This window comes from Bidens hawaiensis, unplaced genomic scaffold (assembly GCF_021521415.1).
Source record: "Bidens hawaiensis isolate Kalapana, Puna unplaced genomic scaffold, B.hawaiensis_p1.1 tig00003897_1, whole genome shotgun sequence".
In the NCBI taxonomy this organism is placed as follows: domain Eukaryota; kingdom Viridiplantae; phylum Streptophyta; class Magnoliopsida; order Asterales; family Asteraceae; genus Bidens; species Bidens hawaiensis.
Window position 1 is genome coordinate 150,775 of NW_027491225.1, and position 144,179 is coordinate 294,953.

At 40.8% G+C, this 144,179-nt stretch overlaps 1 protein-coding gene and 2 pseudogenes across 1 annotated transcript; 1 reads left to right on the forward strand and 2 right to left on the reverse strand.

The window, feature by feature from the left end:
• Window positions 1-29,742: 29,742 nt before the first annotated feature.
• LOC143624574 (F-box protein At1g47056 pseudogene) lies at window positions 29,743-63,887 on the reverse strand (annotated as a pseudogene).
• A 6,526-nt stretch (window positions 63,888-70,413) lies between these two features.
• Window positions 70,414-71,934, reverse strand: LOC143624576 (F-box protein At1g47056 pseudogene; annotated as a pseudogene).
• A 42,653-nt stretch (window positions 71,935-114,587) lies between these two features.
• On the forward strand, window positions 114,588-116,446 carry LOC143624568 (cyclin-D3-3-like). Its single transcript, XM_077095175.1, has 4 exons — window positions 114,588-115,236; window positions 115,331-115,535; window positions 115,627-115,757; window positions 115,955-116,446. Exons 1-4 carry the CDS (start codon window positions 114,790-114,792, stop codon window positions 116,240-116,242), a joined length of 1,071 nt encoding a protein of 356 aa, XP_076951290.1. The 5' UTR covers window positions 114,588-114,789; the 3' UTR covers window positions 116,243-116,446.
• Window positions 116,447-144,179: the final 27,733 nt, after the last annotated feature.

Consider the following 144,179-nt stretch of genomic DNA (forward strand, 5'->3'; position numbering starts at 1 on the left):
CGGTCGTAGATTCCCTGGCTTGGCTATCCGTAGGAATAAAGTCCCACGTCTATAGACGACACTATGACTAAATATCATATTTGTTACAGTAACCAAACTGGAAAAAAAAAAAAGACATTTGTCATCTGAACATAAAATGTTATTATCGTTACAATGACTTCTCTATCATGCACGCTAATAATCAAAGGTTTTTTTTTGTTACTTTTTTTTAATTTTGGTAAATTGATAATCGAAAGTTGATATTACGCACAAATGGTTAAACTTAGATAACACTTCAGTAAAATTATTATTATTATACGTAAGTGATGAGCCAAGTAATTATCCTGTCTAGAAAAGAAAACAGGTAGAATTCTGTTAAAGCTTCAATATAAACATATGGTATATATGTATACATGCACAATATGCTACTTATGATCAAATTACTACTTTTAGAAATATATAGTTAAAGCAGCAGCTAATTGCAAACACATCCTTACATCAGCATCTCTAACATGATCTACCCCTCGTTTTAAAAGAGCAATTTATGAGTCAGGCTTCCAACAATACCCCCACCTACTTAGATTTATCCAAACCTTCTTCGTAGATCTTAACTTATTTAACATTACCTAAAAGGGAAATTAATATGAGTATACAAGAAAATAAAGTGAATCTAAAAAATATTTACGAAATGCACACCCTTAAAAAGTTATACCTTTAAAAAGACTCTTCATTCGAGTTTTACTAAAGGTGTTAATCCGTTATTACTTACAAATATTTAATCAAACCGTTATACGACACACCAAACCAGAGTAGTTAAGACTGTCGGCCTGTTTGAAGACCGTTAAACGACAAACCAAACCAGATTAGTTAGACTGTCGGCAGGACCAACCTGTTTTATCACTGTGACAATTCAGATTCGACGGTTTATACTTTATACCAGTTTTTGTATATTTTTCCTCAAAATCATTAATTCGTATTACACTTTTTGAAGTAACGCTTATGGTTCATGGTTGTAATACATATGCATCATTATGTTTTCTAAAAGTATAATATATTAATAATAATAATAAAGGTCAAATGACTGTTACGGTCAAGCTGTTGTTAAGTCGCCAAGCCACTGAACCGGAACTGACTGAATCTCAAACCAGCTGACTTGCTTTGATTTAAACTTTAAACATTTTATTTGTTTATAATGTTTTATGAAGGCTACAAACAGAGACAGTTTATTTATTTTAGTATACCAGATGCAACTGTATGCAAAAGCTCAATAAACCAAAACAAAATTAAGTATAAACCAAATGAGGTAATCGGTAGATCTCAAATTATTCTTCATAAACACAACCACTATGGTATACGAAGTAAATTGTGTGGTTTCCAAATTACCGCTTGTAGACTACATAATAAAACCGAAAAGCGAAAAAAGAAAAATAAAACTTTTGATCAACTCTAAATGTAAATTTAAACAGTAAAATAAAGTCACGAGCTGGAACTGCTGTTTCCATCTGACCTCCTCCCGAAAGCGCAAGCCGCAAGACCTCTGCGACTGAAAACACCAAAAAGTGTCTTGAAAAAGGATCGTCGATTCGAGCTAGTAGCCAAAGGCTCGGGTTGATGTGGGTTAGTGTCTTAAGGAAATGTGACAGGTTTTAGATCGGAACGGGTTCGGTTCAGGTTTCAAGTGTAACATCCTACTTTCAGTTATAATAATAAAATAAATTTCGTCTATTTTATAGTGAGTCGTTACCGGTTTAGATAAATAGAATATGAGTTGGGCTAGTGTTGGGTAAATGAGTATGGGTTATGGACTTGAGTTACGAAAGAAAGAAGGAGAGTCCATGGGCTTGAGCCCATGATCCCTAAATATATAAGCCATTAATCACCCATTTAATCCTCATTCACACATATTCCATACACCACCCAAATACACACCCTTAAGATTTCTCTCTAGTTCTCTCTTTTCTCTCTAGCCGAAACCAAGAAGGAAAACGATCCCGACCCGAGGTAATACTAGTATGATTTTTAATTTACTTACACTCGTTAGATATAATCGCGAAACAACGAGCCGACACCGTTAAACTGTTTAAGTCACGAGATTCGGATGGAATCGGGTAAAAACCGGACCTAAGATGAGCTTAGGGATCACCCTAGCTCAGATCTGGATCGAACGAGACGAAAAACGATGAAAACGGTGGAAGAACGAGTGAGATCTCGTTTTTCCGGAGAAAACGCGGTTTTCCGGCGACGACGGTGCCGGAAAAGTTAATACGAGGTTAGAGGTGTCAGGGAATGTTCTGACATTCCCTGACCTAACCCTAGTTCGCTAAGGGGTAACTAACGAATCAGAAGTAATTCGCTAGCTGATTCGTCTAAGGGAATATAACGAACTAGCTTCAGTTCGTTAAGGAGAAAAGATAGCGAACTACCCTTGATTCGCTATAGTTAAAAGATAACGAATTGGAAGGTCCAATTCGTTGCATAGACTGGTTCGCTATGGACTGATTCGTTAAGGGTCCAGTTCGTTAGAGGGTTCAATTCATTACAAAGAACCAGTTTGTCATGACAAGTCAATCCGTTAAGGATAAGTAACGAACTGGAAGTTTAATAGAATGACAGAACAGTCAAGGACTTAGAAAAGAACGATTTAATTACAAAGAAGCCCTTGAACTTCTTAAGTTAGCAAATTTGATAATTCAAAATCTTAATGGAAAATGTGTTACGGCAGTTAATAAAAATAAAATTTTTCCAAGCTGACCTAGCAGCTCGACCCCAGCCAGGGGCTCTGCCCCTTGGACCCTGCTAGGGGATGCCGCCCCTAGACCCCGCTGCCAGGGGCGCTACCCCCGGACCCCGTCCGTTGAGGGTTATAATTAGATAGAAATACGATATGGGTAGTAATAGTTAATTGATACATGTAATTATTATACAGTTAGCCGCGCCCAATTGAAGAAAGGAATAACTATTAACAGTGAACGTAACCGACTTCAGGTGAGTTTCTAGCCCCATTCATTGTTATGTTTTCGGGGTTGTGTGCATACTCGATGTGATTAGTTAATACACTTATCCTGAGTGATAAGTGTATGCCATATATGTATTATGTGAAATGTATGAATGATTTCTTGCCGGTACATGAACGATCTTCGGAATTGCATGTACTGCCAGGAAATGGTTGATGTTATATATATGTTGTAATATGAAGAATGAATGATGTATGTATGTGCCAAAGTTGCGATTATGTATATAGAAAGTAAGTTAAGGAGGGATGGAAGAAAGGGTACTGGACCCTAATAATATCCGAGGATGGAGGGTACCGGACCCTAATAATATCCGAGGATGGAGGGTGACCGGACCCTAATAATATCCGAGGATGATGGGTGACCGGACCCTAATAATATCCGAAGATGTAGGGTACCGGACCCTAATAATATCCGAGGATGAAGGGTACCGGACCCTAATAATATCCGAGGTATGTTGGGTGAATGCTCTTTATAACGTAAGGATAGTTATGTATGTGTAGGAAAGATTGATGGACAGTTTAAGTATGTAATGCGTACCTTCGGGCACGTATATATGTATGTAAAGTAAGTTATGTGATTAACTAGAACTCACTCAGCGTAGCTGACTTTTAGTATGCACGCAGGCAAATAGGTTGAGGCAGCTCGCGTGATTGAAGACACATGGCATGGAATCGAAGAGACTGGCATCTCGAAGAAATGCTGTGATGTTTTAAAGACTATGTTTTGTTTTAAATGACTTTGAATGCTTTTATAAGACAAGATTTGAAGATTATGTAATATATTATGGTTGAAGTTTTAATATTCCGCAAATACTTTAGTTAACTCTGATATTTAGAACTGCGTTTATGAGTAAATCCAACACCAAATGTAGGGCTACCGGTAACGGAGCCTTACAAGTTGGTATCAGAGCAAAGTTCGAGAGATTTAAGCATCCTATATGCTTAGACTCGAACAGAGAATATGATTAAAGTAAGAAAAGAAAGAAGATGCCAGTTCGAGATAGCCATGTGTCACTCAAGCAAGCTCAGTAACTGTAAAGTGTATGATTAAATATGTATGTAAATGTTGACACGGAAGGTAACGTGATCAGCTAATCACAGCTGGCCACTGTTATTACCTGTTATCCTTACTTTCTTTGTACTAAATAGTTCCTTAAGTGATGACGTTTGTGTTTTTCTATACAGAATACGATGGCTGGATCTAGGGCAGTTGTTGGAGCATGAGGCCGCACCGGACGTCGTGGCAGGCCTCGTCGCGTCCAACGACCTTCGGTAGAAACAACTTCCAACACCGAAGAAGAAGGAAGTGCAGCTAGAGGAAACCTTAACAACAATGAAGGGGTTCAGCTAGACCCCTTAATCCAAGCAGCTATTGTATAAGCTGTAGCCACTGCAGTGAAGAACTTGAACCCAGAGGGATCTGCTGGAGGCCGTGAAAGAACCTCTGAAGGAGCGGGAGGAGGTGGTAGGAGAGATGATGAAGAAGAAAGAGAGGCCTCGAGTGAGGTTAAGTCTGTGAAGGCTGATGGTAGGAAAAGAGGCCGACGTGGGTGCAACTATAAGTCCTTTAAGGGCTGTGACCCACCGAAACTGACTAGTTTGGGAGACGCAATCGCTACTCTTCAATGGATAACTGCCATGGATAAAATTATCCGAATCAGCGAGTGTCGTCCCGACCAAGCTGTCGGTTATGCCATCCAATCGTTTGAGGAGGAGGCAATGTATTGGTGGGAAAGTGTGGAGCAGAGGAAGACCCGGGATGAGATTAAGGCCCTGAGGTGGGAGGATCTGAAAGAACTGGTGAGGAAGAGGTTCTGTGCTGACGCAGAAGTTGAGAGGGCGGAGATGAAGTTTCTGAATCTGAAAGCCGGAACGATGACACATCGTGAGTATACCACCGAGTTCAACCGAATGTCTAGGTTGGTGCCTGATATGGTCAACACTGAGGCTAAGAGGATCAAGTTCTATGTGAGGGGATTGCCACAGAGAGTCCGCACGCTAGTTAGGGCGAGTAAACCTACTACCTTTGACTCTGCTGTCGAGCTCGCAGAGATAGTTTATGCGGACCTGGCTGCGGATGACGTTATGGTGGAAGAAGAAAAGAAAGATAAGAAATGGGTCGCTCCTGTCAAGCGACCAGGTACTCATTTATGGAACTCTAAGGACAAGAAGTAGAAGGTGTGGGAGAGAAGGACATGCAAGACATGTGGAAAAGTGCACGATGGTGAGTGCAAGTGGGGTACTGGTTCGGATGTGTGTCACAAGTGTGGAAAGGCTCATGGTGGGGAGTGTAGACTGGGAACAAATGCCTTTTATAAGTGTGGGAAGGTGGGGCACTATGCTAATGAGTGTGATGTGAAACCCGCATGCTACAAGTGTGGTAAGACGGGTCATATGGCAAGGGAGTGTACTGATGGTGGAGCTGAAGGTAGTGGAAAGAAGGATACCGATCAAGCTAGGCCAAGGACTAGAGCCTACATGCTGACCCAGGAACATGCTAAACAGATTCCGGATTTGTAACTGGTACATTTTTAGTAAACAGTATTTCTGCTTCAGTATTATTTGATTCGGGTGTGAATAAGAGTTTCGTAGCTACACCATTTAATAAATTAGCAAAAATGAAATGTTGCCGAGTGTCTGAAACTTTTATAGTAGAAACTGCTAGTGACGCTTCGGTTAAAATAATGAAAATGGTTAAGAACTGTAAGATAGAGTTAGAGAGACACGAGTTCCCGGTTACCTTGTATGTTATGACCTTAGGAGGGTTCGATGTAGTTTTGGGTATGGATTGGTTGTCTGAGTACGAAGCTCAGATAGTGTGTAAGAGTAGGATAATAAGGTTAAAGTCTTTGGATGGTAGAACGGTGATGGTGTAAGGTGATAAGGAAAGTTCTGGGCTTAATGTCATTTCGATGATAAAAGTCGAGGGTTTGTTAAGGCGAGGGTGTGGTGCCTACCTGGCGTATGTTGTCAACGCTACGACCGTGACGAAAGAGATGAAAGATGTTCCTATCGTGTGCGACTACCCAGAAGTATTCCCTGAGGATCTTCCAGGGTTGCCACCGGAGCGAGAGATAGAATTTCAGATAGATTTAGTACCAGTAGCCCAACCCATCGCGAAAGCGCCTTACCATCTAGCACCGTTTAAGATGAAAGAATTGATGTCCCAACTGCAGGAACTCCTCGACAAGGGTTTTATTAGACCAAGTGTTTCCCCGTGGGGCGCACCAGTGTTATTCATGAAGAAGAAGGATGGAAGTATGAGAATGTGCATAGACTATCGCGATTTGAATAAGCTTACGGTAAAGAATAGATATCCTTTGCCAAGGATTGATGATCTGTTTGACCAACTGCAAGGTTCAAGTTGGTTCTCACGAATAGATCTTAGATCAGGCTATCATCAGCTGAAAGTGAAAGAGGCGGACATCCCTAAGACAGCGTTTCGGACGCGGTATGGACACTACGAGTTCCTCGTGATGTCATTCGGTCTAACGAATGCTCCCGCAACATTTATGGACATGATGAATAGGTTGTGTCGGCCAATGTTGGATAAGTCAGTAATCGTCTTTATCGACGATATATTGATCTATTCCAAGAGCGAGTCCGATCATGCTGAGCATCTAAGAGAAGTATTGGAGACTCTAAAGAAAGAGAAGTTGTACGCTAAGTTTTCGAAATGCGCGTTCTGGTTGCGAGAAGTGCAATTTCTAGGTCACGTGATCAATCCTGAAGGGATTACCGTGGACCCATCCAAGATTGAGGCGATAACAAACTGGAAGACTCCACAGAATCCGACTGATATACGAAGCTTCCTAGGGTTAGCTGGCTACTATAGGAGATTCATCGAAGGTTTCTCTAAGATAGCCGCACCGTTGACCGGTATGACCCGAAAGTCGATAGTATTCAGTTGGGGTAAGTTTCAAGAAGAAGCTTTTCGGGAGTTAAACAAGAGACTCACGCAAGCTCCAATCCTTGCTTTACCCGATGGTGACGAGGATTTGGTTGTTTGTACTGATGCTTCGCATCGTGGGTTAGGTTGCGTTTTGATGCAATGAGGAAAGGTGATAGCTTACGCATCTAGACAGTTGAAAGTCCATGAGAGTACTTATCCGACGCATGATTTAGAGCTAGCAGCAGTAGTGCATGCTCTCAATATATGGAGACATTATTTGTATGGTACTAAGTATACCATTTACACAGATCACAAGAGTTTAAAGTACTTCTTCGAGCACAAGGAATTGAACATGAGTCAGAGGAGATGGTTGGAGTTGATTAAGGATTACGACTGCGAAATTAAGTACTATCCTGGTAAAGCTAATGTAGTCGCCGACGCGTTGAGCCGTAAGAATGAGGAAGTCCTTGCAACAGTGAAGTCATACCAGTTGATTATGAACTCAAGTCTTTTTGAAGAAATCATCAAAGTGCAGTCAAAAGTGCTGGTAGATGAAGGGCTAGTGAAGAAAGAAAGGGTTTTCGGTCAGAAGGACGATTTGATGGAAAACACTCATGGTGTTAAGACTAGGTTTGACCGTATGTGGATTCCACGCCATGGAGATCTCAGAGGTCGAATCTTAGATGAAGCACATAAGTCAAGATATTCGATTCATCCAGGAGCTACTAAGATGTACCAAGATTTGAGAAGAGATTACTGGTGGCCAGGAATGAAAAACGATGTAGTGCATTATGTTAGTAAGTGCTTAACTTGTTTACAAGTCAAAGCCGAACATCAAAAGCCTTATGGGAAAGTGCAACCGCTTGAGATGCCTGAATGGAAATGGGAACACATCACTATGGATTTCATAACTAAGTTACCTCGTACATCTAAGCATCATGATACCATCTGGGTGATAGTGGACCGTTTGACCAAAAGTGCTCACTTTCTGCCCATACGAGAGGCCATCTCGTCAGAAACGTTAGCAAATTTGTTCATAAAAGAGGTTGTGGCCAAGCATGGCGTGCCGTTATCGATCGTGTCTGATAGAGATACCCGATTTACTTTGAGGTTTTGGAAGAAGTTCCATGAAGCCACGGGAACAAGATTGAACATCAGTACGGCGTATCATCCTCAAACGGATGGACAGTCTGAAAGAACGATCCAAACCCTTGAGGATATGCTACGTGCTTGTGTTTTAGACTTTGGAGGAAGTTGGGATGATCATCTGCATCTAACATAGTTCTCCTATAACAACAGCTACCATTAAAGTATTGGTATGCCACCGTTTGAGATGCTTTACGGTAGACGATGTAGAACCCCGGTGTGTTGGGGAGAGATTGGCCAGAAGGAGATGGGGAGCCTAGAAGTTGTGCAAGAAACCTCTTCGAAGTTCTATCAGATCAAGGCAAGAATGAAAGCTGCTCAAGATAGACAGAAGTCGTATGCTGATAAGCGACGACGACTGATTGAGTTTAACGTTGGTGACAATGTGATGCTCAAGGTCTCGCCTTAGAAAGGAATCATTCGTTTCAGGAAGAGGGGAAAGTTGAGTCCAAGGTACATTGGATCGTTTAAGATTATTGATCGTGTAGGTGAAGTGGCTTATAAGCTAGACTTGCCAGAATAATTAGAAGGAATTCATTCAACCTTCCATGTTTCTCACCTAGGGAAATGCCTAGCTGATGACACGTCTCATGTGCCATTAATGGACATTGAGGTTGATGAAAAGTTGAACTATATTGAACAACTGATCGAGATAGTTGACCGCAAGGAGAAGCAGCTTCGTCACAAGGTTATACCTTTAGTGAAAGTGATATGGAAGCATCGCAAGGGATCAGACGCTACATGGGAAGCCGAGGAAGAGATGCGCAAGTTTTATCCAGAATTGTTTTAGTAATATATAGGTTTCGGGGACGAAACCTCTTTAAGGAGGGAAGCCTTGTAACATCCTACTTTCGGTTATAATAATAAAATAAATTTCGTCTATTTTATAGTGGGTCGTTACCGGTTTAGATAAATAGAATATGAGTTGGGCAAGTTTTGGGTAAATGGGTATGGGTTATGGACTTGGGTTATGAAAGAAAGAAGAAGAGTCCATGGGCTTGAGCCCATGATCCCTAAATATATAAGCCATTAATCACCCATTTAATCCTCATTCACACATATTCCAAACACCACCCAAAAATACACACTTAAGATTTCTCTCTAGTTCTCTCTTTTCTCTTTAGCCGAAACCAAGAAGGAAAACGATCCCGACCCGAGGTAATACTAGTATGATGTTTTATTTACTTAAACTCGTTAGATATAATCGCGAAACAACGAGCCGACACCGTTAAACCGTTTAAGTCATGAGATCCGGATGGAATCGGGTAAAAAACCGGACCTAAGATGAGCTTAGGGATCACCCTAGCTCAGATCTAGATCGAACGGGACGAAAAACGATGAAAACGGTGGAAGAACGAATGAGATCTCGTTTTTCTGGCGAAAACGCGGTTTTCCGGCGACGATGGCGCCGGAAACGTTAATACGAGGTTAGAGGTGTCAAGGAATGTTCTGACATTCCCTGACCTAACCCTAGTTCGCTAAGGGGTAACTAACGAATCAGAAGTAATTCGCTAGCTGATTCGTCTAAGGGAATATAACGAACTAGCTTCAGTTCGTTAAGGAGAAAAGATAGCGAACTACCCTTGATTCGCTATAGTTAAAAGATAACGAATTGAAAGGTCCAATTTGTTGCACAGACTGGTTCGCTATGGACTGATTCGTTAAGGGTCCACTTCGTTAGAGGGTTTAATTCGTTACAAAGAACCAGTTCGTCATGAAAGTCAATCCGTTAAGGATAAGTAACGAACTAGAAGTTTAACAGACTGCCAGAACAGTCCCTGGACTTAGAAAAGAAATATTTAATTACAAAGAAGCCCTTGAACTTCTTAAGTTAGCAAATTTGATAATTCAAAATCTTAATAGAAAATGTGTTACGGCAGTTAATAGAAATAAAATTTTTCCGTCCGTTGAGGGTTATAATTAGATAGAAATACGATATGGGTAGTAATAGTTAATTGATACATGTAATTATTATACAGTTAGCCGTGCCCAACTGAAGAAAGGAATAACTATTAACAGTGAACGTAACCGACTTTAGGTGAGTTTCTAGCCCCATTCCTTGTTACGTTTTCGGGGCTGTATGCATACTCGATGTGATTAGTTAATAAACTTATCCTGAGTGATAAGTGTATGTCATATATGTATTATGTGAAATGTATGAATGGTTTCTTGCCGGTACATGAACGATCTTCGGAATTGCATGTACTGCCAGGAAATGGTTGATGTTATATGTATGTTGTAATATGAAGAATGAATGATGTATGTATGTGCCAAAGTTGCGATTATGTATATAGAAAGTAAGTTAAGGAGGGATGGAAGAAAGGGTACCGGACCCTAATAATATCCGAGGATGGAGGGTACCGGACCCTGATAATATCCGAGGATGGAGGGTGACCGGGCCTAATAATATCCGAAGATGAACGGTGACCGGACACTAATAATATCCGAGGATGTAGGGTACCGGACCCTAATAATATCTGAGGATGAAGGGTACCGGACCCTAATAATATCCGAGGTATGTAGGGCAAATGCTCTTTAAAACGTAAGGATAGTTATGTATGTGTATGAAAGATTGATGGACAGGTTAAGTATGTAATGCGTACCTTCGGGCATGTATATGTGTATGTAAAGTAAGTTATGTGACTAACTAGAACTCACTCAGCGTAGCTGACTTTTAGTATGCACGCAGGCAAATAGGTTGAGGCAGCTCGCGTGATTGAAGACACATGGCATGGAATCGAAGAGACTGGCATCTCGAAGAAATGTTGTGATGTTTTAAAGACTATGAATGTCTTATAAGACAAGATTTGAAGGTTATGTATTATATTATGGTTGAAGTTTTAATATTCCGCGAATGTTTTAATTAACTCTGATATTTAGAACTGCGTTTATGAGTAAATCCAACACCAAATGTAGGGCTACCGGTAACGGAGCCTTACATCAAGCCAACATGAGTTTTCACACGGGACAAGTTTGGTTTTGGTTTCTTTTATTTCCTTTTGGTCGATTCGGGACGAGTTAGGTTTTGGTTTCTTTTATTTCCTTTTGGTCGATTCCGGACTCGTTTTTATTCGTTTTTTCAGTGTCGTTTTTGTTCGGTTTGAATTCTTTTGGTTTCGTTTTAATTGATTTTTTCGATTTCGATTGATGTGGTTCGGTTTTGGCCTTTTTGTTTCATTTTCGTCGATATTTTCGGTTTCAGTTCAATTCTTGTTTATTTTTTATTTTTTTTATTATGGAACGAGGACAACGTAGGAAACATTTTAGTGTCTTTACTTTTTTTTTTATGATTTATATTTTGAGTTATAATTTTTTTATTATTGTTTTTGAATATTTTTTTGAGGGTTTTTGATCTTAATAATTAGAAAAAAATTGGGTACTTAAAAAAAAAACTAAAATGTTTCCGCCGTTATTCTCGTTTACAAAAAAAAAAAAAAAACCTTCAAAACCCGGTCCTATTCCAACCCAAACCAAAACAACACTTTTTTTAATTGACTAGTTCTGACCCAAACTCGTTTTGAACCATGACTAGTTTCAACCCATGACTCGTTCGACCCAACCCAACTCATTTGCCACCTCTAATCATTATACAAGTATACATCACCAAACATTAGTCTCTGGTACTTTGACGTATGCACATAAAAGACTAACTATAACCTTGAACTACGTAAAGCACCTTAGGAATGAAGTCCCATGTCTATGGACGTGAAAAAGACTATATCTCATAACTGTAATAGTAACCAAATATTGACAAAAAAGGATATTTATTGTCTAATCAGTTATATACACTAAACGTTGTTATCGTCAACCACAATCCATAAATAACTCTAAACCAATCAATAAGTATGCATCCACTAACATTTGCTCTTTGGTACCGTTTCGAAAATCTTAGAAGAATAACATAAACGAAATCCCACGTGTAGAAGACACAACAACTCTCATACTTTTTACAAGAAACCAACTTATAGTAAAAGGATACCAATTATCGTCTAATCATTTATATAAACACTAAACACCATTATCTTTAATCAAAGTCTATAAATAACTCTCTACCAACATACAAGTATACATCTGCTGACATATAATTTCGGGTACTTGACGTTAACATGGAAAAGACTTCAATAATAAGATTATTATACATTAGTGATGAGCCAACTAATTCTCCTGTCTAGAAAAGAAAACATGTAGAATTCGGCTAAAGCTTCAGTATAAACATATGGTATGTATGCATGCACAATATGTTACTTATGATCATGATCAAATTATTGCTTTTAGAAATACATAGTTAAAGCAGCAGCTGGTTGCAAACACATCCTTACATCAGCATCTCTAACATGATCTACTTTCTACCCCTCGTTTAAAAGAGCAATTTATGAGTCAGGCTTCCAACAATACCCCCCACCTACTTAGATTTATCCAACCCTTCTTTGTATCTTAACTTATTTAACATTACCTAAAAAGGGGAATATTAATGAAATATACAGGAAAATAAAGTGAATCTAAAATTATTTATGAAATGCACACCCTTAAAAAGTTAGACCTTTAAAAAGGTACTTCATTCGGTGTTCACCCGTTAATTACTTGCGAATATTGTAATCAAACCGTTATACGTCACACCAAACCAGAGTAGTTAAGATTGTCGGCCTGTTTGCAAACCGTTAAACGACAAACCAAACAAGATTAGTTAGACTGTCGGCCGGACCAACCAGTTTTAGTAGTGTGACAATTCAGATTCAACGGTTTGTACTTTATACCAATTTTTGTATATTTTTCTTCAAAATCAATTGATTCAACGGTTTCCTTTTCTCTATACAATTGATTCCGCATAAATTTTATAACAAGTGGTATCAGAGCCTTGTTGCTCTTGATTTCCGCGAACTCTATTGAATCGATATCTGAATTCAATTACAGCGATGGTGTCTATGAAATTTGATTTGGAAAAGTTTGATGGCAAGAATGACTTCAGCCTATGACGAGTCAAAATGAGAGCATTATTGGTCCATCAAGGCATCTCCGATGCATTGTTGGGAGAGCCAAATATGCCCAAAACTCTCAACGACAAAGAGAGGAAATATATTCTTGAAAAAGCTCACTCTGCCATTATTCTTAGTTTGGGAGACCGAGTTTTGAGAGAAGTATCTAAAGAGTTGATTGCTGCTGGAGTTTGGGCAAAGTTAGAAACCCTGTATATGACTAAATCACTAGCAAATCGCCTTTATCTCAAGAAAAGGTTGTATACCTTCCAAATGCTGTCTGGTAAGTCACTAGATGACCATATAGATGAATTTAATAAGTTGATTCTGGATTTGGAAAATATTGAGGTAACAATTAATGAAGAAGATCAAGCTATTATGTTTCTTACATCTTTGCCATCATCGTATGAACATTTTGTTGATACTTTGATGTATGGTAGAGATACTTTAACTATGGAAGAAGTATTGGCTGCTTTGAATTCCAAAGAACTCAAGAAGAGGGGTGAGGTTAAAGAAGATGGGGCTGATGGTTTGTTTGTTAGAGGTATGAGTGAACAAAGGTCATTCAAGAAAAAGGGTATTCAAAGGTCCAAGTCAAAGGTGAAGAAAAGGTGTTTTGTTTGTAATTCTGAAAAGCATTATAAAAGGGACTGTCCAGAGTGGAAACAGAAAAATGAATGAAGGAAGGGTGGTTCTAGTAGTACAAAGAATCATAAAGATGAGAGTTCTGATGGCTATGAAAGTGCTGATGTTATGGTGGTGGCTAACAGTGAGTCCAAGAATGATTGGATACTAGATTCTAGGTGTTCCTATCATATGAGCCCTTGTAAAGAGTTTTTCAAAGAGTTAACAATGAAAGAACTTGGGATGGTACTTAACTTATTTAACATTACCTAAAAAGGGGAATATTAATGAAATATAAAAGAAAATAAAGTGAATCTAAAAATATTTATGAAATGCACACCCTTAAAAAGTTATACCTTTAAAAAGACAACCATAAACAAAAGCCTGAATCCCTAGATCATTATGTTTTCTAAAAGTATAATATATTAATTAATGTTAACAATTCACCTTAATCCTCATCAAATTAGGACAACCATAAGCAAAAGCCTGAATCCCTAGATCATTTATAGGGCAAGATCTAATGCTGAAGCTCTCCAATGCAACACAATTAAACGCGATACATAAAACTTCCCTATCAGAAACCGTATCACAGTCACATATCGATAATCGCTCCAACTTATTGCAACTCACTGCAATCTCACGTAAACCAGTCGGTGTAGGGTTTACGCCAATCAAAATCAGCTGCTTTTGGTGAACGAGGTGTTTACCAATCGCCATCAAAGCATCATCTCCTATTCTGTCCGCCTTCCAACCGCGGATACGAAGCCTTCTCAAGTAATGACAGCTTTCAACGACCGCGAAGCATCAGTGCAATCAGGAGTCTTAGCAACATGCAAAACTTGCAAATGCGGATAATTTGATAACGCAGAGATACCGATATCACTCACGTGAACTCTCTCCAAATGGACTTCAGTAATACGATTATCAGGATTAACGGCAACCGATTCCAGTACATTATCCCATGCACCCGTGCAACTAATCAGCTTCAACGACTGCGCCCGGACCGATTAGCTCCAGCCTCGTTTCGTTGAAATTGTGGAGGTGCAACCTCTTAATTGCTAGTTCTTCAAGAGAAGTACAGTTGTTGAGGAGTGCGTTGATTGCTTGAACGCCAAACAAACAAGATCCACACGAGAACTTCTTCAAATGCTTGCAGTAATGGGCTAACGCCTCCATACCTAACTCGGTAATGTTATTGCATCCACGGAGCTTGAGGTGCATGAGTCTTGGGCAATGGGCGGATATTATAGCCAACCCGTTGTCGTTTATGCTTTGGGATAAACGATCGGAACGTAAAGAGAGCTTCATAATCGAACTCAGACGTGAAAACATTGGATGGAGGTAGGGAAAATTATGGCTAATATATCATCTGGAAGGAAACAAGTATAGTCGATAGGACCGGTTGCGTCCTCGACAAGAATCGCCGATCGGGCGGTGGAGGAAGATGATGTTTGAACAGTGGACCGGCGGTGGGTTGATCTCGGTGGCCATGGTGAATGGGAGGAGGGTGATTGCCTCATACCATTAATTCTTAGGAGGAAGTTAAATTGTTATTATTATTAATATTATATTATTTATTTATTTGTCTGTTGGAAGTAATAGGGTTGAAGCTTGAATGTTGAATGATATGGCTAGTTAGGTGAATGTGAATCCTTTAATATACTTCTACATGTTTATATAGCCATTTGGATTTGAAGTATGACTAGTGTAACATGCCAACTGTTTCTTACATTCTATATATTTTTTTATTTAAATGTACCTAATGGTGTTGACTTATCATTTGAATTTGAGTAGGGTGTTATTTGGTCGGGTTTGTGGGCTGGTGGCTCCAACTTAACGCGAACATGACATGAACCTGAAAGTCGTGTTAGTCACATGAAACCCGAACACAATCTAAATTTCCACGGGTTGAGTCGAACACGAGCCATTTGACTCGAATATTTTTTATTTATTTATTGTTTACATATTAATACTTTAAATTTACATTTTTACTAAAATTTACAAATTTAGATTAAACAGTTACATATTTATCATATAATCTTATGTAAATTTTCTTCTCTTAAATTATGGCTAAGATGCCAACTCATTTAATTAACTACATAAAAAAATTAAGATTTAAAATTTCAAAAAAATTAGTTGGTTAAACAGTTAACCTGTGAACTTACTTGAACCCGTTTGTATCAAAACCACAAATTTCATGTTAGGTTTGTGTAATATATTCGGGTAGTGTCTCAAATTCACATCTCTAAGGTTTAGTTATATATTTATTACATGTTTATGAAGTGTCCAAAAAAGTTAATCATCATAAAGTTTAACCATTGTTGGTCTGCCGTATCCTTAAGGTAGCACGTGGAGAGCAACTCCTGGATACAAGAGAGCAACTCTTGCTGTCTCTGGTATCAAGGTGATGGAAAATTATGGCCAATATATCATCAGGAAGGAAACAAGTATAATCGACAGGACCGGTTGGGTCCTGGACAAGAATCGCTGATCGGGCGGTGGAGGAAGATGATGTTTGAATAGTGGAACCGGCGGTGGGTTGATCCCGGTGGCCATGGTGAATGGGAGGAGACGTGATTGCCTCATACCATTAATTCTTAGGTGGAAGTTAAATTGTTATTATTATTAATATTATATTATTATTTATTTATTTTTCTGTTGGAAGTAATAGGGTTGAAGCTTGAATGTTGAATGAGATGACTAGTTAGGTGAATGTGAATCCTTTAATATACTTCGACATGCTTATATAGTCATTTGCATTTGGAGTACGACTAGAGTAATATGCCAACTGTTTCTTACATTCTATAAATTTTTTTATTTAAATGTACATAATGGTTTTCACTTATCCTTTGAATTTGAGTAGGGTGTTATTTTTATGGGCTAGTGGGTCCAACTTGACACGAACATGACATGAACCCGAAATTCGTGTTAGTCACATGGAACCCGAACACAATCTAAATTTTCACGGGTTGAGTCGAACACGAGCCATTTGACTCGAATATTTTTTTTATTTATTGTTTACATATTAATACTTTAAATTTACATTTTTACTAAAATTTACAAACTTATATAAAACAGTTTCATATTTATCATATAATCTTATGTAAATTTCATTCTCTTAAATTTTGGCTAAGATGCCAACTACTTTAATTAATTACATAAAAATTTAATATTTAAAATTTAAAATAAAGATATAATTCTTTAAACGGTCAACGTGTGAACTGACTTGAACCCGTTTGTATCAAACCCACAAATTTCATGTTAGGTTTGTGTAATATTTTCGGGTAGTGTCTCAAATTCACATCTCTAAATTTTAGTTATATATTTATTAAATGTTTAAGAAGTGTCCAGAAAAGTTAGTCATCATAAATTTTAACTGTTGTTGTTTGCCGTATCCTTAAGGTAGCATGTGGAGAGGTTTACGTCTGATCTTGTGACGGCAGAGAAATCGCGAGCCGTAACGTTAAACTAATAAACCGCTAGTCATCAAGAGACGTGAGAACTGTGAAAGTAAATATTCATAAAATGGTAAACTGGGTAAGGTGGGAAATGTTGATAAGTTGGTGCATACATTTGATTGTAATGAATGCGTAATTAGTTAGTTAGTAAGTATATACTTAGTAATGATATTGTGCTGATTGTAATGAATGCGTAATTAGTTAGTTAGTAAGTATATACTTAGTAATGATATTGTGCTCAATGAGGTAAGATGTGGTATTTTTCTTCCTTTGCATGAATTTTTAAGAGGTGTGACATATTCTTTGACGCCGCTTGCCTAACTTATTTATCTTTGAACTATCATTTAATGATGATATATGATATATGATGTCATGGCATTAAATGTGCCTATTGACCTGTGGCGAGCCATGACCAGACTACTAGACCGGAGTTTACACGGTTTACACATTTATTTGGTCTGTAAGTGTGATTCTTAACTGTGGCGTTGGTACAAGCTAAGAATATGATGTTTGGGGTGTTGTAGACAACATTGATGTATCCATTATGATTTGTTTATGCTTTATCAGGACGTTACGACCCGTCTATGAATCACCCAAACGTGGTTTCCATGTATGCCTTACCTAGACGTCATGGTCCGGCCAAATTTCTTGTAACTACCTTCTGTTTTTATTGTTTTCATTACTTTTTTAATGAATCGCAAAAGCATACCCATGTCACCAACCACGTTAAATGATTAAACACGTTATAGATTAACACATTTTAATTGTTTTTGTATTTGATTAACGTGGTTTATAATTACTGACATTCAACTATTAAAATTGCCTAAAACGTATTCAAATAATTATTTTATCTTCTTAGAGCATTTCCAACTCCTTGTGTATCATCATCCACATCCTTATATAATTAAAAGAAAGAGTTAAGCTCTGTTTTGGTCCATGTGGTTTGGTCTAATTGCTAATTTAATCTGAATTATCTTTTTTTTTCATGGGACATTGTGGTTTTGCAACTTTTGTCATGTTAGTCCAACTTTTGTTATGTTAGTCAAAAAAACCATTAGAAAAATATGTTAACTTAAAAGGTATGTAAATTTGTAAAGAGAAAATTAGTACATGCAATATTATTATCAATTTTCTAGTTTATATATTATGTGTACTTGAAAACAAATTGTTGTATTTTATAAATAAAAAATGTGTAAAAGAAGTACAACATTAAAAAAATGAATAAAATATTAAAGAGCCAACTCGAGCTTTTTATGGTTCGAGCTCGAGCTCAACTACTTTTCTGTTCATTAAAAAGAAATGAAAATTTCAATAATTCAATTCGTTTATTCTGCCTTTGTATTTCTTCTAATTACACACAATGAAAATCTTATACAGAGAATTTAATATATTATGCATACTATTTATTTTTCTTCAACATATTATATATATATATTAAAATTTTTATTTATCATTATTATTAATAAAATATCATTTGGGTAATTGAGTCAATAGATTTTATTAAAGGTGTAATGAGTTGTACTGAATTGGTATAAAAAAACAGTGCTAACAAGTAATCATAATGACTCATAGGAAAGAAAAAAGAATTTGGATTAAAGTGACAACTTGGACAGAATTTGGGTTTAAGTGATAATTTGGACGATTTATTAGACTAAAATAGAAGTTTACTCTCAAAAGAAATCATCCAAAAACACAGCATCCATTACTTATCCCTATGTTGCCATACATCGATACCGCGTCCAAGGGAAATTTAAATTGATTCTCTATGAGGATTCACTATTTATCACTCTAATTTCAAACAGGTAACTAAATGATAACATATAAACATATTATTTAAGCTATAGGGATTGGAATGAGACATGCGAGTAGAGGTGTACAAACCGGTTTAAACACACAACTAGTTTGGGTTGAAACCGGTTTGGTTTAGTCTACAAAAGTCAAAACCGGATTAAGACCGGTTCAGTTCAAGTGGAAATCGGTTTCTTGACCAGGTTACAATCGATTTGGTTATGCTTTTGACCGGTTTGGTCGTTTTGGTTCGGTTTTGGAGAGAGTAAACTTCTGTTTTAGGGGGCAATGTGGAGAGAGTTTCATCATGGAATTGAGTTGTGAAAACATTGGAAAGAGGTAAAGGGATATTTCCCATTGGGCCTAGAGTGTGAGACGATACCAATTCTGGCCTTCAACGAGCATCCATCTCATGCGAGCAACTCACTAGAACCAAGGTGGTGGAAAATTATGACTATCGTATCATCGGGAAAGAAAGAAGTATAGTTGATAAGACCAGTTGCATCCTCGACAAGAATCTCAGATCGGGTAGAGGAGGAAAACGACTTTAGCGTAGTGGACCGGCAAGGGTTGATCCCAGCGGTGACGACGAATGGGAGGAGGGGCCATTCATTCAGGTGGAAGTTAAATTGTTAATAGGAAGAATCATAATAACAAAGAAATGCTTTTTGTTGAAATTAGTTTACTTTTCTTTTTATTGGTACTCGAGTAGCAATAAAGTGTAAGTTATCTTAGACAAAGTGGTTGTAAAACCCTATTTTAGTCATGTAACTTTTTATGTTTTCGCATGTCTAGTTTCTTGCCCATCGATGCTTTCTAATATATCACCGTCATTCAAAAGATTATTATTATTATTATTATTATTATTATTATTATTGGCAGTTTATGAAAAATGGGTTGGAAGCAATGGGTTTTAAGTTTGAATGATACATTGATATGGTCGGTGAGGGTGAATTTGAGAAGACTTCCACTCATTTATATACACATTTAGGGTGTGATTAGAGTAATATGCTAACTATTTCTCACATTCTATAAATCTTTTATTTAAATTTAACGGTTTTGATTTATCCTTTGAATTTGCATAGGGGTGTTAAATAAGCCGTGTTTGTGGGTTAGAGGGTCTAACCTGACACTAACCTCACTAACCCGAACCCAAAAATAGTGTTAGTCACATGAACCATAACATAACATAAAGTTAGTCACATGAACCATAACACGGCATAAATATTCACTGGCTAAGTCAAACATGACCCATTTGATTTGAAAGTTTTTATTTATTAAATATATATACAAATTAATCCTTCAAATTTACATTTTTAACAAAACTACAAATTTACATAAAACAATTACATGTTAATCATATAATCTTACATAAACGTTATTTTTAGTTTTAAATTTTGGCACAAGATGGCAAACCAGTTTAGTTAATTACATAAAATTTTTTTAAATTACAATAAAAAGTTAACGCGTTAAACGGTTCACCTGTGAAGTGACTCGAACATGTTTGTATTAAACCCAAACCCACAAATTTCATGTTAGGTTTTTGTCGTATATTTGGTTAGTGTCTCAAATTCACATCTCTAAATTTCAATTATATATGCATTACATGTTTAAGAAGTGTCTAAAAATATAGTCATCGTAAAGTTTAATCGGTGTTGGTCCACTGTATCTTTTTGGTAGCACGTGGAAAGGTTTACGTCTGAGCTTGTGACGACAGAGAAACCGGAAGTCGTTACGTCATACATAGAAGCCGCTAATCGACATGAGACGTGTCGAAACGTTAAAGTAAATATTGATATGGTAAAATGGGTAAGGTGGTAAATTCTGGTAAGTTAGTGCAAGCAATGTATTGTAACTAATGCATAATTAGTTGGTTAGTGAAGTATTTTTATTATACTTAGTAATGATAATGTGCTCAATGAGATAAGATGTGGTATTTTTTCCTCCTTTTGCATGAAATTTTAAGAGGTAGACATATTCTTTGAGTTGCTTGCCTAAATTAGTTATATTTGAACTAACATTTAATGATGATATATGATGTCATGGCATTAAAGTGCCTCTTGACCGGTCGCAAACAATTCTAGACTGGAGTTTAACCTGTATACATTTTTTATTTGGTTCGTAAGTGGGATGTTTAACTATGGTCGTTACATGAGGCTGAGAGTACTGCGTTCGGGTGTTAGATGGCAATGATATATCTAGTTATGGTTTGTTTATGCTTTACCTTTATATGGACGTTATGGTACGTCTATTGATTTATATAAATTTATGCATATTTTCGGCACTAAAATATCTTCAAATAGGCGTAATATCGGCAATTATATTAAAATTCATAACCACTAATGTTTATAATTTCTATCTCTAGATCAATATAACCCTAAAGAATAAAACGAACTGATATACGAAGAAAAACTGTGAAAATGGAGTCAACACACCCCATGGTGAATCAAGGCATGACCATTTTAAAAACATACTAAGAAAATTACAAAATTTAAAAGTCACAACATGACCATGTTAACCTCAACAAACCCTCAACACACCCATTTTGGAAGTACAATATATAGGAAATGATAAAAATAGAAAATTATGAAGCTCAACATGGCTCATGTTAACCCTCAACACGCCATGTTAGTAGTACAAGAGAAAAGACAAAGAAAGATATATTCAAGCTCACCACGGCCGTGTTCAGAAGTCAACACAGTCGTTTTCTCTCTCATGTTAACAAGCATTAAAGAGCATTAAATACTCTGACAAAAGGATCAACACCGGTCGTGCCCAAATCAACACGGACCGTGTAGAGCCGCGTCTAATCAATTATCGTCTAATCAATTATCGTCAACCATCGTCTATAGATAACTCTGACCAATCAACAAGTGTGCATCCACTAACATGTACTTTCTAGAACCGTGATTTAAACATGCAACATGCATAGTATAACCTCGAGAATTATAAAGCACCATAGAAACAAAGTCCTAGATCTATAGACGACACAAAGACCATATCTCATATTTAATGTAGTAACCCAAGTAACAAAAAAAGCCATTTATCGTATAATCATTTATATCCAATAAGCGTCATTATCGTCAACGAGAATCTATTAATAACACATCACCAATCTATAAGTATGCATCCAGTAGCATTTACTCTCTGGTATCATGGCATAAGCATGTAAAAAACAAATAGTAACCTTGAAATCAGAACGGAACAAAGTCCCACATCTATGGGTTGCATAACGACTGTCTCATATTTGCTACAATAATTTAACTGATGAAAAAAAAATTATCGTCTAATCGTTTGTAAACACTAAAAGTCATTCTCATCAAACAAATCTATAACTCTCCATCAATATGAAAGTATACATCCACAAACATTAGTCTCTGGTATTTTGACGTATGCACGTAAAAGACTGATTATAACCTTGAACTACGTAAAGCACCTTAGAAATGAATTCCCATTTCTATGGACGTGACAAAGACTATATCTCATAGCTGTAATACTAACCAAAAGTTGACAAAAATGGATATTTATTGTCTTAGTTTTATACACTAAACGTCGTTATCGTCAACCACAGTCCATAAATAACTCAACACCAATCAAGAAGTATACATCCACTAACATTTGCTCTTTGGTACAGTTTCAAAAATCCTAGAAGAATAATGGAAACGAAATCCCACATATGTAGAAGACACAACAACTCTCATACTTTTTACAAGAAGCCAACTTATAGTAAAAGGATACCAATTATCGTCTAATCATTTATATAAACACTAAACACCATTATCTTTAATTAAAGTCTATAAATAACTCTCTACCAACATACAAGTATACATCTGCTGACATATAATTTCGGGTACTTGACGTTAACATGGAAAAGACTTCAGCAATATGATTATTATACATTAGTGATGAGCCAAATAATTCTCCTGTCTAGAAAAGAAAACATGTAGAATTCGGCTAAAGCTTCAGTAATCAGTATAAACATATGGTATGTATACATGCACAATATGCTACTTATGATCAACGTTGTAAAAGTAGGTCTACAAGGCCGAGTACTCTCCGAGTACTCGCTACAAGGTATGGTGCCGAGGGGAGTTTCTTTAACTCCGCCTAGTTACTAAAATGTAAGGCACCGTTACCGGTAGCCCTGCTTTGGTGTTGGATTTACTCATAAACACGGTTCTTAATATCAGAGTTAATTAAAACATTCGCGGAACATTAAAGCTTCAACCATAATATATTACATAATCTTCAAATCTTGTCTTATAAAAGCATTCAAAGTCATTTAAAACAAAACATAGTCTTTAAAACATCACAGCATTTCTTCGAGATGCAAGTCTCTTCGATTCCATGCCATGTGTCTTCAATCATGCTAGCTGCCTCAACCTATTTGCCTGCGCGCATACTAAAAGTCAGCTACGCTGAGTGAGTTCTAGTTAGTCACATAACTTACTTTACATACACATATACATGCCCGAATGTACGCATTACATACTTAACCTGTCCATCAATCTTTCATACACATACATAACTATCCTTACGTTATAAAGAGCATTCGCCCTACATACCTCGGATATTATTAGGGTCCGGTACCCTTCATCCTCGGATATTATTAGGGTCCGGTCACCCTCCATCCTCGGATATTATTAGGGTCCGGTACCCTCCATCCTCATTATTAGGGTCCGGTACCCTCCATCCTCGGATATTATTAGGGTCCGGTACCCTCCATCCTCATTATTAGGGTCCGGTACCCTCCATCCTCATTATTAGTGGGAGGTCGGATTGGAATAGCGGCGACAATGAATTAGGGTTTAGAGAGGACCCGTGGCTGATACCATATAAGAGATTTAATAAAACCAATGTATCATTGATAAAAGTGTTACAATATATATACAGAGACACTTCCTAAATACAAGTTTATAAACAAGGAAATGAATAACAGAAATATACTATCTATAAATATAGTTTAACTTTGAATATTTGAGTGGCTATTGTATAAGGGTCTAATAGTATTAAACATGTTTTATAATTATAGAATTAAAGTATAACAGTTGACCAACACATCCTTCATGATTCCTTGAGAATTCTAATTCTTACGTGATGATAAGTATTATGTCAACAAATAAATTTAAGTGATATTTCCAGACACCCATAAGATCTTTACTCAACCGTCGTTTCTCAATAACCACAGACCATCTTCAAACCGTCTCTCCTTCCAAACCTATAAATGCATCACCGTATCAGAGCATTCTTCTCACACAATCTTCCAATAAAATTATAGCCTATTACGCATACTCATTTAGTCATTGTAATTCAATCCTTACAATGGTGGCAATGACGATCACATCCGGATCATGTGTCATCTTCGGCACTGCCACCCCTGGACCGGATACTGGCCAAGTATGAGATAGTGGGAGCGCTAGCCACGTCTGGTGATGAACCGGCACCGAAGCATTACAAGAACCCATGTCTGGAGGATGGCTAGTGATTTTTATTATGTGTTGTCGTATACAGAAACGTTACAACCCCCTTCTATGTGTTGTCACATTAGATCATTTATATTTATATAAAACAAAGACAAAAAATTAATTTCCTTGAAACGAGGAAAAACAAACAAACATGGTAGAGGCAAATTGCTTGCATCGATCGTAAAGTTTCAAAATGTTACCTTCGATGTTGAATGTGACAAGTGTATGGATTTTTGATTTAAACTTTGAGCATGATTTGGGAACAGGAGCGGACCTTTGCTTTGGCTACGGGGTCGGCCGAACCCTGTGATAAAAAAGTTCTGTGTTATATATACGATAAAATTCTAACCGACCGTGTAAATTTCGACACCAACCCCTATGAAATATTGAAAATAGAAGGAAGAAAGATGACCCGAGAAAAAATGGAGTGAAAATAATGTTCAAAAACCTCCTGTAGTCTTTGGAGAAGATGACTGATTGACTGGTTTTTTCAATTTTGTTGTTATTTTAGACTAGGGTAATTTTGTAATAAAACACAACTATTAAAAAGTCTTATTCCAAAATCCAAAGCATTAAAGTGTCTGCAACTTTTTTTTTTTTTTCAAAAACTTCTTTTGATTAAACTGAAATATTTGTTAATGATAAAACTACAATCAAAATATATTCTATATGACTTATTGTTTACTTTTTTTACTAATTTCTTTGTTAGGTAGGTTATCGAATGAACGAAGAGAAGTTAAACAATAGTTTTATTTGTTTAATTGAGAAAAATTTGCTTAGAAATATGAAACTAGATGATTATGTTATGGGTATATTTAGAAAATAAAAACCCGTATAGAACATATTTAAATATATTTTATTTTAGTTATTCATTTTTAATGATGTTTCACACATTTGTTTTTTTATAGATATTATGTTTTATTATTATTATTATTTTGTATGACCTAACTAGAATGATCAAATCGGATAAAAATATTAATAATGATTTGACTCAACCCTACCTGAACCGGAAAAAAAAATTTATATACTTATATTAATTGAATACTATTAAAAAAAACTCTGACCATTGTGAAAAAATTCTTGATTCGTCATTGATGGGAATGTTATAGCCTTATAGGAGTTGGGGATTTGGTTTAGAGCAACGGTTAATCAGTAACAAAGCATAGAGTAACAAAGCATAATTTAAGCAAGGTTTAATACAAATGATAATGTTTAACATGAAATATAATTGTAGATGACTCTCTTAATATTATTTAGAATCACTTGCATAATGAAAATTTAAATTAACTACAATTAATTTATTTCTATATCTAATTTTGAAGTATTTTTCACTTAAAACTTAGTTTCACTAAATGTATTAACAAGGCGAGTGCGACACAACAACCCGAAATATTTGTGCAAACCAAGGAAAAGGAAGATGATGTACACCTACACTTTTAACTTTAGATGTTGGTTTTATTATTATACCATTTGAACATTTTCAAATGTACCAAAAAGATAATTGTAAGTGTCATGTATGTCAATTTGATGTAAACTTAAGTAAAATACAATAAAAAACGATATTTGTAATCATACAAAAATAGCATCGTTTGGCCCGTCGCAACGCGCGGGTAACAATGCTATTTATTAACATTTACACATAAGTAAAGTTTGATGATATTGGAAACTATAACATCATATATATATATATATATATATATATATATATATATATGTATTATAAATTTAATGAAATGAATATGTCAAATAACAAAAAGATCATTTCACATGAATTACAAGACGTAGCATTGCTATTTTAATTCAAATACCAAATCATACAAAGATAATCAGAGATAAATGAAAATTTAAAATATGTTTATAAATTATGCCATGAGTACAAATAACACGTGTGAATTAAAACATATTACTCTAATGAAATCAACAAAAAAATGTATTGTCTTATACACATTTTGGAAATGATTGGCCTTCGAACGTGAACGCCATTGTCGTTTAGCAATCCAAACAACCTGCACATGACAAATATTTTATTCGCATAACTAATTTGACAACAAATATAGACAATATATATATATATATATATATATATATATATATATATATATATATATATATATATATATAGGGGTGAGTTATAATAAAAAGAAATAGTTTTATAGGAAGAGTAAGAATAAATATAGGCCATTGGATCTATGATCTAGTGGTTGATATTGGTAGTTTTTAAAATAACAAATAGTTTCTTAATATTAAGGATTTATGCTACATAGTTTCCTAACTCTAAATTTTGTGTTATTCCTACTCTTCCTACAAAACTATGTATTTTTATTTTAACCATTTTCTATATATATATATATATATATATATATAAGGATTAAGATAATGTGAGAACCATTTTGAAATTAAGAACTTTGAGAACCATTTTGGACATAAAAACTCATTTTAAAAATATTTAAAAAAAATAAAACAAAAAAAACTCGAAAATAAAAAAACTAAAAAAATTTATTTTTCATCCCGGTTTCATAAAATAATTAAAAAAAATATTAGTTTAGCAAAATTATACACATATGTATAAAACTTATTTTTTAAATTTTATATATGTTATTCATTAATTCACATATGTACAATTAAGATAAATGATAATGTACATATGAGTACATTATGTAAATCGATATTAAATACAAATATACATATGTGTATAGTTAGGTGGTGTTTTTTTTATGAAACCGGGATAAATAATAAATTTTTGGTTTTTTATTACATTTTTAAAATTTTTGTATTTTTTCGTTATATAAAAAAAATTTAATATTTTTAAGAGTTTTTTTATGGCTCAACATGGTTCTCAAAGTTCTTAATTATAAGAGGTTCTCTTAAGATCCTTATCCTATATAATAATATATAATAAATGAGTATCATAATTTTTTATTAATTTCAAACAAATATTCGTAGATAAATACATAATTGACAGGTGAGCCATAGGAATTTGAGACATAAACTTTCTCTACGAATGAAAAATATAATAAAAGTGAAAAAGTAACACGTAAACGTTTGAAAAACATGAAAAAAAATTCGTTTTAAGAATTATTGAAAAATAAAACGTCTAATTGTGTCATAAATGTCATTCAAAATTGATTTTAAAGAAATGACATAATTAATAAATTAATTAGTGGTCAACATATATTGCAAAAACTTAAATTCAAACGAGTTTACATATAAAGAAAGTATAAATGATTTTGAAGTTGGCAAAATATAATATCATTAATTATAAATATATCATTTTGGTTAAATGGTAGTTAGTTATTACAATATTTGAAATAATTCTTAAAATATAGAAATCTCTGTAACAATTTTATTAGTGTGAATTAATATAAATTTGAGTTTAAATAATTTAATTTGACTTCCATAATTACTTGGGTGTTTTAGAAAGCGTTAATAGTCAAAACAATTAGATATATAAAAAGTAAAGGTTATGTTGTAATTATCACTTGATGAGTAATGTTAAAATACTCTTAAAAGATGCCCCAGGTTCCAAGCTTGGCGATAAGCCGAGGAACTGCCACTCCTGTGAGGTGAGGTCTGGTATAATAAACTTTAACAGAGAATCCAAGTATCGAGCTTGATGGTAAGCCGGGAAACTGTCATTCTTGTAAGGGCTTCTTTGAGAAAGAAACATAAATCCTAATATGAACATGGACCAAATGAAGTATAAGTAGTAATTGATCATCTTAAAATCGGAATGTTGACAATGTTGTGAAAACGAATTTTGATGCTCTTCCAATAAAATCGGTTAATTACTTGTCAAGTGAGTGTGTAACATACCTATTTTAAACAACTATTGGATGGTTATTATATGAGTTATGTATTTGTCCAAGAGTTGTGTTAATTAATACTTGGTAATTCAAGGTCAATCCTTTACAACTTGACTAATCTTAATTCGTATAATACAAATGCTATTTTTACTAAAATAACAAGAACAATTACTTAGTAATTTAAGGGATTGTCTCATATTTAAAGTAAGTTATCTTATAAATATTTGATATAAAACACGGGCTTACATAAAATGATTTTTAGTGGAGATCATAAAGTTATGCATATCCCTTTTCTTTAATTATCATGGAATAACATGACTTAGAAATAAGGTGTTATTTTCACATTTAATCACCAAAACAAGTTTATATCACATGTTTACTAATTAATTGTTAAACCAAATTAAGAGGAGTTTTAACCAAGACGATACACTTTTATGCTTGATCATTTCTATAAAAATATAAAAATCCAAAAATATTGTTTTTAATTTATGCTTTAAAATTTCTTTTAAAACTTACTGGTCAAACCAAAACTACTATGATGTTTACTTCTGGTTAAAATAAATACAACGTTTTAGTAGTAAAAATCAAACAAGAGTGTCCGTGAATCGATACTTAGTTTTTACCTATACTATACTACACATGCGATAAGTGTGGTTTAGTTAAGATAAAAATAATATTTATAAATTTAAAACTTGAAATTGTGTGAAACAAACCTTTAGAAAAACTAACAAGCTTTTTCTATACTATCCACATCGCATCATCTATGAGTTAGCCAGACGTTGTTTCCATGTATGCCTTATTCAGACGTCATGGTCTAACGAAGGTTCTTGTAACTACATTTTGTTAGTGTTTTCGTTACTTGTTAACGTGTGGTGATAGCATGCCATGCCGTCATCAACCACGTTAAATGATTAAACACGTTATAAATTAACACATTTTAATTATTTGAGTGATTTGATTCACGTCGGTTATAATTATTGATAGGTTACTATTAAGAACGCCTAAAACGTATTTATGTAATTATTTTATTTTCTTAGAGCATTTCCAACCCATTGCATATCCTCATCTACATCCTTATAATTCAAAAAAGAGTTAAGTTTTGTTTTAGTTCATTTGGTTTGGTCTAAATTGACAATTTGAACCAAACCATTAAGCTTAAACAAAAGTTTATACTAAAAAATTCATCCAAAGACACACTGCATCCCCTTCCCTATCCGTATACCGCCCGCCATACTGCCATACCGGTATACCACATTCCTATATTTGGGGATTCGTTATTTCTCCCCAAATTAAAACAGGTAATTAAATGATGACTTATATAGATATTATTTAAATCATATATATTGGAATGAGATACGGTAACTAAAATTGATATAGAAATTGTGGTATTTAGTTAAATTAGATGGAAGAGAGAGAGAGTAGACCTCAAATTATTCTTCATAAACACAACTACTATGGTATACGAAGTAATTTGTGTGATGTCCAAATTATCGCTTGTAGTTTACATAATAAAACTAAAAAACGAAAAAAGTAAAAGAAAAAAAAACTTTTGATCAACTCTAAATGTAAGTTTAAACAGTAATTATATAAACGATAGTAATTTATGAGCCACCACTGGAACTGCCGTTGCCACCTGAGCTCCTCCCAAAAGCGCAAGCCACAAGACCACTGCGACCGAAAACCCCAAACCACGTCGTGAAAAAGGATCGTCGATTCAAGCTACTAGCCACCGGCTCAAGTTGCACATCAACACCATGGTTCATTATAGCATGGACCTCGACCACGTCTTCTTGTGCGCCACTTTCGTTTGCAGCTGCATCCACGGTTCGAGGTTCATTATCCAAATAAACCTCCAACGATCCCCGCCTTGCACGTAACCAATTCCCAGTTCCACTTGAAACATATCTACAACCCTTCACCTTAATCTTCACCAAATTAGGACAACCATAAGCAAAAGCCTCAATCCCAAAATCAGTTACAGGGCAACATCTAATGCTGAGCGTCTTTAATGCATCACAATAAAACGCGATAAGTAAAACTTCATCATCATAAACCGTATCGCATCCACATAGCGTTAATCGCTCCAACTTCTTACAATGAATTGCAATTTCACGTAAACTTATCATGGTAGGGTAACGCCAATCAAAAGCAGCTCCTTAAGGTGCACAAGGTGTGTACCAATTGCCATTAAGGCATCATGTCCGATTTTATTCATCCCTCCAACCGTTGATAAGAAGCCTTCTCAAGTAATGACAGCTTTCAACGACCGCGATCACTCCAGCATCGGTGCAATCAGGAATCTTAACAATATGAAAATTTTGCAAATGCGGAAGTTTAGCTATTATTATTATTATTATTATTATTATTTTATGTGAAAGGCTAATTTAAATATGAGCGGAGTTCGTGAAAAACGAGTTGGAAGGAATGTGTCTGAAGTTCGAAGGATATGGGTTGAGGTTTGAGAAGACTCCACTTGTTATTATACCCATTTGGACGAGAGTAATATGCAATTGCCAACTGTTTCTAACATTCAATAAATTTTTTATTTAGATGTAACAGTCTTGACTTATCTTTGAATTTGAGCATAGGTGTTAAATGGTTCGTGTTTGTTGCTTGGCAAGTCCAGTCCTACATAAGCGTGAACCCGAACATGAAAATAAAAAAAAATCGTGTTAGTCATGTGAATCCAAGCATGCCATGAATGTTCATGGGTGACCCGAACACGACTCATTCGACCCAGAAGTTTGTAATTTATATGTTGGTTTTACATGGCCAACTACTTTAATTTATTACATAAAAAAAATAAAATTAAAAAATAAATGGGTTAAACGTGTCAACCTGGGAACTGACTCGAACCCGTTTGTATGGAACCCAAGCCAGCAAATTTAACGTTGTTGTGTTTTCAGTTAGTGTCTCATATTCACATCCCTAAATTTTAGTTATATATTTAACTTTAACGTGTTTAAGAAGCGTCCAAATAAATCGTCATCATAAAGTTATTGCGCCAGATCCTTAAGGTTATACATGGAAGGATTTACGTCTGAGCTAGTGACGACAAAGAATCCACGAATCGTTACGTCATACACTGAAACCGCAAGTCGTCATAAGACGCGAGAAAACGTTGAAGTAAATATTGATGTATGGTAGAATGGGTAAGATGGTAAATGTTAGTAAGTTAATGCATGAATTGTGTTGTAATGAATGAATAATTGGTTGGTTAGTGAAGTATTTTTAGTATACCAGTTAATGGTAGGGGTGCTCAATGACATAAGATGTGGTCTTTTTTCCTGGTTTGCATGAAATTTCAAGAGATTTGACATATTATTTTAACATGCACCGCTTGCCTAATTTAGTTATCATTGAACAAACATTTAATGATGTTTGATGTCATTGCATTAAACGTGCCATGTGACTTGTCATAAGCCATGACTAGCCGGAGTTTACCCATGGTTTGCGATTTTATTTGGTCTGTAGATGGATGTTTAACTTTGGTTGTTACCTTTTGAGAATATTGTCGGTTTTGTTTGGTTATGGTTAATTTCATATAATTTTATTGGTTAACCGTTCACTTTTCGATCATAGTTTGATTTTTGTTCACCCCTACACATTAGTACTTACGGTTATTTTTTTTATTATTATGATTCAATTTTAATCACTCCTATAATTTATTACTTGGCTAAAACGATTATATTTTCATACCATCCTCTAATTATGTGAGCCGGTAGTCTTTTATTCTCTAAAAATTTCCGAAACTTGTTTGGTTCTGTAACCACACAAATTGTTTTGAAGAATTTTTTTTAATCTTTTTGTTTAGATGCCATTACATTACAACTTTGAGTCTTAACATATGCAATATCAAATGCATATAGAAAGCAAAATCAAGTGTTTCGAATACCATACTTCAATGTTTCAAAGTAGTATACGAGCCTTAACATACGCAAAATCAAATGCGTATCAAAATTCATACTGGATACATAACTTATCTTAATTGTAGAAGGCTAGGAGCTTTAATCACATAATTAGTTACTGGTAAAACGGAGAATTATTAGAGAATGAAACGGAGAAGACACCAGAACTTAGGTTATATTAATAAATGGACAAGTTGTTAATTGTTATTGTATTTTCCTTGTATTTCATGCTACAAACTTGTGTACTTGATGTTTAAATTAATTAATGATAATATTCACTTAATAGTGTCACATGTGTTTTGAGCAATCTGTACGTCACACTCGGACGTATTCCGCTTTAGCCGGGGTGTTACACCATTGACACACCCCTTAAGACGGAATTCGGTTTCGGCCCGGTAGATGGCAAGAGCGTTGGCTTCGCCAACGTGGTTGATGAGTCAGAACCGCAAGTTTTTAAGACACCGAATCTTAACATGTCTCTGTCACCGGAAGTCATCGATATGCTTTTACATTACATGGATATTCTTTTATTTTAAGTCATGTCTCTCATTTTACAATGCATGGTGTCTATTTTCTTGATGAAACTGATCGTGTGTTTTTTATTGTATATAGTAGTCCACATTACATGGATATTCTTTTATCAATGAAACCAATGTATCATTGATAAAAGTGTTGCAATATATATACAGAGACACTTCCTAAATACAAGTTTATAAACAAGGAAATGAATAACAGAAGTATACTATCTATAAATATAATTTAACTTTGAATATTTGAGTGGTTATTGTTTAAGGGTCTAATATGCCCCCGCAAGATGGACGATCTGGGAAGAAGACCAATCTTGGACAAAAGAAGATGATGCCGGTGTTTGATCAAAGGCTTCGTGAGAGCACCCGCGAGTTGGTTGTCACTAGCAATGTGGGTGACCCGAGGAGTACCTTCTTGAACCTTTTCTTGTACAAAGTGAAAGTCTAGGGCAAGATGCTTCATTCGAGAATGAAAAACAGGGTTAGGTGAGTAATGTGTAGCACTCAGATTGTCACAATATATGGTAGGTGTGACTGTAGACCAATATCCAAATTCGAACATAAGAGACATGAGCCATTGTAACTCGGTGGTGGTGGGTGCAACTGCTCGAAACTCAGCCTCGGTTGAAGAGCGAGCCAAAGTGGGTTGACTTTTGGAACTCCAAGACCGCGTTGGAGCCGAGATACACTATGTAACTAGATGTGCTACGATAGGTTTGTTTGTCACCAGCCTAATCGGCATCGGTGAAGGCATGTAACTATAATGGAGAATTGTTCTTGATGAGTAACCCGTGGTGAATAGTGCCATGCAATTACCGAAGTAGACGTTTGAGGGCAGCCCAATCTTGGTCTTTTGGTAGGATAGATTACCTAGATCTTTTAGGGAGAAATGAGTGGAAAGAACAGCATTGAACGCATTTACCACTGATGTGTTTGGACTGATGATATCATCAACGTATACTAAGACATAAATAGGATGAGTGGTAGATCGGTGGACAAAAAGAGACGAGTCGGAAATGGTAGGTTTGAAGTGAGATGAGATGAGGAAGGACTTGAGTTCCTCATACCAAGCTCTTGAAGCCTGTCGAAGACCATAAATGGCTTCGTTGAGTTTGCAAACATGGTTAGGCAAGGATGGGTCGATAAAGCCGGGTGGTTGAGACATGTACACCGTTTCGGTGAGCGTGCCTAGAAGGAATGCGTTATTGATTTCAAGTTAACGAAGACACCAATTTTTAGAAGCGGCTAGAGCAAGGATAAGACGGAGTGCCGCGGGTTTAACTACCGGACTAAATGTTTCACTATAGTCTAGGCCGTGTCGTTGGTGGAAACCCTTAGCAACGAGACGCGCTTTTAGACGGTCAACGGAACCGTCGGGCTTGAATTTGGTTCGGTAAACCCATTTGCATCCAACCAAATTAGGAATAGAGTCGGGGGAACAAGAGTCCACGTCTTTTTATGTATAAGAGCGTCATACTCAGTTTGCATGGCTTTGCGCCATGACGAGTGTTTGAGCGCTTGGGTGATAGTGGAGGGCTCGGGAAAGGGTTGAATGGTTGTGTTGTATAAAACAAAATCATAATTATGATATTTGGAGTTTGGTTTAGGTTGGGCTCGGGTTATAGGTGGTTGATGATTAGGAGGTGGGTTGGAAGTAGTGGAGTTGAGAGAGTCAGAGTTATGGGTTGGAAGAGTGGAGTTGATGATTAGGATATGGGAGTAGTATTTTCAGGTGTTGAAATATTAGAATTGCTTTGAATAAGTGATGTAGGAGTGTTGAGAGTAGTGGATTCGGAGTTGGTGTTAGTTATGGGAGTGTTACGTATGTTTTGTTGGTAAACAATTTTTTGAGGTACAAGGGTAATGGGCCCAAAGGTGGGGGTGGTAGGCCGAATAGGGATCATGAGGGGTTGGTGCTTGGATGTGAGAAATTGTAAGGGGTAGTAGAGTTTCTGGTGTAGGTAGAGATGGAGAGGTGGTTTCAGTAAGTTGTTCAAATGGGAATTGGTGTTCAACAAAATGCACATGACGAGAGGAGTACACTTTATTTATGAGCGGGTCAAGGAGGTGATATGCACTTTGAGAGCATGAGTAACCTACAAAAATGCACGGTTTTGACCTTGGTTGAAGTTTGTGGGTTCACTGGGTTGTGTAGGGGCGTAGCCATGGATATGATAGACAACCAAAACTACGAAGTTTGTTATAGTTTTGAAGCTTTTGAAATAGGAGAAAGAAGGGAGAATCATTTTGAAGTGTAGTAGTGGGCAATCGGTTGATTAGGTAGGTGGAAGTGGTGAAAGCGAAAGGCCAAATTTTTAAAGGCATTCTGGCTTGAGAAAGTAGAGCTAGACCTGTTTCGACTATTTTTCGATGGCGGCGTTCGGCATATCCGTTATGTTCGGGTGTGTGAGGTGGGGAAGTAAGATGGGTTATACCACAAGAAGCAAGATGAGGTGCTAGTTTAATATACTCACCCCCATTATAAAAAAAAACTGTTTGATTTTTGTTTGAAAGTAGATTTCCACAAGTTTTTGAAAATGAGTGAATGTGGTTAGGGAATCAGATTTGTATCTCAAGGGATAAATCCATGTATATTTGGTGAAGTGATCAACAAATATTATGTAATATTTAAGGGCGTCATATGAATGGACAGGTGAATACCATTGAAGAAACACTAAGTGAACCCACAGGCAGATTATAGATAATCTGGGGGTTAAGTAATGTTTCCCACGAATGAGGTCCAGCAGAGAAGGTTGTTCTTCAGGGGACCTGCAAAACAGACACCGTAAGCTCGTCACTGAGAAGGGGGGGGTTCCTCCTTGTGACCACCCTCCGGCGTGAGAATCAGACTAGATTGCTCTGAATATAAGTGTATATTAAGAGATTGCTAGATAAGATTGAGATAACAGATGATCCCCTTACCATTCCAAGGTGTTGGAGTATTTATAGCCGAAGGTAGGTTTCCAAGCAGGTACAGCCGGCTGAATAGTATTCCTGTTCTACCAACAGTGGACTATGCACAGGCCATGCTGGTTGGTGGATAGGTTACGGCCAACAGTAATAAGGTCGGCTGTATACTGTTCCTTTACTGCCGGCTACGCACTGTTCCACCAACTGTAGGCTGGGCACGTTCCATCGTAAGGGTTGGTGAGTAGGCAGCGGCTAATAGTGACAAACAGTACTAGAGGGTGCTCCTCCTCGTATTGTTGTCGGTGAGTTGTCACCCTGTGATTAGTTCATGGGCTGCTCTGGTCAAACTGTCTATTCCGCCCATACCTTAGTAGGTATAGTACGAAAGACCTTCCAGAAGCATACGGACTGGCTCATTTAGGCGGGAGTGTTCCCGCCTTGCTCATTCCTTCATGTGACTACTGAAGTAACGAATACCTTGTGCGTGTAGCCTTGCTGTTAGTGCGGGTAGCCTTCTCTGATGGCTTGTATCCGCAGCTGCGGGAACAGGCGGGGTACTTCACCATTGGGAGGCTTTCCCTGCGGGTACAGCTGGCGTACTGCGCGTAAGGTTCTTTGAGCATGGTGGGTCCTGCTGGAGCAGTTGGTCATTGCGCAGACGTCCCTGTTCACGGTTAGTCTTGCGGGTCCAACTGGGCTCTGCTGGGACCTACCTCTTCAAGTCCCCCCAGTCCAATGTTCTTCTCATGAATTATTAATAAGTGAGGTGAACTTTTGGACTTAGCAAGGGGTTTTGAAAAGGGTTTAGTTTTTAGGTTTTCCGTGGCGATTCTTCCCGCGGTTCTCCTGATGTCACGCAGAAATTCCCGACTTTTCTGCTTGATCTTTGGGTATGAAGCGGGTAGGTTTGTAACCTCCTCGCACGTCAGGAGCGTTGAGTCCCATTTGTGTGGATTCTCCATGGGGTCTTGGTAGTTTTCAACATAGTGATCAATTATGCTAAAACCACCAATTCCATCTTGGAGTTTCAAACAATATAGTTCTCGACGTTCCCGTCATGCGGGGATGTTATCCCGTTTCCGCAAGCATTGCCCAGAAGATCCTTCTTGGTTTGAATTCCCTGCAGAGTGCTAAGTATGTGAAGGGTTTTGCCTTGACACTGTACCCGCACTTGTCTTACGGTTACTTTATTTCCAAGGTATTCCTGGCGTCAATTCCCTGCGGGTGCTAAGTATGTGAAGGGTTTTGCCTTGACACTGTACCCGCATCCGTCTGATGGTTACTTGGTTGCCAAGTTATTCTTGGCTTCAATTCCCTGCGGGTGCTAGGTATGTGAAGGGTTTTGCCTTAACACTGTACCCGCATCCGTCTTACGGTTACTTGGTTGCCAAGGTAAGGGGTATTTTCCCGCTCACTTTTGAATCTTTTTGAATTTTGAATTTTGAAATTCGAAGAGTTGGTGGAAAGATAGGAACAGTCCAAACATCTGAAACGTCGTGCGACGGTTTCTTCTGACTGTGTCAGGACGTGCAGGAAGTTATGGTGACGTGACAGTACATGGTCATTCCAGACGCTTTTTCAGGCGCGTGGGCGCGATTTTTCGGGCGCGTGGCCGCGAAATTAATGGTATGCGTCCTGTCAACAGCTGTTGCCAGCTTGCTTTTTGCCACGTGTCGTGGTTTCATTGCACCTTCGTTTTCTCTCTCTTCCGCATTAATTTCATCGCATTAATTGCGATTAGTATATATAAAGGGGGAGAGGGTTATTTGTAATCCACACTTTCATCCTTCTCTTCTTCTTAGCGATTTCCGGCAAATACTCACCTTTTCAGGCAAGCATTTTCCCGAAATCGTTTTCTTCTTTCTGCAAGATGTCTTCACGTGATCTCGAGTCTGCAGCCGATGACAAGAGTACTGCTGGCGAGTGCCAGTGTGCTCTGCCCGGCGATCTGTACCGGTATGTTGTCAGGAAGTTCATGCTCGATCCTCTCGAGCCTGAGTTTCCTGAACCCCATCAGACTGTGTACGATGCCCCCAGAGGCAAGATCGGGGTTTATGCAGCATTCTTTGTCTATGGGAATCTTAGGTTCCCATTGACAAAGTTTGTTTACCGTGTCCTTGAGAGGCACGGTGTTCATCTGACCGAGCTGCACCCCATGGCGATCGCCAAGATTCGCCACTTCGAGTGGGTGTGCCGGATTTTGGGCATCGAGCCCCATGTTGACCGCCTGATGACCTTCTACACTTGGAGGTGCATCCAGGGGTGGTATACCCTGACAACCCGTATTAAGGGTTTAAAGATTTGCGCGACCGAGCGCAGTCTTCGCGCGTGGAAGCGGGAGTTCTTCTTTATCTCTGCTCGCGCCATTCCCCTTGCCATGAAGTTTAAGAATGGGCAAGCTCTCCCAAGCCTTCACGCCTCCAACTACCAGGAGGCGGAATGGTTTTCGAGGATATCTCGGATCCAATCTCCGGTTTACCGGTTTGCGGAGTCCGGGATGGTCATGTTGGGGATGAGCCGGGTCTGGAAGGCGGCGGACGCGCAGAAGGTTCCGATCGTCCTCGAATACGGTTCGAACTCTGTTCCTTACGGTATGCTTTCTTTCCTTTTGTTGATTTTAAATTTCTTCTAACTTTTTCCCTGTTTATTTCAGAGGGGAACGACCTGAAGTCGCTCCTTAACCCGCGGGAGGCTGACGGTCCCGTACGGATGGGTACTCGCGCTCTTGACGAGAACGAGTTGCCCATCCTCGAACAAACTGCGGATCGGTTCGTGGAGGTCTATCCGCTAGGCCATGAGATCCTTTGCGCCATGCGGCCAGGTAAGGCCCTCTTCAACACTCGACCCCTCAATGTTGAAACCTCTGCTGGAATTCCTCTAATCGTCTGTTCTGATGAGGAATCCACAGATGGTCCTCCGTTGGTGCGGAAGAAGAAGGCTGCCGGCGGGAAGGGAAAGGAGAAGGTGGCCTCCACTGCCGATCCGGTGCCTCTGTCTGACTCGGAGACTGAGAGCGAGGAGGTGGCGGGGAATCCCGGTGGTGATAAGACCACGGCTCCGGAGGTTGCGACTGTCACCTCCGGAGAGCCGAAGAAGACGACGGTGACCGGCGCAAAGAGGCCGGCTCCATCGGGTTCATCCCCGCCCGTTCGTACTTTCAGGCTCAAGAAAACCCGTAAGTACAACTTCCTTCAGCTTTTATCTTCATAGCTTTATCCTTTTTAACACTTTTCTTCTTTACGCAGGCGTGGATGTTGACGCATTCCAGGGTGGAGCGCAGAGGAGTACCTCTCCGCCGATGACGGTAGGCTTGGTCAGCCTACCTGAGGCGTCGACCCAGGCGCCTGCGCCTGCTCCCGCTGGTTCAGTTGCTCACTCCTTTGAGCCGACTGTTCCAGCCGAGATGACGTCACCGCCGGCCGTGAGTGCGATTTTTACAGCATCCTTCACCGAGCCGGCGGTTACTATTGCTGCGGATTCTGCGGCAGCGACTGCGGCGGCTGCTACCATGCCCCCGCCACCGGCAACGATGGCCGGTCCATCAGGTACGCATGGGGGTTCTCTCCAATCTTTGCCACATTCCCATCTGCCTAACCTTTTGGATGGGTTTCCTTTGGGTTCAGGTGATGGGTTCGGCGGCTATCGGCCTGTTATAGACCCTACAGGTGCGTAGGGTTCCTTTAGCCCTTTTTCACTTATATATTTTTTATCATCTTTTCCTAACTGCTTTTTGTTTTCTGCAGTGTCGGATTCCAATGAAGTGTATGTTCCGCGATGGAACATACGCCGAGGAACAACCCTTCGTACCCCTGTGGAGTGCGTGGAATGGGCTCGTCACGCTGCTCCCAGTGATGTGTTGGGGGAAGCCATGGCTAGCTACCAGGAGGGTAGGCTAAGCAATGAGCTTCGGGTTCTCCTCGCCCGGATGCAGCCGCGCGTCGAGCTGCTTTGTCGTGAAAACGACAAGTTAAAAGCAGCTCGCGCTAAAGAAGTAGCTCAGGCGCGGGCTATCCGGGAGGAGAACCAAAAACTCTCCGCAGCGGCTGCGGAGAAGGAGAAGGCCTTCAAGGCCCTTGAGGTTGAAGTTCAGGCTCGACTCGAGGCCCGTTCCAAGGCTGCCCAAGCTGTTAATGAACAGCTTCGGCTGGCTAAGGAAACTGCGAGGAACGCAACCGAGAGGGCCACCAAGGCTGAAGCTGTTGTTGAGCCTCTACGCGTGGAGAATGAAGAGCTTAAAGCAAAATTAGAGGCTCTCCAGCAGGCTCATGATGCCTTGGCAATGGAGGATGCTAAGAAGCTTCAAGAAATCCTGGACCAGAGGGGGGTGCTTGACCATACCGAGCGTAAGCTAAAGGGCGTCGAAGAGGCTGCGGCTAAAGAGGTGTTGCTTGCCAACCTCAACAAGAGTGAAGCCGAACGCGCCCGTAACGAAGCTCAAGCTGCCCTCCAAGAAGCTCTGGCTGCCAAGGAATGGCTTCTTCGAGAAGCGTTGTCTCAGGTATGTTTTCATGTCTTTACGCTTTTCTTTGTAAATAGAAAAGGTTTCACTTGTATATTTTCTTTTGTAGGTTGTGCATCGGGTCTTCTCAGAGACATCTTACGACGATGCTATGAGCGCAGCCCTCAACGCTTCTCACGAGGATGGGGAAAAGGCCGGCTTTCTGCTTGGTCTAGGGTTCGTTGAGAAAGGCATCCCGCCTTCCAACTTCCCTTTATTCGATGTAGATACCGAAGCTGTATACGACCAAGCAGTAAATCAATACGCCGCCTTCCCGCATCCAGTGGTGGAAAAGGTGAATGAAGTTGCTGCTGCTGATGACGGGCTAGCTATCCTCAGAGCTTTCCTTGAACTGCCACGCTCTACTGATGGGGCTGGTCCAAGTGGAAGTGGCCCTGAAGCCTGATCCTGAAGATCCCTTCCCGCTTCTGGGATAGATATAGTTGTATAGATTTACTTTCTTGTAGGCGGGTAGTTACCCGGCCATTCTTGTAACGAATATTTATGAAATATAAATCTTTTGTGCGGGTAAGACCGTTTCTTTTATTGGATTCCTTGCTTTATAAACGTTATATGACTTGCATATTTTAGTTTAAATTAGCAATTTTCCAAGTGTTTAGAATAAGTTAACCTTTAAACGTGGTAGATAGGTGTGAAGTTTTGCTTCCTCTTCCGTGATTGTGCGGGTAGGACCGTCACTTGCACGTAGTAGGATGACTAAACTTTACCATCTGACCTGCGTGTAGGTTTTCCTCATCTTTTGAGGATAAGTTAACCTTTGAACGTGGTAGATAATAGGTGTGAAGTTTTGCTTCCTCTTTCGTGATTGTGCGGGTATGACCGTCACTTGCACTTAGTAGGATGGCTAAACTTTACCCATATCTGACCTGCGTGTAGGTTTTCCTTATCCTTTTTAGGATAACCTTTGAACGTGGTAGATGATAGGTTGAAGTTTTGCTTCCTTGTTCATGATTGTGCGGGTAGGACCGTCACTTGCACTTACAAGGATGGCTAAACTTTACTTACATCTGACCTGCGTGTAGGTTTTCCTTATTTTTAACGTTGTGTTTATGCGGGTTTTGCCGCCTTCCACACGTAACGACTTACTTCTTCCCCATTCATGCGGTGAATACCGGCACCAGTGTGGGAAGTTTGTAAGTATAAAGGTAAAGTTAACACATTATGAAAGGAGAATCATTTCCATTAGAAGTGGCTCTAGGCCTTTTCTTTACAAGTTTTGGAATTGATCTACATATAACATTTGCGTAATTGAGCTCCATTCCATGTTCTTGGGATGGGAGTGCCATCGAGCCTTTCGAGCCGGTATGCGCCCTTTCCCAGGACTTCTTTGATAATGTATGGCCCTTCCCAGACCGGGGCCAGCTTTCCTGGGCGTTCTTGGTTCGAAGCCTCGTTGTTACGCAGTATGTAGTCTCCTATTTTGAAGTTGCAGAGTTTTACCCGCGTGTTGTAGTACTTTTGCATTTGTCGCTTGTAGTTTTCTTCACGCACTGCGGCTAAGTCTCTGCGTTCCTCGGTTAGCATAAGATCCAACCGTCTTTCCGCATCATTGTCTTCTGGCTGAATCAAGACCCTTGGTGAGGGTAAACCAATCTCGACCGGGACCATGGCTTCAGTGCCATAAGTGAGGCTGAACGGGGTTTCTCCCGTACTGGCTTTCTTCAGCGTTCTGTTTGCCCAAAGGACGTGCGGAAGCTCGTCCACCCAGCCGGATCTGTGTTCCAAGAGTCTTTTCTTGATGCCTTCGACGATGCTCTTGTTTGCTCTTTCCACCTCACCATTACCTTGCGGGTGTGCCACTGAGGTAAAGGTGTGGGTGATTTGAAGTTCTTTCAGCCACTGTTGTAGCTTCTTGTCAGCAAAGTTGGTGCCGTTATCGCTCACCAAATTCTGTGGAAGTCCAAAACGACAAATAATAAATTCCCAAATAAATTTTTTGATATGTTTTGCGGTTGTTTGGGCTAGAGGTTTTGCTTCTATCCACTTGGTGAAGTAGTCGATGGCTACCACAAGGAACTGAACATTTCCTGCTGCTGTAGGAAATGGGCCTGTCACATCGATGGCCCACTTCTGAAATGGCCATGAAGAAGTGACTGGAACAAGTTCATTCTTCGGGCGGTGCGTGTTGGGTGCGTAAAGCTGGCAAGACCTGCATTTTCTGATGTATGCCAGTGCATCCGTATGCATCCCCGACCAAAAGTATCCCGCGTTGTTTAGCTTGGCTACAACAGCGCGGGGACCTGCGTGTACTCCACAGATGCCTTCGTGTACTTCCCTTAAGAGGTAGTCAGCATCTTGGTTGTCCACGCATCTTAAGAGTGGGCCAAGAAAGTTACGTCTGTAAAGGATGTCATCGATGAGTTGATAATTCAGTGCTTTACAGCGTAGTTTTCTTGCCTGTGTTTTGGACTCCGGTAGTGTACCTGCCGCAAGGTATTTTATTATTGGTGTCATCCACGTTTCCGTGCTGGTTTGGATGACACAAATTTCCTTATGCGGGACCGATGGTGTCTCGAGGAGTTCAATGCGGATATCCTTTCCTAAGTGGGTAAAGGCTAATGATGCAAGCTTGCTTAACGCATCCGCAGATTTGTTTTCACTTCGCTTGACGTGTATGACTTTGCAGTCATTGAAATCGCGCATAAGGGATTTTGCTTGTGCGAGGTACAGGGCCATTGTGTCGTTCCCGGCCGTGTACGTCCCGTTGATTTGATTGGCTACTAACATGGAATCCACGTGGGCTTCCAAGTTTTTCACTCCCATCTTACGCGCAATTCTCAGCCCAGCCAGGAATGCCTCATACTCGGCTTCGTTATTCGTACTTGGAAAATCCAGTCGAATAGCGTAAGTGTATTCTTGGCCCGCTGGGTTGGTTAGCTTTAGCCCTGCGCCTGAACCCTCGTTATTGGCTGCCCCGTCAGTGTAGAGTCGCCAGACATCATTGATGTCTTGTGCTGGAGAGGGTTGAGCCTCTTCCTGGCACTCTTTTTCCCGTGATGCAGGCACTTCTGTAATAAAGTCGGCCAGAACCTGGCCTTTTATGGCTGGTCTTGGCTTATACTTTATCGCGTACTCTCCCAACTCAATTGCCCATTTGGCTAGGCGTCCCGATAACTCGGGTTTGCCTAGAACGTTTGCAAGTTTGAAGTTGGAGAGAATGGTGATTGGGTGACCCTGGAAATATCGTCTTAACCTGCGTGAAGCGTGTATAAGTGCTAAGACTAATTTTTCGAGGGTAGAGTACCGGGTTTCTACGTCTGTTAGGATACGGCTGACATAATAGATTGGCATCTGGATGCCTTTTCGCTCTACTAGCAGGACTGCCCCGGTTGCTCTATCAGTTGCGGAAAGGTATAGGATTAACTCCTCTTCCGCTTCTGGTGCTGTGAGTGTTGGGAGTTCGATCAAGCGTGACCGAATCTCCTGAAAAGCTGCTTCCGCTTCTGGTGTCCAGCTGAAGTGCGTTTTCTTCAAACAGTTTCTCAACGTTGAAACGAAGGGAAACGACTTATCCGCGTGGTTTGCCAAAAAGCGATTAAGTGCCACTAGTCGTCCATTCAGTGTCTGAGCCTGTTTGATGGTAGTAGGTGATTCCATTTTGATAATGGCTTCGACCTTTTCATGGTTCGCTCTGAAGCCATCTTTAGTGACGATGACCCCCAAGAACTTCCCTTCTTCCATTCCAAAGGCACACTTGCTCGGGTTGAGCTTCATGTTTATCTTCCTGAGCGTGTTGAAAGTTTCTTCGATGTCTTTCAACATCGCTTCTGGGTCAGGGCTTTTGATGACCAAGTCATCCATGTAGACTTCCAAGTTCCTCCCAATTTGGGAATGAAACTCTTTGTCCATCAGGCGTTGGTATGTGGACCCGGCATTCTTAAGTCCGAATTGCATCATTTGATAACAAAATGTGCCATCGGGCGTCCGAAAAGCGGTTTTGTCCTGATCATCAACGGCCATGTGGATTTGATGGTACCCCTTATACGCGTCCAGGAAGCATTTAAGGCGGAATGGTGCCAACGAATCCACCTTAAGATCAATTTCAGGTAACGGATAACAATCTTTGGGGCATGCTTTGTTCATATCTTTGAAATCTATGCACATGCGCCATTGTTTGTCATTCTTCGGTACCATAACGGGATTTGCAACCCAAGTTTGATATCTACTAACGCGTAAGATGCCTGCGTCAAGAAGTTCCTTGACTTGGGATCTACACGCGTTAGTTTGTTCTGGCCCCATTACTCTGCGCTTTTGTACGATCGGTGTGACAGCCGGATCGCATTTGAGCTTATGCTCTGCCTTACTCCGGGGTACACCAGTCATGTCAGCTGGTATCCACGCGAAGATGTCGGCGTTCCTTTGTAATAAGCGCTTAAGTAAGGTGCGTGTGGGATCAACAATTGTTGGGCCAATGGTTACGGCCTGGTCAGGGTACTTGCCATTGAAGGCCCATCTTTCTGGTTCGGTGATGGTTGGTTTAGCCATCTTTGGTTTGGGTTTAGATGAGACAGATGCGATGCATACCTGGGGAATGCCGGTGATCATCGCTACACCCTCAGCTGTTGGCCATCCCATCATGCCGTGGACTGAGGATACCACGGCGTTGAATCTTGCCATCCCGTCTCTCCCAAAGAGAATGTCGTACGTGTGGTGTGGCTTCCTCATCACGACAAAGTCCACATCTTCTGTGCGGGAGTGTTTTCCATCTGTAAGAGTGACGGGGAAAGATAGGATACCCAGGGAGGTGCTTGTGCTGCCATCAAACCCTTCCATCGAGGCGCAGATCGTTTCCAGGCGCTCCTTGTCTTCGTCATCTAGCTTGTCGAAGAACTGCCTGTACATCACCGTTGACGAGGCGCCGTTGTCAGCGAGAGTGCGGGAGGTGATGTAGTGCCCCAGCTGGCTTTTGATGACGATAGGGCCTTCTTTGCTGGGTCCTCCTGGCACTCGCGGGAAGCGCACCTCAGCTTCTTTCCACGCGCATGGTTCTGGCGTTCGCCTTTTTCTTCCTCTGATGTTGCCATGAACCATGTTGATGCTGATGTCAACGGGCTTTCGTCCGTTGCCCCGGTACCGGTTGTCGTTCAGTCCTCCCTTCTTGATTGATGCCACCAGGTGTGCCAATCTTCCATCCTTGACGAATGCTTCAACAATGTCTTTCAAGGATGTACACTCTTCCGTACCATGACCTTTTGTCCCGTGGAAGTCACAGGATTTGCTCTGATCCGCATTAGGTCGGTGCCGGATCACTGGAGCTTTTGGCCACGGTAGCTTTTAAGTGGCAAATATCTCCGTGACGCTTTTGATGAGTGGCGTCCACCGGTGTTTTTGGCTTGAAGGGTGTGTATGATTTCTTCCGCCAACAAGAGGGTGAGAGCTGGATGAGGTGTCAAAGTTTACCCTTGACTGCCAGATACCTAGCTTCCTCTTTTTGTTCTGCCGGGCGATCCGGACATTGTTCTCTCTTGTCCTCTGCGTGTAGAGGTGTGTACTCTGGGGGAGGTCCCTTCCCAGTTGCTTCTCCGTCTCGGCAAAGCGCTTGGCCGCCGTCATGATGGCATCCCATGTTGATGGCATGCCATCCTTACCCATCAATGTGCGGATAAGCTCCGGGTATTCGGCGCCTTGGATGAAAGCGACGCGAACAAGATCTTCACTTACGTTGCCGAGACTTAGCTTTTTGGAGTTGAAGCGGGTGATGAAGTCTAATAAAGATTCATCCTCCTCTCTAACGCAGTTGAGGATTGTCCACTGCTCCTCGGTGTATTTCCTCTGTTGGCTGAAGTGCTGGCTGAACTTGTTCTGAAAGTCCGCCCAGTCATATATGTGGTGGACCGGTAAACGATCGAACCATGCCCTGGCCGCTCCAACCAGAGTCATCTGGAACATATAACACCACGTGGGTTCCGTCCAGTTACTGACGGTTTCCCCCGCAATGAATCTGTTCAAGTGGTCGTCTGGGTCGGATAGACCGTCATAAGTGCCAATGTTAGACATTTGTTTGGCACTTCTCGGGGCGATTGCTTCCGCAATGTCCCTTGCAAACTTTGACTTCCCTGCATTTGTAGCAGTTGGCCTAAAGGTTTTTGAGAAGTCACGCGGGTTTCTCTCCGCATTTGTTGGTTTAAAAGCTTCCCCAAAATTCCTTTTTGGCTGGGAGTCCGTTTCCTTACGCTTCCCTTTCGCCTTATGGCGAGGGTTTGCGTCGGTGTCGGATTCCTCTCTCTCCTCGTCTGAGTACTCGCACTCGCTGTTCATATTGAGCTGTTGGCGAGTACTGCCGAATTCGTCAGCCTGTTGAACTGAACGCAAGCGTTCATCCAATTCAGCTTGGAATTCTCTTTGACGTGCTTCGGCCCACGCCTTCACTTGTTCTAGTGTTTGGCGAGGGGCCCTCGGTCGTTTTTCCAACTGGGCATCAGTGAACCCCAGTGGAATATTTACTGCACTTGCCCCGGCTTGGGTAGTCGGGGTAGTGTTCGTAAGATTTGTATAACCGCCGGTGTTCCCCCCAGTTGCTGGGGTTGTGGTTACCGGGGTTTCTTGGTCGGTTACTGGCCTTTGGACCGGAGTAACGTTAACCATTTCTTCAGAAATTTTGAAAAAACTAAAATTGTTCTAGCTTTTGTCCCACGGATGGCGCCAATGAAGAAACACTAAGTGAACCCACAGGCAGATTATAGATAATCTGGGGGTTAAGTAATGTTTCCCACGAATGAGGTCCAGCAGAGAAGGTTATTCTTCAGGGGACCTGCAAAACAGACACCGTAAGCTCGTCACTGAGAAGGGGGGGGGGTTCCTCCTTGTGACCACCCTCCGGCGTGAGAATCAGACTAGATTGCTCTGAATATAAGTGTATATTAAGAGATTGCTAGATAAGATTGAGATAACAGATGATCCCCTTACCATTCCAAGGTGTTGGAGTATTTATAGCCGAAGGTAGGTTTCCAAGCAGGTACAGCCGGCTGAATAGTATTCCTGTTCTACCAACAGTGGACTATGCACAGGCCATGCTGGTTGGTGGATAGGTTACGGCCAACAGTAATAAGGTCGGCTGTATACTGTTCCTTTACTGCCGGCTACGCACTGTTCCACCAACTGTAGGCTGCGCACGTTCCATCGTAAGGGTTGGTGAGTAGGCAGCGGCTAATAGTGACAAACAGTACTAGAGGGTGCTCCTCCTCGTATTGTTGTCGGTGAGCTGTCACCCTGTGATTAGTTCATGGGCTGCTCTGGTCAAACTGTCTATTCCGCCCATACCTTAGTAGGTATAGTACGAAAGACCTTCCAGAAGCATACGGACTGGCTCATTTAGGCGGGAGTGTTCCCGCCTTGCTCATTCCTTCATGTGACTACTGAAGTAACGAATACCTTGTGCGTGTAGCCTTGCTGTTAGTGCGGGTAGCCTTCTCTGATGGCTTGTATCCGCAGCTGCGGGAACAGGCGGGGTACTTCACCATTGGGAGGCTTTCCCTGCGGGTACAGCTGGCGTACTGCGCGTAAGGTTCTTTGAGCATGGTGGGTCCTGCTGGAGCAGTTGGTCATTGCGTAGACGTCCCTGTTCAAGGTTAGTCTTGCGGGTCAAACTGGGCTCTGCTGGGACCTACCTCTTCATATGAATGGACAGGTGAATACCATACATCAGGTGAATACCATACATCAGAAAATATCAAATGTAAAGATGCGTTAGAGGTAAGAGAAAAAGCATGAAAGGGAAGTTTGTGACTTATATTTATGCAACAAGCATTACAAGCTAGAATCATGAAAAGTTTTAATTGAAGGAACAAAATAAGATAAATGTTTTAAAACTTTAGATTGCAGATGTCCTAAGTGGTGGTGCCCAAGGAAATCTTTACTGAATTGCAAAAAGAAGACTTGAATTGGCTTAGTGGGACGAAGCTCATATATGTCATCGCTACTTGTTCCATGGAGAAGAGGAGTGTTGGTTTGCTAGTCCTTAGTGACAAAATTTTTGAAAAAGAACTAAACTAGTATGTTGTTATCAATGCATAATTGAGAAATGGAAATTATGTTACGGGATATAGTGGGGACGAAAAGAACGTTATTTAGAACAAATGGAATATTGGAAAAATGAAGAGTAATTGAACCAACATGAGTGATAGAAAGAGATAAACCATCACCGATGACTAATTCCTCTGTACCATCATATGGGGTGGAGCGAGAGAAGACATTGATGTCATTAGTGATGTGATGGGATGCTCCACTTTCAAATAACCATGAGGCACTGGTGTTGTTTACTCCCATGATACAACTTTTGGATAATGCTTCTTGAAGACATCACACGAAGCAAGGATGTGGCCTTTGGTGCCACAATATTGGCACTTTCCTGGAAATGGTCGTGGTAAAACAACGGGATTAGGGGTTGTGTCGAGAGGACCATTTTTTGGGAGAGTTTTGGTTGATAGTAGATGGTTGGATATGAGAAGCAAACATAATTGGCGGCTGATGGAAATTGACAGCACAGATGGTAGATAAGGGAGAAGAGATTAAGAGTAATTGCAGTTTAGTGGGAGGTCGGATTGGAATAGCGGTGGTAATGAATTAGGGTTTAGAGAGGACCCGTGGCTGATACCATATAAGAGATTGAATAAAACCAATGTATCATTGATAAATGTGTTACAATATATATATACATATACAGAGACACTTCCTAAATACAAGTTTATAAACAAGGAAATGAATAACATAAATATACTATCTATAAATATAATTTAACTTTAAATATTTGAGTGGTTATTGTTTAAGGGTCTAATAGTATTAAATATGTTTTATAATTACAGAATTAAAGTATAACAGTTAACCAACACATCCTTCATGATTCCTTGAGAATTCTAATTCTTACGTGATGATAAGTATTATGTCAACAAATAAATTTAAGTGATATTTCCAGACACCCATAAGATCTTTACTCAACCGTCGTTTCTCAATAACCACAGACCATCTTCAAACCGTAATAACCGACAACCGTCTCTCCTTCCAAACCTATAAATGCATCAACGTATCCGAGCATTCTTCTCACACAATCTTCCAATAAAATTATATCCTATTACGCATACTCATTTAGTCATTGCATTCAATCCTTACAATGGTGGCAATGACGATCACATCCTATTCATGTGTCATCTTCGGCACTGCCACCCCTGGACCGGATACTGGACAAGTATGAGATAGTGGGAGCGCTAGCCACTTCCGGTGATGAACCGGCACCGAAGCATTACAAGAACCCAGGCCTTAACCGGTCCCGCTCTAACTAACTCTTGGAGGATGGCGAGTGATTTTTATTGTGTGTTGTCGTATACGAGAAACATTACAACCCCCTTCTATGTGTTGTCACGTTAGATCATTTATCTACCTATTCTAATAAAATAAAATAACTGAGTACACATGGCATCGTGTGGTTAATTCTTAGACTTAAAATCCCGCCAATTTATTGATATGTTATATCTGTTGATTGTTTCTCACAATCAACATCTTATATTACAATTTCTAATCCTAGGGAGTTACTAACTGATTGGTTATGTTCTTCTAGGGTTTCAAGAATCATCTTCTTCTGCCACAATTCTAGGCTCTGTTTAGGTAATGTGAATGCGATTCAGTAATTATCAATATCACTTTTAACTATCTTTGATTTTAGGTTTTCTTACTTTCTATTGATTCTTATAGAGTTATAATCATTAATATTCAAATTTCTAATCCTAGAGTCTGAAAATTCATGTTTGGGATGATTCAAGTGTTTGTTAAAATAATGTGAAGAACATGTGATTCTTTAAGCAAGTCTTATCAACTTTTCGTAATTCACAAGAAAGACGTGTTGGTTTTGGTTCACAAGATTCTGCTCTGTTTTCCAAGGGCATTTGAGACTTTAAGTCATTTGAGTAATATGTGATCTAAAAATGTATATTTATCATTTCGTATGTGTTTGAAGTTTTAATGTATTTTTGTTTTGTTTTGTTTGTAGGTAGTTTATAAGTATCGCTTCACTTGATTTTTTTAGAAGTTTTTTGCTGCCAGAACCTTTCGTGTGGGTTCTATGGGTCTTTACCTTAACGGGTCATCACTTAGCAGGGTGCACTGTTTATATATATAGATTTTTCAAGAATATCTATATCAAGTATCTTTTGCATATTTATCATCAAAATAATGTGTATTTAGAGTCGTTTGATTATAAGTTGAATGTGATCGGGTCAAATAGTTCATGTGAAAAATAACTTAAAAGCAAAATGTCAAATGGGTTAAACCACTTGCCACACTCCGACCTCTAATGACGTGTTAGCGTAGAATATGATATAACATTCTATTTTCATACATACTATTTTGTAACTCAAGTTTGCAGCCCTTGACCTGGAGCTGCATAGTAAGTTTGTTCCTGGTCGACCTGAATCTATCTATGATGTTGACCAAAGAGCCTGTCAAAGAATCCAACTGATTCCTCCACTTCCAGAGGACCGGTCCTTTTGTGGTTTTAGCCATATTTTTGCAGGTTGGTTCTTTATAAAAGATCGTTTTTGTTTGGTTTAATATCAGTAAAGGAACAAGTCTTCTTGCATAATTGTTCTTTCTTTAATTTTTTGCTTTGATTGTCAATAACAGGCGGATATGCTACTGGTGACTATGGTTACAAGGTATTAATTAATATTTGTTATTTGTTACTCATCTATTTTTTTTACCAGTTAGTTGTAATGCTTGAAATTTAAAATTTATAGTGGACAGAAGTGTTATTTCTCGGGTTAAATAATGATGAAGTATGTGAAAATATATTTAAATATTCATTTTTAATTACTCTTCGTTTAATAACTCAACTAAGGAAAGAAAATACAGAAATATATATTTTTGTTTGTGCTAATTGTAGCCAACAAAATTACATCAAATAGCAAAAAGAACAAAATGACTACCTTTGAAACTTATGTTATTTCTGGAGTTGTAAATTGACAAAAACTCCCTGATTTGGAGTAAATGAGGACAACTTGATGCTTAGTTCCCTATAAAACGTTTTGTGACTTGCGTGGCCTTTATGAAAATTTTTGAATACTAGGGTAGTTGGGTGGCCTCTGTTACTTTAGCTAAATAAATGGTTTAGGTTGTTTTAAATTGTAAATGTTTATACTCTCTCTCTGGTAATGATTTGTCATTGGATTTTCAGGAAATTAATTTTTGTATCAGATTGAAAACGAGTATGAAAATATTGAAAGATTCTTATGGCCAAAAAGGAAAAGACTGTAAACTGGGTTGCAAAAATGGTTGTTCAACTTGGAGGTGTCCAATGGGCTATGTGCTAGCAAAGTGATGCCCTTGAATACATTGTACCTTCTTACTTTGTTAACCTTACTTCCATTAAACGCCATTAAGAGTCAGAAGTGGTAATTTTGACCAGTTAACAGTTTGAAGATGATGATAAGAGATTAAGAGGTGACATTTGGAGCTTTGATTATTCTTTTAAGATCAATTAGAAAAGTTGATATTATGGATTGATTTGGATCGTTTATGGAACTTAGGAGCAACAATAATCATACCATGTGAGGTTTTGGTCGATTGCTTTTTTATCCTTTTATAATATCGGACTTTCAGGAAAAAAAATACAAGTAAATCTATTTAATCATATGTTATTAGCTTTTACCTTGCACCAATTTATATATATTTTTATATTTGTATCATTCCGTGTATTACACGTGTTCTAAAGCTAGTATTTATATAAAACAAAGACAAAAAATGATTGCCTTGAAACGAGGAAAAACAGACAAACATGGTAGAGGCAAATTGCTTGCATCGATCGTAAAGTTTCAAAATGTTACCTTCGATGTCGAACGTGAGTAGTGTATGGATTTTGATTTAAACTTTGAACATGATTTGGGAACAGGAGCGGACCTATGCTTTGGCTACGGGGGTCGACCGAAACCTGTGAAAAAAATGTTCAGTGTTATATATACGATAAAATTCTAACCGACCGTGTAAAATTTCGACACCGACTCCTATGAAATATTGAAAATAGAAAGAAGAAAGACGGCCAGAGAAAAAATGGAGTGAAAATAATGTTAAAAAACCACCTGTTAATTTTTCCGGCCAATGTTAGTCTTTGGAGAAGATTTTGCAATTTTGTTGTTATTTATTTTGTAATAAAACACAACTATTAAAAAGTCTTACTGCAAAATTCAAAGCGTTAAAGTGTGCAACTTCTTTTTTTTTTCAAAAACTCAATTCTTTTGATTAAACTGAAATATTTATTAATGATAAAACTACAATCAAAATATATTCTATATGACTTATTGTTTACTTTTTTTACTAATTTCTTTGTTAGGTAGGTTATCGAAAGAACGAGGAGATGTTAAACAATAGTTTTATTTGTTTAATTGCGAAAAATTTGCTTAGAAATTGTGATTTTTAGTTAAATGAGACCTCAAATTATTCTTCATAAACAACATTTACTACCACTATGATATACGAAGTAATTTGTGTGGTGTTCAAATTACCGCTTGTAGCATAAAAAAAAAGAAGAAAAAAAAACACTTTTGATCAACTCTAAATGTAAGTTTAAACAGTAAGATAAAGTCATGAGCCACCACTGGAACTGCCGTTGCCACCTGAGCTCCTCTCGAAAGTGCAAGCCGCAAGACCCCTGAAGAAACACTAACCGGACCCCGGGCAGATTACGGGTAACCTGGGGGTTAGATAGATGTTTCCCACGAGGGGTTAGACCCAGCAAAGATGGTTCTTCTGATAACCTGCAAAACAGACACCGTGAGCTTGTCACTGAGAAGGGGGGGGGGTTCCTCCTTGTGACCACCCTCCGGCGTGAGAATCAGACTAGATTGCTCTTTAAATATAAATGTATATTAAGAGATTGCTAGAGCAGATATCAGGTATAATATGATGATAATATGATAAGATATGATGAGATGAGATGATCATACCATTTGGGGTATTTATAGCCGAAGGTAGGTTTCCAAGGAGGTGTGGCCGGCTGAATAGTATTCATGTTCCACCAACTGTGGCCTACGCACGTGCCCTGCTGGTAGTTGGTGGGTAGGCAGCGGCTGACAGTGACCAGGCCTGCTGTGTACTATTCCTTTTCCACCAACTGCCGGCTATGCACGTGGTATGACAGGAGTTGGTGAGTAGGCAGCGGCTAATAGTGACATACAGTACAGGAGCATGCTGCTCGCCATACTGTTGTCAATAAGCTGTCGTATCTTTAGTCAGATCTTTTGCCCATACCTCGTCAGGTACAGTACAGAAGATCTTCCCGTATCGTACGGACTGGCTTTTGGGCGGGAGTATTCCCCCTCCCGCCTTTGTGCGGGATTGTTCCCGGCTTTGCTCATTCCTTCAGGTGACACTGAATGAGAGCTAAGTGCCTTGTGCGTGTAGCCTTGCTGTTCGGGTGGCCTTCCCTGATGGCTTGTATCCGCAGCTTCGGGAACAGGCAGAGTCCTTCACCATTGGGAGGCATTTCCTGCGGGAACAGCTTGCGTACTGCGCGTAAGGACGTCACGTCTCTGAGCATGGTGGGTCATGCGGATCCAGTTGGTTTCTGCGCAGACGTCCCTCTTCAAGGTGAGTCTTGCGGGTCCAACTGGGCTCTGCTGGGACCTACCTCTTCAAGTCCCCCCAGTCCAATGTTCTTCTCATGAATGTTTAATAAAGTGAGGTGAACTTTTGGACTTAAGCAAAGGGTTTTGAAAAGGGTTTAGTTTTTAGGTTTTCCATGGGGATTCTTCCCGCGGAAGTCCTTGTCACTTGCAGAAATTCCCGACTTTCCTGCTTGATCTTTGGGTATGATGCGGGTAGGTCTGTAACCTCCTCGCAAGTCAGGAGCGTGGAGTCCCACTTGTGTGGATTCTCCATGAGGTTTTGGTAGTTTTGAACATAGTGATCAATTATGTTAAAACCACCAATTCCATCCTAGAGCTTCAAACAATGTAGTTCTCGACGTTCCCGCTATGCGGGGATGTTATTTCCGTTTCCGCAAGCATTGCCCAGAAGATCCTTCTTGGTTTCAATTCCCTGCGGAGCGCTAGGTATGTGAAGGGTTTTGCCTTAACACTGTACCCGCGCTCGTCTTACGGTTACTTTACTTCCAAGGTATTCCTGGCGTCAATTCCCTGCGGGTGCTAGGTATGTGAAGGGTTTTGCCTTAACACTGTACCCGCACCCGTGTTATAGTTACTTGGTTGCCGAGGTATTCTTGGCTTCAATTCCCTGCGGGTGCTAGGTATGTGAAGGGTTTTGCCTTTACACTGTACCCGCACCCGTCTTATGGTTACTTGGTTGCCAAGGTATTCTTGGCTTAAATTCCCTGCGGGTGCTAGGTATGTGAAGGGTTTTGCCTTTACACTGTACCCGCACCCGTCTTATGGTTACCTGGTTGCCAATGTATTCTTGGCTTCAATTCCCTGCAGGTGCTAAGTATGTGAAGGGTTTTGCCTTAACACTGTACCCGCACCCGTCTTATGGTTACTTGGTTGCCAAGGTAAGGGGTATTTTCCCGCTTACTTTTGAATCTTTTTGAATTTTTTTTTTGAAATTCGAAGAGTTGGTGAAAGGATAAGAACAGTCCAAACCTCTGAAACGTCGTGCGACGGTTTCTTCTGACTGTGTCAGGACGTGCAGGAAGTTATGGTGACGTGACAGTATATGGTCATTCCAGACGCTTTTTCAGGCGCGTGGGCGCGATTTTTTGGGCGCGTGGCCGCGAAATTAATGGTACGCGTCCTTTCAACAGCTGTTGCCAGCTTGCTTTTTGCCACGTGTCATAGTTTCATTGCACCTTCGATTTCTCTCTCTTCCGCATTAAATTCATCGCATTAATTTCGATTAGTATATAAAGGGGGAGAGGGTTCTTTGTAATCCACACTTTCACTCTTCTCTTCATCTTCAAAACGATTTCCGGCGAATACTCATCTTTTTCAGTCGAGCATTCCCTTGAAATCGTTTTCTTCTTTCATCTACAAGATGTCTTCACGTGATCTCGAATCTACAGCCGATGACAAGAGTACTGCTGGCGAGTGCCAGTGTGCTCTGCCTGTCGATCTGTATCAGTACATCGTCAGGGAGTTCATGCTCGAGTCTCTCGAGCCTGAGTTTCCTGAACCCCACCAGACGGTGTATGATGCCCCCAGAGGCAAGATCGGGGTTTATGCTGCATTCTTTGTCTATGGGAATCTTAGGTTCCCATTGACAAAGTTTGTTTACCGTGTCCTTGAGAGGCACGGTGTACACTTGACCGAGGTGCACCCGATGGCGATCGCGAAGATTCGCCACTTCGAGTGGGTGTGCCGGATTCTGGGCATTGAGCCCTATGTCGACCGCCTGATGACCTTCTACACTTGGAGGTGCATCCAGGGGTGGTATACCCTGATAACCCGGATTAAGGGTTTGAAGATTTGCGCAACCGAGCGCAGTCTTCGCTCGTGGAAGCGGGAGTTCTTCTACATTTCCGCTCGCGCCATCCCCCTTGCCATGAAATTCAAGAATGGGCAAGCACTTCCCAGCCTTCACGCCTCCAACTACCAGGAGGCGGAATGGTTTTCGAAGATATCCCGAGTCCAATCTCCGGTTTACCGGTTTGCGGAGTCCGGGATGGTGATGCTGGGGATGAGCCGGGTGTGGAAGGATGCGGATGCGCAAAAGATCCCAAACGTCCTTGAATACGGTTCGAACTCTGTTCCTTACGGTATGCTCTGTTTCTTTTTGTTAATTTAAAATTTCTTCTAACTTCTTTCCTGTTTATTTCAGAGGGGAACGACTTGCAGTCGCTCATGTACCCGCGGGAGGCTGACGGTCCCGCTCGGATGGGTACTCGCGCTATAGACGAGAACGAGTTGCCCATCCTAGAACAAACGGCGGATCGGTTCGTGGAGGTCTACCCGCTAGGCCACGAGATCCTTAGCGCCAGGCGGCCAGGTAAGGCGCTATTCGACCCTCGACCCCTCAATGTTGAAACCTCTGCCGGAATTCCTCTAATCGTATGTTCTGATGAGGAATCCGCAGATGGTCCTCCGTTGGTGCGGAAGAAGAAGGCTGCCGGCGGGAAGGGGAAGGAGAAGGTGGCCTCCACTGCCGATCCGGTGCCTCGGTCTGATTCGGAGACCGAGAGCGAAGAGGTGGCGGGGAATCCCGGTGGTGATAAGACCACCGCTCCGGAGGCTGCGACTGTCACCTCCGGAGAGCCCCGGATGACAATGGTGAGCGGCACGAAGAGGCCGGCTCCATCGGGTTCATCCCCGCCTGTCCGTACATTTAGGCTCAAGAAAACCCGTAAGTACAAACTTCCTTTATCTTTAACTTCATAGCTTAATATCATTAACACTTATCTTCTTTGTGAAGGCGTGGATGTTGACGCATTCCAGGGTGGAGCGCAGAGGAGTACCCCTCCGCCCATGACGGTAGGCTTGGTCAGCCTACCTGAGGCGACGACCCAGGCGGCTGCGCCTGCGCCTGCTTCCACTGGTTCAGTTGCTCACTCCGTTGAGCCGACTGTTCCAGCTGTGATGACGTCACCGCCGGCTGTCAGTGCCATTTTTACCGCATCTTTCACTGAGCCGGCGGTTACTTTTGCTGCGGATTCCGCGGCGGCTGTTACCATGCCTCCTCCGTCATCGGCAACGACGGCCGAACCTTCAGGTATGCATGGGGCTTATCGTCAACCTCTGCCTCCTTCCCATCTGCCTGACCTTTTGGATGGATTTCCCTTGGGTTCAGGTAATGGGTTTGGCGGCTATCGGCCTGTTATTGACCCTACAGGTGCGTAGGGTTCTTTTGGCCCATTTTATATATATTTTTTTATCATCTTTTCCTAACTGCGTTTTGTTTTTTGCAGTGTCGGATTCCAATGAAGTGTATGTTCCACGATGGAACATCCGCCGAGGAACAACCTTTCGCACCCCTGTGGAGTGCGTGGAGTGGGCTCGTCACGCTGCTCCCAGTGGTGCGTTGGGGGAAGCCATGGCTAGCTACCAGGAGGGTAGGCTAACCAATGAGCTTCGGGTTCTCCTGGCCCGGATGCAGCCGCGCGTCGAGCTGCTTTGTCGTGAAAACGACAAGTTAAAAGCAGCTCGCATTAAAGAAGTAGCTCAGGCGCGGGCTGTCCGGGAGGAGAACCAAAGGCTTACCGCAGTGGCTGCGGAAAAGGAGAAGGCCTTCAAGGCCCTCGAGGTTGAAGTTCAGGCCCGGCTCGAGGCCCGTTCCAAGGCTGCCCAAGCTGTTAATGAACAGCTTCGGCTGGCTAAGTAAACTGCAAGGAACGCAACCGAGAGGGCCACCAAGGCTGAAGCTGTTGCTGAGCCTCTACGCGTGGAGAATGAAGAGCTTAAAGCCAAATTAGAGGCTCTCCAGCAGGCTCATGATGCCTTGGCGATGGAAGACGCCAAAAAGCTCCAAGAGATCTTGGACCAGAGGGGGGTGCTTGACCACACTGAGCGGAAGCTAAAGGGCGTCGAAGAGGCTGCGGCTAAAGAAGTGTTGCTTGCCAACCTTAACAAGAGTGAAGCCGAACGCGCCCGTAACGAAGCTCAAGCTGCCCTCCAGGAGGCTCTGGTTGCCAAGGAATGGCTTCTTCGAGAAGCGTTGTCTCAGGTATGCTTTTCATGTCTTTACGCTTTTCTTTGTAAATAGAAAAGGTTCTGATAGTTGTATATTTTCTTGTAGGTTGTGCATCGGGTCTTCACGGAGACGTCTTATGACGATGCTATGAGCGCAGCCCTCAACGCTTCTCACGAGGATGGGGAAAAGGCCGGCTTCCTGCTTGGTCTAGGGTTCGTTGAGAAAGGCATCCCGCCTTCCAACTTCCCTTTGTATAATGTTGATACTGAAGCTGTTTACGACCAAGCAGTGAATCAGTATGCCGCCTTCCCGCATCCGGTGGTGGAGAAGGTGAACCAAGTTGCTGCTGCTGATGATGGGCTAGCTATCCTTAAAGCTTTCCTTGAACCGCCACGCTCTACTGATGGTGCTGGTCCAAGTGGAAGTGGCCCTGAAGCTTGATCCTGAAGATCCCCTCCCACTGCTAGGATAGATTTAGCTTGTATAGATTTATTTTCTTGTAGGCGGGTAGTTACCCGGCCATTCTTGTAATGAATCATTGTGAAATATAAATCTTTGTGCGGGTAAGACCGCTACTTTCTCTGGATTCCTTGCTTTATAAACGTTATATGACTTGCATACTTTAGTTTAAATTAGCAATTTTCCAAGTGTAGAATAAGTTAACCTTTGAACGTGGTAGATAATAGGTTGAAGTTTTGCTTCCTCTTTCGTGATTGTGCGGGTAGGACCGTCACTTGCACTTAGTAGGATGGCTAAACTTTACCTACATCTGACCTGCGTGGAGGTTTTCCTCATCTTTTTTGAAATTTCTAAGTGTTTAGGATAAGTTAACCTTTGAACGTGGTAGATAATAGGTTGAAGTTTTGCTTCCTCTTTCGTGATTGTGCGGGTAGGACCGTCACTTGCACTTAGTAAGATGGCTAAACTTTACCTATATCTGACCTGCGTGTAGGTTTTCCTCATCCTTTTGTTAGAAATTCTGTTTTGAATAAGTTAACCGTTCGACGCGCGGTTGTCAATAGGTTAGTGTTCAGTTTCCTCTCATGATTCATGCGGATAGACCGGCACTTTCATTTAGTAGGATGACTGAACTTTTCCCCTTCAACTGACCTGCGTGAAGGTTTGCCGTTTTTTGGGTTTATGCGGGTTTTGCCGCCTTCCCCACGCAACGACTTTCCACGTAATTATGCGGTGAAAACCGGCATATCCGTGTTGAATAAATTAACCGTTCGACGCGCGGTTGTTAATAGGTTAGTGTTCAGTTTCCTCTATCATGATTCATGCGGATAGACCGGCACTTTCATTTAGTAGGATGACTGAACTTTTCCCCTTCAACTGACCTGCGTGAAGGTTTGCCGTTTTTTGGGTTTATGCGGGTTTTGCCGCCTTCCCCACACAACGACTTTCCACGTAATTATGCGGTGAAAACCGGCATATCCGTGTTTGAAGTTCATAAAGTATAAATGTAAAATCATCAGCGTCGATGTTCTAAGGAGAATCATTTCCATTAGAAGTGGCTCCGGCCCTTTTCTTTACAAATTTGGAATTGATCTACATGCAAACTGTGTAATTGAGCTCCCTTCCATGTTGTTGGGATGGGAGTGCCATCGAGCCGATATGCACCTGGTTCGGGATCTCGTTCTTTACGCAGCATGTAGTCTCCACATTGAAGCTGTAATTTTATTCGTGTTTTCCCCAGCTGGGGTTCTACACGCATCAGCCTGCTCAGCGTTCATTGCGCCACGAGGTGCGCGAGCGTCCCGTCTCTGACAAATGCTTCGACCATGTCTTTTACGTCTATGCATTCTTCAGTGTTGTGGCCTTTTGTCCTGTGAAAGTCACAGTATTTGCTCCGATCAGCATTGTGACGATGTCGGATTATTGGAGCCTTTGGCCATGGGAGCTCCTCAGTGGCGAATATCTCGGTGACGCTTTTGGTGAGCGGCGTCCATCTGGAGTTCTGGTTTGTCTGTACGTTATCTCTTCCGCCTAACCGATGTTGCAAGCCGGATGAGGTGTCAAAGTTTACCCTTGACTGCCAAATGCCTTGCTTCCGCTTTTTGTTTAATCGGGCGGTAAGGACGTTGTCTTCTCTTGTTTTCTGGGTGTAGAGGTTTGTGCTCTGTGGGAGATCTCTACCCAGTTGCTTCTCCGTTTCCGCAAAGCGTTTTGCTGCTGTCATGATGGCATCCCATGTGGATGGCATGCCATCTTTACCCGTTAAGGTGCGGATGAGCTCTGGGTCGTTCGCGCCCTGAATAAAAGCAGCGCGAACAAGATCTTTGCTAATGTTACCCAGACTTAGCTTCTTTGAGTTGAAGCGAGTGATGAAGTCTGGCAAAGATTCATCTTCCTCTCGAATGCATTTGAGGATTGTCCATTTGGCTGAAGTGTTGGCTAAACTTCTGTTGGAAGTCTGCCCAGTCGTAGATGTGGTTGACCGGTAACGATCGAACCACGCTCTAGCTGGCCCAACAAGCGTCATTTGGAACATGTAACACCACGTAGGTTCCGTCCAATTGCTGACGGTTGCCCCGACTATGAATCTGTTCAAATGATCGTCTGGGTCAGATATACCATCATAAGTGCCGATGTTCGACATCTGTTTGGCACTTTTTGGGGCGATTGCTTCTGCAATGTCCCTTGCAAATTTGGACGTTCCCGCGTTTGCCACAGTTGGTCTGAATGTTTTGGAGAAGTCACGTGGACTTCCACCTGTGTTTTTTGGTTTGAAGGCTTCTCCAAAACGCCTTCTCGGTTGGGAGTCCGTTTCCTTACGCTTCCCTTTTGCCCTATGGCGAGGGTTCGCGTCGGTGTCGGATTCCTCCGAGTCATCGTCCAAGTATTCTTCGAATTCGTCAGCCTGTTGGACGGAACGCAAGCGTTCGTCCAACTCAGCTTGGAATTCCTTCTGACGTGCCTCCGCCCATGCCTTAACTTCATCGAGTGTTTGGCGGGGGAGTCTTGTTCGTTTCTCTAACTGGGTATCGGTGAATCCCAGTGAGCGATTATTTACTGCACTTGCCCCAGCTTGGGTAACTGGGGTAGTGTTCGTAAAATTTACTTCACTTGCCCCGGCTTGGGTAACCGGGGTAGTGTTTGTAAAAACTGTGTAGCCGGTATTCCCCCCAGTAGCTGGGGTTGTGGTTACCGGAATTTCTTTAACCATCTTTCCAGAAGTTTGAAAAAACTGAAAAGAAATGAAGTTCTAGCTTTATGCACGGATGGCGCCAATGAAGAAACACTAACCGGACCCCGGGCAGATTACGGGTAACCTGTGGGTTAGATAGATGTTTCCCACGAGGGGTTAGACCCAGCAAAGATGGTTCTTCTGATAACCTGCAAAACAGACACCGTGAGCTTGTCACTGAGAAGGGGGGGGGGGTTCCTCCTTGTGACCACCCTCCGGCGTGAGAATCAGACTAGATTGCTCTTTAAATATAAATGTATATTAAGAGATTGCTAGAGCAGATATCAGGTATAATATGATGATAATATGATAAGATATGATGAGATGAGATGATCATACCATTTGGGGTATTTATAGCCGAAGGTAGGTTTCCAGGGAGGTGTGGCCGGCTGAATAGTATTCCTGTTCCACCAACTGTGGCCTACGCACGTGCCCTGCTGGTAGTTGGTGGGTAGGCAGCGGCTGACAGTGACCAGGCCTGCTGTGTACTATTCCTTTTCCACCAACTGCCGGCTATGCACGTGGTATGACAGGAGTTGGTGAGTAGGCAGCGGCTAATAGTGACATACAGTACAGGAGCATGCTGCTCGCCATACTGTTGTCAATAAGCTGTCGTATCTTTAGTCAGATCTTTTGCCCATACCTCGTCAGGTACAGTACAGAAGATCTTCCCGTATCGTACGGACTGGCTTTTGGGCGGGAGTATTCCCCCTCCCGCCTTTGTGCGGGATTGTTCCCGGCTTTGCTCATTCCTTCAGGTGACACTGAATGAGAGCTAAGTGCCTTGTGCGTGTAGCCTTGCTGCGCGGGTGGCCTTCCCTGATGGCTTGTATCCGCAGCTGCGGGAACAGGCAGAGTCCTTCACCATTGGGAGGCATTTCCTGCGGGAACAGCTTGCGTACTGCGCGTAAGGACGTCACGTCTCTGAGCATGGTGGGTCCTGCGGATCCAGTTGGTTTCTGCGCAGACGTCCCTCTTCAAGGTGAGTCTTGCGGGTCCAACTGGGCTCTGCTGGGACCTACCTCTTTAACCCCTGCGTCGTGAAAAAGGACCGTTGATTCGAGCTACTAGCCACCGGTTCAGGTTGCGCATCAACACCATGGTTCATTATAGCAGGGACCTCGACCACGTCTTCTTGTGCGCCACTTTCATTTGCAGTTGCATCCAAATAAACCTCCAACGATCCCCGCCTCGCATGTAACCAATTCCCAGTTCCACTTGAAACATATCTACAACCCTTCACCTTAATCTTCACCAAATTAGGACAACCATAAGCAAAAGCCAATCAAAAGCAGCTCCTTAAGGTGCACAAGGTGTGTACCAATTTCCATTAAGTCATCATGTCCGATTTTACCCATCTTCCAGCCGTTGATAAGAAGCCTTCTCAAGTAATGGCAGCTTTCGGCGACCGCGATCACTCCAGCATCGGTGCAATCAGGAATCTTAACATTATGAAAAATTTGCAAATGCGGACAATTAGACAACGCAGAGAGACCGGTATCACTCACCAGAAGTCTCTCCAAATGGACCTCTATTATGTTATTACCAGGAACGGCAACTGATTCCAATACACTATCCCATCGACCCACACAATGAATCAGTTTCAGCGACTGCAGTTTCTTCAAACCAGTAATTAACGGTTCGAAAAAGAAGCCGCAGACGCTGTGAAGATGTATGCATTTTAGTGACGAAGCAGCGGCTCCAGGACGGACTAGCTCCAGCACCGTTCCGTCGTTGATACTGTGGAGGCGCAACCCCTTAATTGATAGTTCTTCAAGAGAAAATACAATATACCGCACAAATGTTTAAAGGAGAAGCGCTGGAATGGTGGAACACACTGATAGGTGTTGTACAACTTGATGTGGGAGGAGTTTAAAGAGATGGTGTTGGCAAAGTTCTGCTCGATGCACGAAACCGACCGAATCCAAACCAAATTCCTTAGTCATAAAGTCATAGGAACGAACCTCCGTGAATACAACATAAAATTTCATGAATACTGTCGACTTGTGCCCTAGCTGGTCACCCCTGAGTCCAGCAAAGTCACTCGTTACATATGAGGACTCCCGCGAGCGACATGGTAAGGTGTCACCTTCCACAAACAGCCGACTCTGCGATGGAATTGGCTGGTTACTTGATAAACGGTCTTATTCGCCACAAAGAAGAAGACAAGAAAGTGGTGCCATCAAGCAACCACAAGAAGACCGGAGGTGCCCAATTCAAGGGCAAGGGTATTGAATGGAAGAGATAGAGTAAACATCAAATTATATTCTTCATAAACACAACCACTTTGGTATACGAAATAATTTGTGTGGTGTTCAAATTACCGCTTGTAGTTTGCATAATAAAACTAAAAAACAAAAAAAGAAAAAGAAAAAAAAAATTTGATCAACTCTAAACGTAAGTTTAAACAGTAATTATATAAACGAAGTAATTTATGAGCCGCCACTGGAACTGCCGTTGCCACCTGAGCTCCTCCCGAAAGCGCAAGCCGCAAGACCCCTGCGACCGAAAACCCCAAACTCTTGAAAAAGGACCGTAGATTCGAGCTACTAGCCACCGGCTCAGGTTGCGCCAGGACGGACTAGCTCCAGCGCCGTTTCGTCGTTGATACTGTGGAGGCGCAACCTCTTAATTGATAGTTCTTCAAGAGAACTGCAGTATTTGTGTATGAGTGCGTTGATTGCGTGAACGCTAATCACACAAGCTCCACACGAGAACTTCTTCAACTGCTTGCAGTAATGGGCTAACGCCTCCATACCTAACTCGGTAATGTTATTGCAGCCACGGAGCTTGAGGCGCATGAGTCTCGGGCAATGGATGGATATTAGGGTCAGCCCGAAGTCCTCTACACTGCGGTGGTTAGGGGAGCATCGTAGATAGAGATCCATCACCGAAATGAACCGTGAAAACATTATACAGAGGTAGGGGAGATTGCGCATTGAGCGATGAGCGTGATACGGTACCGGCTCTGACCTTCGACGAGCAGCCATCTTCTGGATACGAGCGAGCAACGCTTGCGGTCGCTGATATCAAGGTAGTTGAAAATTATGGCTAATATATCATTTGGAAGGAAAGAAGTATAGTCGATAGGAGCGGTGGAGGAAGACGGTGAATGGGAAGAGGGGGATTGCCCCATTGATCAGGTGAAAGTTTAGCTACTATTATTATTATTATTATTATTATTATTATTATTATTATTATTATATGTGAGAGCCGAGAGGCTAATTTTAATATGAATGGAGTTCGTGAAAAACGAGTTGGAAGGAATGTGCTTGAAGTTCGAAGGATGTGGGTTGAGGTTTGAGAAGAGTCCACTTGTTATTATACCCATTTGGACGAGAGTAATATGCAATTGCCAACTGTTTCTAACATTCAATAATTTTTTATTTGAATGCAACAGTCTTGACTTATCTTTGAATTTGAGTATAGTTGTTAGATGGTTCGTGTTTGTTGGTTGGCAAGTCCAGTCCTACATAAACGTGAACCCGAACATATAAATAAAAAAAATCGCGTTAGTCATGTGAATCCAAGCATGACATGAATGTTCATGGGTGACCCGAACACGACTCATTCGACCCAGAAGTTTGTAATTTATATGTTGGTTTTATATGGCCAACTACTTTAATTTATTACATAAAAAATAAAAATTAAAAAATAAATGGGTTAAACGTGTCAACTTGGGAACTGACTCGAACCTGTTTATATCGAACCCAAGCCAGGATATTTCACGTTGTTGTGTTTTCAGTTAGTGTCTCAAATTCACATCCCTAAATTTTAGTTACATATTTATTTTTAACGTGTTTAAGAAGCGTCCAAATAAATCGTCATCGTAAAGTTATGTGCCAGATCCTTAAGGTAACATGTGGAAGGATTTACGTCGGAGCTAGTGACGACAAAGAATTCACGAGTCATTACGTCAGACATTGAAACCGCCAGTCGTCATGAGACGCGAGAAAACGTTAAAGTAAATATTGATATATGGTAAAATGGGCAAGTTGGTAAATGCTAATAAGTTGGTACATGAACTGTGTTGTAATGAATGAATAATCGGTTGGTTAGTGAAGTATTTTTAGTATACCTAGTTAATGGTGGGGGTGCTCAATGACATAAGATGTGGTATTTTTTCTTGGTTTGCATGAAATATCAAGAGGTATGACATATTATTTTGACATGCACCGCTTGCCTAATTTAGTTATCTTTGAACAAAGATTTAATATTGTATAATGTCATTGCATTAAACGTGCCTCTTGACTTGTCCTAAGCCATGACTAGCCAGAGTTTACCCGGTTTGCGAGTTTATTTGGTCTGTAGATGGATGTTTAACTTTGGTCATTACATACTGAGAATACTGTCGGTATTGTTTGGTTATGGTTAATTTCATTTAATTTTATTGGTTAACAATTCAGTTTTCGGTTATAGTTTGATTTTTGTTCACCCCTAGAGTTTAGTACTTACGGTTAATTTCAACTAATTTTTCGGTTAACGGTTCAGCTTTTTTTTTTAATTATTATTATGATTCAATTTTGCTCACTCCTATAACTAGTAGTTGACACGTCCGGTGAACGGGAATATCAACTTTGAAATTAAATGACTACATTAATTTATTAACAAATGTGACGGTTTGATTACCTTCCAATAAATTTTTGGGAGGGAGATTTCAAACTTCTTATTACGTACAAATGTCGAAATATGAAAAATAAATACTCAAATTCTATATGTACCTCTTGCGCATAGTTAAATATGTGTAAATATATAACATAATCAAGAAAAATATGAATACATGATTACCAAAATCGCCTTCATCATATAGTCTTGTCAAGAGTGTCGGACAATCACAAAATTTCGGGCCACTCAAACTAATAGCTTAATTTTGACGATATTCAGCGATGCAGATAATAATGCACAATTGGTCCCGTACAATCTATGTATTCACGTGAGTGAAGTATGCAAATTATATAAATTTATAAAAGTTGCCCATTATGATTAATACCAATAAGATGACATTCATAGACCATACCTTATGTTAACAATTTAAAATGTTACAAAAAAGGCATTTTAAATTTAAAAGTAAATAATAAATGGGTTAAACGGGTCAACCCATGAACTGATCAGGTTGACCCGAACATGACCCGTTATCTAAAATGGGGTCACAAATTGTAACATCATGAAATTATCAGGTCAAAAATGCAAAGTTTCAAAGTAAAAGGATCAAAAAGAATAATTCTGATTTTTTGGCCAATCGCGATACGCGACGGTATTAGAGCCAACGGCATTGCGTATCGCGATGGCTCTGTCTGACACAGGGACACGTGCCTTGCCACGTGTCCACACGTGGCATAAAGTATGCCACGTGTCACCACGTGGCAAGCCTCCTGACAACTCATCAACCCTACGTCGCGATACGCGACGGGTTTCTCCCCAAGCCATCGCGTATCACGATGGTCCCGGGTCAGCCTATAAATAGCAAGCTACAGCGTCTCATTTCTTCACACCAACCTTCACAACTCACTTCTCTATCTAGAAATCCCACTCTCTCTCTAAATATCGTAAATCGTGCCAAGTTTCTTCGTTTTTCATGCCTTAACCCGACGTATCTCGAAATCCGTGCCACATACCGACGACGATATCTCGAAGTTTGTGTCACCAAGGAGACGAGCCGACACCTTGCCTCAAAGTACGTGGCAACAAAGATCAAAGATTTGGCGTGCATTGGTTGGCGTGTTAAAGAAAGTTTTAATCAAGATTCACTAGAAAACAAGAAGGCGTCAAGTGTTGCCCAAGTGTCTAGGGTATTATAAGTGAAACAAGGTAGGCATAATGCCTAAATAAAATAATAATAAAATATTAAAAGGCTTAAACCTTAAGTCGAGGGTATACTCGATACCTCGAAAATTACAAAGAAAAAATAACAAAGAAAGATATATATATATATAATGTGATTCTTTGTTATAAATATAATTTAAGTTTATTATTATTATTCTTAAATAATTGTTAAAAGTAAAATATATGTTTCTTCAAGAAGAAGAAACGTAGAGTTTTAGAAAAGTAAAACTAGAAGTTTAACTTGTAAAAAGAAAAGAATGAATATCTAAACTAAATGTTTAAAAAGAAAATATAATTAAGGTAAAGAATATACAAAAGAGACTAAAGGTGTTAAGCCAGATTAAAGATCCGGTATTAACAAAAGGTTATACTCGCACTATATGTGTGAGATAGCAAAAAAGGAAGAACCGATCAGTGCATTGAAGCTGATATTTTCAAAGAAAAGGTGAATACGTCCAACTTTATAAACTTGTATTAAACGTGTCAAACAAATTGATTACATGAGATTACGTATCTCTAAAACATTATAAACAAAAGTAACCGCTAGTCCTCAGGCTGTCGTGTATGTTTGTTTGGATCCTTACATATGTGGTAAAAATTCGGTGGGCACACCGCTCCACACCTGGTTATGAGCCTCCGCCTCGATGGGCCGGACCTAAGTTACGTCCGAGTGAGGGTAATCATGTGTATACTGATGGTACCTAAGTAATGTCGAACGCTGCTGTGTTTGCTGAGGTGTCTTGATGGTACTTAAGTTTATAATTGTGTTTTGTTTTTAAAACTTGATTATTCCTAAACCACGATGGCCCTGACCTAAGTTATGTCTCGAGGGGTAATCAAGTAAAGAAAAATATTTTATACGTCAGCTTATTCACGTTGCTGACGTATTTTCTAAACATTTTACAGGTAATGAAGGATGGACGCTTGGAAGGACGAAGTGACATCCAGGCGATCTGATGGCTCAGATCATTTTGTTAATATCAAAATATGAATGGTGGTTTTTGTATAAAACAAGTAATCTTTTGTAAACAATAACCGGGAACTTTTAAGTCCCGTGTTTTGTTAGTGTAAATTTTATAATATTTTAATCCACGCAATTATATTTTACGCTTTAATCCGCTAACTCTGATAAGTTTACAAAAGTGGTACCAGTTGTTAGTCGCACGCCTAGGCCTAAGATGGGGGTGTGACAAGTTGGTATCAGAGTCATCGATCTTAGCGAATTAGGTATTAAATAATAATACCTAAGCTTCGATCCAAGTGAATAGGAAAAATATTTTATTATTTGTTTAAATATAAATAGGGATAAGATAGGCTAGTAACCTTTTCCATCCCCCCGCAATCTAAACCATCCAACCCATAGATGTCTTTCAATAAGATGACGGATAGCTTTATGCGAGATGCAAGAAGAGCTGGAAACCCCGAACCCCTACCAAAAGACAACATGAGCGAAGACTATTACGAAGATTTCTTCAACCAAGATCACCCAATCAAACGATCCATACCGGTTTACTTTCCCGACACCGAACAACTACCAATTAACATACCCGATGATCCACCAAGGCAAGACTATGAAGCACCGAGACATTCAAGCTATCATCCATCAATCATACCGACGTATCACCCGTCCGACATCCCGACGTACCATCCATCAAACATTCCGGAGTATCCTCCGTCTGACATACCAATGTATCATCCACCCAATCCCCATCCGTATTATGCATTCTTAGCCAACAAACAAGTCAAGGTGGACCCCGAGTCTAACCCTTCTGACCGGATGCAATGTCACTCTGATCAAAGACGATGGCACACCGGAACCTCTACATAAGATTCCATTGATTCTCAACCCAACACCTACAATGGTCCCTCACGGAAGCCAAAGATGAGAGTCATTCAACCCTATGAGAGCCACCGTCTGCATCTTGTAGTAGCTGAAACGGCAAAGATAATGGAAAAGGAAGACCCTGAAGAAGACCCAAAGGAAGAGGATCCAGAAGAAGATGAAGAAATCACTGAAGCGGTAACAACTCCAACGGAAGAACCATCAGATTGTGATTTCCCACCAAGTCAAGAATGTGTGCAACCATTTTTCCACAAGAATTCAAGCTATGGATCTGTAGACCCCTATGTACAATACCTTCAAGGAATCAGGAACAAGTCTCCGCCAAGCTTCCCACCGTATCAAGGCAAAATTCCATCAATTGCGGACCAAGCAGATGAGATACGTCAGAAAAATGAAGCCGCTGAAGCATTATACAATTACACGTCTGACGTTACATCATCACCATACCCCCAAGAACCACTATGACATTGTTATGATGGGGTACCGCGTTCCGCCACCTCGATATAGATACATGAACGAGATCTCGCAGTCCCAGGAAGAGCATCTTGATAGGGCCTTACATGAGACTGACGATCCGAGGAAGAAGATATCCATGGATGGAAACAAAAAGAAGAAGATAGGAGACAAGCTTCTTCGTAAATGCAATAAGATGACTAATATGGTGAAGAAATTTATGAAAGATTAAGAAATAATGGAATGTGTGATGTTTGTATGTAATGTTTATGTGTTTTAAATAGAGAACGCTAAAACGTTCTCGTATGGATAGGGAGATATATATATATATATATATATATATATATATATATATATATATCTTTTAAGTACATATATATATAATTGTAAAATAAATAAATGAATAAAATGATTGTTAAAGAAATGAACGTAATTTAAACTTCAGAATGTCGAATCAAAGTAATGTTGAAGCTTCTCGAAAGGATGAAAAAAACCGTGCACATAAAGATAAAGAACAAGAACAAGAAAAAATACCTGATAAATATATGAATCATATACAAAAGATGACAAAAGAAGCTGTGAGAGCCGAATCTCACAGTAGGTCTCAAACTAAGCAAACCAATTCTGCTGAACAATCTCGAAAATCTATTAAATCACGTCCTAAACCGTCTCATCTTGAAGGAAGTGTTCATGAATCAAACGCTAGAGGAGAATTTAATATAAAATTTAAGAAGATGAAGATTGAAAGTTGTTCGTTTAAAAATTTCAAGAACTTCGGACCGAAGGAATTCTATAGCGACAAATGTGCCATTGCCACCCTAAGATGGCTACAAGAGATGGAATCGATCGTGATCATAAGCAAGTGCTCCGAGCACAGAAAATACAATATACCGCACAAATGTTTCAAGGAGAAGCGCTGAAATGGTGGAACACACTGATCATGAGCAAAGGAAGACTGGTGTTGTACAACTTGATGTGGGAGGAGTTTAAAGAGATGGTGTTGGCGAAGTTCTGCCTGATGCACGAAACCGACCAAATCCAAACCAAATTCCTTAGTCATAAAGTCATAGGAACGCACCTCCGTGAATACAACACAAAATTTTATGAATACTGTCGACTTGTGCCCCAGCTTGTCACCCCTGAGTCCAGCAAAGTCACTCGTTACATATGAGGACTCCTGCGAGCGACATGGTAAGGTGTCACCTTCCACAAACAGCCGACTCTGTGATGGAATTGACTGGTTACTTGATAAGCGGTCTTATTCGCAACAAAGAAGAAGACAAGAAAGTGGTGCCGTCAAGCAACCACAAGAAGACCGGATGTGCCCAATTCAAGGGCAAGGGTATTGAATGGAAGAGATAGAGTAAACCTCAAATTATATTCTTCATAAACACAACCACTATGGTATACGAAGTAATTTGTGTAGTGTTCAAATTACCGCTTGTAGTTTACATAATAAAACTAAAAACGAAAAAAGAAAAAGGAATTTTTTTTTATCAAATCTAAATGTAAGTTTAAACAGTAATTATATAAACGAAGTAATTTATGAGCCACCACTGGAACTGCCGTTGCCACCTGAGCTCCTCCCGAAAGCGCAAGCCGCAAGACCCCTGCGACCGAAAACCCCAAACCGCGTCTTGAAAAAGGACCGTAGATTCGAGCTACTAGCCACCAACTCGGGTTGTGCATCAACACCATGGTTCATTGTAGCAGGGACCTCGACCACGTCTTCTTGTGCGCCACTTTCGTTTGCAGCTGCATCCACGGTTCGAGGTTCATTATCCAAATAAACCTCCAACAATCCCCGCCTCGCACGTAACCAATTCCCAGTTCCACTTGAAACATTTCTGCAACCCTTCACCTTAATATTCACCAAATTAGGACAGCCATAAGCAAAAGACTCAATCCCAAAATCAGTTACAGGGCAACATCTAATGCTGAGCGTCTTTAATGCATCACAATAAAACGCGATACGTAAAACTTCATCATCATAAACCGTATCGCATCCACATAGCGTTAATCGCTCCAACTTCTTACAATGCATTGCAATTTCACGTAAACTTATCATGGTAGGGTTTACGCCAATCAAAATCAGCTCCTTAAGGTGCACAAGGTGTGTACCAATTGCCATTAAGGCATCATGTCCGATTTTATTCATCCTCCAGCCGTCGATAAGAAGCCTTCTCAAGTAATGACAGCTTTCAGCTACCGCGATCACTCCAGCATCGGTGCAATCAGGAATCTTAACAATATGAAAAATTTGCAAACGCGGACAGTTTGATAACGCAGAGAGACCGGTATCACTCACCAGAAGTCTCTCCAAATGGACCTCTATTATGTTATTACCAGGAACGGCAACTGATTCCAGTACACTATCCCATCGACCCATGCAATGAATCAGTTTCAACGACTGCAGTTTCTTCGAACCAGTAATTAACGGTTCGAAAAAGGAGCCGCAAACTCTGTGAAGATGTATGCATTTGAGTGACGAAGCAGCGGCGCCAGGACGGACTAGCTCCAGCGTCGTTTCGTCGTTGATGCTGTGGAGGCGCAACCTCTTAATTGATAGTTCTTCAAGAGAACTGCAGTTGTCGAGGAGTGCGTTGATTGCGTGGACGCTAATCACACAAGCTCCACACGAGAACTTCTTCAACTGCTTGCAGTAATGGGCTAACGCCTCCATACCTAACTCGGTAATGTTATTGCAGCCACGGAGCTTGAGGCGCATGAGTCTCGGGCAATGGATGGATATTAGGGTCAGCCCGAAGTCCTCTACGCTGCGGTGGTTAGGGGAGCATCGTAGATAGAGATCCATCACCGAACTGAACCGTGAAAACATTAAACCGAGGTAGAGGGAGATTGCGCATTGAGCGATGAGCGTGAGACGGTACCGGCTCTGGCCTTCGACGAGCAGCCATCTTCTGGATACGAGCGAGCAACGCTTGCGGTCGCTGATATCAAGGTGGTTGAAAATTATGGCTAATATATCATCTGGAAGGAAAGAAGTATAGTTGATAGAAGCGGTGGAGGAAGACGGTGAATGGGAAGAGGGGGATTGCCCCATTGATCAGGTGAAAGTTTAGCTATTATTATTATTATTATTATTATTATTATTATTATTATTATTATTATTATTATTATTATTATTATTATTATTATTATTATTATTATATGTGAGAGGCTAATTTTAATATGAATGGAGTTCGTGAAAAACGAGTTGGAAGGAATGTGTTTGAAGTTCGAAAGATATGGGTTGAGGTTTGGGAAGACTCCACTTGTTATTATATCCATTTGGACGAGGACGAGAGTAACATGCAGTTGCCAACTGTTTCTAACATTCAATAAATTTTTATTTAGATGTAACAGTCTTGACTTATCTCTAAATTTGTGTAGGGGGTGTTAAATGGGTAGTGTTCGTTGGTTGGCAAGTCCAGCACTACATAAACGTGAACCCGAACATGAAAATCAAGAAAATTGTGTTAGTTATGTGAATCCAAACACGACATGAATGCTCATGAGTGACCCGAACACAACTCATTCGACCCAGAAGTTTGTAATTTATATGTTGGTTTTACATGGCCAACTACTTTAATTTATTACATAAAAAAATAAAATTAAAAAATAAATGGGTTAAACGTGTCAACCTAGGAACTAACTCAAACCCGTTTATATCGATTCCAAGCCAGCAAATTTCACGTTGTTGTGTTTTCAGTTAGTGTCTCAAATTCACATCCCTAAATTTTAGTTATATATTTATTTTTAACGTGTTTAAGAAGCGTCCAAATAAATCGTCATCGTAAAGTTATTGTGCCAGATCCTTAAGGTAATACGTGGAAGGATTTACGTATGAGCTATTGACGACAAAGAATCCACGAGTCATTATGTCAGACATTAAAACCGCCAGTCGTCATGAGACGCGAGAAAACGTTAAAGTAAATATTGATATATGGTAAAATGGGTAAGTTGGTAAATGCTAATAAGTTAGTGCATGAATTGTGTTGTAATGAATGAATAATTGGTTGGTTAGTGAAGTATTTTTAGTATACTAGTTAATGGTACGGTGCTCAATGACATAAGATGTGTTATTTTTTCCTGGTTTGCATGAAATTTCAAGAAGTATGACATATTATTCGACATGCACCGCTTGCCTAATTTAGTTATCTTTGAACAAACATTTAATGATATATGATGTCATTGCATTAAACATGCTTCTTGACTTGTCCTAAGCCATGACTAGCCAGAGTTTACCCGGTTTGCGAGTTTATTTGGTCATTACATGTATGTTCAACTTTGGCCGTTACAGGCTGAGAATATTGTCGGCTTTGTTCGGTTATGGTTAATTTCATTTAATTTTATTAATTAACAGTTCTATTTTCGGTTATAGTTTGATTTTTGTTCACCCCAACAGTTTAGTACTTACGGTTTATTTCAATTAATTTTTGGGTTAATGGTTCTGCTTTTTTTTTGTTATTAACTTATTATTATGATTCAATTTTGCTCACGTCTATAATTTATTACTTGGCTAAAATGATTTATATTTTCATACCACCCTCTAATAATGTGAGCCGGTAGTCTTTTATTCTCTAAAAATCTCCGAAACTTGTTTGGTTCTGTTACCACACAAAATGTTTTGAAGACATTTTTTTAATCTTTTTGTTTAGATGCCATTACATTACAACTTTGAGTCTTAACATATGCGATATCAAATGCATATAGAAAGCAAAATCAATTGTTTCGAAATACAGTACTTCAATGTGTCAAAGTCTTACGAGCCTTAACATATGCAAAATTAAATGCGTATCGAAATTCATACTGGATGCATAACTTATCTTAATATTAGAAGGCTAGGAGCTTTAATCACAAAATAAGTTACTAGTAAAAACATATAGACATGTGTTGGTGATTTTAATGCCATCAAGTTATTTTAGTTTAGTTGAATTTACTTAAAACAAGAATGAGACCATAATAAATATCGACACAAGTTAGGAGGCGTGAGATACAAACTTGTTTGTGACTATTATGATTTCTAGTGCGTACCAATGAACTCGGTGGTTCAAGGTGGCAGCAAAGCCTCCTAGTGACTGTTCGGGGCGACAAAGGTGGATATTCTAACAAGTTAACCTAACTGAACCTGTTAGGACCCAAAACCGAACCTGATTAGTAACCAGTTTGTCGATATAAACTGATTAACCAGTTCGATTATCAACCTAACCAGTTACTAAGTCTAGTGTTTTTTGATATCAAAACCTGAAACTAACTGTAACAAATTATTGGAATAACCGATTTTTACCACTTTGACCAATAACAAGTTTCGTTGATAATCAAAAGCCTAGTAACCGGTTAACCGGTATTTTCACCTAAGGGCACCCTATCAAAAAGGCTGAGCCTCTGGTAGGGATTTCATACAGGCTTTGTTTGGATTTAAGCCTTTATTATTTGCAGAAAGAAATGGGCCTATCTTTTAAACTAAGAGATGGGCCTAATATTTTTTTTAACTAATATTAGACCAAATTAAATTAGAGTAGTGTTTTTGTTTAACAGAAAAGTTGGGCTTGGTTTCTTGTTTTTTCTTTTAGATGGTATTGTTATCGAATTCAATTTCAATGAACCTGAATTTCGAATTGATAAACACCCTTGTGCGATTCAATTAAAAAGAATAAAATGGCAAAGTTAGAATACTCCTAAAACTTTTGTATAAATACGACATGTTGAGGTTAGAACCCAAAACCTACCACTAAATAAGGGAGGTGGGTGAGGTGTCCCCGATCCGTGAAGCCCGTTCGGCCTTGTCTACCATGGGGTGGTGTTCCCACCCACCCCAAGCCATTCTTCCTTATTTGCTCTATATATATCCCTTCCTTTTTGTTATTTCTTTTCTTTTCAAATCAGTGTAGTGACCCTAATCAGGGGTGTTTTTTGTCGGGCCCAAAGAACATGGAGTGGTGTTGCTGGCGGTCTCGATGACATCTTTTCACCACCCCGATGACCACTCCGTTCATCCAAAGCGGTAAGAACCTTTACAAAGTGAGTTAGCTCGCATTGACTCGATAAAAAAATTAATCACAAATGTGTAAAAGTCGTTTTCATTAACAAGATACGGGTGTCCTAGTCCCGTCTTTTTTATTAAGCACCTTTTATCAATTTAAACTCTTTTGAGACATAGTAACTTCAACTTTCGATCAAGTTTTGTTTGTATAAATTTTGATAATATTTTATCAACCGATAACATTCGGCAAACTTTTTTTAGCCTTATATTTTCAAGCTCAAATAACAAAAACTGAAAAAACCGAAACCAAACTGAAACAAATGAAAAAAAAAGAAACCCGGAAACGAAATCGAATGGTTTCAAAAATCCGAAAACCGAAGTTTCGGTTTTTGGTTTGGTTTTAGCCCAAAATCGACCCAAACGGAACGTACACATCCCTACTCTTTGTAGTTTGCAATATCACAACTCATTGCTTAAGCAACTATCGAGGTAGCATATATGATACTAAATCACAATGCAATTCTTTCAATTATTTACGTCAACAATCGATTTATATTTTGTTGAATGTTCTCATATTTATATATAACCTATAAGCTTCACGAGATGAAAATCTTTGAAGGGATAACACCCTAGAAGATGAATAAACCGGTTACACACGGTAAATATTCAATAAATGCGATTCAAGTAGCGGTAGATCCCGTGGCGTACCCACCCTTTGAGTATGGGGTCGGCCGACCCCTGTGAATTTTTTTTACAAGTATATATGTGTTAAAATCCCGACCGACCCCTGTATAATTTTGACCCCGACCCCTGTGTGATTTCGAGAACAACACAACAACCATGTTGGAATTTTGAGAACAACCTTATGAAATTTGAGACCGGCCCTAATATTTTTTTTACACATTTACAACTTTAACTGTATAAATGTATATAAATAATATACCAATTAAATTTGAGTTTAACATAAAACAATTTAAATACAGGTTTAAGCTCAAATGCTCAATTTTCAAGCACAAGTCTCAAACTCCCAACTTAATCTACATTTAAGCTAATTAAAAAAAAGGAACATGATAGCGGAAGTAATAGGTCAAGTGAATTTAATAGATTAAGTGTTTTAATCTAAAAAAATTGTTTCGGCTATACATTATTTTACTCACTTACTTCATTTGCATTGGTGTATTGTTTATTCGTTAATTAAGGTTAGCTCTCGTATCATTATTACCCATTGCAACCGTAAGCGTTGAAATTTGTTTTTTGGCGATGGAGTACGTGAAGTCCGATTTGCATAATCATATGGGTGATGAGAGTTTAACGAATGTTTTATTTGTTTCATTGAGAAAAAAACCTGCTTATAAATGTCAAACTAGATGATGTTTTGGTTAGATTTCAGAAAATGAAAGCTTGTATAGAACAAAGCTAGATATATTGTTCAATAATTATGCATTTATAATGAAGTTTCTCGTACTTTTTTTTTGTTATATAATGCTATGTTTGATTATCATTTTTTCTATATATACGACCGACGCAATTCGACCCGACCGGATGGTCGAACCGGACCAAAAAAAATTATATAACGATGGTTAACTGTGTACGGATACAAAAAATTTCTGACCCTTGTGAGAAAATTTCATGGATCCGCCACTGGATAGATCTAGACAAAGTTACATGCAACTCTTGTAAATATAAGTACATAAAGGTTGGCATGACCGATGTCCATTCAACCAATTCAACTATGAAAGATGGGTCGTCATAATCAAGAATCGATCCTTCCAAAACAAGGTATGGGAACCACAATTAAGATCGACAACAAAACTTAATTAGTTCATATAGACTACCATGCTGGAGGTTAGACACATACAAACCTTTCTCTCAATGATGAGACTAAGTAGTGTTATGAGCAAAGAGAAAGATACCATTATTATCAACCAAGATCTATCAGTGGAGATTCCTTTTAACGGCAATGTTCATTCTAATCTTGAAGGTGTTCACTCCTTTAGCTCGATCTTGATTTCTAGCTAGCTTCTTTAGGAGTTACTTCCCATGGCAAGCTTCGAACCCATGTGGCAACACCGCCATCACCTATGCAAGTATGCATGTCTTTGAACCATGTGGTTAATCTTTGCCACTTAACCAACTTATGTTTATTTTGTGTTTAATTTCACTTAAATAAAGAAAACAAAAGGTTCTAGAGTACTTGTGGGTAAGTATTGTCGGTGATTTTCTAATTTGTGGCACTTGAGGGTATAGATGAGATGGCAGTGTGCAATTGACCGGTGCATGGGTAGTACCCATGACTCCATAAGTGCCCCTTCCCCCTTAAGATTGATGCATACTCCATTATGCGGTTACAGGGGATAAATATAAGAAGGATTTTTTGTGAGGAAGGGGAGGGCCGGATTTTCTACGTGTGTAATTTAATTTTTTATAATATTTAAATAAAATTAATTATTAAAGTTAAAACAAAACAAAAAGAAATATATAATTTACATGGTCCAATCATGCGTCGTCAAATAGAACAATCATGGGCTTGCGTCACCAAAGTTCTCATATATATAGTAAGCTGGTTAATTTGCAGGACTTCACGAGTCTCTTTGATATCTGAGGCGCGCAAAAAAATCTGAATCCAAAATAGAACCCGAACTATCCGAAATTTCAAACTTGATATATCCAAAAATCCGGATATCTGGATTTTTGGAATCAAATAGTCATTCTAGAAAATCTCGAATATATAAATGATCCAATACATTTTTCTAAAATTATTAAATAATAAATATTAATTAGAAATTTCGGAAACAAATTTGGATAGTGATACCAAGTATCTGAAAATTCTGGATACGTACCCGAAATTCGAATCCAAATTCGGATATTCGATTTTGAACACCTTAATCATCCATGTCATTGATTTGATTTTGCTTTTAGTGCGGCACGGGGCCATTCTGGCGGTATTTTGTCGGTGTGGGACAACTCGATGTTTGTTAAACATTCTGTTTTTTGTTCGAACTTCTTTGTGGCAGTGGAAGGCGAATGGACTATTTTAGATTTGAAATGTACTATAGTAAATATTTATGCTCCTCAAGACGAACGGGATAAAAAAAATTTATGGCAATCGCTGTTGGAATGCATTCATAATAAGCCGGGCTTTTATTTTTTTAATGGGTGATTTTAATGCAGTGCGTTTTCAACATGAAAGATTGGGTACTTCATTTTCTCACACGGTTGCCAGGTATTTTAATGACTTTATTTCTGATGCGGGGCTGATCGATATTCCTTTGGGTGGGTACTCGTTTACTCGGGTGGATTCTAGTTGTAAAAAACTTAGTAAACTTGATCGATTTTTACTGTCGGATGAGTTATTTTCTCGAATCATGAACATTGAAGCTGTTGCACTAGATTTATCTGTTGCGGATCATCGTCCGATTCTTTTCCGTCAAAATAAGCTTAAATGTGGCCCAATCCCTTTTAAATTATTTAATTCTTGGTTGGAGAAGGATGGTTTTGAAAAGATGGTCGTTGAAGATTGGAGTATAAAACCTATGGTTCGTTCTTCTAATGGCTTTATTATTTTTAAAGAAAAACTCAAGAAGCTTAAAAATTCAATTAAGACATGGTCGTTAGGTTGCATGAAGCAAGAAGAGGGCAACCATATGGTACTTTCGACTCGTTTGGTTGAAATTGACAAACTAATAGATATGGGGGCGGGTTCGGAATATCTTATTAATGAAAGAAAGACGATTTTGAAGGATTTAAATAAGATATATGAAGGTAAAGTGTTGGATGAGGTTCAAAAGGCAAAAGTTAAATGGTGTACAGAGGGGGACGAAAACTCAAAATTCTTCCATGGGGTTGTAAATAAAAAGAGAAGGCAACTTTCGATTCGTGGTATAAAAAAAGATGGTTTATGGATTGAAAATCCCGATGGTATAAAAGATGTGTTTCTAGAGTATTATAGAAGTAAATTTAAACGGGTGGAGGAGATTAAAGTTAGGTCGAGAAGTCAGTTTTTTAAACGTCTCTCCGAAGATGAGTCAAGAAGTTTGGAAACAGAATTCTCGATATCTGAAATTAAAGAAGCGATGTGGTCATGTGGTAGTCAGAAGTCGCCTGGGCCGGATGGTTCTCATTTGGGTTCGTTAAACATTATTGGGAAGTAATTAAAGATGACATTTGTAAGTTTGTTTTCGATTTCTTTCGCATGGGTAATATTCCGGCTGGGTGTAATTCATCGTTTATCACTCTAATTCCCAAGTTGGTTAGCCCTGTGGTTGTGGAGGATTTTCGACCTATTAGTTTAATAAATTTGCAATACAAAATTATTGCTAAGCTTTTGGCTAATAGGTTGGCATTGGTCATTAATTCGCTTGTTAGTAATAAACAATATGCATTTATCAAAGGGAGACAAATTCTGGATGGTCCTCTTATGGTTAATGAGATCGTGGATGATTACAAGCGTAGAAATGGGAAGCTATTGTTATTAAAGCTTGATTTTGCTAAGGCTTATGATTCACTTAATTGGGATTATTTATTTACTATCATGTCTTTTCTCGGATTTGGGGACAAGTGGTTGTCTTGGGTCAGGACTTGTTTATTATCTGCCAGAGCGTCTGTTCTGATTAATGGTAGTCCAACGGCGGAATTTCAACTCGAGAGGGGGCTACGACAAGGAGATCCCCTTTCTCCTTTCTTATTTATCATCGCTATGGAAGGATTGCATGTGGCGATTGAAGACATTATTCAAGCGGGTCTCTTTAAAGGGGCTAAGATTGGTGGAGGTCCGTTAGTTCTGTCTCATCTCTTTTATGCTGACGATGTCATCATTCTTGGAGAATGGTCATTGAGAAATATTGAGAACCTAGTCATGGCTTTAAATTGTTTTTACTTGGCTTCGGGGTTGAGGCTAAATATTCACAAGTCTAATCTTTTTGGAGTGGGTGTGGATCAAGGAGAGGTTGGTTATTTGGCAGATGTTGTTGGTTGTAAACCGGATAAATTACCCTTTAATTATTTAGGGATTCCGGTGGGTGCGAGAATGGGAAACATTACGAGTTGGAATGTTCTAGTTGATAAGTTTAAAGCTAAACTGTCTAAATGGAAAGCAAATACGTTATCTATAGGAGGGAGAATGGTTCTTATCTCTTCTGTGCTTGGTTCATTGGGGGTATACTTCCTTTCTCTCTTTTTAATGCCTGCAGGAGTTATAAACAAGTTAGAAGCCTTACGGAGTAGGTTTTTTTGGGGAGGGGTCGAGGACAGTCATAAAATTCCATGGGTTAAGTGGAAGCTCGCGATTGCTAATATAGAAAATGGGGGCTTGGGCATTGGTAGTTTGAAGAATTTTAATTTGGCTTTGTTATATAAATGGAGATGGAGGTTTGTTAACAGTCCTAACTCCTTGTGGGTGAGGGCGATTAAGTCCATTTACCGGAATAACATTGATCAACATGGATTGGTCCAAAACATCAAAGGAAATGGGATTTGGGCAATGATAGTTAAGTCAATCAGTAAACTCAACGATGAAAACAGAATTCCGATTTCGGTTATTAGAAAAAAGGTTGGGAACGGGAATAATACTTTGTTTTGGAAAGATGTGTGGATTGGAAATAGTCCGTTGTGTTCTCAGTTCCCTAGATTATTCAATCTAGAGATAAACAAAGATTGCTTCCTTAATGAGAAGTTGGTTGACAAGGATTGGGTGTGGAATTGGAGAAGGCAATTGAGGGGTGGGGTGGAGGATACTCAACGTATCGAGATGTTATCCATTCTCTCTTCTTTTTCCTTGTCTAATTATGATGATAAGTGGACGTGGAAGCTGGAATCAGAGGATATTTTCTCGGTAAAAGGAATTAGATCGTATCTTGATCGGTGGGAGGCTCCGAGTGATTATTCTTCAACGAGATGGAACAAGTGTACTCCTAGAAAGGTCAATATTTTGGTTTGGAGATTGCTTTTGGATCGTTTGCCAACGAGTTATAATTTAAGCTTGAAAGGTTTAGATATCCTTTCTATTTATTGCCCGATGTGTTCGGATTCGGTGGAAGTGCTGGATCATGTCTTTGGAGGTTGTGCTATAGCTTCTAAAATTTGGAATTCTATTGCTCGATGGTTGGATTTGGATTTTCCGATTAATAAAGGCCCCAAAAGTATTATTGATTGGTTGGATTCTAATACTTGGGTGAAAAAAAGTAAAGAGGTCGTCGAGACGATTATTTTTACAGCTTGGTGGATTATTTGGAGTGCCCGGAACGAAATGATTTTTGATTCGAGTATCAAGTATAGAGAAAGTCTCTTTGATTCCATTGTTTCAGTTTCTTTTTTGTGGTTTTCGTCTCGTAATTTTAAACATCGTATAAACTAGGTGACGTGGTTGAAAAACTCGTTACTTAGTATGTAATTTTGTCTGTTTCTGGTTAGAAATTTCTAACCAGAGTGGTTTTTTATAAAAGTTTGCCTTTCAAAAAAATATGTAGTTGGAGTGCACCATTGGCATTATAGTCCTAATTTCTTATACTTAAATACCGAGTTAAAGCTACGAGATGCACATGAACAATTGAGATACTGTATTCTAATAACCATAATAATACTAATCAATAAACCAGAAACAAAGGGGGAAATAATAATAATCAGGTTATTGGAATCAAAGTCAGAACGTTTTATATAAAAGTTTTACAGTGCTTTTACATAAAAAAAAATCATCCATGTTTACACTAAGAATATTTAATTTAGATATCCAAAGAAATAAAGCACTTAGACTTTTAAATAGTTTTATATATTATTGTACACATTTCGTAAATAAAAATCAACATATCACGAAATATAAGTGAAGAAACACAGATCCAATCTCCGGGTATGGGTCCTGGATCTAATGAGTCCACAAGGTAGGATATGATAATTACAATCAAGATATGAGTACAACCTCCCAAAGTCCAGTGACCGGAACCTGCAAAACAGACACCGTGAGTCTCGTTACATGAAGGACAAGAGGGGGGGTCTTCCTGTAACCACCCTCCGGCGTGAGAATCAGTAACGTTCGTAATCGAGAAAGTACTGAAGTATAAAGACTACGTGTAGTCCGAATATAGGAGAGTGAATGAATACCTCATACCGTTTGACAAGGTATTTATAGCCGAAGGATGATGGAAGATGATTGGGGCAGATGTCCTCTTCCAGAAGACCTTTGATAACCGCCTAGACACGTGTCCTCTTGTGATAGGTTGAGCTATACGTCTCATGTGCATGAACATAACAACCTGGACACGCGTCACCAGCTGATAGGATGGATCGCGCCCTGGCCATGTGCATGGTTATAACAACCTGGCCAGGTGTCCTTTGTTCATTGGTTAGTATGTCACGTATTCCCCAAGTAAGAATCATGAGCCTTCTTCTAGAAAGTACTTGAATGGTGATAGTTGTCCCGCTGGCATTATCCTCCAGTTGTTTTATGCTGACAGATGTCTTGTCCTGCGGATGACTTTTGAGGATGCCCGGATGCTTCCGCGCGTGTTATGAGAACGTTCCTCCTCTATCGTGATATGCGGGTAATCCGTATGTCCCGCGGGTGACTTATAAGAACATTCTTTGTGACCCGCGAGTGGTACTTAAGGGTATTTGGGTCTTTTTGGTACCCTACCTCTACAAGTCCCCCCAGTCCAGTGTTTCTTCCGTGTGAAGTCTTTGTGCGGATGAAATTCTGGACTTGTTGTATGTTGGGGATTTTTGTTGTTCGGAAGTTAGGTAGGAAATATCTTCTGTTGGTATGGATAATCATGAAAATGGACAAGTTAACCACTCGTAGGCGCGTGAACAGATGATGGAACGTTTTTGACGGCTGTCACTGTACCCGACTGTACAACTTTTTCTCTTTTTCGAATTTCCCGCGTGACGTGGCAAGTACTGGTTGGGTGGTGTTTTTCTCTCTCTACTGTTTATATCCCATCGCATTAATTGCGGTGGGTATAAATAGGGAGATACTCATTCTTTTTGAAATTTTATTGCTCTTTTGTTCTGATTACCTTGTTAATTCTCTCTGAATTTTCCATATATCTTTCTTCTATCTTTCCCAATTCTATTTGCAATGTCGAACGTTCAGACTGAAGTTGATGAGATAGAAGTTTCATGGGACTATTCTGATTGCGAGAAACTGCTTGAGACTTACGTCATTCCACCAGAGTGGGAACCAGAGTTCCCAGCTCCTGGTTCCATAGCCAGTTTCCCACCGCCTGGGAAAATGGTTGTGTATGCTGATTATTTTATTTATGGGAATTTCCGTTTACCCATTACGAGATTTCTCCGGAAAGTGTTAACTGCTTATGGGATCCACTTATCTCAACTACATCCCCGTGCTATGATGCGGATTCGTCATTATGAATTTGTATGCATAGCACGTAACATGGTGCCACATATTGATCGGTTTCCAGTTTTTTACCGTTTTACTATCCGCAATGGTTGGTACACGTGTCAAAGGTTTTCTGATCGAAGTATCGGATATGAAGTTGAAAAGGTACCCAAAAACTGGCGGAGTAAGTTCTTTTGGGTTTCTGAGGACGTGGTACCATTAAACATGGTTCGCCGCCCGGTGAATTATGCCCTTCCTAACGTTGTTACCGCTGCTCATGAGGATCAAGAATGGTATCGTGTACTCACAATGGAACCGACACCATGCGGGCCTTGCCGGAAGAAGCTCTAGTGTGGGCGGGCATGAGCCGTTTGTGGCCAACAGAATTTATGGAGCCCATTTTCGTAGACTTGAATGAGCGTAAGTTACCTTTTACTGTCTCTTTGCTTGCTTGAATATTTTTATGATTAAGCTCCTATCTTTTTCAGGTCGGAGTTCTATGATTAACGCTCTTTTTGAGAACAGAGGGTGCGTCCGAAAAAGTATCCGCGAGGCGGGAGGCCAGCCTATTATTGAAAAAACTAAGTCGCGGTTTCTTTTTCCCAAGAAAGTTAGAGCTGAACCTATCATTTCGGATGCCACCTTTGAAACAGGTGCGTATGTTCTAAACCCTTCTCCCCTTACTGCCATTACTTTCGACAGAATGCTTGCCATCCTATCATCAAGTGATGATGATGGAGATGCTTCTCAGTTTTCTGCTTCGGAAGAGGAGGAAGACTCTGATGAGGGTGCTTCTGAATTTTCCTCTGTCTCATAGCTTCTCAAACGAGTCACACGAACGTGAAGGCTGCGGATACTGAGGCGGGTCCATCGAAGAAAAAACGGAAAGTACACCGTCCCAGGAAGCCACAGTACAGCCTTGCTGACCGCATTGACACTATTAAAGGTACGTGTCAACCTTTAAATACTGTATTCTTTTTTATGAGTGTTTGGCTATGTACAACTTTGTTATGTAGATCCGTTGATCTTTAGTGAGGATATATCGGAGAAGCTATCTACTCCAACTCCTCATACTGAAAAACCATCATTCCATTTGTCAAAGGGAGAGGCGGAGGACAAACCATCTACTCCGCCTGACGTTGTTGATATGGAGGACCGGCCAACCTTCCCCCTGGTTGGGGTTACTGTAGATGAGAGGATGCCGACACCTTCGATTGATACTTCAACGGAAGGTCCTAACAACCAGTCTGGTCGTGATACCCGCTTTGATTACCTTTTTCAGACTGGGAGTGTCATAGGGGATAAGTCGGACAATCCTACTTTTGATGAAGAGAATATCCAGACTGAAGAGCCTCCACGTCGACCTCCTCCACAATAGTCTTCATCCACCCCGGCTCGCCTTAAACCTTCTAGTTCACGGTATTACGGGGATACGGGCCTAGGCGACAAACATGAGCTGTTTGTCCCTCCATGGGGTATTACTAACGGATCTCGGTTCTCCCAAGGTAGAACTTATATGGATTTCGTTGAGCAATGTACACCACCCGCTGAGATGGCGTATCAATGTGACCTTTCCTGCCATGACCTTCATACAAATGTTGCTTATCATCTGGCTAATGCCTTAGCCGGTAGCCAGGAGGTCTTAAGTGAGTGGCGTACTCTAGGTGGGAAGGTGGGGGAAGCTCGTCGGGCGGCCGAAGTTGCCAAGAAAGAAGCTGAGGAGCATCGTATTGCTGCCCAAACCGCTAAATGGAAACAATCTGACGCGGAAGTTGCTCTTAAGAGTGAGCAAGATCGCAATGCTGAGGCTGCTCGCCGATGGAAGGAAGCTTGTGAAAAGCAAAATTCCGTTCTTGAAGCTGCTCGAGCTAAAGCTCAGAGGGAAAGAGACGAGTTGACTCGTGCTCAAGAAGCTAACTCTTCGTTAGAGAATCAAGTGGCCCTTCAAGGTGCACGGATCCACGATCTTGAGGCGGAGCTAAAGTTGCAGAAGGAGCGAGTCGAACTTAAGGACCGAAGTGCTGCTGAAATCCAGACTGCCTATGACTCTCTCCTTCAATCTCATGAGGAAGCCATCGCGGAATCAAAGGAGTTCCGAGTGTGGGCGGAACATGCGGAGCATGACCGCCAATGGTTCCTTACTTGGGGTGTTGATGCTGTAAGTTATTCTTTATTGCTTGTTAATTTACTCTCACTTTTTGATACTGGGGAACTTATGTTTTTGTCTTACCAGGTCGTCCGCCATATCAAAGGAAGTAAGGAGCTAAATGATAGTTTTGCCAATGTGATGGCTGCTTCTTCATCACTTGGGCGTGTTACGGGTTTCCATGAAGGAGTGAACTACGCGCGAAGTAACCGCACATTTAAAGATCATCCGCTCTATGGCGTAAATGTCAAAGATCGTGTTGACCGGGTCAAGGAGCATGACGCTTTAGTGTTTCCTTTACAAGATATGCTTCCGGAGTTTGCTTCCGTATACGACGGTGTACAACTTTTAAAGAGTTATCTTGGGGAGGAGTCTGAGGACGATTCTTCAGAAGACACGTCATTGAAGGCTCCGGAAGACCCAGCAGCCTCAAACCCTTAGGGTAGGCTTTAATGTTCCTTATCTTGTAATATTTTCTTTTCCTTCTTGTAATTATTTGGATAATTAATGAGGACGGTTTCTTTTGTCTTTTGTGGATATTCTACTTGTCTGATGGAAATATCTTTTAGAAAATACTTTTGATATTTTTCATCTCTTTTTTGAGTGTTTGAAAATTTTGGATAACTATGGTGACGTGGCGTAGAGAGAAGCGCGTTGAGGACAACTGATAAGACGTTTACGACGCTTTTGACAGCCTGTTTTCATTATCTCAAATTTCCCGCCTGACGTGTCAGCCATCTGGCGGTCCGCGGTTTCTCTCTCCTCTCCTCTGGCACTTAATGAATTGCATTAATTGCGATGGATATAAATATAACCCTTGTGGTTTCCATTTAACCTTTATCACTTTCAGGTTTTTTTCAAAGACTTGAGACCTTTCAACCTTCTCTGAAATTTCTTCACCCTTCTAAGAGTTCTTAATCTTTTCTGAAATTCCGATGGCTAAAGAAAAGGAGAGTACCCCCACTATCCACGAAGTTGTCGTCTGCCTTAAAAAAGAAGACTATAACGATGTTGTTAATGTTTATGGATTGACGACAGAGTGGGAAACGGACCTTCCTGCTAGTGGTTCTATTGCTACTAGTCCGCCTCTGAAGAAAATGGTTGTATACATAGACCACTTTACAACAGGGAACTTCCGGATTCCGGTGACCAAGTTTGTCGAATCGATTTTGACCACTTATGGGATTCATCTCTCCCAGATCCACCCTTTTGGAATGTTGAGGATTCGACATTTCGAATTCTGTTGCCAATCTCGCAACCTTGATTCGACTGTTGGTATGTTCGCCGTCTTTTATAAGATGACATTTCGTGATGGATGGTACAGTTTTGCATCCATCGAAAAGAGGACTATCGGCACGGAGTGGCTCCGTAGCCTTCATGGCTGGAAGCCAAAATTCTTCTGGATCCGAGAAGACGTCATTCCTTTCAAGTTGACGAAAGGTAAGGCGGACGCTCCCATGCCCGTGGTTCTTGCCAGCGCTCATGAGGGTCAAGCGTGGTATAAAACGCTTATCTCCACGCCAACTCCTCTGCGCCCAATTCACGAAGGGGCAATGGTGAGCGCCAAGATTAGCCGTTTATGGCCATTCCCCAAGTTAGAACCATATTACGAAATGACCAACAAGAGTAAGCTTTGTGTTGCATCTGTATTATTGTTTTATTGCAAAAACGCTCCCTTTCTGACTTGTTTTATTGTTTGTACAGGCGAGGGTTCCGCCTTCAGCACTTTGTTGGATCATGAAGGAGGGATGATGGTGTGTCGCCCCTTCGATAAAAGGGATGCGTCATTTCTTGAGCGCACCCGTTCTAACTTTGTGTTTCCCACAGCTTTCCGCCCGGAACCGAAAGTTTCCGAGGCGATGTATGCCAAAGGTGAGGCATATGTTACAGATTGCATCCAGAAAGGTGAGGGCATTTTGAAACCCAAACCTGTGACTGCTATTACTTCTAGCGGAGTGATTGTGCTTTTCTCGTCTAGCGAGGAGTCATCACTTTGTGGAGAAATATGTTCGATTGGTGTTAACAAAGTTGTGGGCTCAACTGCAGGTCTCACCCGTCAACGAGCCACTGTTAGCCAGGCGGCGGGTCAAGATGATGCTGCTACTGCTGCGAGCGACAAGGGTCCGGATGCTGATGATGTTACCGCTGAGGGTACACATCCGTTCATTGGTGCGGGCACTTCTAAGGTGGCGGGCAAACGTAAGGTTAACCCGGTAAAGTTTGTCTTAAAGAAGAAAAAATCCAAAAAGACAAATCCTGCCGCCTTGGAAGCGCGTTTGGAACAGCTTGACGCTGAAGACCCTTCGTTGGGTATGCAAACCTTTCTGTACTTTGTTATCTTATTTGCATTGGAATATTCCTAACACTTCATAAATATTTTTTACAGTGAACCTGGATAACCTTTCTGAAGGTGTGTCTGGTCTTAAAGATTCACCTGTTTGTCCGCCACCACCATTTCCTAATACTGCTACAAATCCGGTTATTGTGGCGGACGACTCCCCATTGAAGAATAAGGAGGCCGACACTACTGTTCATGCCAAGGTGTCGCCTGCTCATAATGTTTACCACTTCAGGGATCAAGGAGGTAAGAGTACCTTTCCTTATGCTTCCCCAACTTCTCCTTCTCCTGAGGAGGAAGACCCCACCCCACATCAGCCTAACTGGTCCTTACGTCGGGATTCGACATTCCATGGCATGGACACATGTTTTGAATTCCTGGGGGAGTGTCTTCCGCATGGTGAAAAGGAGAGACGCCGCCTTAGTATTCGCCAAGAATTGCTAAACTCTCATTCTTATTATTTGGCGAATACTATTTCCACGACCCACGAAATAACCAGGGACTGGTTGGCGATGAATGAGCAATGGGACGAGCTGGCAGCCTCTGCTTCCGACGCTAAAGAAGAAGCTCTTAAAGCTATAAATGAGGCTAGGGAGGCCAGTCAGGTCCTGGAGGCGGAGAAAGCTGCTCGGTCTGCTGCTGAGGGAGCCAAGGCTGTTCTCCAAAAACAATTGGAGGAACAAGCCAAATTGGTGGAGGCCCTTCAAGCTGAATCAGCGGCCAAGGACAAGCATTTATCCAATCTTAACGCCAAGAGCCGTGATCAAGCCTTGGAATGCGCCAAACACAAGATGGAACTTTTCCGGACCAAGGCGGACCAAAAATGGCTATTGGCGGAAGCTATTCCCAAGGTAAGTACCTTTTACTTGCTATAAATAATCTAAGTGTTTTAGAGTTATTTATACATGGTTATTTCAACAGGTCATTGCTGATGTTCGAGCAAGTGATGAGCTTGGGAATTGTGTTGATATTCTTCTGAAAGCTTCCAAACAAGCTGGTCGCCAACTGGGTTTTCAGGAAGGTTACCAATTTTGCTCGATTTCCAGGCTTCCGGAGGAGTATGTATTAACTGGTAAGGATAATGTTGCCATCCTTAAGCAGAAATCAAAGGATTTCGATTCGTTGAAATTCTCTTTGACGGATCAGATATCCGAGCTTGCTGATAAGGAAGACAGTATCCAGCAATTAAAGACTCTTCTTGAACTTGATGAAGAAGATGAAGAAGAAGATGATGCGGGAGGCAATAATGTGGAACATGAATATGCCGCGCCATAGATAGATTTTTCTTTTTTCTTTTTAACTAGGCTCCTCCATATTTTGTAATCCCTTTTTGTATGAATAAAGAAGGTTTTTTATTGCATCCAGCACACTTTGTTTATATATATATATATATATATATATATATATATATATAATATAAGTGTTTCAGAGGATCTTCTTTGTGTACAAATAAAGGATTATATAATAATACAAGTCTCAAATGACTGAAAAGAAAATTTTCATAACTGAGGCATCAGCCGAATTACAAGAAACGAAATTACAAATGTTTTTAACATCTACTTAGGCGCGCGAGCCAAAAGACAAACCTACTAAATGTAGCATTTCCTCAATTGGGCCCCATTCCAAGTTCTAGGGACCTCTGTCCCGTCCAACCTTTCTAGTTTGTAGGCACCTTTAGATAAAACTTTTTGGATTCTATAAGGTTCTTCCCATGTAGGGGCCAACTTGCCCGGAGGCTTCATTATTGCGGAAGACAAAGTCTCCCGCGTCGGATTCACATCTTTGAACCCGCGAGTCATAATATTTTTGCAACTGTCGTTTGTAATTATGCTCGCGGATCGATGCCATTTCTCTCCTTTCCTCGAGGAGGTCAAGGTTCATCCGGAGTTCATGATCATTATCCTCAATCATAAGAACTCTGGCGGATGGGATGCCAATCTCAGCGGGAATCATGGCTTCTGTGCCATATGTTAAACTGAAGGGGGTTTCGGAATTACTGGAATTCCTTTGAGTGCGGAAGGCCCATAGTACATGGGGCAATTCGTCCACCCATCCCGTTCGTTTCGTTCCCAATCTCATTTTGATTCCTTCTTTGATCGTCCGATTGGTTCTCTCGATTTGACCATTCGCTTGCGGGTGGGCTACAGAGGTGAAGATTTGAGAAATGTGTAACTCTTTTAACCATTCTTGCAACCCACTGTCCGCGAATTGGGTCCCATTGTCACTAACGAGCTCTAGAGGGAGGCCAAAACGGCATATGATGAATTCCCACAAGAATTTTTTAACACTTGCTGCTGTTATAGAAGCAATTGGTTTGGCCTCCACCCATTTTGTAAAGTAGTCGATGGCTACTATCAGGAATTTGGCACATCCGGGGGCTTAAGGAAAAGGTCCCATTATGTCAACTGCCCATTTCTGGAACGTCCAAGCTGAAGTGACTGGGACTAACTCGTTCTTTGGTCGAAGCGTGTTAGGAGCATGGCGTTGACATGAATCGCACTTCCTGATTTCACGTACAGCATCCATATGCATCCCCGACCAGTAATATCCAGGGTTCATTACCTTTGCTACGACCATCAGCGGACCCGCGTGAAGACCACAAATGCCTTCATGAACCTCTCTGATTAAGTAATTCGCGTCCTCGGCATCCACATATAGGAGTAGTGGGCCGAGGAAGGAACGTCGGTATAAAACACCGTCAAGTATCTGGTAGTTCAAGGCTTTGTGCTTTATCTTCCGGGCCGCTGCTTTTCCTTCCGGAAGTGCTCCAGATGACAAGTATGTTATAATGGGTGTCATCCAGGATTCTACTCCCGTTTGGATTACTAAAACCTGATGTTGCGGAACAGACGGGCGATCTAATACTTCGATGCGGATGTCCTTGGCAAAATGTTCGAAGTTCGTTGAAGCCAATTTACTGAGAGGATCCGCTGATTTGTTCTCACTTCTCTTTATATGAATGACTTTGCAAGAAGAGAACTGGAGCATCAAATCCTTTGCCTGTGACACATATGAAGTCATGATATCATTTTTTGCTTCGTATGTGCCATTGACCTGTCCCGCAATCAACATGGAATCTACCCGAGCTTCCAAATGTTTAACCCCAAGCTTTTTGGCTATCTGTAAGCCTGCCAAGAAAGCTTCATATTCTGCCTCGTTGTTGGTACTTTTGAAATCCAACTTTATGGCATATGTAAACTCATGGCCTTCGGGATTGACTAGCCTGAGGCCTGCGCCACATCCCTCACTGCTTGAAGCTCCGTCCGTGAATAAAGACCAAATTTGTCCTGATTCCGAGGTACTTGGGGTTGTTGCTCGATTAAACATTCTTTTTCTTTGTTATGCGGGACTTCTGTGATGAAGTCCGCCAATACCTGCCCTTTGATTGCTGGCCTAGGTCTGTATTCTATTGGGTGTTCACCTAGCTCAATGGCCCATTTGGCCAAGCGTCCAGACAATTCTGGTTTACTGAGGACATTTTTGAGCTTGTATCCGGTTAAAACATTGATGGGGTGTCATTGAAAGTACCTGCGGAGGCGTCGGGCGGCATATACAAGTGCCAACACAAGTTTTTCGAGCATGGAGTATCTTGTTTATGGGTCCGATAATGTTCTGCTGACATAGTAGATCAACGTTTGAACGTTTTTTCGGTCTGTCAAAAGGACGGCCCCGATGGCAATGTCTGAAGCCGATAGATACAACGTTAAAGGTTCTCCCGCGTGAGGTGCTGTTAAGGTGGGAAGCTCCATTAAACATTTTTTGACCTCCAGGAAAGCCTGTTCCGCCTCCGCGGTCCATTTGAATTGTGCTTTCTTAATGCAGTTTCTTAGTGTTGAGATAAACGGATGTGATTTTGCTGCATGGTTTGCCAAGAATCGATTCAAAGCAACCAATCGACCATTGAGCGTCTGAACTTCCTTGAGAGAAGAAGGAGAAGGCATGCGGGCTATAGCTTGAACTTTATCTGGATTAGCTTTGAAGCCCGCATCCGTAACAATCACTCCGAGAAACTTTCCTTCTTCCATTCCGAATGAGCATTTGGCTGGATTCAGCTTCATGTTAATACTTTTTAAAGTTTTGAATGTCTCTTCATTGTCTCTCAACATCTGGTCTTCCTCAGCACTTTTGATCACGAGGTCATCCATATATACTTCTAGATTTCGCCCAATTTGATCTTTAAATGCTATGTCCATTAGTCGTTGATATGTAGCTCCCGCATTCTTTAATCTGAAAGGCATCATTTTATACAAAAGGTGCCTTGATCAGTTCGAAATGCCGTTTTGTCTTCATCACCCGCGGCCATGCGGATCTGATGGTAGCCTTTGTAAGTGTCCAGGAAGCACTTGAATTTGAATGGTGCCACAGCATCAACTTTGAGGTCAATTTCAGGCAGAGGATAACAATCTTTGGGACATGCTTTGTTTAGATCTTTGAAATCAATGCACATCCGCCACGTTCCGTTGCTCTTGGGAACTATGACTGGGTTAGCAACCCATGTCTGGTAGCGGATTGGACGGATGATCCCGGCTTGTAAGAGGTCCTGGACTTGCTCGTTCATTGCCTTTGTTTGTTCCGGACCCATCTTTCGTTGTTTCTGAACAATTGGTGTAAACAACGAGTTTACCCTTAGTTTGTGTTCCGCAATGTTCCGCGGGACACCAGTCATGTCCGCGGGCTGCCATGCGAACACATCAACATTTTTTATAATAACTGTTTTAAAAAAGTCCTTACTATCTCGTAAATAGCAGGTCCAATTGTTACAGTTTGATCGGGGAAGTCTCTGTTCAAGACCCATTTTTCTGGTTCGGTTCTCAAAGTTTGTTTTGGGATCTTGCTGGATTTTGAGTTCTCGGTTGCAAATCAATGTCGATTGACGTGAATTATTGCTATACCAGTGCAGGTCAAAACTCCTACTGCACCGTGTGCTGTGGACGGATGAGCATTGAAGTCACCAATTGCTTCTCGTCCGAGAATAATGTCAGGTTTCGATATTGCTGGCAAAACCAGAAATTCGACCTCCTCGGTCCTCGAATGAATTCCGTCGCTCAAGGTAACTGGGAATGAAATTACTTCTCGCGGATGCATTATTTCCCCTCCAAATCCTGACACTGGAGCGTGGATGGGTTTCAATCTTTCTTTATCTTCTTCGTCAAGTTTTTCAAAGCATTGTTCATACATGATGTACGATGTGCTGTCGGTGTCGAAGAAGACGTAATGAGAACGATAATGCCCGAAAAGAGCAGTGATGATCAGGGGATTCTTATTGTTCGGGCCCCCTTTAATTCGAGGGAAGATCACTGGCTCATTCTTCCACTTTTCATCATCAGACTCTTTCCTTTTATTCCTTGTATGGGACTCGTCTTGTATCATATGAATGTTCAAATTTTTAATTTGCTTCTTACTCGGGCCTTGGATGTCCCGAACGGGCGCTTTACCATTATCAGGTTTCCCATTTTTACCAGGTGACCGAGTTTTCCAGATTTAGCAACCGCCTCAATTTCATTTCTCAATGATCTACATTCATTCGTATTATAACCGATGTCATCGTGATACGAACAATGCTTCTTAGCATCTAGAAATGACCTTCTTGTTAGTGGCTGTGGTATCCTGAAATTTAGAAAGTTTGCAATTTTATGTTCCTTGAATTGATGGTTTTAATATTATAATTGTTAGAAATACACGCTAGTTTTTATCATATAAAATAACGACATGAAAATTGATACATAATTACATATAGTTAGTTGATTTATTGTTGTTCACATTCGACGAGGCTGATTTACATTATTAAATAATCACTTTTATGACTTTTAAGTTAAACGAGCCGAGATCAAGGTTATGCAAGCGCAACCTCAGTTCATTTACAAGTTACAACTATAAAATATAAACTAATTTCTTTAGACGGGATAATAATAATAATAATAATAATAATAATAATAATAATAATAGAAAAAAACAGATTACTTAATCAAATATCAAAAATAAGTAATTTATAAAAAAAGTTATAAAATAATAAACTGATTAGTTATTAAAATTTTTTAAAAAGTTATAAAACAACAGTGCTAAAAAAAGAAAAGAAAAGAAAATAATAAAAGAAAGAAAAGAACAATTTTTTGTTAAAGAAAAGAAATTTAACTTCTATTAGTGGAAAATACTTAATATTTCTATTAGTGGAAAATACTTAATATTTTATAAAAATTCATTTTTCTTAATTGCATTACTTTAAGAACCAAACCAACAAGAGTATAAGCTGTTATATAACTTTTTTTTTATTTTTGTTTTTAACAATTAATTTTATTAAACGATCAATCAACTAGACCTGATACAACATATACATCCACCACAAATACATCTATTACGTTACTTTTCTCAAAAAAAAGAGTTGGTACAACTAAAGGGCAATAAATGTAATGACTTTTTACAAATACCTAATTATTTTAAAAATATTGTCGATGTTTTTTTAGAACGACGATTTTATTGTGTGTTAGACCACAACACTCTTTAATTTGAAGAGTCACGTTACATCACTCTAGTCAAACTATGTAATCTTAGCCGGACTCATATTGACTTTAGAGTTTGGCTTGGTGTTTCCTCCCAGAAAATCATACCGTCGGCTGCCACTTGACAGTCGTTGTGCCACCACAAGAGTAACTCTCTAACGTAACACACACACGGTGGGACTAAAACCCGGGTGGGCTCGAAATTTAAACTGACAACCTCGCAAGACGTAACTCAAATATTTTATCGCTAAAACCACCCAAAGTGTCACAACTGGAGATATAATTTAAGTCTCTATTGAAAAACTCAAATCTTTCATTGCAAATAATGTTGTCAATGCTAACTAATTTCTAATACAAATGCTATAAATTAGTAAATATAAATTTCTGTATTTATTAAATAAGTTCTTCCATATATTTTTTTCCTATTAATAGTTTGGTATAAAAATTTATTTGTTTACCATTTATTAAATTATATATATTTTTATAATTAAATTGTTATAAAGGAGAATAAAGAAAGTGGCCATTAAATTAAACTAGTATGCAGATTCGTTTTTTATTAATTTGTTAATTTTTTATTAATTATTAATTTAAAGTCATTATCTGATTATCATATTACTGTAATCGATTTATAAGTAATTAGAGAACATGAAAAAACGTTAAAATTAATACCATTATAGCATCGTTTATAACTTAATATATTAAAGAAACACGGATCCAATCCCCGTATATGAGTCCTGGATCCGATGATTCCACAGGGTACAATACGATAATCACTAACACAATATGAGTACAACCTCCCAAACTTCAATGACCGGAACCTGCAAAACAGACACCATGAGTCTCGTCACAGGAAGAACAAGAGGGGGGGAGCTTCCTGTAACCACCCTCCGGCGTGAGAATCAATATCGTTCGTAGTAGATAAAATACTAAGTACGATCAGAGTATAAGTGAGTCAGAGTGAGAGTGAATGAATACCTCATGCCGTTTGACAAGGTATTTATAGCCGAAGAATGTAGGAAGATAATTAGGTCAGCTGTCCTCTTCTAAAAGATCTCCCTAACTGCCTGGACACATGTCTCTTTATAATAGGTTGAGCTATACGTCCCATGTGCATGGGTATAACAACCTGGACACGTGTCAAATTTTTCTTCGATATCCCTCAACATTTGGTCTTCCTCGACACTTTTAATCACAAGATCATCCATATAAACTTCCAAATTTCGACCAATTTGACTTTTAAACGCTATATCCATCAATCGTTGATATGTGGCCCCAGCATTCTTTAGTCCGAAAGGCATTATTTTGTAACAAAATGTGCCCTGATCAGTATGAAATGTTGTTTATCTTCATCATCCGCCGCTATGCGAATCTGATGATAGCCTTTGTAGGCGTCTAGAAAGCACTTGAACTTGAATGGTGCCACAACGTCAACCTTGAGATCTATTTCAGGTAATGGATAACAGTCCTTGGGGCATGCCTTGTTCAGATCTTTGAAATCTATACACATCCGCCATGTCCCGTTACTTTTGGGAACAATAACCGGATTGGCGACCCAGGTCTGATATCGAATTGGACGAATAATTCCAGCTTGTAAGAGGTCTTGAACTTGCTCATTCATTGCCTTTGTTTGTTCTGGACCCATCTTACGTTGTTTTTGAACTATCGGCGTAAACAGTGGGTTTACCCTTAACTTATGCTCCGCAATGTTCCGCGGAACGCCAGTCATGCCCGCGGGTTGCCATGCGAAGACATCTACATTCTTTACCAACAGCTGTTTCAGAAAAGTCCTCACTATCTCAGAGATAGCAGGTCCAATTGTCACAGTTTGATCAGAAAACTTTTTGTTCAAAACCCACTTTTCCGGTTCGGTTCTTTGAGACTGTTTTGGAATCTTGCTAGGTTTTGAACTTTCTATTGCGAAACAATGGCGATTGACATGAATTATAGCTACCCCAGTACAAGTTGGAACTCCGACTGCACCGTGTGCTGTGGAAGGATGAGCGTTGAAGTCTTCAGTCGCTTCCCTCCCTAAGATAATATCGCGCTTTGATGTTGCTGGCAACACTAGAAATTCTACCTCCTCGGTTCTCGAATGAATTCCGTCACTCAAAGTTACTGGGAAAGAAATTACCCCTCGCGGGTGCATTACCTCCCCTCCAAACCCGGATACAGGAGCATGAATAGGCTTCATCCTCTCCTTATCTTCGTCATCGAGTTGCTCAAAGCATTGCTCGTACATGATGTCATATGTGCTGCCAATATCGAAGAAAACATATTGGGATCGATAGTGACCGAAAAGGGCAATGATAATCAGGGGATTTTTGTTGCTGGGACCTCCCTTGATTCGTGGAAAGATCACTGGCTCATTCTTCCATTCTTCATCATCGGACTCTCTTCTCTTTTTTCCCACCTTGTGTCCTCCTTGGATCATGTGGACGTTCAAGTCCTAGACTTGCTTTTTGGATGGGCCCTGATTGTCTCGTGCGGGAGCTTTACCAGTTCCCGATCGTCCATCTTTCACCAAGTATCCAAGTTTTCCAGACTTCACAGCCGCCTCAATTTTGTTTTTCAAAGCATTACATTCATTCGTGTTGTGACCGATGTCATTATGAAACGAACAATGTTTATTAGTATCGAGGAATGACCTTCTCGTGAGTGGCTGTGGTTTCCGAAAATTTACATTCTCTGTGGTGAGAATTTCTGCAGGAGTCTTTGAAAGAGGAGTCCATCTGTTGGGGCCTCGATTCGAGGGTCCCCCTTTGTTCTTGTTACCGATGAGAGATCTCGCATCAAATGGCTTTGATGCTTCTGCGTTTGGCTGAAGTCTTGACCAAGTTGGTCCCTTTGCCTGTTTATTGGGTCTCAGAGTTTGAAACTCAACTTTGAAGTTTTGTTTTGAATTTTTATTCCCCAATATTTTTTCGGTGTTGGCAAACAACTTCGTCGCGGTCAAAATGCCGTCCCATTCTTTTGGCATTCCATCTCTACCAGTAAGTGTGCGGATCAACTCGTCACATTTGACATTCTTGCGGAAGGCACCGCGAAGCATGTCCTTGCTGATCCCACCGATGTTCAGACTTTCGTCATTGAATCTGGTGATAAAATCTTCTATGGATTCGTTATCACGGTGGATAACGTCCAAAATTTCTAACTGGTCGCGTGTATGCTTCTTCTGCTGGCTGAATTGTTGAGAAAATTTTTTCACCAGGTCATCCCAACTAGAAATTTGACCATCAGGTAACTTCTCAAACCATTCCCTTGCTACCCTTGTTAGTGTCAATGCAAACATGTGACACCAATAAGGGAGCGTCCATCCGCTCACACCACCTACCGCCACGAAGTTTTGGAAGTGATCACTTGGATCAGTCATGCCATTGTATTTACCCACCGACGTAGGTATCTTAGCATTGACAGGGAAAGGTGCTGTCGCAATGCTTGCTATAAATTTTGACTTCTCGACAAAGGCTGTCGGGCGGTATGGCTTAGTGAAATTTTTCTCTGCATCGCTATGATACTCAGTGTGGCGGACTTCGTCCCGTGGACGACTGCTTCTTGCCCTTGAACTCATTCCACTATCTCTGGTGTAACGACTGTAGTCTTCCGGACGATAAGTTGAGTCATAACTATCATACTCATCCAAGTAAGATGGCATCCAAATGTCTATGAGAGGACGAGGGCGCAGCCTTGGTAGTTCACCAAATTCTGTTTCCGTGTGTTGACTGTAACGGATCTGACTTCCCCTCAATGTTGGTGGAGGAGAAAGAGATCTCGGGGAAGATTCTTCATACGTCAGGGTGCGGGCATGATAACGTTCATTATGCACTCTACGTTCATACTCGGCTGCCAAACTTTGTTGTTGCGCGCGGAGCCACTTCTCAGGGGACAGTGCTCCTCTAAACCTGGGGTTACGTCTGTGAGACCCTGCCATGTCGGAGTCACCTGAATCATCTTCCAGATCCAGTACTGACCGAGTTCGGTGGGTCTCCCCCATAATTTGTCCAAGGTCGCCCAAATGGGAACCTCCAGGGGCCGTAACAAGTCCCGTATTTGTGGGAGTAGGACCAGTTGGTGCTGTAACGTTTTCTAGGGTAACACCTCCCGGTGTTACATCAGTATTTCGTGACCCCGGAACTGTGACACGTTCAAGAGTACGGCCACTTGGAGTCGTGACACGTGAAAAAACACTGGAAGCAAAACCCTGAGGTGCTTCTGTGTTAGTTACACGTGACATAGGTGTAGAGGTTCCCGTTGGCCCTTCAGGAAGTTTACTCATATTGAACGAACAAAAAAAAAAACCAACGAAAACTTGTGTTGTTCTAACACCAAAACGGATGGCGCCAATGAAGAAACACGGATCCAATCCTCGTATATGGATCCTGGATCCGATGATTCCACAGGGTACAATACGATAATCACTAACACAATATGAGTACAACCTCCCAAAGTCCAATGACCGGAACCTGCAAAACAGACACAGTGAGTCTCGTCACAGGAAGAACAAGTAGGGGGAACTTCATGTAGCCACCCTCCGGCGTGAGAATCATTATCATTCGTAGTAGATAAAATACTAAGTACAATCAGAGTATAAGTGAGACAGAGTGAGAGTGAATGAATACCTCATGCCGTTTGACAAGGTATTTATAGCAGAAGAATGTAGGAAGATAATTGGGCCAGCTGTCCTCTTCTAGAAGATCTCCCTAATGCCTGGACACGTGTCTCTTTATAATAGGTTGAGCTATACGTCCCATGTGCATGGGTATAACAACCTGGACACATGTCGCCTTATGATAGGACGTACCACACCCTGGTCATGTGCACGGTTATAACAACCTGGCTAGTTGTCCTTCGCTTATTGGCTAGCGAGTCACGTATTCTTCAAGTAATGATCGTGGATATTATTCTAGAGGATAGTTAGTTGATGACAGATGTCCAGTTGGCATTGCCTTCCGGTCATTTTGGCGGATAGATGTCCTCTCTCGCGGATGACTGAGGGTGCTTTGATGCTTCCGCCTGTGGTGCGAGGACGTTCTTCCTCTACCGTGTTAAGCGGGTAATCTATGTGTTCCGCGGGTGATAGATGAGAGGTTCTTTTATGACCCGCTGGTGATACTTAAGGGTATTTGGGTCTTTTTGGTACCCTACCTCTCTATATATAATTTATTGATGTGTACTATAAAAGTGTTTTACACAATAAATAATTATAGAATTCAAAAACTTGAAACTTTGTTATTTTACAATAACACCTCCTTAGAATCAACTTAGTTCTCTTCAGTCCCCTAATAAAAATGTTATATATTTCCAAGCATAAGAACTTATATATATACCAAAGCGTGTTGTAAGATACAATAACGTGTGACCATTTAACAATAATGCAATGTTAGTGTTACAATAGTTCTAAAACGCAACATTTTAAGTGTTAACAATGTGTTCTTAGTAACACTAAAACAAATAATACAAATATATAATAAATTCTGATAAGTGATAACTATATGTTGTATCAATGTATTAAAAACTATAAATGCTAACAAAATATATACACATGTGAATTCATGTTAGTATAGTTGATAACGTTGACCGTTAATATAGTTAGTTGACTGTTAATTGTTAGTAAGTTACACGTTAGTCTGTTAGTTTAACTCTGCTTTCTCCTTGTAAATATGTATGTTCCAGATCATAATGAAAGTAATGAATCTTCTCATATTTTGTTTTCTCAATCAAATCAAGATGGTATCAGAGCAAAACTAGCTCTAACCGTTTCTGTTCGTTTTCCGTTGCAATTCCGTTCATTTTCTGGCAGTTCGTTTTTTTCCCAGTCATCTTCTCCGATCAAATTGATCGTTTTTTTCTGTTCAATTCACTAAGTTTCTGTTCGTTTATCGATACTTTTCTTTTCAATTAAACATCTATTCAATCAATTTCCATCTTATTCTCATAAATCATGTCTGAATCGAGCAACACATCCAATGCCCTAACTATTGATTCTTCAAATCCTTTGTATCTTCATCCTTCAGATCATCCGGGAATGATTTTAGTCTCAAAATCATTTGATGGAACAGGTTTTGGTGCCTAGAAACGGGCCATGACAATTGCACTCTCAGCGAAGAACAAATTGTCCTTCGTTAATGGAACTTCAATCAGACCGACTAATTCTTCCTCTCTTGCTCAATGGCAGAGATGTAACGACATGGTAATATCTTGGATTCTTAATACTTTGTCTACAGATATATCTGTTAGCGTTTTGTATAATGAAACTGCACATAATCTATGGATTGAGCTGAATGATCGATATGGACAAGTGAATGGTGCTAAATTGTATCAGTTACAAAAGAGTATTTGTGCAATCTCACAAGGCAGTGGTGATATCGCTACTTATTTTACCAAAATCAAAGCAATTTGGGATGAATTAAATGCGTTGAATTCTATTCCTCCGTGTTCGTGTGGTGTTTCTCATCTTCTTGCTAAACGAGAAGAGGATCAACGTTTAGTACAATTTCTTATGGGTTTGAATTCCAGTTATGATAGTATTAGAGGTAATATTTTCATGATGAAACCTCTTCCTTCAATTAGTGAAGCATATGCAATCCTTATTCAAGATGAGAATCAACGAGAAATACATTCCACTAATATTTTTTCTACCGAATCTTCATCAATGAATGTTAATTCTCGAAACTCCTACTCAAGGTTTGAAAACAAGAAATCAGAGGTCTGTACTCATTGTAAGAAGTCTGGTCATACATCAAACAAATGTTATAGACTTGTTGGTTTTCCAAAGGATTTCAAGTTCACAAAGACCAAAAGGTTTTCTACAAAACAATGCTTTTGGTGAAGCTGATGTGACTGAACAAAAAGAACAGGCGCCACTTGGTTTAACTTCTGAACAAATTGGTGATTTACTGCAGCTTTTACAAAAGTCATATTCTGGGAAATCTGAAAATGGGGATGCTGCTTTCAATACTTCTAAACTTAGTCATGCCAACTTTGCAGGTATAATGGCTTGCAATTCTTCTATTTTAACTACAAATTGGATCATTGACACGGGTGCCACTGATCATATGTGTAATGATGAAAGTCTTTTGACTAACATAGAATCTCTTTTTCAACCTATATGCATAGGTCTTCCAAATGGACATGCTATTAAAGTTCACAAATATGGAACTTTTATTTTAAATTCAAATCTCTCTCTAAAAAATGTTCTTCTTGTTCCACAATTCAAACACAATCTCCTGTCTGTTCCCAAGCTTTGTGATGATACAAGTGGCATAGTTTATTTCACTAAAATTTCTTGCGTCTTGCAGGACCCCTCAATGAAGAAGCCACTGGTCCTTGGTGAACTTCTTCATGGGTTGTATCTGCTGCATCCATCTTTACCTTGTCTTTCTTTGAATAATTGTACTTTGTTTTCTCAATCTTCTTGTAATTCTGTTGTCACTAGTATTACATGGCATCAAAGACTTGGCCATTTGCCATTGTATAAACTCAAACAATTACATTTCTTTTCTAATACACATGTGGATCATATTGAACAATGTGAGATTTGTCCAAAATCTAGGCAACATCGTTTACCTTTTTCTCCCAGCCATAGATCCACATCACATGCATTTGATTTGATTCATGTTGATACATGGGGACCATATTCTGTTCCCACTTATAATGGCTATAAATATTTTCTTACCATTGTAGATGACTATAGTCGTACCACTTGGACGCATATGTTGTCCACTAAAAGTAATGCTTTTGATGTTCTTCAAGGATTTGTTGAAATGGTTGAAACGAAATTCAATACTAAGACTAAGTGTATACGTTCAGACAATGCATTTGAACTTGGTTCAGGTACTAGACAACGCGCTTATCTTCTTAACAAAGGCATTATTCATCAAACCATTTGTGTCGGTGTACCTCAACAAAATGGTGTTGTTGAGCGCAAACACAAGCATCTTATTGAAACTGCCCAGGCTTTACTTTTCCAATCTAAATTACCAATTAAGTTTTGGGGAGATTGTTTGTTGACTGCCACTCATCTTATTAACATTTTTCCAACAACTCTTCTTAATGGGAAAACTCCTCATGAATTGCTTTTTGGGAAATCACCTTCCTATCATCATTTGAGAAGTTTTGGATGTCTTTGTTATGCTTCCACTCTTACTCGTGGCAGAGACAAATTTCAGCCTCGAGCTTTGCCTTGTCTCTTTATTGGTTATCCTTATGGTAAGAAAGGATATAAACTCTACAATCTTAATACACATCACATTTTTGTGTCTAGAGATGTCATTTTTTTAGCATATTTTTCCCTCTGTTTCTTTTACTTCTTCATCTTCTATTTTTCCTTCTTTTGACAGTTTTTCTCCTTTTGTTCCTGATGTTTCATTCACTCTTCCTCTCGAGTCCATTCCTTCTCCTACTTCAATCCCAACTACTGATTCTATTCCATCTACTACCCAGTTTTCTTATGATGCTTCCGGTTCTTCTCCTCCTCCTTCGGTTCTTCGTCGTTCCTCTAGAACTCATATCCCACCATCTTATTTGCAAGACTATGTTTGTAATCATGTTCTTACTGATGTTGATTCTTGTCATCATACTATTACTAATTTTTGTTATTCTTCTACCTCTTTGCCTTTTCATAATCTATTTATGTCCACTCAATGTCTTGATGCTGCTATTAACCTTCTTCATGAACCTACATCCTATCAAGAGGCTGCAGGGCACCCTGCATTGCAGGATGCTATGGCAAAAGAATTTGATGCTCTTACAGCTAATCACACCTGGGATATTGTTGCTATTCCTAATAGTAAGAAGCCCATTAAGTGTAAATGGGTCTACAAAATTAAGTATCTTGCTGATGGTACAATTGAACGGTGCAAAGCCCGTTTAGTAGTTCGAGGAGATACTCAACAGGCCGACATTGATTATAATGAAACTTTTTCGCCTGTCATTAAAATGAACACTATTCGCAGTCTTATTGCTATAGCCACAAAACTGAAATGGGATTTGTTTCAACTTGACGTTAATAAAGCCTTCTTACATGGTGATCTTGATGAAGATATCTATATGCATGCACCTCCTGGCATGCCTTTACCTTTTGGTCAGTGTCTTAAACTTAAAAAGTCCCTTTATGGACTTAAACAAGCCTCTAGACAGTGGTATGGTAAACTTTCTGATGCTTTAAAATCAAAGGGTTATATTCGATCATCAAATGATTATTCTTTATTTTTCAAGAAAATGGGTGATTCTGTGGTCTATGTAGCGGTTTATGTAGATGATATTCTTGTAACCGGCAATCATCTTCCTGAAATACAAGTTTTAAAATCTTTTCTTGATGCTACTTTCAAGATTAAGGATCTTGGTCATCTCAATTATTTTTTGGGTATAGAAGTTTTACCTGATTCTCATGGAGTTATTATGACCCAAAGAAAGTTTGCTACTGATCTAGTTAATGAATTTCAGTTGCTATCTAGTACTCCTGTCTCTTCTCCTCTACCACCGAATTTACAACTTAAGGATGGTGTTGGAGAATTTTGTTCAGACCCTTGGCAGTATCGAAGGTTGATTGGGAAAATGAATTATCTTACTCATACTCGCCCTGATTTGGCTTTTGCTGTGCAATTTCTTAGTCAATTCATGCAAGATCCAAGACAACCTCATTGGGATGCTGCCTTACACACATTAGCTTACATTCATGGTACTATATCACAAGGGTTATTCTTTAATAGTGCCCCTGATTTTTCTCTTACTGCTCATTGTGATTCGGACGGGGTCTCTTGTCCAAATACTCGACGTTCGGTTAGTGGTTACTATATTTCTCTTGGCGGAAGTCCTATATCGTGGAAATCTAAAAAGCAACCGACTGTCTCTTTAAGCTCTACTGAAGCGGAATATAGATCTTTGCGACGTGTGACCGGAGAACATGCTTGGCTTACCCGGCTTCTTCATGAATTTAATGTTCCAAACGTTACTCCGGTTCCGGTTAAATATGATAGTCAAGCTGCATTTCATATTTCTAAAAATCCAGTTTTTCATGAAAGAACTAAGCATATTGACCTGGATTGTCATTTTGTTCATGAAAAATTACATGATGGGTTGATTACTTTGTCACATACTCCTTCACATGAACAACTTGCTGATCTTTTGACTAAAAGTCTTCATCCTTCTCATCATAGTCTTCTGTTATCCAAGTTGGGGGTTTCACAACCACCAACTTGAGGGGGGGTGTTAGTATAGTTGATAACGTTGACCGTTAATATAGTTAGTTGACTGTTAATTGTTAGTAAGTTACACGTTAGTCTGTTAGTTTAGCTCTGCTTTCTCCTTGTATATATGTATGTTCCAGATCATAATGAAAGTAATGAATCTTCTCATATTTTGTTTTCTCAATCAAATCAAGAATTCATACTAGAAAATCATGCCTTAACTCATAAGATGCTATGATTTATAATAAGCAATAAAGTTAATTTATTTACTTTTATTTTTCATATATCATTAGCCAGAGGTTAAAATCGACCAAAAACTTCAAAATCCTTACGTTTCCTAACCATTATATATTTAATTTTACTTTCTTGCCCGGAATCTACTTAAAGAAGAATCCAAAACTTTGATTATCACTTTTACAAAGTAACAACCACATTAATTTATGAAAACGTAACCGTTAACTGAATACGACAAAATAGGCGTCTTGAAACGTATCCACCAAAAACTTCTTTTAGATTCACATGTTTAATCCAATGCATCCCGCCACATTTTTATTCCAGTCTCGTAGCACATGATACATCATTTCACTCGAAAAAATAAGAGGAGAAGTTTTAGAAAAGAGTTAAAAAGTTGAAGAGTAAAATGCAAAAAACATGTAGAGCATAGGGACAAATTACCAATATAAACCTATAAGATTGAAGAAACACTAATCGGGGGTTAGATAGATGTTTCCCACGAGGGGTTAGACCCGGCAAAGATGGTTCTTCTGATAACCGGCAAAACAGACACCTTGAGCTCGTCACTGAGAAGGGGGGGTTCCTCCTTGTGACCACCCTCCGGCGTGAGAATCAGACTAGATTGCTCTTGAATATAAGTATATATTAAGAGATTGCTAGAGCAGATATCAGGTATAATATGTAAGATACAAGATTGTATATGATAAGATGAGATGATCATACCATTTGGGGTATTTATAGCCGAAGGTAGGTTTCCAAGAAGGTGTAGCCGGCTGAATAGTATTCCTGTTCTACCAACTGTGGCCTACGCACGTGCTATGCTGGTAGTTGGTGGGTAGGCAGCGGCTGACAGTGACCAGGCCTGCTGTGTACTATTCCTTTTCCACCAACTACAGGCTATGCACGTGGTATGACAGGAGTTGGTGAGTAGGTAGCGGCTAATAGTGACATACAGTACAAGAGCATGCTGCTCCCCATACTGTTGTCAATGAGCTGTCGTATCTTTGGTCAGATCTTTTGCCCATACCTCGTCAGGTACAGTACAAAAGATCTTTCAGTATCGTACGGACTGGCTCATTTGGGCGGGAGTATTCCCCCTCCCGCCCTTGTGCGGGATTGTTCCCGGCTTGCTCATTCCTTCTTCAGGCGACTACTGAATTATTATGAGTGTTAAGCCTTGTGCGTGTAGCCTTGCTGCGCGGGTAGCCTTCCCTGATGGCTGGTATCCGTAACTGCGGGAACAGGTGGAGTACTTGGAAACCATTGGGAGGCGTTTCCTGCGGGAACAGCTTGCGTACTGCGCGTAAGGACGTCACGTCTCTGAGCATGGTGGGTCCTGCAGATCCAGTTGGTTTCTGCGCAGACGTCTCTCTTCGAGGTGAGTCTTGCGAGTTTGGTCTTTGCGCAGACGTCCCTCTTTGAGGTGAGTCTTGCGGGTCCAACTGCGCAGACGTCTCTCTTTGAGGTGAGTCTTACGGGTCCAACTGGGCTCTGCTGGGACCTACCTCTTCAAGTCCCCCCAGTCCAATGTTCTTCTCATGAATGTTTAATAAAGTGAGGTGAACTTTTGGACTTAAGCAAAGGGTTTTTGAAAAGGTTTTAGTTTTAAGGTTTTCCATGGGGATTTTTCCCGCGGAAGTCCTAATGTCACTTGCAGAAATTCCCGACTTTCCTGCTTGATCTTTGGGTATGATGCGGGTAGGTCTGTAACCTCCTCGCAAGTTAGGAGCGTTGAGTCCTAGTTGTGAGGATTCTCCATGAGGTTTTGGTAGTTCTGAACATAGTGATCAATTATGTTAAAACCACCAATTCCATCTTGAAGCTTCAAACAATCTAGTTCTCGACGTTCCTGCTATGCGGGGATGTTATTCCCGTTTCCGCAAGCATGGCCCAGAAGATCCTTCTTGGTTTCATTTCCCTGCGGAGTGCTAGGTACGTGAAGGGTTTTGCCTTAACACTGTACTTGCACCCGTCTTATAGTTACTTTACTTCCAAGGTATTCCTGGCGTCAATTCCCTGCGGGTGCTAAGTATGTGAAAGGTTTTGCCTTGACACTGTACCCGCACCCGTCTTATAGTTACTTGGTTGCCAAGGTATTCCTGGCGTCAATTCCCTGCGGGTGCTAAGTATGTGAAGGGTTTTGCCTTAACACTGTACCCGCACCCGTCTTATAGTTACTTGGTTGCCGAGATATTCTTGGCTTCAATTCCCTGCAGGTGCTAAGTATGTGAAGGGTTTTGCCTTAACACTGTACCCGCACCTGTCTTACAGTTACTTGGTTGCCAAGGTAAGGGGTATTTTCCCGCTTACTTTTGAATCTTTTTGAAATTTTTTGAAATTCGAAGAGTTGGTGAAAGGATAAGAACAGTCCAAACTGCTGAAACGTCGTGCGACGGTTTCTTCTGACTGTGTCAGGACGTGCAGGAAGTTATGGTGACGTGACAGTACATGGTCATTCCAGACGTTTTTTCAGGCGCGTGGCCGCGATTTTTCGGGCGCGTGGCCGCAATTTTTCGGGCGCGTGGCCGCGAAATTAATGGTACGCGTCCTTTCAACAGCTGTTGCCAGCTTGCTTTTTGCCACGTGTCATAGTTTCATTGCACCTGCGATTTCTCTCTCTTCCGCATTAAATTCATCGCATTAATTGCGATTAGTATATAAAGGGGGAGAGGTTCTTTGTAATCCACACTTTCACTTTTCTCTTCATCTTCAAAACGATTTCCGGCGAATACTCACCTTTTCAGTCGAGCATTCTCTTGAAATCGTTCTCTTTTTCATACGTGCAAGATGTCTTCTCACGATCTTGAGGCTACAGCCCAGGAGGCTAGGGTGTACGCCGATGACAAGAGTACTGCTGGCGAGTGCCAGTGTGCTCTGCCTGTAGATCTATATCAGTACATCGTCAGGAAGTTCATGCTCGAGTCTCTCGAGCCTGAGTTTCCTGAACCTCATCAGACGGTGTATGATGCCCCCAGAGGCAAGATCGGGGTATATGCCGCATTCTTTGTCTATGGGAATCTTAGGTTCCCCTTGACAAAGTTTGTGTACCGTGTCCTGGAGAGGCACGGTGTACACCTGACCGAGGTACACCCGATGGCAATCGCGAAGATTCGCCACTTTGAGTGGGTGTGCCGGATTCTGGGCGTTGAGCCCTTCGTCGACCGCCTGATGACCTTCTACTCTTGGAGGTGCATCCAGGGGTGGTATACTCTGATAACCCGGATCAAGGGTTTGAAGATTTGCGCAACCGAGCGCAGTCTTCGTTCGTGGAAGCGGGAGTTCTTTTATATCTCCGCTCGCGCCATCCCCCTTGCCATGAAATTCAAGAATGGGCAAGCACTCCCCAGCCTTCACGCCTCCAACTACCAGGAGGCGGAATGGTTCTCGAAGATTTCCCGAGTCCAATCTCCGGTTTACCGCTTTGCGGAGTCCGGGATGGTGATGCTCGGGATGAGCCGGGTGTGGAAGGATGCGGAGGCGCAAAAGATCCCGATCGTCCTTGAATACGGTTTGAACTCTGTCCCTTACGGTATGCTCTGTCTTCTTTGTTTGTATAGGTTTTTCTTCTAACTGTTTCTTTTATTTCAGAGGGGAACGACTTGCAGTCGCTCTTGTATCCGCGGGAGGCTGATAGTCCCGCTCGGATGGGTACTCGTGCTCTGGATGAGAACTAGTTGCCCATCCTTGAACAGACGGCGGATCGGTTCGTGGAGGTCTACCCGCCAGGCCACGAGATCCTGAGCGCCAGGCGGCCAGGTAAGATGTTATTCAACCCTCGACCCCTCAATGCTGAAACCTCTGCTGGAATTCCTCTAATCTTGTGTTCTGATGAGGAATCCGCAGATGGTCCTCCGTTGGTGCGGAAGAAGAAGGCTGCCGGCGGGAAGGGGAAGGAGAAGGTGGCCTCCACTGCCGATCCGGTGCCTCGGTCTGATTCAGAGACCGAGAGCGAGGAGGTGGCGGGGAACCCGGGTGGTGATAGGACCACTGCTCCGGAGGCTGCGACTGTCACCTCCGGAGAGCCCAGGATGACGACGGTGAGCGGCGTAAAGAGGTCGGCTCCATCGGGTTCGTCCCCGCCTCTTCGCACTTTTAGGCTCAAGAAAACCCGTAAGTACAAACTTCCTTTATTTTTAACTTCCTAGCTTTCCATCATTAATACTTATCTTCTTTGTGCAGGCGTGGATGCTACCGCATTCCAGGGTGGAGCGGGGAGGAGTACCTCCGGACCCATGACGGTAGGCTTGGTCAGCCTACCTGAGGCGACGACCCAGGCGGCTGCGCCTGCTTCAGTTGGTTCAGTTGCTCATCCCGTTGAGCCAACTGTTCCAACTGTGATGACATCACCGCCGGCTGTCAGTGCCATATTTACCGCATCTTTCACTGAGCCGGCGGTTACTTTTTCTGCGCATTCCGCAGCGGCGACCACGGTTGTGAGTTCACCTCCGGTGAGTTCACCTCCGTTGGTTTCTACCGCGGCGGCCTCCATGCCTCCGACGTCGGCAGCTACAGCCGATCCTTCAGGTATGCTTGGGGCTTATCGCCAACCTCTGCCTCCTTCCCATCTGCCTGACCTCTTGGATGGATTTCCCTTGGGTTCAGGTGATGGGTTTGGCGGCTATCGGCCTGTTGTTGACCCTACAGGTGCCTAGGGTTCATTTGGCCTCTTTTTTTTTTTTATATATCATCTTTTCCTAACTGCTTTTTGTTTTTTGCAGTGTCGGATTCCAATGAAGTGTATGTTCCACGATGGAACATCCGCCGAGGAACAACCCTTCGCACACCTGTGGAGTGCGTGGAGTGGGCTCGTCACGCAGCTCCCAGTGGTGCGTTGGGGGAAGCCATGGCTAGCTACCAGGAGGGTAGGCTAACCAATGAGCTTCGGGTTCTCCTGGCCCGGATGCAGCCGCGCGTCGAGCTGCTTTGTCGTGAAAACGACAAGTTAAAAGCAGCTCGCATTCAAGAAGTAGCTCAGGCGCGGGCTGTCCGGGAGGAGAACAAGAGACTTACCGCAGTGGCTGCGGAAAAGGAGAAGGCCTTCAAGGCCCTCGAGGTTGAAGTTCAGGCCCGTCTCGAGGCCCGTTCCAAGGCTGCCCAAGCTGTTAACGAACAGCTTCGGCTGGCTAAGGAAACTGCACGGAACGCAACTGAGAGGGCCACCAAGGCTGAAGCTGTTGCTGAGCCTTTACGCCTCGAGAATGAGGAACTTAAAGCCAAACTAGAGGCGCTCCAACAGGCTCATGATGCCTTGGCGATGGAAGACGCCAAGAAGCTCCAGGAGATCTTGGACCAGAGGGGGGTGCTTGACCATACTGAGCGGAAGCTAAAGGGCGTTGAAGAGGCTGCGGCTAAAGAAGTGTTGCTTGCCAACCTCAAAAAAAGTGAAGCCGAACGCGCCCGTAACCAAGCTCAAGCTGCCCTCCAGGAGGCTCTGGTAGCCAAGGAATGGCTTCTTCGAGAAGCGTTGTCTCAGGTAAGCTTAACTTCATAATGTCTTCACGCTTTTCTTTGTAAATAGAAAAGGTTTTGATACTTGTATATTTTTTTTTGTAGGTTGTGCATCGAGTCTTCACGGACACATCATACGACGATGCCATGAGTGCAGCCCTCAACGCTTCTCATGAGGATGGGGAAAAGGCCGGCTTCCTGCTTGGTCTAGGGTTCGTTGAGAAAGGCATCCCGCCTTCCAACTTCCCTTTATTTGATGTGGATACTGAAGCTGTTTATGACCAAGCAGTGAATCAGTATGCCGCCTTCCCGCATCCGGTGGTGAAGGTGAACGAAGCTGCTGCTGCTGATGATGGGCTAGCTATCCTTAAAGCTTTCCTTGAACCGCCACGCTCTACTGATGGTGCTGGTCCAAGTGGAAGTGGCCCTGAAGCTTGATCCTGAGGATCCCTTCCCACTGTTAGGATAGGTTTAGCTTGTATAGATTTATATTCTTGTAGGCGGGTAGTTACCCGGCCCTTGTAATGAATATTATGAAATATAAATCTTTGTGCGGGTAAGACCGCTACTTTCACTGGATTACTTGCTTTATAAACGTTATATGGCTTGCTCATGCATACTTTAGTTTAAATTAGCAATTTTCCAAGTGTTTAGAATAAGTTAACCCTTGAACGTGGTAGATAATAGGTTGAAGTTTTGCTTCCTCTTTCGTGATTGTGCGGGTAGGACCGTCACTTGCACTTAGTAGGATGGCTAAACTTTACCAATATCTGACCTGCGTAGAGGTTTTCCTCATCTTTTTAGAAATTTTCTAAGTGTTTAGAATAAGTTAACCTTTGAACGTGGTAGATAATAGGTTGAAATTTTGCTTCCTCTTTCGTGATTGTGCGGGTAGGACCGTCACTTGCACTTAGTAGGATGGCTAAACTTTACCTACATCTAACCTGCGTGGAGGTTTTCCTCATCCTGTTAGAAATTTTCTAAAGTATTTTGAATAAGTTAACCGTTCGACGCGCGGTTGTCAATAGGTTCGGTTTCCTCTCATGATTTGTGCGGTTAAGACCGGCACTTTCATTTAGTTGGATGACCAAAGTTTACCTGACTGACCTGCGTGAAGGTTTGCCGTTTTTTTGGTTTATGCGGGTTTCGCCGCCTTCCCCACGCAACGACTTTCCACGTAATTATGCGGTGAAAACCGGCATATCAGTGTTGAATAAATTAACCGTTCGACGCGCGGTTGTTAATAGGTTAGTGTTCAGTTTCCTCTATCATGATTCGTGCGGTTAGGACCGGCACTTTCATTTAGTGGGATGACTGAACTTTACCTTTAACTGACCTGCGTGAAGGTTTTCCGTTTTTTGGGTTTATGCGGGTTTTGCCGCCTTCCCCACGCAACGACTTTCCACGTAATTATGCGGTGAAAACCGGCATATCAGTGTTGAATAAATTAACCGTTCGACGCGCGGTTGTTAATAGGTTAGTGTTCAGTTTCCTCTATCATGATTCGTGCGGATAGACCGGCACTTTCATTTAGTGGGATGACTGAACTTTACCCTTAACTGACATGCGTGAAGGTTTGCCGTTTTTTGGGTTTATGCGGGTTTTGCCGCCTTCCCCACGCAACGACTTCTTTCACACTTATGTATGCGGTGAAGACCGGCATATCCGTGTGGAAAGTTCATAAGTATAAATGTAAAATCATCAGCGTCGATGTTCTAAGGAGAATCATTTCCATTAGAAGTGGCTCTGGGCCTTTTCTTTACAAATTTGGAATTGATCTACATGCAAACTGTGTAATTGAGCTCCCTTCCATGTTGTTGGGATGGGAGTGCCATCGAGCCGATATGCACCTGGTTCGGGATCTCGTTGTTTACGCAGTATGTAGTCTCCAATCATTGAAGCTGCAATTTTATTCGTGTTTTCCCCAACTGGGGTTCTACACGCATCAGCCTGCTCAGCGTTCATTGCGCCACGAGGTGCGCGAGCGTCCCATCTCTGACAAATGCTTCGACCATGTCCTTTACGTCTGTGCATTCTTTAGTGTTGTGGCCTTTTGTCCTGTGAAAGTCACAGTATTTGCTCCGATCAGCATTGTGACGATGTCGGATTATTGGAGCCTTTGGCCATGGGAGCTCCTCAGTGGCGAATATCTCGGTGACGCTTTTGGTGAGTGGCGTCCATCTGGAGTTCTTGTTCGACTGTACGTTATCCCTTCCGCCTAACCGATGTTGCAAGCCGGATGAGGTGTCAAAGTTTACCCTTGACTGCCAAATGCCTAGCTTCCGCTTTTTGTTTAGTCGGGCGGTAAGGACGTTGTCTTCTCTTGTTTTCTGGGTGTAGAGGTTTGTGCTCTGGGGGAGATCTCTACCCAGTTGCTTCTCCGTTTCCGCAAAGCGTTTTGCTGCTGTCATGATGGCGTCCCATGTGGATGGCATGCCATCTTTACCCGTTAAGGTGCGGATGAGCTCTGGGTCGTTCGCGCCCTGGATGAAAGCAGCGCGAACAAGATCTTCGCTGATATTACCCAGACTTAGCTTCTTTGAGTTGAAGCGAGTGATGAAGTTTGGCAAAGATTCATCTTCCTCTCGAATGCATTTGAGGATTGTCCATTGCTCTTCGGTATACTTTCTTTGCTGGCTGAAGTGTTGGCTAAACTTCTGTTGGAAGTCTGCCCAGTCGTAGATGTGGTTGACCGGTAGACGATCGAACCACGCTCTAGCTGGCCCAACAAGCGTCATTTGGAACATGTAACACCACGTAGGTTCCGTCCAATTACTGACGGTTGCCCCCGCTATGAATCTGTTTAAATGATCGTCTGGATCAGATATACCATCGTAAGTGCCGATGTTGGACATCTGTTTGGCACTTTTCGGGGCGATTGCTTCCGCAATGTCCCTTGCAAATTTGGACGTTCCCGCATTTGCCACAGTTGGTCTGAATGTTTTGGAGAAGTCACGTGGGTTTCCACCCGCGTTTTTTGGTTTGAAGGTTTCTCCGAAATTCCTTCTCGTTTGGAAGTCCGTTTCTTTACGCTTCCCTTTCGCCCTATGGCGAGGGTTTGCGTCGGTGTCGGATTCCTCCCGATCATCGTCCGAGGACTCGCACTCACTGCTCATGTTGAGCTGTTGAGTGCTTCCAAATTCGTCAGCCTGTTGGACGGAACGCAAGCGTTCGTCCAACTCAGCTTGGAATTCCTTCTGACGTGCCTCCGCCCACGCTTTAACTTGTTCAAGTGTTTGGCGGGGGAGTCTCGTCTGTTGTCTTTCCGCCTGGGTATTATTGAATCCCAGGGGATGGTTGTTTACTGCACTTGCCCCAGCTTGGGTAACTGGGGTAGTGTTCGTATAATTTACTGCACTTGCCCCGGCTTGGGTAACCGGGGTAGTGTTCGTAAAAACTGTGTAGTCGCCGGTATTCCCCCCAGTAGCTGGGGTTGTGGTTACCGGAGTTTCTTTAACCATCTTTCCAGAAGTTTGAAAAAACTGAAAAGAAATGAAGTTCTAGCTTTTATGCACGGATGGCGCCAATGAAGAAACACTAATCGGGGGTTAGATAGATGTTTCCCACGAGGGGTTAGACCCGGCAAAGATGGTTCTTCTGATAACCTGCAAAACAGACACCGTGAGCTCGTCACTGAGAAGGGGGGGTTCCTCCTTGTGACCACCCTCCGGCGTGAGAATCAGACTAGATTGCTCTTGAATATAAGTATATATTAAGAGATTGCTAAAGCAGATATCAGGTATAATATGTAAGATACAAGATTGTATATGATAAGATGAGATGATCATACCATTTGGGGTATTTATAGCCGAAGGTAGGTTTCCAAGAAGGTGTAGCCGGCTGAATAGTATTCCTGTTCTACCAACTGTGGCCTACGCACGTGCTATGCTGGTAGTTGGTGGGTAGGAAGCGGCTGACAGTGACCAGGCCTGCTGTGTACTATTCATTTTCCACCAACTACAGGCTATGCACGTGGTATGACAGGAGTTGGTGAGTAGGTAGCGGCTAATAGTGACATACAGTACAAGAGCATGCTGCTCGCCATACTGTTGTCAATGAGCTGTCGTATCTTTGGTCAGATCTTTTGCCCATACCTCGTCAGGTACAGTACAAAAGATCTTTCAGTATCGTACGGACTGGCTCATTTGGGCGGGAGTATTCCCCCTCCCGCCCTTGTGCGGGATTGTTCCCGGCTTGCTCATTCCTTCTTCAGGTGACTACTGAATTATTATGAGTGTTAAGCCTTGTGCGTGTAGCCTTGCTGCGCGGGTAGCCTTCCCTGATGGCTGGTATCCGTAACTGCGGGAACAGGCGGAGTACTTGGAAACCATTGGGAGGCGTTTCCTGCGGGAACAGCTTGCGTACTGCGCGTAAGGACGTCACGTCTCTGAGCATGGTGGGTCCTGCCGATCCAGTTGGTTTCTGCGCAGACGTCTCTCTTTGAGGTGAGTCTTGCGGGTCCAACTGCGCAGACGTCTCTCTTTGAGGTGAGTCTTACGGGTCCAACTGGGCTCTGCTGGGACCTACCTCTTGAAAGATCCTGCCACACAGTATACCAAACCAGTCACAACCCATATTTACAATTGGATGTTCTGATTACACCAATTTCTCAAATCTATTAAAAACCTTCATTATATCATAACTAATTAGAGAATAAAGATATGTTACAATTACAAAAACTCTGTTTTCACTTCATTTTGTTGGTTTCTTGAAGATAATGAATAGAGCCTGTTACATCCTCTTCTCAGAAGAAGAAGATGGTGCCCAAACAACCTACATTTGCTACTGATGATGCCCTTTTGTGCGATGAACAAGACCATGTTTTTGATTTTGATTATGGGTACCAAGAAACCCAAATCTTGAACGATAAAGGTTCAATCTTTACTCATTTTGAGCAAGATCTTTTGTGGGATGAAGATGAGCTTTCGTATCTTTTGTTGAAACAGAAGCAAACCCATTTGATTTGTGATGAATCTTTGATGGGTTTGCGGAAAGAATCGGTTGATTGGATGATTAGAGTGAGTAGCCATTATGGGTTTGTGGCGTTGACGACCATTTTGGCTGTTAATTATTTTGATAGGTTTTTGTTCAGTGGTTCGTTTCAAAGAGATAAGCCATGGATGAACCAGTTAGCTGCTGTTGCTTGTCTTTCTTTAGCTTCTAAAGTTGAAGAGATCCAAGCCCCTTTGTTATTGGATTTGCAAGTAAGTGTTCTTTTTTTTAATATTATTATGCATACCAAGTGTTTGTTAAAATGCCTAAGTGAAATTTATGTGGAATTGAATATTGGTTGGTCAGATGGAAGGGTCAAAGTATGTGTTTGAGTCAAAGACTATTATGAAGATGGAGCTTTTGGTGTTATCTTCTCTCGATTGGAAGATGAATCCGGTAACACCTGTTGCGTTCTTCGATTACTTCATGCGGAGGCTTAGTTTGATGACTCGTGATCTGCACTATGAGTTTTTGAGGCGGTGTGAGCGGATTCTTGTATCGGTTAGCAATGGTAAGCTCAGTTTGATGTCAAATTCATGAAATTTATTCCAATTTCGGTTGAATCGAGTGGTGATGTTTGTTGATTGTTGTAACGATTGCAGATTCGAGGTTTCTAGGGTTTGTTCCGTCTGTGATGGCTGCTGCTATAATGTGCATTGTTAGCAAGGAGATTGAGCCTGATAACACCTTGGATTACCAAAATCAACTTATGAATCTTCTTAATATCGATGAGGTTTGTATCAAATTGACTTAATTACCGTCTTTGTATTCGATTTTGAACACAATTTTAGATCTAATTTAGTCCTTAGTAGCTGCATTGAGTAGATTTAATGAAATAATTATTGCGCATTTCATCAAAGTTATCATTTTTATCTACAATTCAAAGAAATTATAATGACATAACATAATGTGAAATGTATATCTTAACAGGAAAACATAGACGCGTGTTCCAAATTCATCATGGATGTATCGAATAATCATGGAAGCTGTTACTTCCAATTCCAAACTCACAAACGGAAATACTCTTCGGTTCCGGGAAGTCCAAGTGGTGTGGTGGATGCATATTTCAGCAGTGATAACTCTAACAACTCATGGGCGATTGCATCATCGGTGACTTCATCACCCGAACCTCAATTCAAGAACAGAGTTCAAGAACAGCAAATGAGATTGGCTCCAGTCAACCGCGTGTCCATCAGTGTTCTTAGCAACCCTCAATGATCCCGAATAATCGGCTCTCTCTTTAGTATGGTATTTAATTTACTACAATCTTTTCTTGGATATTATTTAATTTGCTAAAGTATGTTGTTATGATGCTATTGCATTGCTACCCTTATTCCTATAACTGTGTTTCTGGTCAAAGGATAGCTTCAACTATGGATTTATCTAAATTTGAATCAGATATGTGAAGTGGCATTGAATTGATAGATTTGTGTAGTTTTCTTTCAAAATGGTTACCTTTCTGATATCAATCTGTGTAAGGGGCAGTATTGTCTATAGGTATTAATGCAATGCATACTTTTCAGTTTTCATTTTGAATCATGACACTTGTTGAATATCATAAATCAATAAGTTAAAGGTGGGTAGGATCATAAATATATATACCGGTATCCGGAAATTGTCAAGTCAGTTGAACTTTCAGAGATAGGAAATATATGTCACAAAGGTAGACCTTAGATTCTTATTTCCTAACTACTAATTACTTTCTTGAATTAAAAAAGATTAGTTTCTTTTCCCTTAACTTCTTAATATAATGGACAAAAGGGTAGCTTCTTGTCTGTTGACTTATGAATTTCTTGATGGATGATTAGGCTTTCAAGATTGTTAATTTATTAAAATTTCTGCTTAACAAAATATATCAAGAAAAGGATTTGTGTTTTTAAAGATAGGATTTTGATTCTAGTTTTCTTGACTTTGTAACTTTCTTGAACTAGGGCCACTTAGTTTATATTCATAATGATCATCTTTTCAGGATTCTTAAGATACCATAAAAACAAGGTCAAGAAAAATGTATGTCGAATGTGATCATTTGGCATGCGTACTTTGACTAGAAAACCTCGATTCTACATTTACCGCGACATTTCTTTAAATTTAGTGAAAAATGAGTAGAAAAAACAAGTTGATCATTGAGACAGATGTACAGAAGATCTTAAAAAGATCAAAAGTAAAATGTGGTATGAATGTTTGGAGTATTTGACTATAATAATATAAAGATATGGGGAACCTCTTGAGTTTGTGGGGACTGGTCAGGGCACTCCTATTCAGAATTCATTGCTTTTCCTCTACTCCAAGGTTGTTTGGTATGTGGTTTGACATTAGTTGTAAAAACATCAATAATATTTTATTATAGATTTATAATAATATTATATAATTCTGAGGAGAAAGAGAGATTTCAATGTGTAGCTAAGCAATGCACATATTGGGTCCACCTAAATTACTTTGGAATGATATATGATGAAATATGAATGCTCTTTTTCCCTCTAATGTCAAGCTTTGACTTAGTCAACTTTTACATTATTGATTCACTCATAAGTGAAAAACCTTGGTGTGAAACTGTGAATTCACTTTCTTGTACCTTTTGTTGTATTCTAGGTAAAACAATCTCAAAGTTCCTAAATTTGTTATTATTACATTTTGTTGAATACTTAAAACCCTTTTTACTGCTTCATCTTTTCTTTATGATCAAAGAGAAAGCAAACTCAAGCATACAAATCAAACACTTATTTATGGATTTTCTTGAATATTTAGATCACTTTTTTCTGTTTGAATCTTTTCTTTCTTTCTGGTCAAAGAGAAAGCAAAGTGATACCTACAAATTAGACACTTTGGTGAGGAAGGGTTTCTGCTAGGCTTCCCTCTTTGAGTTTCTTTTTGTCAGAGAAAGAAACAAAGTGAGAATACACATATCATTGGGACCAATTTCACAGTGATTCTCTTCATCCCCTTTTGTTTTTGTATGCATATGTGAAACAAGGAATATAATCAACTTGTGCATTTTAGTATAAATTACAAAATTATAATCTTGTCCTTCTAGGATTATAAGATAGGTTTTTTGTCTCGTTAATCCTTCTCCCAAGGGGCGGTACCCGAGCACATAGCCACATTCTGCTAAGATGTCTTGTACGTTGTGCAAAATGAGTTGTCCTTGTTGCGAGAATTGATCAAACCTCCTTTGGAATTGAGATGAATACCAAACAGTATTGTTATAGGAGCTTGTACATTGTGTAATGAAAGCTGACGTTGAACTAGCTTTGATCATTTCAACATTCAGTGTTACCTTTTACATTATTTGACATCATAGGACCAGCTCAATTAGGTCAAATGTTGATGGCTGGTGACATTATTTGGCTACTATCAAGTCCTATATCTAAGACAATATTCATTGTTTTTCCTCATACATATCCATTTATATTCATTTTCATATAATGAATTAACGGTACATGATACCTATACTCATCGAGTGAACCCGGTACTGGATATCAAGAAAACCTTTTTGCTGAAAAATAACGTAGTTTGTATTTTGTAAACATACTTGACATCAACACATAATTTATTCCAAATAAAAAGGCATTCATAACATAATTGCCTGCAACAGCTAATATATCATTTGCAAATTAATAATTACCATGGTACTCCTTTTCCATTCACATGTCACGAATTTACTAAATGCCCCTTTACTATTTAGCAAGCTATAGTCATTCATATATGATCCACCAGATATCCATTTTATATCTAATATGTGGTTTAAAATATATCAACAATTCTAATATGGCTATGTGCTCGGGTACCACCCCTTGGAAGAACGATTAACGAGACAAAAAAACCAATCTTATGTTAGGGATTCGGGTATTTCAACACACACACAAACACAAATAATCTGCAAGAGAAAAATATAACGAAGATGAACACGCGAGATTTAACGTGGTTCGGTCTAAACTGACCTACGTCCACAGGCTGAAACCAGGGTATTTTATTATTGCTACTGCCTCACTCGTGATGAGGAAGTATATGTACAATGAATATTAATAGAGACCATACTTGGGTTTACAACTTACTATCCAAGAAAACTAATAATGGACTTTAATTAAATAAACGGGCCAGACTGCCATCAGTCTTCAATTTAATTAATCTACCACTAAAGATGTCTTCTAACCCGGGCCCAATTAAGCCTCCATAAACCCAACAATCTCCCACTTGGAGGCTTGATAATCTTCAAACTGTCTGTCGATGATCACTTGTACCTCTTGTAATCTTCCTCGTCTTCCTGGTTGCATCTGCCTTCTCATCAGTTAACTTGAACGTCCGTTGAAGCTCCCCCGAGCTCCAACATATCAGTCATGGCTACAACTGCCACTGACTCATTCTCTGTCCCTACCGGCTCCCACTTACACGAACTGTCGAATCCTGGAATACCTTGAGAACAAACAACACTCTCCATATTAAGCAGGTAATCCTCTGGAGAGACTTTAACCGCTGAAATACTGGTTCTCTTAACCTACTGTCTGGTAACTCTGGCTAAAGCTTTGACCGACTAACTGCCAGTGCCCCCACTGCCGCGAAAACCTCTGACTGGTTTTTCTGAACCTCTTCTAGCACGTTCAACCTGAATCTGACATGTGGCTCTGGATTTATCTCCTGCAAAACAAACATTCTTCTGCCCACTAGACTCTGTGAACTGGACTTTGGTCTTCTTCTGAACTGGGTCGGTCACTCCCTCAGACGATAAACTGGCCATATACAACGAACCCCTCTTTCTTCCTCGAGCTATGACAAGATTTCCCTTAACAACTTTCCACTGCCCGCTCCCAAATTTAACCTCGTGTCCCTGTTCATCCAACTGTTCAACAGAAATCAACTTTTTCTTTAAGCTTGGAATCACTCTGACATCCTTTAAGGTCCATGAACCGGCTGAAGTAACTAAATTCATGTCACCCATGCCCATAACATCAAGAACATCATTGTTCGCCAGTTTAACCTTACCAAAATCACCTTCCTTCAGATTCTGCAATGCTTCACTGTTGTGGGTAGCATGGAATGAAGCACCAGAATCCATGACCCAGGAATCAACATTATCCTCAACACTAAGAACTAAAAACTCATCCTCTGAGCATTCTTCTGCAGTGTTGACTTCTTTCTTTTCATTCTTATCATTTGGACACTGATTCCTGAAGTGTCCCTTCTCTTTACAACCCCAGCATTCAATATCTTTACGAGTCCTAGACTGACTCCTCTTCCTGCTCCCACTGCCTCGTTGTTTTCTCCTACATCTGCCTTCTGTGACTAATATATTACCTGCTGATTCACCTGAACTTCTGCGTCTTGAATCTTCTCCAAGAATCAAATCCCGAATCCCATCAAAAGTAATTTTTGTAGACGAACTACAAACCGCAGTCACTGTTTGCGACCAACTGTCGGGCAAAGATGATAACAACAAAAGACCTTGAACTTCATCATCAAACTTAATGTCGACCGACACTAAACGGGACAGGATCGAATTAAGATTATTAATATGCGTTGCAACAGACCCACCTTTTTTCATTCTTGTAGTCACTAGCTCTCGGATAAGATAGACCTTATTTGCTGCAGAGGGCTTCTCATACATGTTGGATAGTGCATCCATCATACCACGCGTTGTGGTTTCCTTCATGATGTTAAATGCCGCATCTTTCGACAACGACAAAGTAATACATGCCCGAGCCTTCTTGTCTAACTTCTTCCAATCTGCTTCTGACATCTTTTCTGGCTTTTCATCTTCTAGCACTACATCCAAGTCTTTCTGACAAAGTAGTGCCTCAATCTGCATCTTCCACCAACCAAACGTTTGCCCATCAAACTTCTGTATCATAACATTTCCGTCTTCTGCCATGACAATGACTAAACGAAACTTGAATAAAAAGTTAACCCCCGACAACCACAACAAAACCACCCGGCTAAACTGCCCGTTAACGCCAAAAACCCGATAATCAAAAAACCCACTTCAAACTCACAAACCAACCCCAAACCAAATTAATAATCAGAAACTGAAACGAACTTGAAACGCAAACCTGTTCTGACGTTTCTTTCTGATCAGAGATGGTTTTAAAAACAAAGCAATATAATTGCTTTCTTATTCCTGTTGATCGATGTAATAAAAATAAAAAAAAGCTACAGCCTTTTCTTTTCTATTCTTGGGATGATTACATACAACAAATATTTGTTGACTTTTTGATATTACTAGGCGTCGTGGTGGCCGTGTGTGAATCTCACAAAAAAAACAAATACTAGAAAGAACAATTCCAAGATTACCTTTCTTTCTTTTTTATTATTAATCTTTTCTTGGTGATAAATTCAAAGAAACAGCGGGTATGGCCCTATGGTGAACAACTAACCTCTGATCGAAAATCTTGGTTTTTAATGGACAGCTGCCAAAAAAAAACTTAACCCTAGTTCGATCCAACCAATTTCTCTAGCGATCGTGTTCCTCCCGTGTGAAATGGTAACCTCGGCTCTTGATACCACTGTTAGGGATTCGGGTATTTCAACACACACACAAACACAAATAATCTGCAAGAGAGGCTAAACTGACCTGCGTCCACAGGCTGCAACCAGGGTATTTTATTATTGCTACTGCCTCACTCGTGATGAGGAAGTACATGTACAATGAATATTAATAGAGACCATACTAGGGTTTACAACTTACTACCCAAGAAAACTAATAATGGACTTTAATTAAATAAACGGGCCAGACTGTCATCGGTCTTCAATTTAATTAATCTGCCACTAAAGATGTCTTCTAACCCGGGCCCAATTAAGCCTCCATAAACCCAACATCTTATAATCCACCGATATGATTACAAGATGTAAGTGTAAATGGTAATGGAAGAAATATAACATTGGATGCATGATGGTTTATGTTATATATTCTTCCAGGTATTTCAGTTTAGAGTTTTGGTTATTAAAAACGTAGCTCTAGCCGATAGAGAGCACCGACAAAGTTTCACTATTAAGGTAATGATCACGTCTTTTTATTTCATCAATATTGATAGTGATCACCATATCGTCTCACGAAGATACCAAGAGTGTAGTAATCACTAACTCAAATGGGTGTTTCAAATTCATGTCTCTTTTAGATCTTTATCTTTGACCTTAAATACAAAATTATTACGTAAGAATGTAGATATCAGCTTTTAGAGTGTTACTTATAGCCTTTAGCTTGGCAAATGGTTATTGTTGAGTTAGTGAATTATTTATAAAGCCTACTTAAGCTTTTCTTGTATTTTCATTGAGATTTGTGAAGGGCTAATCTTTTAACTTAGCCCAGGGTATACTTTAATGTCCAGGGCGTTAAAGTTAATTTGACAAGGTTAGCGGGACACCACTTCATTCATGGCTAAAGGGAGTTAAAGATAAGTTGGGTTAAAATGTTAACGAGCTTTAAAATCCCTTACTCACACACAATAATTTAAGAATTGTTTTTAAATTAATCTGATGATGGCTAAGCGGAGTTAAACCATTTCTTTTAGGTGACATGAGTAAAAATGTGTAAAGTGGGTGATGTGACGCCTACGTGAATGATCCAATTTAAGAGAAATGATTATTGGCTTTTGAAAGTGAAGGTACAACTTTAGATGCTCTCTCCAAAACTGGAATGATCCAAATGACGATCTCGATCGATATTAAGTTTTGATTCAGAGGAAGAAGAGGTCACGCTCACCCCTCTTAAAAGTTAAATGTACAACATTATGCTGCACAAAAACAAAATGAAAGCTGTTATGATCCCTGTCTCTTTAAAGTTACTTCTGCCCCTTTTTCCATAACCCATCTTGACATGTCAATTTCATAAACCATTAATCAAACACTACCAACACTGTTTTCGCTTTCTTTTATTTTATTTTATTTTACTTTTCTTATAAAATGTGTAAAACAACTAATTAAATGCATACACAATATACACGTCATTCACTCATTTAGTAAAGGCAGATTCTATACATACACACACCATCTGGTATCGTCTAGACACCACAACTATATGACTCGTATACCTTGTCACCATACGAAATGTATTATGACATTGTTGAATTGTGATGTTAAGTGCAAGCTATACGAGTTATATAATTTGTTATACGAATCATATAGCTATTGTATACGAGTCGTACACCTTTTGTAAACGAATTGTATTATAATATAAATTTTATTAATACTTATAATATTACTAATAAATATTTGTATTAATACTGATAGTTGATAATTATTTTTTAATTATTAATAAAATTGCTAATTATTTTTTAATTATTAATAAAATTGCTAATGAGCCTGAACCAGATAGAAGGTAGTTGAGCTCAGGTTCTCTAAAACTATGTGTTGTGCCATAACGTTCAAGGCGAACAAATCAAAGGGGCACCAAAAGGGTGGTGACACCCCTTTTCGTCATTGTGATGTGGCCCAAATGGCTCAAAAAGTGGAGTCTACCCCCACTAATAAGTAACGACCAAGGAATGAATTGTTTAGACCAATTAAAAAATCTACAACACCTCACTTTACCACCATGCTTTTAAAATTTATTATGTAGTTTAGTTATTATTTTAACAGGTAGTAATTAGTTAACCCATAACGCTTAAACTAGAGGGATGGCTAGAAATTGTCACACTGACTGCATGGCAGTGACGGACGTGGCGCAATATGCTAGTTAAACCACAACACACGGTCTAACCATGACCCCATCTTGACCATACACAACCCGAACCCAAACATATTAGTTAGGTTCAGGCTTAGGTTATGCTAATCATGAACCGTTCCAAACTGGTGCAAACTTTGTTGGTAATTTTAGTGTTATCAATATGATTAGTGATATTGGATTGACTTGTCAATAAAGTTGGTCTTTTTAGTTATTAACTGAGGTAGGTAATACAGGAGTGCGGACTTGGTTTTTTTTTTTCTAGTAAGATATTTGTATATCGTCGGATTGAGTAGTTATTATTATTGGGCCAGGCCAGGTTTCATATTATTTTGTTGGGCCTTATATGAATTATATTAAATTTGGGCTAGTGAGGATCTTAGCATGTACCACACGATCTGGTCTTTGTTTATTTCTTGAGTTCAAATTTGGAATTAGATATAACTAGCAATTTGCCCCGCGCGTTGCGGCGGAAACACGATTTATGTGGTCGCTGACATTTGTTTACACGCTAATGCTTGTCTACAACACGATTCTCGTGGTCATTGACATATGTTTAAATGTTAATGCTTGTCTAAAACAAAACCAAGTATATAAAAAGTTAAAAAACAATGTTTAGAAATTTAGTAAAGAAATCATCATCCAGCTAATGTTAATGTTACTTTTCATTAAGTAACCTGCTAGGCTGCTAGAAAGAGCTGCAACCAAGTTCTTTAAATCACTAAACAATAAAAGTAAGAATAAGACTACTGCCTGACTTTCGATTCTTCGTCTTCATGCTTGAGAATCTAATCATATAAATGAAAGCTATGTTGTAATGAACCCAAAAATAAGACTGCATTTCAGATCATGAGCAAAATAAGCTTAAGCCAAATGGACTCTTCCAATCTGCACATATTTGATCAAATGGTAATTTTAATTTGTAACTCAGTTAGCCAATCAACAATCAAACACATAACTGGGGGGATATCATGATAGATACCAACTGAAAACTACACTCCCAATCAGTATTAGATTTCAAAAGAGAATAACATCTAAAAATGTTGCGTTTTTCAAGTTGAAGTTTTTAACACCATTAGTCAAAATGTTAACAATGAGATTTGAGAACCAATAATAATAATTAAGAGACGGCTTATGAACTTACCTCAAGTGCTTACACACATTTTGCAAGCTATCCACACGCTTGTCCGGGTTCATTTAGGCCCAAACCACCACTATTATCGAAAACAGCTATCGCCTCTTCGACTGACCAGCTGCCACAAAAATTTGGCAGCCTTCGCAGCCCTGCAATAGTCCTTGATTGTCTCCGAAAGTATCCTGTGAACCTGGATTCGTACACCGCGATTCTGCCCCGAAACCGAAACCGAAACCGTTAAACTTGTTGTCTTGGTCTGTTTTGGTGCCCCGTTTTTATTCGGTATCGTTTGATCGTCAATTTCACTATTTCAGCACATCCCAAATTACTGCTATCCTATACGCCATGATTTGATCTCAAAACCACTCCCGAACGCACGCTGATGTTGGCTCGTTTGCTGTCGAGATCAGCAGTTGCAGTCTGCTTGATCCTTGAGATCGCTTCAATCCTTGTTTGTTTCAATCCCGGTCGGTGTGAATAGTTTGCTTGTAGTCCACTGCCTTATTTGCTTCACCGTACTAGCCAACACCACTCAAAATAGCAGCAGAAATGGAAGAAATCGTGAAGGGGCGGGGCTATCAGATCAAGTACAGCCTACCATTGCTTCGATAATCTAACTGAAACAAATTAACAATTAACGGTTGATTTGTTCACAGATCAGTCTTAATTGATGAAACTTTGATTAGGGTTTGGAGGTTTACCTTAGTGGTGGCGATTTGCACATGTATCTTCCGAACCCTAATTAGTGATCATTCCCAATTTGTTTATCAAAGGGATGAATGAAGAAGCGTTTGGCCAGTCCAATACCAAATTGTACAACATTATCAAAACCATTTACAACCCATAATGCATTGTACAACTCCAACAGCACTACGTACAACCTCTAAAGCAACAGAAAGTTGCTAATTGCATATATATATATATATAACTAGTTAATACTCACGGCGTGTTGCGCCGGGCTGATGGTGTGGTCAGTTAAAAGTAAATTCGTCAACGCTTATATACAACAATTAGCATATTAAAAAAAGCGCATTGTGGTGACGAACCTACACAAATTCGGTTGGTACTAGGTTACAACACCGAAACTAAACCAAAAAGTAATTACATTAACAAAAGTTGCGTGCTGACGCTATGAAACTATGCAAATTCGGTATATATCGACGGTACCAAAACGAAATCATAAACATAAATTAGTAAGCCTGAGAAATATATTAAATATAATTTAATAAGCATAATTAAAAATATAACAATAATAAATTGATGATTAGCTATTAACTAAGATTTAGGAAAATTGGATTTTAATAATCCCAACTTAATGCAGCTGGCCAATAATAATCCCAACTTTAAAAATAGCTGTCACTAGTCCCAACTTTCACACTCTTTGTTTTCATTGAACCTTCGTTAAAAAAAACTTAACGGCGTTAAGTTTTTTTCAAATTTCAAACTGATATTTAGGGCTTTTGATCGGAATGAGGATACGAGTCGATTGATGTAAAACTTACCTCCAAACAATGGTCCAAACAACTAAAGGATGCATCAATTCCGATGTTTAAACTATTAATTAACAAAAATCAAGCTGTTTGAAGCGCCGTTTCAAGTTAACTTTTACATCAATCGACTCGTATCCTCATTCTGATCAAAACCCTAAAATATCAGTTTGAAATATGAAAAAAACTTAACGCCGTTAAGTTTTTTTTAACGAAGGTTCAATGAAAACAAATAGTGTGAAAGTTGGGACTGATGACAGCTATTTTTAAAGTTGGGATTATTATTGGCCAACTGCATTAAGTTGGGATTATTAAAATCTAATTTTTCTAAGATTTATTAAACTTGAAAGTATAAAAAAAAATTAAAGGAGGCGTCATATAAGAACAATTATTACCATATAATTTAAATAAGTAAAAAAATGATGGAAGATGTACAAGGAAGACTTAAACTTGCACTCCCTTTCTCAATAAAAAGTTAAGCAATTTGTAAACAAACACTTGAGTATCACATTGTATTTGTTATTCTTCTAAAACAATATGCTAAAACCTGAACTCATGTATACTTCCTCCATTAAATCGTCATGAAGGAATGCATTGTTCACGTCGAGTTGGTGAATTAACCAATCCCCTTTGACCGCAACTGCCAGGAGACTACGAATGCTGACAAGTTTGGCTACCGGAGCAAACGTATCATGGTAGTCGATTCCTTCTATATGAGTGTAGCCCTTTGCCACAACACAAGCTTTATACCTCTCAATCTCGCCATTTGGCTTGTATTTGATTTTATAGACCCACTTTGAATCGATGATGCGTTCTCCTTCTGGTAACTCTTCAAGGGCCCAGGTTTCATTTCTTTCGAGAGCTTCAATCTCAGTTTTCATGGCGTTTTTCCAATTTTCAGCCTGCATGGCCTCATAAAAGTATTTTGCCTCAATATTGGTAGTAATATGGCCATTAAGAATGCTTTGTGTGAGTTGGAAATTTTATCATAAGAGACATAATTAGCAAGGGGATATACCATCGAGAAAGCTTGATTTGGAGCAGGCTTTGAGTGATCTATCAAAGGTGGTAGCTTAGCATCAAACTCTTTAAAAGTACTTTGGTTTAAATCTGTTTCGGTTTTCTCTTGGCGGTTCCACATTTTGGTTGGAACCAAGAATTTCATCTTCTGTATGAATTGTGTTATCAGGAAGTGGTTGTTTTCAACCGGAAATGGGCTTGGTTCATCTACTAAAGGGTTGGTGGGCTGTGGGCCGGCATTGGGTCTTTTGGACTGGTGGGTTGGGTTGGATCAGTCCCTTTATCTAGAGCAACATGCTCACTATTTTGGACCTCATTTTAATTTTTCAGCTGAATGGTGTTGTCTATGTCTTATAGGTTAGGCCCATTAGTTTGGTTTGGTACATCCAGGGTTGTTCACGAGCCGAGTCGAACCGAGTGAAGGCTTGCTCGTTGCTTGGATCATTTACAACCGAACCGACGGCTGAAATTCGAACCGAGGGAAAACCGAAACGAGCCAAAATCGAATCGAGCATTTTCGAACGAACGTCGATCGATTTCGAGCATTATTTTTTTCTTTTTCATTTAAAAATTTTCAACAAAAAACAAATTTGAAGGTTGTAAATAGATATATTTTATAAATAAATTAGTAGTTTTTAGACAAACGTGTAATATATTGTAATTTTTTATTAAAAAATAAGTTTGAAGTGAGATATAATGATCATTTAAACAAACTTCTAGTATTCTAAAAACTTGAATCGAACAAATAAAACTATAAAATTGACGGAATATGAAAAATTTAAATGGGTAAAAATAATTGTAAGCTTATATTTATGTGTTTTGTCTATAAATTTATATATTTGTTCATATATAATTATATATAAAATAAATTAAAAATATTCGAGCCGAACCGAGCAGGCCTTTGCTCGTTGCATGGCTCGTTTACAAACCGAACCGAGCAGAGTGACTTGTTTTCAATCGAGCGTAAAAACGAGCGGGCATTTTTCGAGCAATTTCCGAGCGAGTGGCGAGAGTTCGAGCGACGAGCGGTTTGGACGGCCTTAGGTACATCTTGTTTGGTTTCATCAATTGCCTTGAAATACCAACGCGATAAGTCAATGAGTTTTTTATTCCTTTTATATCGATGGGGTCTAAGTTTCGATAGGGAAAATTGTTTTTGGCAAATCCCAAGTCTCTTGACACCACCATTTTGTTATGAACCATGTCGTATATCTTATACCCCTTTGTCTCTAGTGTGTAGCACAAAAACACACCGGGTTTCCCCTTCCATTCGAACTTGTCTCTCTTTGTATCGGTGTTTCGAAAGTAGTAAAGGCACCCAAATACGAATCCAAAACTGCGAATAATTCAGATTCAGATTTTCGGATAATTCGGATTCAGTTTCAGATTCGGATATCTTTGAACACCCCTAGCCTCTTGTATCATACCTCTACCAAAGCCATCATAGATTTTCTTTTATTTTCCATTGTCTCGACCCAATATAGACTGCGTTTGCATTAACTATTCCAATCGATTCCCATGAATGCAAGTCCTGCATGAAATAAAATTCTAGGAAGAAAGTCATTGAACATTATGGACTTTTTGATAAACGCCTACGGATAAAAGGTTGCACTTAAACTTTGGAACAAGCAAAACTCCTTTAATAGTGGTTTCGTTGGGTAAGTAACGATTTCCTTTACCCATAAAAGGTATGGAATTACCATGTGGTATCATGACAGGAGGTTCATGAGTGGATACCATTTTGTTTTCTAGCCATTCTGCTCAATGTGTTATGTGTTCAGTACAACCAGTTGCCAATATCCAACCATTACATTGTTTACCCTTACCCGCCATGTTGGCTTCTGGAAGTGGCTCGTCTTTAAACGAGCCACCTTTCACAATATTGTTTAGAATTCAGACATGGTATAGGGCTTGAGTTTGGCTCAAAATCACAATATTCAGAAGCGTGAATGTGATATGGAGAACAGGAGTCAACATGGCTTTCTTCGACCTTCTTTCCAGATGATTGTTTATCCCTCATGGTTGCTGATCAGAATGGGATTGTTGGTTTTAGGGTTTGTTTGTCGAGCGGTTTGGAGACTTATTCTGATACCATTAAAGATTTGATATTAGTTTTCACTTAATTTCATACATTCATTATCAAAAAATGTGTACATATATAAGAGCATCTCCAATGGAAGATTTTCAAAGCACATCATGTCCTATTTGGAGGAAAGAGAAGATCTAGGTGGAGGAGAGATTGAAGGAAGTGTGTTGATATTCCGAAGGTGAGTTTGTGTGGGGTTAGTGGGTGAGTAGGAGAGAGATGAGTGGTTTGTGTTTCAAACCTCTTTGTAACATTGGAGATGCTCTAATAACCAAGAAAAACAGTATAAGGAAACAATATATGGGCCCGAGAATAGAATAAGGAAACAAATAAAATCCTTCACAACGAAGCAAACATATTGAGATGGACATACACTTTGTACAGGAAATGTTCAAATTGGGCATGTTCGGGTACTTCATGTTCCATCTGCTTTTCAGTACACTAACATTTTTACCAGGGTATTCTGTGACAACTACTGGAATCTTTCACGTCCAGTTTAAATGTTCGACCATACTCCCGTTGAAACTGAGGGGGGATATTAGCGGAAGTTATATGTAGATGATTCTTGATATATTTTACCTAGTTGTATATTTGTTTGTCTTATTTTGTGGTGTTTTAGTTAGGTAACCTTGCATTATACATTCCACAATGTAATCATTCAATATTCAATAACAATTACTGAATAATCCATTTACAATTTGTGGGTAATGAAAACGGCCCATTTATGTGATGTTCTTATTTTGCTGCCTTCAGGATCTTAAGTGTATATATCTTTAGAAATGGAGCAGGTAGACGCTTCATCATCATAAGTAACAATTTCTTCACATAATTATATAATTTTTCTTTCATTTGAAAGTTGAAAGCGAGCATTTCATTTAACTCAACATCTCACATGTTCGTTAGTGTAGGGGGGGGGGGGGGGGGTACGATGTTGCATTTCACCAGGTTTTTTGTGTAATAACCATTTTTGTATTATTGCCATAAGTCTTTTCTTAATTAGTCATAAACAGTTGTTAGTGAGTTGTCAATCGTAATCAATAATCCCTTCTACTCGGTTGTCAATCGTAATCACTAATCCCTTCTACTCAATAAAAAAAATCAAATACGGAACACAATTTGTTGTCTTAATCAATGCTCTTTGACCTGGACCTCTCGATGGAGCCATACCAAGGTCAGTCATAATATGTCTTCTTATTCAAATTATCTTATTAGCCATATTTTATAACGCATAATTTAAATAATTCCACTTCATGTAATGGATGGTTGACTTTTCGTCTTAGAAATGTTCATTTAAGTATTCGGGTAGTTTCAAATGTTGTTAAAGAAAAAAAAAACATAGTAAATGACGCAGAAGCCGAAGTGAACTTTAGGAGTTTATCTCCGATATTATTGGTTCTCTCTTTTGTTGTGGTGTTGAGTTATTTTATCTCATAGTTGAAATTTGTTTATCAAAAGTGGTTATGGTGAGAGCGTGTTTGAGGCTTTTGAGTAGACGTTGACCCAATTGGTTTGAATTTTTCTTTTTTTTATACAAAAGTGAATTTTTGGGCCATTGATCATATATCTATTATTGCAAATGCATTTCAAATAAAAGGATCCAATTACAATAAATAGGCAGGTAAGCGGGCAACAAGTTACGCCGCCACCTCCTTTTGAATGGCAAAACCGATCCTACTGAAAATAAAATTATCGTTCTTTGGCGTCGTTAAGTTACTGTGCACGACCCGCTGAACTCTTTTTAAAAACGTAGCAGCATCGGGAACAAGAGACCCAAATGTATCAAAAGCAAAAGGAATGAAGGCGTGTTGATTCTCCACACACGCCTTCTCGTGCTTAGCAATTTTTTCTGCTTCTGCCTTTAACACGGCCTGCCTAGCAACAAACCCGGTGTCCCTAAGCCCGACAAGAGGGGATACCCCAGTAAGGTCCACACAAGCATGCTTCCCCCGGCCCATCCAAACACAAGAATGTCCGTTGGTCGGAGAGTAGACCTTCCTTCACGCGGATCCGACAAGAAATTCACAAGAGCCTCTTTTCTTGCCGAGATTCCCGCTCGTTTTAACACGTCAAAAAGGACATCCCTGACCAAATCATGTCTATATTTAAATCCCGGGAGTTCTTTGCAATGAACCGCATGTTCACCAAAATTGTTTAAACACGCATTACGACAAACCAGGCAGGGCTCATCAATTGGGAACAGGGGGATCATTAACCGATATTTAAGAATGGCTGGGTACTCCACTGCTGACATGTGCTGGCCTAACCCTTCGATGAGGGTGACAGTCAAAAAGTCTTGAGCATGAGGAGCCTGAAGACATTCTAATACCGCTCTCTGACGAGAGAACATGTCAAACTTTTCTCTCAAACTTTGGACGGTTTTACTATAAAGGGCACTCGCCAAGAATGGTATAAATTATTTCAAATGAACGAAAAGTGCTAAATTGCCATGTATAATATATACAAGGGATCACTTATACCAAAGGCTTGGTTGTAACAAGTAATTTGGGTCATGATTTGGGATTTTGATTATATAATTTGGTTGAAACAAGTAATTGGGATTTTGGCTTTTGTATATAACCGTTGTGACCTGATCCATGACGATGTTTCCACGGATTTCGAGATGAACGAACCACGACTTGATCTTCTTCTTCGATTGCTTGAGACCTGCAATGGCTTTTCGGGGGTGTGGATGTGACTGCTAAGAAATCCTGAGGATCTCCTGTTTACAGACACAAAAATAGGGTGGTGGCTCTTATTGAGCATGACCCTCTAAAAAGGAGGTGGAGACCTCCTTATATAGAGAGCCTCATGGCCACCATCATGGTACCCTAATGGGCCTAGCCCAGTTAGGGTTACCTCCACAAAACCCCCTCAGCCCAATAGCATTGTATTAGTCCATATAATAAAATAAGCCAAACATAATAAATTTAGGGTCGTAAAACCGGGTTTAGTACCATACCCCTACAAGCCCCCCAAGTCCAGTGTAGCTCCTAGGCGTGCAAGCGTTTAGGTGGAGCGCTGGACTTTATAAGGTGTGTTAGGACATGAGGCGGTTTTTTTTCCCTTTTCTTCGGCCTTGTCTTTATTGTCTTTGAGTTTTGGGAGGTTTTCTCCATGATGGTGACATGTTGTGATCTTTATGATAATGATGGTGCACTGGCATGAATAAGATATAGCACGCATCATAACAATAGTGGCGCGAGGCCTGATAAAAGATAGAGCGCGCATCTCGATAATGATGCTTAATAGTTTGCGCGCGAGGTAGCTTACGAGCTATAAGAATAATGAAGCTTGCGCGCGAGGCGACTTACGAGCTATAAAAATAATGAAGCTTGCGCGCGAGACGACTTACGAGCTATAAAATAATGAAGCTTGCGCGCGAGGCGACTTACGAGCTATAAAATAATGAAGCTTGCGCGCAATGTCGACTTACGATAGTGGAGCGAGGCCTGATAAAAGATAGAGCGCGCATCTCGATAATGATGCTCAATAGTTTGCGCGCGAGGCGACTTACGAGCTATAAAATAATGAAGCTTGCGCACGTTGCGGCTTATGAGCTATAATATGATGATAATGACTGGCCCACAAGGGCCTCTTCTACGCAGGATGACTATCCCAGCTTGTTTTCAAAATAATAATGGAGGCGCAGTCGGCCAGATAATAATAATGTCATATGTGCTTGTGCGACTCGTAGCCGAACCTGCAAAAACATATCAAATTAGCGCGTGGCCGTTTGGGATATTGTTAGGCTCCCGCCCTAAGATTCGGATGTCTTCCATCGCGATAATGTAGTGGTGGTATACCACGATAGTCCCCTAGTTCATTGCTGCTAAATAAAGTTGTCCTTATCCTGATTTGGGATTAGACTATTCTCATTTGTTGTGCCGCTTACGCATAGGTTTTGGCTTTGTGTCACGCGCAGATGCGCTTGCGCATAGGCTTTGGCTTTGTGTCATGCGCCACGCGCAGATGTTTCATGCGCGTGCGCGTAGACTGTGTGTCATGCGCCACGCGCAGATGTTGCATGCGCGTGCGCGTAGACTTTGTGTCATGCGCAGATGTTTCATGCGCTTGCGCATAAGCTTTGGCTTTGTGTCATGCGTCACGCGCAGAAGTTGCATGCGCGTACACGTAGACTGTGTGTCATGCGCCACGCGCAGATGTTGCATGCGCGTGCGCACAGGCTGTGTCATGCGCCATGCGCAGATGTTGCGTGCGCTGATGTGATATGCGTGAGCATGTGTTGCGTAAGCATATGTAATATGCGTGAGCATATGTGATGCGTGAGCATAAGTTGTGCATGAGCATGTGATATGCGACTGCGCTCAAGCATCATGGCGGTGCGCATGTAGAATGGCGGAATGGTTGACCCGCGGTGGCGCGCGTGTGACGTGGCTTGTGTTAATAGGTTTAATTATGACGGCGTGTTGAGCGGAGCGGAGCCGCGTTCGGTCTTGTATTCGGCGCGAAGCCGTATGGGTTTATGAGGATTCCCAACCTTTAAGTTTGGCGCATGGCCTTATGGGTTTGAGGATTCCCAACCTTTAAGTTTGGCGCGTGGCCTTACGGGTTTATGAGGATTCCCAACCTTTAAGTTTGGCGCATGGCCTTATGGGTTTATGAGGATTCCCAACCTTTAAGTTTGGCGCTTGGCCTTATGGGTTTATGAGGATTCCCAACCTTTAAGTTTGGCGCTTGGCCTTATGGGTTTATGAGGATTCCCAACCTTTAAGTTTGGCGCGTGGCCTTATGGGTTTATGAGGATTCCCTACCTTTAAGTTTGGCGCTTGGCCTTATGGGTTTATGAGGATTCCCAACCTTTAAGTTTGGCGCGTGGCCTTATGGGTTTATGAGGATTCCCAACCTTTAAGTTTGGCGCTTGGCCTTATGGGTTTATGAGGATTCCCAACCTTTAAGTTTGGCGCGTGGCCTTATGGGTTTATGAGGATTCCCAGGATTCCCAACCTTTAAGTTTGGCGCGTGGCCTTATGGGTTTATGAGGATTCCCAACCTTTAAGTTTGGCGCTTGGCCTTATGGGTTTATGAGGATTCCCAACCTTTAAGTTTGGTGCGTGGCCTTATGGGTTTATGAGGATTCCCAACCTTTAAGTTTGGCGCTTGGCCTTATGGGTTTATGAGGATTCCCAACCTTTAAGTTTGGCACGTGGCCTTATGTGCGCATGCACGGCGACGGAGTGGTGACTCGCGGGCGCGCGTGCGTGGCGGAGAGTTGCGCTCACGCATGTCGGCGGAATGGTGACCCGCCAGCGAGCATGCGTGGTGGCAGTCTTCTGCGCAAAACCCACATGGTGGAGGTCTTTTGCGCGAAACCCACATGGTGGTTCCCGCGGCGGCACATGCATGGCTGCGGAGTGAGAATCCGCGAGCGCGCGTGCATGGCGGCGGAAGTCTGGTAATTTTTGGATCTACAATTTGAGAGATCTGTAATTTTAAACCTAAAATCCAGGTCTGTAATCTAGATCTAGATCTGTAAATCAGATCTAGATAGATCTGAAGCTCGTAGCGGAGAGAATTTAAAACCATCACAGATCCGGAGGCTTGATCATCCGAATCAGGTAGTTTTTTTTTGCACAGATCTGGAAGCCTCTTTTAGATCTATGGATCTTTTTGAGCTTTAATAGAGCAAGCCTTGAAGCCTTTTTCTGTAAACTTCCAGATCTGGGTTTTTCCTGGGAGAGATCTGACAGTCGAGATGAAAATCGAAGGGTGGTTCGTTGCCGTCCCACGGATGGCGCCAATGTCGAAGCATGAAACGAATCTGACCTGATCCATGACGATGTTTCCACGGATTTCGAGATGAACGAACCACGACTTGATCTTCTTCTTCGATTGCTTGAGACCTGCAATGGCTTTTCGGGGGTGTGGAGGTGACTGCTAAGAAATCCTGAGGATCTCCTGTTTACAGACACAAAAATAGGGTGGTGGCTCTTATTGAGCATGACCCTCTAACAAGGAGGTGGAGACCTCCTTATATAGAGAGCCTCATGGCCACCATCATGGTACCCTAATGGGCCTAGCCCAGTTAGGGTTACCTCCACAAAACCCCCTCAGCCCAATAGCATTGTATTAGTCCATATAATAAAATAAGCCAAACATAATAAATTTATGATCATAAAACCGGGTTTAGTACCATACCCCTACAGTTATATATACTATCATTTGAATAAAGTGTCAAGTAAAGGGACAACAAACTTTACCACAACTTCCTTTGCATATTGATATTGTACTCATATTTAGGAAAGGCTAATGTGATGATCATCATGTCCTAACAGCTTGACAATATATTGATTTTTGGGAGTAAATTTGGACTTGTAATGATGATGTTAATGATTATTCTTGGCATATTAGGTGTTGACTTTAAGTGGTCAACCGCAACAAGGAACATCAAGGGAAAGTACTGAAGGACCATCATGTCACACCCGGCCCTGAGCGGCGGAAACAGCCGGGCGCGCGCGAGTGGGGATTGATAATTAAGCACGGGCCATTGCAAACATTCAAAGATTTTCATTGCGCATGAAGAGTTTAATACAAATACATTACATTGTTTAAAAATTATAAAAACATCCAAGTATAAAAACTGTTGAAGATTTCCACGCCATATCCCCATGCGCGGCGGGAACAACCACGCGCATCGAAGGGATAGAACTAAAATCTTCCAAAAAGCTATTTTAGATGTTCAGCGTGAGGTGCCCTAAGTGTGACTCCACGCGCTACCTAGTTATCTCCTGAAAGACACGTAAAAATATTTGAATCAGTATAAACTGAGTGAGTTCACAAGTTTTAGTAACTTGATAAATCGTATTGCATCATAATCTTGATACAAATCATTCTGAAACATAATTCTGATAGCATTATTAAACACATGCTTGGTAAAACATAGATCTATCACATAGTCTGATAAAATCGTTCCGCGGGTTACGCGCGAACATTTCTGGGAACTGTGCTCGTCTGTGTAAGTGGCGCTGCCACTACGAGCTAAAATAATGTAATACCGTCCCGCGGGTTACGCGCGGACATTTCTGGAAAACTGTGCTCGTCTGTGTAAGTGGCGCTGCCACTACGAGCGAATAATACTGTAATACCGTCCCGCGGGTTACGCGCGGACGTTGTGCCGGAAAACAAGGCGCTCGTCTGCGTAAGAGGGGCGACCTCTACGAGCGGGCTCAAACCCATAGTACTGCCCCATGACCATACTAGGCACTCGTCTGTGTAAGAGGTGCGACCCCTACGAGTGGGCGGATCAAACCAGCAGTCCCTACCCTTAGAGTTCCAATGGTAAAGTGATCACTTACTCGAGTTCTAGCGCACATACATTGAAAACCTTAGATAACCGTTTGCATTGCTCATCATGAAACATAACTTAAACACATAATCGCTTTCATAGCTTGTAAGTATACCATGATAAAACATTATTTAAGTACGTGTCCCTCGCCCCGAAAGCAGTTTAAAACAGTGAAAACAGTGAAAATAGGGGCTGTGAGACTCACCTGTGGTTCTTGTTAAGGGATTAATCGAGATTCGGGTTTTCTTGGTGTTGGCCTCGGAATCGAAGGTCTAGAATACGATTAAATAACAAGAAATCTATATTAAGATCAAGATATAAGGGTTGGAAAGTAGATCTCAAGGTTATAATCTCGGCTTACCTAGTAACAGGAACGGAATTGAAAATCAAATAGATGCTTGGGAGATGATTCAGAGCAGATTTAAGTGCGAAGTTTGAAGTGTGTTGAGTGATAATTTTAGGTTACATATTTATAGGCAAACTCAATGAAACACAATCCCTTGATTTAGGGGATTGTAATCTTTTCATATCTAGGTGTGATGATGATAAAGTATGGAATGTATTATTATTTATTCAAAAGTGGAGGAGTAGGTAAAAGATTCTGATTTTCGCAGGACATGCAGGTCTGTGGTTGGTGAGAGTAGGGTGGCAGATAGTTGACTGTTCATGCCACAGTGTGCTTTTGCCAGTGCACAGTAAAAAGTAGAAATTTTCTGAAACACGTTACTGTTTTCTTTTGGGCGGGAATAATCCCCTTTATTCTGAAGAATACTGTGTTTTGTGCGTGTAACCTTGCGCGTACAGCCTTATGCGTGTAGGATTCTGCGTATAGAATGTTTCTTTGCTGCGGGTAGGTACGTAACCTTCTCGCAGTCAGGGACATTGAGTTTCATTTGTAGATCCTCCAAGTGGTCTTGGTATTTCAACATAGTGATCAGTTATGTTGAAGTCAATTCCATCTTGGAGCTTCAGACAAACTAGCTCTCAATGTTCCCGCCATGCGGGGAGGTTAGTTCCCTTCCGCACGCACATAAACGATTTAGGGTGCACCCGCCTTAGCATCATGCGTGACGGTCAACCCATTAGACATCATAACGTTAAGGTACATGAAAACATAAAGCCAAAACATTCGCGCATGGCGCATATAACATATGCCCACGCTGGTTCTTAACATGGTGCGCTCGCGCAGGGCGCACATAACAAATGCACGCGCTGACTAACATGGCGCGCTCGCGCAGGGCGCACATAACAAATGCACGCGCTGACTAACATGGCGCGCTCGCGCAGGGCGCACATAACAAATGCACGCGCTGACTAACATGGCGCGCTCGCGCAGGGCGCACATAACAAATGCACGCGCTGACTAACATGGCGCGCTCGCGCAGGGCGCACATAACAAATGCACGCGCTGACTAACATGGCGCGCTCGCGCAGGGCGCACATAACAAATGCACGCGCTTAATATTTACAATCACCTAATTATTAGGTTGATTACTTAGCTTAAGGGTTTGGGAATTTACCGGTTGTCACATTCTCCCCTCGTTAAACGAATTTCGTCCCGAAATTTAGGAGACGTTGCTGGCAGAAGCCATGTTCTGAAAGAGGTGTGGGTATTTCATGCGCATCTGGTCTTCTCTTTCCCAAGTGAATTCAGGCCCACGCCTCGAGTTCCATTGAACCTTTACTAACTTGATTCTGCTTCTGCGCAACTTTTGTTCTTTCCAATCGGTCACTGCTATAGGTTCTTCTACGAAGTGCAGCTGTTTGTCGATGTGAATCTCTTCCATCGGCAAAATTAACGTTTCGTCAGATAAACACTTTTTGAGGTTGGACACATGGAACGTATCATGAACTCCACTGAGTTCGGCGGGTAAACGGAGTTTATAAGCAACCGGACCGATCCTTTCCAGGATCTCAAATGGTCCAATGTAGCGCGGATTCAACTTTCCTCGCTTGCCGAAACGGGGGACTCCTTTCCATGGAGAGACTTTCAAAAGTACTTTATCCCCTACTTGAAACTCCAGTGGTTTCCTTCGCACATCTGCGTAGCTCTTCTGTCTGTCGCGCGCTGTCTTAAGGCAATCCCTTATCTGAAAAATCTTGTCTGTTGTTTCTTGGATCAATTCTGGACCAGTCATTTGCTTGTCACCCACTTCAGCCCAGCACAGTGGGGATCTACACTTGCGCCCATACAAAGCTTCGAACGGCGCAGCCTTAATACTTGTGTGATAGCTGTTGTTGTAAGAAAATTCAACCAATGGGAGATGAGTATCCCAGCTACCACCGAAATCGATTGCGCACGCGCGCAGCATATCTTCCAATGTCTGGATTGTTCGCTCGCTTTGCCCATCCGTTTGAGGATGATAAGCTGTACTCATATCAAGGCGAGTACCTAGAGCTCCTTGTAACGATCTCCAAAACCTTGATGTGAACCGACTATCTCTATCAGAAATGATGGACACTGGGACTCCATGCTTTGAAACTATTTCTCGAATATACAGTCGGGCTAACTTTTCCATCTTATCGGTTTCCTTGATTGGCAGGAAGTGCGCTGACTTAGTTAGCCGATCCACAATAACCCATATTGTGTCATAACCCCCAGGTGTCCTTGGCAGTTTGGTGATGAAGTCCATAGAGATTTGTTCCCACTTCCACATGGGAATTTCTGGCTGCTGAAGTAATCCCGACGGCTTCTGGTATTCAGCCTTTACTTTTGAACACGTCAGGCACTTACTGACATACGTCGCGATGGCGCCTTTAAGATTGGGCCACCAATACAACATTTTAACATCTTGGTACATCTTGTCTGCGCCAGGATGTACGGAATACCGCGTCTTGTGAGCTTCGTTTAATACCTGCTCGCGCAATCCTCCCTTGAGAGGGACCCAAATGCGGTTAGCAAAATATCGAGTGTCGTTTTCTTTGAGCTCCAAATTCTTAATCATTCCCCCAAGGGCTTCGTTTTTAACAAACTCTGGTTTCAAGGCTTCTTGCTGAGCGTCTCGGATGCGGGTAGAGAGATCTGCGTGAATGGTCAACCTTAGAGCCTTGACTCGTAGCGTTTTTATTCGTTCCTTCCTACTTAGCGCGTCTGCCACCACATTCGCCTTTCCAGGGTGGTACTTTATTTCACAATCATAATCGTTCAACAATTCAACCCATCTTCGTTGCCTCATGTTTAAATCCTTTTGATCAAATATATGTTGAAGGCTCTTGTGATCCGTAAAGATTATACACTTTGTACCATAGAGGTAATGGCGCCAAATCTTTAGCGCGAAGACAACCGCTCCAAGTTCCAGATCATGCGTTGTGTAGTTCTTCTCATTGGTCTTAAGTTGGCGCGAGGCATACGCTATGACTTTGTCTCGCTGCATAAGGACACATCCGAGTCCTTGATGTGAAGCGTCGCAGTAAACGACGATGTCATCTGTCCCCTCGGGCAGAGATAGAATTGGCGCACTACATAACTTCTGCTTCAACATTTGAAACGTTGCTTCCTGGTTTTCGCCCCAAACAAACATCCTGTCTTTCTGAGTTAGCGCGGTCAGAGGTAGAACTATCTTGGAGAAGTTCTCAATGAAGCGTCGATAGTAGCCAGCTAGTCCTAGGAATTGCCTCACCTCAGTTGGGGTTTTTGGCGCTTCCCAGTTTTCGATGGCCTTGACTTTGGAAGGATCAACGTGAATTCCTTTCTCGTTTACAACGTGACCGAGAAAGTGAACTTCTCTAAGCCAAAACTCGCACTTGGAAAACTTCGCATACAACTTTTCTTTCCTTAACAATTCCAAAATCAATCTCAGGTGTTGCTCATGCTCGGCCTTGGTCCGAGAGTAAATCAAAATATCATCTATAAACACAATTACAAACTTGTCCAAGTATGGTTTGCACACGCGGTTCATCAGATCCATGAATATAGCCGGCGCATTAGTTAGCCCGAAAGGCATCACTAAGAACTCATAATGGCCATATCTAGTTCGGAAGGCTGTCTTTGGCGCGTCTTCCTCATGGACCCTAAGTTGGTGGTATCCTGACCGTAGATCTATCTTCGAATAATAACTGGATCCCTGCAACTGGTCAAATAAGTCGTCAATCCTCGGTAAAGGGTACCGATTTTTGACTGTCAGCTTGTTCAGCTCCCTGTAGTCAATACACATCCGGAAGGAACCATCCTTCTTCTTTACAAACAGTACTGGAGCTCCCCAAGGTGAGAAACTTGGGCGAATGAAACCCTTATCCAATAGTTCCTGTAACTGATTGGATAGTTCTTGCATCTCAGATGGAGCTAATCGATAAGGCGCTCGAGCCACTGGCGCAGCTCCTGGGACTAAATCAATGCGAAATTCGACTTGTCGCGGCGGCGGTAATCCGGGCAAATCTTCAGGAAAAACTTCTGGAAATTCGCGCACTACTGGTAAGTCTTCAATTCTTCGCTCATCTCCTTTCTTCTCCACTACATGCGCCAGGAAGGCGTAGCACCCTTTCCTTAGGCACTTACGCGCCTTTAGGCACGAAATCAGTTTCGTCGCAACTCCCCTTCTTTCCCCTTGAATTACCAAGGTTTCTCCGTTCAACAGTGGGATCCGAACCTGTTTCTCATGACAAATAACCTCTGCGAGATTCTCGACTAACCAATCCATACCTACCACAATGTCAAAACTTCCCAAATCTATAGGCAACAAGTTAATATTGAACTCGTGACCTCCCATGAATAAAACACATTGCTCAGCCCTTTCGCTCGCGCACAACTGCCTACCATTGGCCAGTTCTATAGTATAAGGTATGTCTAGCCTACTGGTTGCTAGACCTAAGGAGTTTTTAAACTCAGCAGATATAAAACTTAGATCAGCGCCAGTATCAAATAAGACAGATGCAAAATGGCCGTTAAGTAAAAACGTACCGGTTACCACATTCGGCTCTTCTTTTGCTTCGCCTGCGCCGATCACAAAAGCTCTCCCGCGAGCTTGGTTTCCCTTTTGCGGGCAATCCCGACTAAAATGCCCTGGCTTCCCGCATGCGTAGCAGTTGTCATTGGCTCCAGCTTCTTTAGCACGGCAATTCATCGTCTTGTGTCCTGGTCTGCCACATTTGGCGCACGTGACGTTCGCGCATTCACCTTCGTGGTGGTACTTGCATTTGTTGCACCATGGGTAAGGGCCACTGTATCCTTTTCGTGGTGGCTCCGCGGCCTGAATCGCGTAAACCCTTGCGCTTTCCTGCTTCTTGAACGGTGGCTGCTTGGAGTCGGACCCTCGGTGGTGAGAGTTCCATTTCCTTTTGGAGTCAGAGGTTCGCTGCTCGCTTCCGCGCGTAGTCAACATACCCGCACGGACCGTATCCCTTGTAAGGGTGATGGCCCGCGCAACCGCCTCATCGAAGGTTGGAGGCGCTGCGGCGTTGAGCGGAACCCTAACAACAGGAGGCAACCCAAAGATATACCTCTCGACCTTCTTTTCCTCTGTGTTTGCCATATCTGGCACCAACTGACAAAGCTCGTTGAACCGGTTGTTGTAGGCGTCGATATCCGTTCCTACCATGGTGTGGTTCCAGAATTCTTGTTGCAGACTCTGAATCTCTGCGCGAGAGCAGAACTTTCTCATCATCATCTCCTTCAGTTCCTCCCAGGTCTTGTGGAGAGCAACTTCTCGCCCCAAGGTTTTCGTTTGAAGCTTCCACCAAGACGAAGCTGCTTCTTGGAACATGCAGGTCGCGTAAAGGACCTTCTGGTTCTCACTACATCTGCTAATGGAGAGAACTGTCTCCATCTTGTCAATCCAGTTGTAGAGCCCAATGGCCCCTTCGGTTCCCTTGAATGGCCAAGGCTTACAGGCCATGAATGTCTTATAGGAGCATCCTTTGTCCAAGGCTCCTGATTCGGGTTCTGGGGTCTCATTCTGACGACCCTGACTAGATTCGGCCTTGCTGGCCTCATGTGTCGCAATCGCCTGCGCGATTATTTCCGCGAGTTCCTCGGGTGTCATGGTAATTCCCTTGGCTTTAGTTGGAGGCATTCTCGCTTTAAAAGAGAATGGAAATATATCAAACTTAGCGCATGTACTCTGAGCACATAATGTTATCATTATTTACTAGATACTGTGTGACCCGTGTTCCTAAGTGTGTGTATAGTTTCTTTTGAAAATATTCTTTGAAAAGTATTTCATGTGATTCCCCAACGGTTATAGTCTAGGTTAAAACTTCTTTTCCTAGTTCGCTATAACCAGTGCTCTGATACCAATCTGTCACACCCGGCCCTGAGCGGCGGAAACAGCCGGGCGCGCGCGAGTGGGGATTGATAATTAAGCACGGGCCATTGCAAACATTCAAAGATTTTCATTGCGCATGAAGAGTTTAATACAAATACATTACATTGTTTAAAAATTATAAAAACATCCAAGTATAAAAACTGTTGAAGATTTCCACGCCATATCCCCATGCGCGGCGGGAACAACCACGCGCATCGAAGGGATAGAACTAAAATCTTCCAAAAAGCTATTTTAGATGTTCAGCGTGAGGTGCCCTAAGTGTGACTCCACGCGCTACCTAGTTATCTCCTGAAAGACACGTAAAAATATTTGAATCAGTATAAACTGAGTGAGTTCACAAGTTTTAGTAACTTGATAAATCGTATTGCATCATAATCTTGATACAAATCATTCTGAAACATAATTCTGATAGCATTATTAAACACATGCTTGGTAAAACATAGATCTATCACATAGTCTGATAAAATCGTTCCGCGGGTTACGCGCGAACATTTCTGGGAACTGTGCTCGTCTGTGTAAGTGGCGCTGCCACTACGAGCTAAAATAATGTAATACCGTCCCGCGGGTTACGCGCGGACATTTCTGGAAAACTGTGCTCGTCTGTGTAAGTGGCGCTGCCACTACGAGCGAATAATACTGTAATACCGTCCCGCGGGTTACGCGCGGACGTTGTGCCGGAAAACAAGGCGCTCGTCTGCGTAAGAGGGGCGACCTCTACGAGCGGGCTCAAACCCATAGTACTGCCCCATGACCATACTAGGCACTCGTCTGTGTAAGAGGTGCGACCCCTACGAGTGGGCGGATCAAACCAGCAGTCCCTACCCTTAGAGTTCCAATGGTAAAGTGATCACTTACTCGAGTTCTAGCGCACATACATTGAAAACCTTAGATAACCGTTTGCATTGCTCATCATGAAACATAACTTAAACACATAATCGCTTTCATAGCTTGTAAGTATACCATGATAAAACATTATTTAAGTACGTGTCCCTCGCCCCGAAAGCAGTTTAAAACAGTGAAAACAGTGAAAATAGGGGCTGTGAGACTCACCTGTGGTTCTTGTTAAGGGATTAATCGAGATTCGGGTTTTCTTGGTGTTGGCCTCGGAATCGAAGGTCTAGAATACGATTAAATAACAAGAAATCTATATTAAGATCAAGATATAAGGGTTGGAAAGTAGATCTCAAGGTTATAATCTCGGCTTACCTAGTAAC

Bases quoted from the DNA above. Each gene is read 5' to 3' on its own strand.
- LOC143624568 (XM_077095175.1), top strand. From the start codon at position 114,790: ATGGTGCCCAAACAACCTACATTTGCTACTGATGATGCCCTTTTGTGC. The intron at 115,237-115,330 runs GTAAGTGTTCTT...TTGGTTGGTCAG, and splicing joins CTTTGTTATTGGATTTGCAA to ATGGAAGGGTCAAAGTATGT. The intron at 115,536-115,626 runs GTAAGCTCAGTT...TAACGATTGCAG, and splicing joins TCTTGTATCGGTTAGCAATG to ATTCGAGGTTTCTAGGGTTT.